Consider the following 121,896-nt stretch of genomic DNA (forward strand, 5'->3'; position numbering starts at 1 on the left):
TCCAAACGGTTTTGTTCACCGATGAGTGCCGTGCAACGCTCGATGGTCCAGATGGATGGAGTGGAGGATGGCTGGTTGATGGACACCCCATGAAAACACGGCTAAGGCGCCAACAAGGAGGAGGTGGAGTAATGTTTTGGGCTGGAATCATGGGGAGAGAGATTGTCGGCCCCTTTATGATCCCTGAAGGGGTAAAGATGAACTCCATAATCTATGTGGAGTTTCTAAAACAACACTTCCTGCCATGGTTCAAGAGGAAGAACCGTGCTTTCCGCAGCAAGATCATTTTCATGCATGATAATGCATCGTCTCATGCTGCAAAAAACACATCTGCATCTCTGGCTGCTATGGGCATAAAAGAGGACAAACGTATGGTGTGGCCACCATCTTCCCCTGACCTCAACCCCATTGAGAACCTCTGGAGCATCATCAAAAGGAGTGTCTATGATGGCGGGAGGCAGTTCACATCTAAGCACCAGCTTTGGGAGGGTATTCTGTCCACATGCAAAGAAATTGAAGCAGAAACCATCAGAAACTGACAAATTCAATGGACGAGAGAGTTCAGAAGCTTCTTTCGAACAAGGGGTCCTATGTGCAAATGTAACATCACCTAGAATAAAGTTTTCACTTGAAAACTGTTTGATTTCATTTTGTAATAAGCTGATAATGCTTATAACTTCACAATTGACCATTTTTTTGTTCAAAATAAAAAAAAAAGGTTGAAAACTCTGCTGTGCATAATAATTTGGAACATGCATTTTGAGTGTTTTTATTTTTTTTTAAAAGATACTGTTTTCATAGGCAGTTTGTTCCAAAACATTGCAATTATACTAGAATAGTAGATGACTGGAAAATAACAATGACTGCAATTCAGATAGGTAATTTAGAGAAAATATGAGGAAATATTATTTGCATAATAATTTGGAACACAGTGTAAAAGGGCCACCTTGTGCTGCACTAATGCTGCATTCTGACAAGGTGGCTCTTTTAGTTCGGGTGCCTGCAAACGCTGAAATAATCGCTTTTATAATGTGACCCCTCATAACTCAGTTTGTTAGGGGGGGCATGTCTTTTCCCCGACACAATCGCCTCCCAGCCGGGCCTTCGGGCGGAATTGGCATGCATATTCCTAGTGTTTTGCAAGCATAATTAGCTTGCAGAATGCTAGCGTTTTCCAAGCGATCTGCCTTCCCCTGGATCAACATGTTAGGGCATGCTAGGCTATGGGTTGAACTAGATGGACTTAAAGTCTTCCTTCAACCTTAATAACTATGTAACTATGTAAGTGTGACCAACTTTTTACTATTGATGCTGCCTATGCAGCATCAATAGTAGAAAGATATAATGTTAAAAATAATAAAAAATTTAAAAAATGCTTATACTCACCTTCTGATGGCCCCGATCTCCTCAGTCCTTCACACAAAGCATCCATGGGAATGGAAGCGGCCACATGCACCGCTGAGAGGCGGGAAGACTCCGGGGCCATCAGAAGGTGAGTATATCACGATTTTTTATTTTAATTATTTTTTTTTTAACAATTATATGGTGCCCAGTCCGTGGAGGAGAGTCTCCTCTCCTCCACCCTGGGTACCAACCGCATACCCCATAGGGCATAGCCCCATGCGGGAAGTAAGCAGTTCAATGCACTCCTAGGTGTGCGGAATCCCCGCGATTCCGCAAATTTAATGAACATGCTGCGTTTTTTTCTGGAATGCGATTCTGCTCAGGAAAACAATGCAACATGTGCACAAAAAATGCGGATTGCATTCTATTAAATAGGATGCTTAATGTGATCGTTTTTTTTCGTGGTTTTATAGTGTTTTTATAGCGAAAAACCGTGAAAAAAAACGCAAACAATCTGCTACATGTGCACACAGCCTTAGGCCATGTTCACACTTTGCGGTTTTTACCGCGGAACCGCGGCGATTTTGATGCTGCGGGTCCGCAGCAGTTTCCATAGCGTTTCCATTTACATGTAAACCCTATGGAAACCGCAAACCGCTGTGCACATGCTGCGGGAAAAAACGCGCAGAAACGCAGCGGTTTAAAATCCGCAGCATGTCACTTCTTTGTGCAGAATCGCTGCGATTCTGCACCCATAGGAATGCATTGAACCGCTTACTTCCCGCATGGGGCTGTGCCCACATTGCGGGAAGTAAGCGGTTAATGTGCGGGTGGTACCCGGGGTGGAGGAGAGGAGACTCTCCTCCAGGCCCTGGGAACCATATATGGGGTTAAAAAAAGAATAAAAATAAAAAATCATGTTATACTCACCTCTCAGCGCTGCACGCGGCCGGCCGGTCAGAGTTGCTGTGCGAACAGGACCTGCGGTGACGTTGCGGTCACATGACCGTGATGACGCCCGGGTCACATGACCGTGACGTCACGAAGGTCCTTCTCGGCACAGCATCTTTGGAACTGGAGCGCCGCGTGCAGCGCCGAGGAGATCCGGACATCGGAGGGTGAGTATAACCAATTTTTATTATTTTTAACATTACTATTGATGCTGCATATTGCTGCATATGCAGCATCAATAGTATAGGAGTAATCCCGCAGCGGAAATCGCGGAACAAACCGCGATAAATCTGCAGGGATAACCGCAGCGGTTTTGCCCTGCAGATTTATCAATTCCGCTGCGGGAGAACCCGCAGAGGGACTCCGCAAAGTGTGAACGTGGCCTTAGAGTTTCTGCTGCCCTAGGCACTTTTAGTGCTGCCTCCCCCATCGGTGAGTATGACACTATCGGCAGTGACTTTGGCAAAAATCGCAGATGTGAAAGTAGCCTTTTGCGCAGATCCGGCAGTTTTTCTGCATCTGCCGCGTAACATAATTCAAACAGCAAAATTAATTAAAATGCCAATGAAGTAAGATTAATTACTCAGTTTAACAGCTAAGGTTACTTTCACACATCAGGTTTTTGCCGTCATGACGATTCCGGCGTCACGCCGGAGCGACGGATCCGGCGTAAAATGTGGAAAACTGATGAAACGGATCCAGTTTTCCGCCGGATCCAACTAGCGGAACTGGCGAAATAACGGATCCGTTTAATCAGTTTTGCATCCGTTTCTTCCGGTTTTTTATCTGTTTTTTGACAGATCCGGTTTTAAAAACGTCCTTGGGAGGCTCCAAAATGTGATTGGCTACTGAAAACCTATATATACAGTGTTCCTTCAGCCCATCTGTGACAGGTTGTAGAGGAGCAGGTTGGAGAACAAGATGGAAGGCGTTATTGCGAATATTGTGAAGATCAACTTGGATTTCATTGTGGAGGCGAATCGTTTGAAAGCTATTGTTCTGAAGGAGCGAGAGAGACAGCACATTATTCATCGGCGCCGACGGCGTTTGTGGATCCACCCCATCACTGCACAGAGAATGACACGTAGGGTGTTTCTACACTGTACCAGGAGCTATGAGGAGACCACGAGAAATTTTTCTCATATGCGCGGATGAAAGTGGAGAACTTCGATCTATTGGTGGACCAAATTGGACATCTCATCCGAATGAGTGATACGTATTGCCGATTCTCCATTTCACCAGCAGAGCGTCTGATGGTCACTCTTCGGTATGCCATTTTTATTGTATCTCCTCCTGTAATGCACACTTTAATGTTGTTGCTGGTATTTTTTTTTAGAATAGTTTTTAGTGTTCTTTTTTATGAATAATTTTTATTGTATCTCCTACTGTTAAAGCTGACTTCTAACTGTAATGTTATTGATGGTATTTTGTAATAACTTTTGCCTTGCTTTTATTTACAGATTCCTTGCAACTGGAGAATCCCTTTCGTCACTATATTTTCAATTTCGTCTTGGAATTTCCACCATATCGGGAATTGTGAAGCACACCTGCCGTGCATTGTGGGACTCTTTGCCCGGCGAATTTATACCACATCCCACAATGGAGAGTTGGTTGGAAATAGCCGAAAAATTCCAGCAACGTTGTCAGTTTCCCAATTGCTTGGGTGCAGTGGACAGGAAACGTATCCGCATCGTGAAACCGGCTGGATCTGGATCGGAATATTTTAACTATAAAAAATATTTCTCCATTGAGCTGATGGCCATCGCTGACACAGAATACAAATTTATAGCGGTGGATATAGGGGTGTATGGCCGCTCCAATGATTCCCAAGTTTTCAAATTGTCTGCAATGGGGCGTCATCTCTATGGAAACACCTTCCAATTCCCCCTCCAAGACCACTGCCTCAAACCTCTGGGCCACCAATGCCATTTGTTCGTGTTGGGGATGAAGCCTTCCAACTATCGGAACACCTACTGAAACCCTACTCCAGTAGTGGATTAACGCAAACTAAAAGAATTTTTAACTACCGCCTCACAAGAGCACGGAGAATGGTGGAGTGCGCTTTTGGGACTCTGACGGCCAAATGGCGAGTTCTATTGACCGCTATCAACTTGAAGACTGACACTGTTGAGGTGGTAAAAGCTTGTGTAGTCCTGCACAATTCTGTGATATGCAAGGAACATATTTCCATGAAGACCACTCTGAAGAAACCACCTCGGCTGATTATCGGAACATTACGTATAGAAGTTCTGTGTCAGTTTCCAGAAAGAGGGACAAATTTGCGGAATACTTTATTTCACCTGAAGGAAGAGTAAACTGGCAGGATGAAAGAGTTTGAAAAATTTGTCTTGGACCTTGTAACCAAAAGTATTTTACCTTATTTTACCAAAGTTGTGTACCTGTTTGGGTTTTACCCAAAGTATTTTACCTTCTTTTACCCAAGTTGTGTACCTGTTTGGGTTTTACCCAAAGTATTTAACCTTGATTTACCCAACGTATTTGACCTTACAAAACTTCTAAATAAATGAAAGACAAAATTTATAATCAATAAACTGTTTTATTAACAAATTATTAAACAAAAACAATATTATAAGTTTAAATAGTGTGGGGTGGAGATAATGCTGGAGGAGCTGTCAGACTGGGACACTTCGAAATTGGGAGTGTGGAGAGAGGAATGTGATGGTGGTGGTGAAGGATCAGTAGGTAAAACAGGTGAAGGGGTGGAGAAAGAAATAGAACAGGTGGACATGAAACCGGGAGTAGTATTGGGAATTTGGAAGGTTGGAGGGGTTGAGTGGATGTATTGGGAGGCAGAAGAGGTGGTGGCTGGAGAAGAGGGTTGTCTTTGGGGCATGATTGGTGAAGGAGACTGGTGGTAGTGGGCAGGGAGTGGAGGTGCGGATGATGTTGGTGGGAACTGGTATGGGGTGGGATGTTGGTACGGGGCATGATGCTGGCACGGAGCAGGATGCTGGTAGTGGCTGGAGGGAGGGACAGTGGCTGGAGGGGGGCAGGTGCGGGAGGGGGCAGGTGGAGTGGCTTGGGAGGTAATAAGCGCTAGAGCAGACTGGCACGATTGCACTACTTGCATCTGCTGATCAGGAGATAGCTTATCCATGCGCTCGAGTACCGACTGGAAAAATGTGTGGTTTGGAGATTTACTTGCATCTGAATGCATCCTATCCAGGCATGTGTGCAACTCAAGAATCCTGTTGCTGAGCAAATTAAATCCTGCGGTGATTTGCTCAGACAACAGTTTGAGACAGTTCTGGAAGGCTGCATTCAGATACAAGAACTCGGGTGCATAGCTCTGTACCTGACCCCTCTGGCGCTGCTGCCCAGAACCCACAGGTGTACTAGAGGTGGCAGCATCAGAGGGGTGGGGTAAAGGAAAAGCTATATCCTCACCAGCAGATTCATGCAACGCAGTCGGCCAGGATGCTCCAGCGCTGGTGGATGGGAACGAGGGATCAGATGTGAGGGAAGGCTGGGAAGGTGCAGATGGGCCGGGACTGTCGAAGTGTCCCTCGGTGGCGGACTCCTGAGGGATCGCCCCAGAAGAGTTCAACTCTGCATGCTCCCGAGTGCTGCCGACGGTGCTGTGGAACAAAGAGAAAAAAATATATAATTAATATATTGATATTGCTTGTCCCTGGCTGAAACCACAAAAAAGTGTTAGACATGTAAACATTTGTTATGAAATGGAGTGGGTAATATTTACCTTTGGCTCACCATCGTTGACCTGAGGAACGACAGGGCTCTAGCATATTTATATCTGCTCCTGCATCCTCCAGATCCACTCGGGGCCTGCATCTCTTTGTTGAACTCCTTCTTGAAGCGATTCCTGATTGACCGCCACTGCTTGACAATTCTCTCGCCTGGAAAGTGAAAGCACAAATTGGTTAGTATACAACACTTTACATCCAGCTACATAACTGCACTGTGTATACTTACGCGCTTGATTCTGGGCCCGAAATTGAGGTCCTCCCAGTTCTCCACAAGTTGTTGGCATACTTGCTCCCAGAGCCAACGGGTCACAACTATATCGGCGTGGTGGCGGTCACCCATGTTCCACAGCGGCTCCCTCTCTCAGATCAGATCGATGAGGAGGTCGATATTTAGCCCGGCCTCCTCACCGTCCGAGTCAAGAGCACGCTGTGAAGCCTGTTAAAAAAAGACAAAAAACAAAGACATTAGACTCAAAACAACATGAAGTTTAAAAAAAAAAAGGTGCTTATCCGATGACGACTGCCCTGACTCTCACTCCGATGACCCTGGGAGCCGCTTTGAGGACCTATGAATCGAGAATCAGAAGACTAAAAAAGAAAAAAAAAAAAATTAAAATGATGTGCTTGTATGTAGACTTATGTGTTGTGTGCAGTGTGATGTCTATAATGATCAGTTTGTATGTGTTGTATGTTGTGTGATGTCTGCAATGATCAGTTTGTATGTGTTGTGTGCAGTGTTATGTCTGTAATGATATTTTTTTTATGTGTTGTGTGCAGTGTGAGGTCGTGGTTCTGCGATGCATGCAAGAAACTTACCAATTGCGATCCCACTCCAGGTCTCTCTCCACCCCTTCGGTCTTCTTCTGGAAGCACCTCTTGTGCTGCTGCAGCTTCCTGGCATGCAAAAATGATAGATTGATAAATACATAAAATAGTAATATATATATATATATATATATATATATATATATATATATATATATATATATATATATAGTAGGGATTTCATTCACTCAGGTGCGACGGCTGACACTTAGGAGGCAGGTTCCAACAAAAGTTCAAAGGTTTATTGCTTCATAAACCAGTTTAGCATAAACAGGAAAAGCAAATAGCCTTTAACTCAGGCAAAAGGGAAAAACAAGTGTCCATTCCTTCAGGCTCAGTGCTAGAGCCTTAACACACTGGAGGCTAGCACCTCCACACATATCTCCTGTGTTAAGCATTTGCCTGTCTTATATAGAGCTAACCACACCCAGTAACCCATCACATGATTAGCCATGTGGTCTGACATCACCACAGGTCCTGTAAGACATACATGGTTATATACAACAAAGAAATACTCCGGGCTACATTACAGCAACAAGGCACTTATGTGGCACATACCTCCCGTCGACTACACACCCTTTAGCCATGCTACATACCTCCCCCCTCTGCCTAAAGCCGTGGGGCTTGGCACTTTTCCCCACTAAACAAGGGATTCTTGATAGGGCATCAGCATTACCGTGCAGCTTTCCGGCCCTATGTTCCACATGGAAACTGAAGTCCTGCAGGGCTAAGAACCAACGGGTGACCCTAGCATTTCTACCCCTTGTTTCCCTCATCCATCTTAGTGGGGCATGGTCAGATATCAATCTGAATTTACGACCCAGCAGATAGTACCGTAACGTGTCCACCGCCCACTTTATGGCCAAACACTCTTTTTCCACGACTGAGTAGTTCTTCTCAGATGAGGACAGCTTTCTACTCAGATAGAGGACAGGATGCTCCTCCCCATGTAGCTCTTGGGAAAGGACTGCTCCTACCCCAACATCTGAGGCATCTGTCTGAAGAACAAATTATTAAAGTCTGGGGCCATCAGAACGGACTGCTTACATAGAGCCCCTTTCAACTCTTGGAAGGCTGACTCTGTCTCTTCGGACCATTTAACCATCACTGATTATGTCCCCTTTAGCAGATCCGTCAGAGGTGCAGCCACTGTGGCGAAGTTCGGGATGAACCTCCTGTAATATTCCACGATTCCCAGAAAGGCTTTAACTTGCTTTTTGGAGAGTGGTTTCGGCCATGTTTGGATTGCCTCCACTTTCCTGATTTGGGGCTTTATTTCTCCACGACCCACTATATAGCCTAGGTATTTAGCTTCTTCCTTACCCAAGGCACACTTCTTTGGGTTTATTGTAAACCCCGCCTCTCTTAGAGCATCAAACACCGCTTGGACTTTCTCTAGATGACTCTCCCAGTCCGGGCTAAAGATGACGATATCATCTAGGTACGCAGCAGCGTAGGCCTTATGGGGTGCAAGGACTCTATCCATAGCCCTCTGGAAGGTCGCCGGAGCTCCCTGTAGGCCAAACGGCATCCGGACATACTGGAAGCATCCATCAGGTGTCGAAAAGGCCGTCTTCTCCTTGGCTTCCTGTGCCATGGGGATCTGCCAATACCCCTTTGTCAAATCCAAGGTGGATATATATCTGGCGTGCCCAAGCCTTTCGATGAGCTCATCAACGCGGGGCATGGAATAAGCGTCAAACTTGGAGACCTCATTCAACTTTCGATAGTCGTTGCAAAACCTCCATTCTCCATCAGGTTTTGGGACCAGGACAATTGGGCTCGACCAACCGCTCTTGGATTCCTCAATGACTCCAAGCTTCAACATACGCTCCACTTCTTGGAGATAACTTCTCGACGAGCCTCAGGAATACGATAGGGCTTCACGTTCACCCGCACATGTGGCTCTGTTAGGACCTCGTGCTCTATGACCTTCGTGTGTCCTGGCAACTCTGAAAACAGGTCCCTGTTTTTCTGGAGTAACTCCCGGCACTGCTGTTTCTGGGACTTCGATAGCGTCTCCGCTATAGTAACCGCTCCAACCTCACCTTCTGGGTTGCTTAACAATGATGGAGATACTGTCGGCTCTCTATCTTGCCACGGCTTAATGAGGTTGACATGGTATACTTGGAATGGTTTCCGTCTTCCTGGTTGGTGAATTTTATAATTTACTTCACCAAGTTTCTCGACAACCTCATATGGCCCTTGCCATTTGGCCAAGAACTTGCTCTCCACCGTCGGAACTAACACAAGAACTCGGTCTCCCGGATTGAACTGCCTCACTCTTGCAGACCGGTTGTAGACTCTGGCCTGAGCTTCTTGTGCCTGGAGGAGGTGTTCTTTCACAATAGGCATCACCTTCGCAATCCTCTGCTGCATCAGGGCCACATGCTCAATGACGCTTCTGTGGGGCGTGACTTCGGCTTCCCAGGTTTCCTTGGCTATATCCAGGAGTCCTCGCGGATGTCGGCCATATAGAAGCTCAAACGGTGAGAATCCTGTGGAGGCCTGTGGAACTTCACGAATGGAAAACATCAGGTAGGGTAAGAGACAATCCCAGTCTCTACCATCTTTCTCTATAGCTTTTCTCAGCATGCTCTTCAGTGTCTTGTTAAATCTCTCAACAAGGCCATCTGACTGGGGATGGTACACCGAGGTCCTCAACTGGGAGATTTTCAGGGCTTTGCACAACTCCCTCATCACTTTGCTCATGAAAGGTGTCCCCTGGTCAGTCAGGATCTCTTTCGGCAGACCTGTTTGGGAAAAGACATGGACCAACTCGCGGGCTATACTCTTCGAGGAAGAATTTCTCAGAGGAATTGCCTCAGGATAGCGTGTGGCATAGTCCAGGATGACTAATATATACTGATGGCCCCGGGCTGATTTAACTAAGGGACCGACCAAGTCCATGGCAATTCTCTCGAACGGCACCTCAATAATGGGCAGGGGCACAAGGGGGTTCCGGAAATGAGGAGTGGGAGCAGTTAGCTGACATGTAGGGCAGGACCTGCAGTAGTTCACTATTTCCCGGTGACACCCAGGCCAATAGAACCTCTGCACAACCCGTTCCTGCGTTTTTTCCACCCCTAGGTGTCCACCCAAGATGTGTGAATGGGCCATGTCCAACACCTTCCGTCTATATGGACCCGGCACTAGCAACTGCTCTACCAACTCCTCCCTTATTTTCGTGACCCGGTACAACAACTCCCCTCTCATCAGAAAATGGGGAAATCTTGTGTCTGCCCCCGGCTCCTGTACCACCCCGTCAATAACTGTGACATTATTAAAGGCTTCCCTCAGAGTGGGGTCCCTATGTTGGGCAGTCCCAAAATTTTCACCGGTTACCTCTAACTCCATAGTGTCAGATGCAGGGGATACTTCCTCCTCATCCCCAACCAGCACACAAAAAGGAAACCTGTCTGTCTCTGAGTGTGGTGACACCCTTCCAGGGTTCACTGGTTCCCTACTTTTGCTAGGGAGCTCAGAACCTTTTCCCCACAAATCCCAAAACAGACAGAAATCCCGGCCAATAATTATAGGGTGCAACAAGTCCTGCACGACGCCGACTATGTGGGACTCAGTGCCACATGCTGTTTCAATGTCCACCCTGGCCAAAGGGTAGTCCTTGGCATCACCATGTATGCACCGCATGCCGACCTTCTTTCCTGGGAGCAGGTGGAGAGGGAAAGTGGCCCTCACCAGGGTCACTAAGCTCCCTGAGTCTAACAGCGCCGTTGCTGCTCGACCGTTCACTCTTACGGGACACGCTTGAGGTCCCTCGTTGGGCGGAGAGTTCACACTGCAGGCTGGATACGCATAGTATGAACAACGGCGTCCCATGCTGCAGTCCATCTTCTCAGTGGTCTGGGAACAACGGGCAGCTATATGTCCTGGCCCGTGGCACCTCCAGAAAATAATATCACCCGTAGGGACCTTGGGCACCACCTCCCCCGCCCTTTGTGACCTTGGACGCGCCACCCCTTTTTGGGACTCAGCAGCTTTCTGGGACCCCCAGTACGGCACGGGCTGCCTCCCAAAGGAGCCTTCCATCCCTTGGTATCTCTGGACCAGTCCGATCAGTTCGTCGGCATTCTGGGGATCACCCTAGGCAACCCAATCTGTATGGACCTCGGGAGGGAATGTACAAACCAATCCATCATCACTCGTTCCACCATCTGTGCCGGTGTACATGACTCTGGCTGCAGCCATTTCTGGACCAGGTGCAACAGATCAAAAATTTGAGAGCGAGGCGGTTTGTCCCGGTGATAGGCCCAGCTGTGAACTAGCTGTGCCCTGACAGTCAGTGTCACCTATTATGACCCCAATGGCAGAGGGTCTCAGAAGTAATTACCAAGTCTGCAAACACAAAAAAACAGCTCATAGGACAGTGGTAACTGGGCTGACCGTATAACTAATCCTAGCACCACAAATAGCAGCAGCCGGGGAACGTGCCTACGTTGGTTGTAGACGTCTCGCGCCAGCCGGAGAACTAACTACCCCTAGAAGGGAAAAGATAGACCTTTCTTGCCTCCAGAGAAAAGACCCCAAAAGTTGTATACAAGCCCCCAACAAATAATAACAGTGAGGTAAGAAGAAAAGACAAACGTAAGAATGAACTAGATATTTAGCAAAGAGAGGCCCACTGACTAATAGCAGAATATAGTAAGATGACTTATACGGTCAGCAAAAACCCTATCAAAATTTCCACGCTGGATATTCAAGAACCCCCGAACCGTCTAACGGCCCGGGGGGAGAATACCAGCCCCCTAGAGCTTCCAGCAAAATCAGGAATCACATTTAGTACAAGCTGGACAAAAAATAAGAGCAATGCAAATAACCAAAAAACAAAGAAGCAGGACTTAGCTTAAATTTGCAAGAACCAGGACCAGCAGACAGGAGCAAACAGAAAGGAACTGATTACAACGATGCCAGGCACCAGACTGAGAATTCAGGAAGTTTATATAGCAACACCCCTGGACTAACGACCCAGGTGGGTGCCAAACTAGGAAAAGACAATCCCAGAGTCATATCACTAGTGACCACAAGAGGGAGCCAAAAAAGTCTAATTCACAACAGTACCCCCCCTTTAAGGAGGGGTCACCGAACCCTCACCAAGACCACCAGGGCGATCAGGATGAGCAGCGTGAAAGGCACGAACTAAATCGGCCGCATGCACATCAGAGGCAACCACCCAGGAATTATCCTCCTGACCATAACCCTTCCACTTGACCAGATACTGAAGCCTCCGCCTGGAGAGACGAGAATCCAAGATCTTCTCCACCACGTACTCCAACTCGCCCTCAACCAACACCGGAGCAGGAGGCTCAACAGAAGGAACCACAGGTACAACGTACTGCCGCAACAAAGACCTATGGAACACGTTGTGAATGGCAAACGACACAGGAAGATCCAAGCGAAAGGACACGGGATTAAGGATTTCCAATATCTTGTAAGGACCGATGAAGCGAGGCTTAAATTTAGGAGAGGAGACCTTCATAGGAACAAATCGAGAAGACAGCCATACCAAATCCCCAACACGAAGTCGGGGACCCACACCGCGGCGGCGGTTGGCAAAACGCTGAGCCTTCTCCTGTGACAACTTTAAGTTGTCCACCACATGATTCCAAATCTGCTGCAACCTATCCACCACAGAATCTACCCCAGGACAGTCAGAAGGCTCCACATGTCCCGAGGAAAAACGAGGATGGAAACCAGAGTTGCAGAAAAATGGCGAAACCAAGGTAGCGGAACTAGCCCGATTATTAAGGGCAAACTCAGCCAACGGCAAGAAGGTCACCCAATCATCCTGATCTGCAGAAACAAAACACCTCAAATAAGCCTCCAGAGTCTGATTAGTTCGCTCCGATTGTCCATTAGTCTGAGGATGAAAGGCAGACGAAAACGACAAATCAATGCCCATCTTAGCACAAAAGGATCGCCAGAACCTGGAAACAAACTGGGATCCTCTGTCAGACACGATATTCTCAGGAATGCCATGTAAACGAACCACATTCTGAAAGAACAAAGGAACCAGATCGGAAGAGGAAGGCAGCTTAGGCAAAGATACCAAATGGACCATCTTGGAAAAGCGATCACATACCACCCAGATGACAGACATGCCCTGAGACACCGGAAGATCTGAAATGAAATCCATGGAAATGTGTGTTTAAGGCCTCTTCGGGACAGGCAAGGGCAAGAGCAACCCGCTGGCACGAGAACAGCAAGGCTTAGCTCGAGCACAAGTCCCACAGGACTGCACAAATGACCGCACATCCCGTGACAAGGAAGGCCACCAAAAGGACCTAGCCACCAAATCTCTGGTGCCAAAAATTCCCGGATGCCCTGCCAACACCGAGGAATGAACCTCGGAAATGACTCTGCTAGTCCACTTATCAGGAACAAACAGTCTGTCAGGTGGACAAGAGTCAGGTCTACCAGCCTGAAATCTCTGCAACACACGTCGCAAATCCGGAGAAATGGCTGACAAGATTACTCCCTCTTTAAGAATACCAACAGGTTCTGCGACTCCAGGAGAGTCAGGCACAAAGCTCCTTGAAAGAGCATCAGCCTTCACATTCTTTGAACCTGGTAAATACGAGACCACAAAGTCAAAACGGGAGAAAAACAATGACCAACGGGCCTGTGTAGGATTCAGGCGTTTAGCAGACTCGAGATACATCAGATTTTTGTGATCAGTCAAGACCACCACACGATGCTTAGCACCCTCGAGCCAATGACGCCACTCCTCAAATGCCCACTTCATGGCCAACAACTCCCGATTGCCAACATCATAATTCCGCTCAGCGGGCGAAAACTTCCTAGAGAAAAAAGCACATGGTCTCATTACAGAGCAACCAGGGCCTCTCTGCGACAAAACGGCCCCTGCCCCAATCTCAGAAGCATCCACTTCAACCTGAAAGGGAAGTGAGACATCAGGCTGGCACAAAACAGGCGCCGAAGTAAACCGGCGCTTCAACTCTTGGAAAGCTTCCACGGCTGCAGGAGCCCAGTTAGCAACATCAGAACCCTTCTTGGTCATATCCGTCAAAGGTTTAACAACGCTAGAAAAATTAGCGATAAAACGACGGTAGAAGTTAGCAAAACCCAAGAACTTCTGAAGACTCTTAACTGACGTGGGTTGAGTCCAATCATGAATAGCTCAGACCTTGACTGGGTCCATCTCCACCGCAGAAGGGGAAAAAATAAAACCCAAAAAGGGAACCTTCTGTACTCCAAAGAGACACTTTGAGCCCTTAACAAACAAAGCATTCTCACGCAAAACCTGAAACACCATTCTGACCTGCTCTACATGCGAGTCCCAATCATCAGAAAAAAACAGAATATCATCCAGATAAACAATCATAAATTTATCCAGATACTTCCGGAAAATATCATGCATAAAGGACTGAAACACTGAAGGAGCATTAGAGAGCCCAAAAGGCATCACCAAGTACTCAAAATGACCTTCGGGCGTATTAAATGCAGTTTTCCATTCATCTCCTTGCTTAATGCGTACAAGGTTGTACGCACCACGAAGATCTATCTTGGTGAACCACTTGGCACCTTTAATCCGGGCAAACAAGTCCGACAACAGAGGCAAAGGATACTGAAATTTAACAGTGATTTTATTCAGAAGCCGATAGTCAATACAAGGTCTCAAAGATCCGTCCTTCTTGGCCACAAAAAAGAATCCCGCACCAAGAGGGGAAGAGGATGGACGGATATGCCCCTTCTCCACAGATTCCTTGATATACGAACGCATTGCGGTATGCTCAGGTACAGACAGATTAAATAATCTTCCCTTAGGAAATTTACTACCTGGAATCAAATCTATAGCGCAGTCACAGTCCCTATGAGGAGGAAGAGCACTGGACCTGGACTCGCTGAATACATCCTGATATCAGACAAATACTCAGGAACTTCCGAAGGAGTAGAGGAAGCAATAGACACCGGGGGGGGAATCACCATGAATTCCCTGACAGCCCCAACTTGACACAGACATTGCCTTCCAATCCAAGACTGGATTATGGGTCTGTAACCATGGCAGACCCAAAACGACCAAATCATGCATTTTATGCAGCACAAGAAAACGAATCACCTCCCGATGTTCAGGAGTCATGCACATGGTTACCTGTGTCCAAAACTGCGGTTTATTTTCCGCCAATGGCGTAGCATCAATACCTCTAAGAGAGATAGGATTTACCAACGGCTCAAGAACAAAACCACAGCGCTTGGCAAATGACAGATCCATAAGACTCAGGGCTGCACCTGAATCCACAAACGCCATAACAGGGTAGGAGGACAATGAGCAAATTAAAGTCACAGACAAAATAAATTTAGGTTGCAAATTACCAATGGCGACAGGACTAACAACCCTTGTTAGGCGTTTAGAGCATGCTGATATAACATGTGTAGAATCACCACAGTAAAAACACAACCCATTCTGACGTCTATGATTTTTCCGTTCATTTCTAGTCTGAATTCTACCACATTGCATTATATCAGGTGTTTGTTCAGACAACACCACCAGAGGATTAGCGGCTTTGCGCTCCCGCAAACGCCGGTCAATTTGAATAGCCAGCGCCATGGAATCATTCAGACTTGTAGGAATGGGGAAACCCACCATCACATTCTTAATGGCTTCAGAAAGGCCATTTCTGAAATTTGCGGCCAGAGCACACTCATTCCACTGAGTAAGCACGGACCATTTCCGAAATTTTTGGCAATACACTTCAGCTTCATCCTGGCCCTGAGAAATAGCCAGCAAGGCTTTTTCTGCCTGAATTTCAAGATTGGGTTCCTCGTAAAGCAATCCGAGCGCCAGAAAAAACGCATCAATATTTGCCAATGCCGGATCTCCTGGCGCTAGCGAGAAAGCCCAATCCTGAGGGTCGCCCCGCAAAAAAGAGATAACAATTTTAACTTGCTGAGCTGAGTCTCCAGATGAACGGGGTCTCAGAGATAGAAACAATTTACAATTATTCCTGAAATTCCTAAACTTAAATCGGTCTCCAGAGAACAGTTCAGGAATAGGTATTTTAGGTTCAGACATTGGACTACTGGTAACAAAATCTTGTATGCCCTGCACACGAGCAGCAAGCTGATCTACACTTGTAATCAAGGTCTGGACATTCATGTCTGCAGCAAGCACAAGCCACTCAGAGGTAAAGGGGAGGAAGAAAGAGAGGGAAAAAAAAAAAAAACCTCAGAATACTGTTATGACCCCAATGGCAGAGGGTCTCAGAAGTAATTACCAAGTCTGCAAACACAAAAAACCAGCTCATAGGACAGTGGTAACTGGGCTGACCGTATAACTAATCCTAGCACCACAAATAGCAGCAGCCGGGGAACGTGCCTACGTTGGTTCTAGACGTCTCGCGCCAGCCGGAGAACTAACTACCCCTAGAAGGGAAAAGATAGACCTTTCTTGCCTCCAGAGAAAAGACCCCAAAAGTTGGATACAAGCCCCCAACAAATAATAACGGTGAGGTAAGAAGAAAAGACAAACGTAAGAATGAACTAGATATTTAGCAAAGAGAGGCCCACTGACTAATAGCAGAATATAGCAAGATGACTTATACGGTCAGCAAAAACCCTATCAAAATTTCCACGCTGGATATTCAAGAACCCCCGAACCGTCTAACGGCCCGGGGGGAGAATACCAGCCCCCTAGAGCTTCCAGCAAAATCAGGAATCACATTTAGTACAAGCTGGACAAAAAATAAGAGCAATGCAAATAACCAAAAAACAAAGAAGCAGGACTTAGCTTAAATTTGCAAGAACCAGGACCAGCAGACAGGAGCAAACAGAAAGGAACTGATTACAACGATGCCAGGCACCAGACTGAGAATTCAGGAAGTTTATATAGCAACACCCCTGGACTAACGACCCAGGTGGGTGCCAAACTAGGAAAAGACAATCCCAGAGTCATATCACTAGTGACCACAAGAGGGAGCCAAAAAAGTCTAATTCACAACTGTCACCCCCAAACGTGCGAGAATCTCGACTTTCAATTTGTGATACTCTTTGGCATCCTGCAAGGTCAAATCATAGTACGCCTTCTGGGGTTCTCCCGTCAGGTATGGCGCCAGTACCTCTGCCCACTGCTCTGGCGGGAGTTTTTCCCTCTCAGCGACCCTCTCAAACACCGTCAGGAAGGCCTCAACATCATCCCCGGGGGTCATTTTCTGCAATGCGCGTCTTACCGTCTTCCGGACGTGGGTGTCATCAGCCAGACCTGGGGTTGGGGCACTCGTCTTGCCCTGGATGGCGGTTGCCAGAAGCTGCATCTGCTGCCGTTGCTCCTGCTGGTTCTGTTGCATCTGCTGCCGTTGCTCCTGCTGGTTCTGTTGCATCTGCTGCCGTTGCTCCTGCTGGCTCTGTTGTATCTGCTGCACCAACAGCCTGTTGGTCTCTTGCTGCTGTGACTGCAACAGCCTGTTAGCCTCTTGCTGCTGTGACTGCATCTGGACCAAGTGTTTCAGCAGTTCCTCCATTTTCCCCGGCTGGCTTACAACAGACTTTTCGTCTCCGCTGAGAATGCTGTTGTGAACTCTGTTTTTGGGCTCCCTCTTGTGGTCACAACTGGTACTGTGTGAGTGCTGTCTTTGGGCTCCCTCTGGTGGCTCTTTGTGTCATTCTGCAGGTCTGAGGCTTGATCAGCTGTCTCGTTATCTGTTAGCTGGTTTCCTATTTAGTTCACCTGGACTCTCAGTTGTTGCCTGCTGTCAATGTCTTCAGTGCTATTTTGGAGCTCTCCTGCAGTCCTTTGTTATCAGTCTCTTCAAGAGAAGCTAAGTTTTGCTTGGTTCATTTTTTTACCATCAGTGGTCATATGTTTCTTGGTTTATTTTTTTTTCTTGTCCAGCTTGCTAATATGTGATTTCCTTGCTTGCTGGTAGCTCTAGGGGGCTGAGTTTCTCCCCTCACACCGTTAGTTGGTGTGGGGGTTCTTGTATTCTCAGCGTGGATATTTTGCATAGGGTTTTCTACTGACCGCACAGTTCCCTATCTGTCTTCTGCTATCTAGTATTAGCGGGCCTCATTTGCTGTATCTGTTTTCATTTCTACGTTTGTGTTTTCCCCTTACCTCACCGTTATTATTTGTTGGGGGCTTCCTATATCTTTGGGGTGATTTCTCTTGAGGCAAGTGAGGTCTTACTTTCCCTCCAGGAGTAGATAGTTTCTCAGGCTGCGTCGAGACGTCCAGGATTTTAGGCACGTTCACCGGCTACCTTTAGTGTGTTGGTTAGGATCAGGTTTGCGGTCAGTCCAGTTAGCACCTCCCTAGAGCTCGTGTCTATGTTCATAAACTTAGCTAGTCCATTTTGTGATCCTCAGCCACTAGGATCATAACAGTACAGCAGGCCGAAAAGTGTTTAATGCATCGCAGAAGTGGGATAAGAGAAGCCCTGAGTACAATTTTTTTTTTTCCTCTCTATCTTTGCTGCAGTCTGTCCAGCTTCTCTCATCCCCTTAATCTCTGGGTGGTTTTGTGTTCAGCTGCAGACATGGATATTCAGAGTCTGACTTCTAGTGTGGATCATCTTGCTGCAAGGGTGCAAAGCATTCAGGAATTTGTTGTTCATAGCCCTATGTCAGAGCCTAAAATACCTATTCCTGAGTTGTTTTCTGGAGATAGATCTAGGTTTCTGAATTTTAAGAATAATTGTAAATTATTTCTATCTTTGAGACCTCGTTCCTCTGGTGATTCCGCTCAGCAAGTTAAAATTGTTATCTCCTTGTTACGTGGCGACCCTCAAGATTGGGCTTTCTCTCTGGTGCCAGGAGATCCTGCATTGCTGAATGTGGATGCGTTTTTTTCTGGCGCTTGGACTGCTTTATGAGGAACCTAATCTTGAGAACCAGGCAGAAAAGGCCTTGCTGGCTCTTTCTCAGGGCCAGGATGAAGCTGAGGTGTATTGTCAAAAATTTCGGAAATGGTCAATGCTTACTCAATGGAATGAGTGTGCCCTGGCTGCAAATTTCAGAGAAGGTCTTTCTGAAGCCATTCAGAATGTTATGGTGGGGTTCCCCACGCCTGCAAGTCTGAATGACTCAATGGCTTTGGCCATTCAGATTGATCGGCGTTTGCGGGAGCGCAAATCTGCGCACCATCTGGCGGTGTTTTCTGAACAGAGACCTGAGTCTATGCAATGTGACCGAGTTCTGACCAGAATTGAGCGGCAAAATCATAGACGTCAAAATGGGTTGTGCTTTTACTGTGGTGATTCAACTCATGTTATCTCAGCATGCTCTAAGCGCGTTAAAAAAATCGCTAAACCTGTCACCATTGGTACTATACTGCCTAAATTCATTTTGTCTGTTACTTTAATTTGTTCTTTGTCATCCTACTCAGTTATGGCTTTTGTGGATTCAGGTGCTGCCCTGAATCTGATGGATTTGTCGTTTGCCAGGCGCTGTGGTTTTGTCCTGGAGCCTTTGAAATTCCCTATTCCACTGAGAGGAATTGATGCTACACCATTGGCTGAGAATAAGCCTCAATATTGGACTCAAGTGACCATGTGCATGACTCCTGTGCATCAGGAGGTGATTCGCTTTCTTGTGCTGCATAATTTGCATGATGTTGTCGTGTTGGGTCTGCCATGGCTGCAGGCCCATAATCCAGTTCTGGATTGGAAAGCTATGTCTGTGTCAAGTTGGGGTTGCCAGGGGATTCATGGCGATGCTCCTTTGGTATCAATTGCTTCTTCCACTCCTTCTGAGGTCCCTGAGTTTTTGTCGGACTACCAGGATGTATTTGATGAGCCCAGATCCGGTGCCCTGCCTCCTCACAGGGATTGTGATTGTGCTATAAATTTGATTCCTGGTAGTAAGTTCCCTAAGGGACGACTTTTTAATTTGTCTGTACCAGAACATGCCGCAATGCGGAGCTATATAAAGGAGTCTTTAGAGAAGGGACATATTCGCCCGTCCTCCTCCCCTCTTGGTGCAGGATTCTTTTTTGTGGCCAAGAAGGATGGTTCTCTGAGACCTTGTATAGATTATCGTCTTCTAAATAAAATCACGGTCAAATTTCAGTATCCTTTGCCATTGTTGTCTGATCTGTTTGCTCGGATTAAGGGGTCCAGTTGGTTCACCAAGATAGATCTTCGTGGTGCGTATAACCTTGTGCGCATTAAGCAGGGGGATCAATGGAAAACAGCATTTAATACGCCCGAAGGCCATTTTGAGTACTTGGTGATGCCTTTTGGACTCTCTAATGCTCCTTCTGTGTTCCAGTCCTTCATGCATGACATCTTCCGAGAATATCTGGATAAATTTATGATTGTGTATCTGGATGACATTTTGGTCTTTTCTGAGGACTGGGAGTCCCATGTGAAGCAGGTCAGGATGGTATTTCAGGTCCTGCGTGCTAATGCCTTATTTGTGAAGGGCTCAAAATGTCTCTTCGGAGTACAGAAGGTTTCCTTTTTGGGTTTTATTTTTTCTCCTTCTACTATTCAGATGGACCCAGTCAAGGTCCAGGCTATTCATGATTGGACTCAGCCTACATCTGTTAAGAGTCTTCAGAAGTTCTTGGGTTTTGCCAATTTTTACCGTCGCTTCATTGCTAATTTTTCTGGCGTGGTTAAACCCTTGACGGATTTGACCAAGAAGGGTTCTGATGTGACTAATTGGTCTCCTGCGGCCGTGAAAGCCTTTTGGGAGCTGAAGCGCCGATTTTCTTCGGCTCCAGTTTTGTGTCAGCCTGATGTCTCTCTTCCTTTTCAGGTCGAGGTTGATGCTTCTGAGATTGGAGCAGGGGCTGTTTTGTCGCAGAGAAGCTCTGATTGCTCTGTGATGAAGCCTTGTGCTTTCTTTTCAAGAAAGTTTTCGCCTGCCGAGCGGAATTATGATGTTGGTAATCGGGAGTTGTTGGCTATGAAGTGGGCATTTGAGGAGTGGCGACATTGGCTCGAGGGAGCTAAGCATCGTGTAGTGGTCTTAACTGATCACAAAAATCTGATTTATCTCGAGTCTGCCAAGCGGCTGAATCCTAGACAGGCTCGTTGGTCGTTGTTTTTCTCCCGTTTCGATTTCGTGGTCTCGTACCTGCCTGGTTCGAAGAACGTGAAGGCTGATGCTCTTTCTAGGAGTTTTGTGCCTGACTCTCCGGGAGTTTCAGAGCCGGCTGGTATCCTCAGAGAGGGAGTGATTTTGTCTGCCATTTCCCCAGATTTGCGACGAGTGCTGCAGAAATTTCAGGTGGATAGACCTGACCGTTGCCCACCAGAGAGACTGTTTGTCCCAGATAGATGGACCAGCAGAGTTATTTCCGAGGTTCATTCTTCGGTGTTGGCAGGCCATCCTGGGATTTTTGGTACCAGAGATTTGGTGGCTAGGTCCTTCTGGTGGCCTTCCTTGTCGCGGGATATGCGTTCCTTTGTGCAGTCCTGTGGGATTTGTGCTCGGGCTAAGCCTTGCTGTTCTCATGCCAGCGGTTTGCTTTTGCCTTTGCCTGTCCCGAAGAGGCCTTGGACGCACATTTCCATGGATTTTATTTCGGATCTTCCAGTCTCTCAGAGAATGTCTGTCATCTGGGTGGTGTGTGATCGTTTTTCCAAAATGGTCCATTTGGTGCCCTTGTCTAAGTTGCCTTCCTCCTCCGATTTGGTTCCTCTATTTTTTCAGAATGTGGTTCGCTTGCACGGCGTCCCTGAAAATATTGTGTCTGACAGAGGATCCCAGTTTGTGTCCAGATTTTGGCGGATCTTTTGTGCTAAGATGGGCATTGATTTGTCTTTTTCGTCGGCCTTCCATCCTCAGACGAATGGCCAAACCGAGCGAACTAATCAGACCTTGGAAACTTATTTAAGATGTTTTGTCTCTGCTGATCAGGATGATTGGGTGACTTTTTTGCCATTGGCCGAGTTTGCCCTTAATAATCAGGCTAGTTCTGCTACTTTGGTTTCGCCTTTTTTCTGCAATTCTGGTTTTCATCCTCGTTTTTCCTCGGGTCAGGTTGAGCCTTCTGACTGTCCTGGGGTGGATTCTGTGGTGGATTGGTTGCAACAGATTTGGAACCATGTGGTGGACAATTTGAAGTTGTCACAGGAGAAGGCTCAGCGCTTTGCCAACTGCCGTCGTGGTGTGGGTCCCCGACTTCTTGTTGGGGATTTGGTATGGCTGTCTTCTCGGTATGTTCCTATGAAGGTTTCCTCTCCTAAATTCAAGCCTCGCTTCATCGGTCCTTATAAGATTTTGGAAATCCTTAACCCGGTGTCATTTCGTTTGGACCTCCCAGCGTCGTTTACCATTCATAACGTGTTCCATAGGTCTTTGTTGCGGAGGTATGTGGTGCCTGTGGTTCCTTCTGTTGAACCCCCTGCCCCGGTGCTGGTTGAGGGCGAATTGGAGTACGTGGTGGAGAAGATCTTGGATTCTCGTGTTTCTAGACGGAGGCTTCAGTATTTGGTTAAGTGGAAGGGCTATGGTCAGGAGGATAATTCCTGGGTTGTCGCCTCTGATGTTCATGCGGCCGAGTTGGTTCATGCCTTCCATGTGGCTCATCCTGATCGTCCTGGGGGTTTTGATGAGGGTTCGGTGACCCCTCCTCAAGGGGGGGGTACTGTTGTGAACTCTGTTTTTGGGCTCCCTCTTGTGGTCACAACTGGTACTGTGTGAGTGCTGTCTTTGGGCTCCCTCTGGTGGCTCTTTGTGTCATTCTGCAGGTCTGAGGCTTGATCAGCTGTCTCGTTATCTGTTAGCTGGTTTCCTATTTAGTTCACCTGGACTCTCAGTTGTTGCCTGCTGTCAATGTCTTCAGTTCTATTTTGGAGCTCTCCTGCAGTCCTTCGTTATCAGTCTCTTCAAGAGAAGCTAAGTTTTGCTTGGTTCATTTTTTTACCATCAGTGGTCATATGTTTCTTGGTTTATTTTTGTTTCTTGTCCAGCTTGCTAATATGTGATTTCCTTGCTTGCTGGTAGCTCTAGGGGGCTGAGTTTCTCCCCTCACACCGTTAGTTGGTGTGGGGGTTCTTGTATTCTCAGCGTGGATATTTTGCATAGGGTTTTTTACTGACCGCACAGTTCCCTATCTGTCTTCTGCTATCTAGTATTAGCGGGCCTCATTTGCTGTATCTGTTTTCATTTCTACGTTTGTGTTTTCCCCTTACCTCACCGTTATTATTTGTTGGGGGCTTCCTATATCTTTGGGGTGATTTCTCTTGAGGCAAGTGAGGTCTTACTTTCCCTCCAGGAGTAGATAGTTTCTCAGGCTGCGTCGAGACGTCCAGGATTTTAGGCACGTTCACCGGCTACCTTTAGTGTGTTGGTTAGGATCAGGTTTGCGGTCAGTCCAGTTACCACCTCCCTAGAGCTCGTGTCTATGTTCATAAACTTAGCTAGTCCGTTTTGTGATCCTCAGCCACTAGGATCATAACAGAACGCTGCCCGCACGTCTACCACCAATTGTAGGGATTTCACTCACTCAGGTGTGACGGCTGACACTTAGGAGGCAGGTTCCAACAAAAGTTCAAAGGTTTATTGCTTCATAAACCAGTTTAGCATAAACAGGAAAAACAAATAGCCTTTAACTCAGGCAAAAGGGAAAAACAAGTGTCCATTCCTTCAGGCTCAGTGCTAGAGCCTTAACACACTGGAGGCTAGCACCTCCACACATATCTCCTGTGTTAAGCATTTGCCTGTCTTATATAGAGCTAACCACACCCAGTAACCCATCACATGATTAGCCATGTGGTCTGACATATATACATGGTTATATACAACAAAGAAATACTCCGGGCTACATTACAGCAACAAGGCACTTATGTGGCACATACCTCCCGTCGACTACACACCCTTTAGCCATGCTACAATATATATATATATATATATATATATATATATATATATATATATATATATATATAAATATATATATATATATATATATATATATATATATATATATATATATATATATATATATATATATATATATGGGCTCCCAGAAGACATGGCTGATGGCTGGCTGATGGCTGAGATCTTCTGTGGCTGGCAGGCTCTGTTACTGTCTGTCTTGCTGGCTGGTAATGAGTGAGAGCCTCACTGGGATTGTTTATATATGTTTCCTGGGGGCCAGCCAATTGGTTGTGGACATGCTCAGAATAAAAAAAAGGGAATGCGGCGCCGGATCCATCTTTTTCCGGATCCAGTGCATTCCGGCGCCCATAGACTTGCATTGTAGCAAAAAGCCGGAAGCGCCGGAGCCGGTGTTTTCCGTTTTTTTGCCGCAGACAAAAAACTTTACTGTAGACATTTTTTCAAGATGCCGGAATGAAAATTTTTGCCGGATCCGGAAAAAAACGGAAGGAACGGTGGCCCATGCGGTGCTAATGAAAGTCAATAGGAAAAAAACGGATCCGGCTTTTTGATTTCGCCGGTTCCGGTTTTTCAAAAAAGAGCCGGATTGGGCCGGAGGGAAAAAACCTGATGTGTGAAAGTAGCCTAATGGAATCAACTAACCAATATTATTTACAAACATTTGAATGTTTTACAGGTGGACTCTATCTTAGGCAAAACGCTCCCAACTAGACCATGCAAAACTGCTAAAAGATAAGATCTTCTTGCATGTAGCCACTACTTACCCTTGAAGACGAAGCAGAAGACTTGCAAACCATATTCATTGTTTCTACCCTTGTGGGCGGTGTATAATTCAGACAAGACACGACTATTCACAATCACACTATTGCTGACGTGCTCTTCAAAATGAGTGATTTCCTTTGCAAAATGCCAGTGTGATAAAACCTCTGTTGGCATGACCAAACGGGAACTCAGGATTTACAGTTAGGTCCATATATATTTGGACAGAGACAACATTTTTCTAATTTTGGTTATAGACATTACCACAATGAATTTTAACCAAAACAATTCAGATGCAGTTGAAGTTCAGACTTTCAGCTTTCATTTGAGGGTATCCACATTAAAATTGGATGAAGGGTTAAGGAGTTTCAGCTACTTAACATGTGCCACCCTGTTTTTAAAGGGACCAAAAGTAATTGGACAGATTCAATAATTTTAAATGAAATGTTCATTTTTAATACTTGGTTGAAAACCCTTTGTTGGCAATGACTGCCTGAAGTCTTGAACTCATGGACATCACCAGACGCTGTGTTTCCTCCTTTTTGATGCGCTGCCAGGCCTTCACTGCGGTGGTTTTCAGTTGCTGTTTGTTTGGGGCCTTTCTGTCTGAAGTTTAGTCTTTAACAAGTGAAATGCATGCTCAATTGGGTTGAGATCAGGTGACTGACTTGGCCATTCAAGAATATTCCACTTCTTTGCTTTAATAAACTCCTGGATTGCTTTGGCTTTATGTTTTGGGTCATTGTCCATCTGTAGTATGAAACGACGACCAATCAGTTTGGCTGCATTTGGCTGGATCTGAGCACACAGTATGTCTCTGAATACCTCAGAATTCATTCGGCTGCTTCTGTCCTGTGTCACATCATCAATAAACACTAGTGACCCAGTGCCACTGGCAGCCATGCATGCCCAAGCCATCACACTGCCTCCGCCGTGTTTTACAGATGATGTGGTATGCTTTGGATCATGAGCTGTACCACGCCTTCGCCATACTTTTCTCTTGCCATCATTCTGGTAGAGGTTGATCTTTGTTTCATCTGTCCAAAGAATGTTATTCCAGAACTGTGCTGGCTTTTTTAGATGTTTTTTAGCAAAGTCCAGTCTAGCCTTTTTATTCTTGATGCTTATGAGTGGCTTGCACCGTGCAGTGAACCCTCTGTATTTACTTTCATGCAGTCTTCTCTTTATGGTAGATTTGGATATTGATGCGCCTACCTCCTGGAGAGTGTTCTTCACTTGGTTGGCTGTTGTGAAGGGGTTTCTCTTCACCATGGAGATTATTCTGCGATCATCCACCACTGTTGTCTTCCGTGGGCGCCCAGGTCTTTTTGCATTGTTGAGTTCACCAGTGCTTTCTTTCTTTCTCAGGATGTACCAAACTGTAGATTTTGCCACTCCTAATATTGTAGCAATTTCTCGGATGGGTTTTTTCTGTTTTCGCAGCTTAAGGATGGTTTGCTTCACCTGCATGGAGAGCTCCTTTGACCACATGTTTACTTCACAGCAAAACCTTCCAAATGCAAGCACCACACCTCAAATCAGCTCCAGGCCTTTTATCTGCTTAATTAAGAATGACATAACGAAGGGATTGCCCACACCTGTCCATGAAATAGCCTTGGAGTCAAATGTCCAATTACTTTTGGTCCCTTTAAAAACAGGGTGGCACATGTTAAGTAGCTGAAACTCCTTAACCCTTCATCCAATTTTAATGTGGATACCCTCAAATGAAAGCTGAAAGTCTGAACTTCAACTGCATCTGAATTGTTTTGTTTAAAATTCATTGTGGTAATGTCCATAACCAAAATTAGAAAAATGTTGTCTCTGTCCAAATATATATGGACCTAACTGTATGTAAGAGAACACATAAGGGACAAATTCTAAATGAGCTTAAAATGGTGAACAGTTAAAAACATTACCTCGCCATTTCAAATGTTGCCATAATTCAAATACAAATCTTCTAAGGATTAAAGCCATCATGGGTTCAAGGGGTGGTGACTTGTTCAAAGTACAATCCCAGGTTAAAAGCCGGTGGATTTACAGGCTCGATACTGTGGTTTGAATGAAACCTTTTGCTTTGGGTCATTCTTATAAACAAGCGGGTATCTTTAGATTATTTTATGGTATTTTTACACATAGTTTTAATTTTGTCTGCTTTATAATCAAATTCCTGAACTGAGATATTTCTGTCATGAACAATTGGACCATTGCTGTGCTACATTTAAGCGGCACCATTTGTCCTGAGATATTTCCATCATGAAGAATTGGGCTATTACCATGCAACATTCAAGCTGGACCATTTGAATGGGATTGTGACATTTGAATTCCATTTTAGCTGGTTGATGGATTTTGGAAGAAGTTTGTCAGTATTCTGGAGGTCTCATGAGCTATGGACTTGGGTTTTCACCCTTCTTTTTCCATGGGCATCCCATAACTTTGGGGATAATCCCTTAAGGACTTAATGTGATTTGAATTTCTTTATATCATGAGGTTTAAAGTTAACCTGTCAGCAGGATTTTCTTAAGTAAACTATAGGCATCGTCATGTTGCCACTGTTACACTGATTAAAATGATAACTTGGGGTGAAGAAATCCGTCTTGTGGTTCTTGTGTAATCAGTATTAGAAGTTTTCAGTTAATGAGATTCTTGTGCTCCGGGGCAGGACTGTAGGCAGATTCTTATCTTGGTGCTCTAGGCCAGAGAAACCAAGAAGAGACCTGCTCACAGGGCCGCCCCGAAGCACATGCATGTTCCTCGTGAAATAGACAAACACACTGTCTCTCTCTCTCTTATACATCAACCATTCATACTTACACAGCCCCCTCCAGAAACCCTACCATAGCATCACAGAGTATGTCAGCGACCCAGGCCAAAGCAGCATAGAGTAGATCAGCGACTCCACCACAGCAGCTCAGAGTATTATTAATGAAGCTCGGCACTCAAAAGGATATGTTGCAAAACATGGTGAATTTATTTACAATCCATGGATCAACAGCTAGTGGATAATGTTTTGGTCTGCATGGACCTTCATCAGATAAATGCTGTGTTGTTTGAAGTTGAAGATGAGCAGTCAATACTCATAAGAGATGACACTTTAATGGGACTGGAGGTGCTGAGAGATATGTATGCGCTGGGGTATGGTGGCTGAAAGCCACAGTCAGGAAGCTATGCCCCTTCTTAGCCAGGTTCAGCCCTGTGGCACAGTGGGTGCACGAACCATGTGCACCACCTTTGGGTTTGACAGCTTGATCAGGCCATGAATTCCGCTGATCCCAAGATTTCCCAGGCCTCGGACCTGTACCAAGAACTCTCCTGTCAGCGTGATCAGCAAGAAAACATTTTGTCATATTTAAGGACTGTAAATACCTGCTTGGGATTCTCTGACCACGATCGCTTTTTCAGCTCCAGCTCAACTTGTCGCAGCTACAGGTGAGACTACTCCACCTGCTATCTATATGCCGAGAGCTAACCTTCGCATATCAGCTACTCCACGATTCAGCGGAGACCCTAAGCAGTGCCGTGGATTCTAGAACCAGTGCACTCTGCACTATGAGCTTTTGGCCCATCAGTTTCCGACTGATTGGGATTCCTGATGTCCCAACTTGCAGGAAAAGACCTAGCATGGAATAATCCTTTGTGGGGAGAGGCGATACTGTGACCATGGATCTAGAGGCCTTCCTGGTGGCCTTACAAAAGGTCTTTGACCAACCTGGTCTTGCTTCCTCCACTGCATCTTTCTTGCTCAGACTGCGTCAGGGAGAATTGGCCATCAGACACTATGACGTCCAGTGACGCACCTTGTCTTCCGAACTTGAATGGAACAACAAAACTTTGGTAGCCGCCTTCTGGGAAGGATTATCCAGAAGGATCAAGTACGAGTTGGCTGGACGTGATGTCCCGGCCTCTCTAGACAAATTAATCTTTCTGGCAATCAGGATCAATCTCAGGTTTCAAGAGTGGACCAAAGATATGACAAGTCAAAGGAAACTGCTGTGTTTGGCTCCATTTCTCCATAGACCGCTGTTTCCTCAGCCTTCAGAAACAGCCATCCTCTCGGAACCCATGCAAGTCGATCGTATTGGGCTGGCAGACTGGCAACAAGAAATTGTTCATGCCAAGGGAGTGTGCTTCAGCTGCGGTAACATGAAGAACTTTATTTCCGACTGTCCTAAGAGGACTAAACTCCTAAACTTGGGGCCTGTGGGTGAAGCTTCATTAGGTGAAAGGATACTCTTCATCACCGACTTTGAGCGTTTCAGTGTCCTGTGGAGGAGTTAATTTCAACGACTCAGTTTTGGGGGAAATTTCGTACAACAGGCCATGGTAGATCGGTATCAAATTCCCGTTTGACGCCTTCAGAATCTGCTACCAGCGTCATCCGTTGAAGGGAAGGACCTACCTGAAGTCATTCCAGTCATCACTGAACCTGTTCATTTCCAGATTGGAGCAAGCCATTTGGAGAAAATTGCTTTCTATGTGCTGGCTGCAAATTGTCTCTTCACAGAGGAAGAGGACTAGAACTCTAGTGCCACCTATTGGAAGTAGCAATCCTAACAGTCAATGTCGATCCTTTAATGAGCCTTGTCACATGACTTAGGATAAGAGCCAAACCAGATCTCGATTTGCAGACACTGTGTTTCGGGGTACTCCCCCTCGTCAGTGCAAAGTGGAGATCTTGGTTCATTCTTCCATAAGATGCACCAATTCTGGTGCTTCGTCTTGCTTTTCTCACTTGCACTGGTGGATTGGCAAGTGGCGTAATAGCATTGTCAAGAGACAAATGGATTATATGCTCCCCAGCTGGTTATATGCTTCCCCATCCTGGTTTCCCATCCTATTATATGCTCCCCCCTTCCTGGTCCCCCATCGTATTATATGTTCCCGCATCTTGGTATATGCTCCCACATCGTGGCATATGCTCCCCAATCCTGGTCCCCCCTCCTAGTATATGCTCCTCCATCCTGGTCCCCAATCCTATTGTATGCTCCCCATCCCGGAATATGCTGCGCCATCCCAGTATATGCTCCCCCATCCTGTTATATGCTTACCCAACCTGGTATATGCTCCCCCATCCTGGCCCCCATTCTATTATATGCTCCCCCATCATGGTCCCCCTCCTATTATATGCTCCCCCATCCTGGTCCCCATCCTATTACATTCTCCTCCATCCTGCTTGCACTCCTGCTGTTCCATACATACAGTGGGGAAAAAAGTACTTAGTCAGCTAGTCAGCCACCAATTATGCAAGCTCTCCCACTTAAAAAGATGTTGGAGGCCTGTAATTGACATAATAGGTAGAACACAACTATGAGAGTCAAAATGAGAAAACATCCAGAAAATCACTTTGTCTGATTTGGCAAGATTTTGCAAAATATGGTGGAAAATAAGTATTTGGTCATTAACAAAGGTTAATCTCAATATTTTGTTATATATCCTTTGTTGGCAATGACAGTGGTCAAACATTTTCTGTAAGTCTTCACAAGGTTGGCACACACTGTTGGTGATATGTTGGCCTATTCCTCCATGCAGATCCATCCTGGCCCCCATTCTATTATATGCTCCCCCATCATGGTCCCCATCCTATTATATGCTCCCCCATCCTGGTCCCCATCCTATTACATTCTCCTCCATCCTGCTTGCACTCCTGCTGTTCCATACATACAGTGGGGAAAAAAGTACTTAGTCAGCCACCAATTATGCAAGCTCTCCCACTTAAAAAGATGTTAGAGGCCTGTAATTGACATAATAGGTAGAACACAACTATGAGAGTCAAAATGAGAAAACATCCAGAAAATCACTTTGTCTGATTTGGCAAGATTTTGCAAAATATGGTGGAAAATAAGTATTTGGTCATTAACAAAGGTTCATCTCAATATTTTGTTATATATCCTTTGTTGGCAATGACAGTGGTCAAACATTTTCTGTAAGTCTTCACAAGGTTGGCACACACTGTTGGTGATATGTTGGCCTATTCCTCCATGCAGATCTCCTCTAGAGCAGTGATGTTTTGGACATGTCGCTGGGCAACGCGGTGTAAGGATTCCGGACTTTCCTGGTGTCTGTTCGCCCTGAACGAAGAAGGAGTCTTGGATCTCGCCCTGTCATGGAACTTCCTGTCTGTCCTGATTATTTAAGTTCGGGTCTTGTGTACACCTGTGCCTGAGTATTTTGTGCTGCTGGCTCCTGAGCATCTGCCTGTTTGCTGGTTAACTCCCTGCTTCTGCTGCTCACTACTCGGTGGTCTGCCTCACGCCATTCAGCTACCTCTCACCTCTGGAACTGCTGCAACGGGCTGCGCACCAGTGGAAGGATCTACTTTGTTTATAAAACTTTTCCCAGTGTTGTGCCTCTGCACAACCACACCAGGTGAGCAAGATTCAAGCTGTGCTTTCTTCTCCAAGAAAGATCTACTCTACTACGTTTAGATAGCGCTCTCCCTCTTTCTCCCCTCGTCCTCTCTTTTCCAGGACATCATTCGAATTACGCACCATTTGTGAACTATTGGACTCCTACTAACAAGTACTGTTCGCACGTGTGAGCAAGTTTTGCTGGTCTTCATCATTTAAGTGCTGTGTGCATTTGCACTTATAACCTTATTGGACGTCCTCGTTTAAGTGTCTTGTTTGCTTCCACATCATTTCCTTGCTGGACTGGTTCACATTAGCGGTCGTGCCCCGCTACTCTATTTGCTGTGATTTTCTATATAGAGCTGAGGACCTCGTTACTATTGCAGGAATATTTGTACTATGTTTTGTTCGCTATTCTGCTGGCTATTTTCTATATAGAGCTGAGGACCTCGTTTCAATTGCAGAAATGTCTGTTAGTTTTGTTTACTGTTTTTGAGTAAAGACATCTTTTGCTGCAACTTTGCTCTCAGACTGGCTTTATCCCATGCTATCAGATTCCGTAGTACCCATATAATTATTACACACGGACTTTCAACTCCCTCCAAAGGTTTTCTATGGGGTTGAGATCTGGAGACTGGCTAGGCCACTCCAGGACCTTCATATTCTTCTTATGAAGCCACTCCTTCGTTGCCCTGGCGGTGTGCTTGGGATCATTATCATGCTGAAAGACCCATCCACGTTTCATCTTCAATGCCCTTGCTGATGGAAGGTTTGCACTCAAAATCTCACAATACATGGCCCCATTCATTCTTTCATGTACACGGATCAGTCGTCCTGGTCCCTTTGCAGAGAAACAGCCCCAAAGCATGATGTTGCCACCCCCATGCTTCACAGTAGGTATGGCGTTCTTTGGATGCATTCTGTCTACTCCAAACACAAATTTTGTTTCTTCCAAACAGTTCTACTTTGGTTTCATCAGACCATATGACATTCTCCCAATACTCTTCTGGATGATCCAAATGCTCTCTAGAAGACGGGCCTAGACATGTACTGGCTTAAGCAGGGGACACATCTGGCACTGCAGGATCTGAGTCCCTGGCAGTGTAGTGTGTTACTTATGATAGCCTTTTTTACGGTGGTCCCAGCTCTATGCAGGTCATTCACTAGGTCCCCTCATGTGGTTCTGGGATTTTCGCTCACCATTCTTGTGATCATTTTGACTCCACGGGGTGAGATCCTGCGTGGAGCCCCAGATCGAGGAAGATTATCAGTGGTCTTGTATTTCTTCCATTTTCTTACTATTGCTCCCACAGTTGACTTCATCACACCAAGCTGCTTGCCTATTGCAGATTCACTCTTCCTGGTGCAGGGCTACAATTTTGTTTCTGGTGTCCTTCGACAGCTCTTTGGTCTTCACCATAGTGGAGTTTGGAGTGTGACAGTTTGAGGTTGCGGACAGTGAATGAACAGTTACAGTACAATTGTTTCCTATGAAATTACCCCTAAAATACCCCCTTTCCTAATGGGTCACTCCTTGTGGCATCACCCTTTGTTCTTTGATTAGTACTTTTGAGGAAGACTTGCTATAGGGGCTCATTGACCTGGAAAGGTTTTGGCCCTAATCAAATTTAATTATCGTATCTGAAAAATTGACTCTTGGAGATCTTTGAGATTAGTGGGTTATTACCTACCTTGAATCTCCTCCTGATATGGGTTACTAAGTATTTTATTATTTGAGAATTGACCCTTAGTAAAAGAATATAATACTCCTCGCAGCGGTATGTAAGGAATATGTTGGAAGCAGCTGCAGGGTAAAAAAGCTTGATAGAAGCACTGAATTTGGTAACTGGGCATATACGCGATTTGCGCATGCGCAAGATGGAATGCACTTGCGTCTCTGTTGTGAATTCTATTTTTGGGCTCCCTCTAGTGGTCACAAGCGGTACTGTGTAGTGTTGTCTTTCTGCAGGTTGGCTGCATCAGCTGGTTCGTTATCCTTGGTTGGTTTCCTATTTAGCTCACCTGGAGACTCAGTTCCTTGCCTGCTATCAATGTATTCAGTGCTCTTCAGATTCCTTGTGGCTACCTTGCTCCCAGTCTCTCCAAGACAAGCTAAGTTTTTGTTTGATCATTTTTTGATTATCAGTGTTCATTATGTTTTTAGTCCAGCTCGCTAAAATGTGATTTCCTCGCTTGCTGGTTGCTCTAGGGGACTGAGTTTCTCCCCCCACACCGTTAGTTGGTGTGGGGGTTCTTGAAATCTCAGAGTGGATATTTTGTAAGGGTTTTTTACTGACCGCATAGATTCCCTTTTCTATTTTCTGCTATCTAGTATTAGTGGGCCTCATTTGCTGAATCTGCTTTCACCCCTGTGTATGTGCCTTCCTCTTACCTCACCGTTATTATCTGTTGGGGGCTTCTATATCTTTGGGGATTATTTCTCTGGAGGCAAGAGAGGTCTTTCTTTCTCTCTAGGGGTAGTTAGTTCCTCAGGCTGGCTCGAGACGTCTAGGATTTTTAGGCACGTTCACCGGCTACTTCTAGTGTGTTTGGATAGGTTCAGATTTGCGGTCAGTCCAGTTTGCCACCTCCCTAGAGCTTGTCCTATGTTTGTTACTTAGCTGGAGTAATTTGTGATCCTCAACCACTAAGGATCATAACAGTATAGCAGGCCAAAAAGTGTTTAATGCATCGCAGAAGTGGGATAAAAAGAAGACCTGAGTACATTTTTTTTTTTTTTTCCTCCCGCTTTTCCTTTGCTGCAGTCTGTTTAGCTTCTTTCATCCCCTTGAACTCTGGGTGGTTTTGAGCTCAGCTGCAGACATGAATGTTCAGACTCTGACTTCTAGTGTGGACCATCTTACTGCACGGGTGCAAAGTATTCAGGATTTTGTTCGTAGCCCTATGTCAGAACCAAAGATACACATTCCTGAGTTGTTTTCTGGAGATAGATCTAGGTTTCTAAATTTTAAGAATAATTGTAAGTTATTTCTATCTCTGAGACCTCGTTCCTCTGGTGATTCCGCTCAGCAAGTTAAAATTGTTATCTCCTTGTTGCGTGGCGACCCTCAAGATTGGGCTTTCTCTCTGGCGCCAGGAGATCCTGCTTTGCTTAATGTAGATGCATTTTTTCTGGCTCTTGGACTGCTTTATGAGGAGCCTAATCTTGAGAATCAGGCAGAAAAAGCGTTGCTGGCTATCTCTCAAGGTCAGGATGAAGCAGAGGTGTATTGTCAAAAATTTCGGAAATGGTCGGTGCTTACTCAGTGGAATGAGTGTGCCCTGGCTGCAAATTTCAGAGAAGGTCTTTCTGAGGCCGTTAAGAATGTTATGGTGGGGTTTCCCACCCCTACAAGTCTGAGTGATTCTATGGCTTTAGCCATTCAGGTTGATCGGCGTTTGCGGGAGCGCAAATCTGCTCATCCTTTGGCGGTATTTTCTGGACAGAGACCTGAGTCTATGCAATGTGACCGAACTCTGACCAGAATTGAGCGACAAAGTCATAGACGTCAAAATGGGTTGTGCTTCTACTGTGGTGATTCTACTCATGTTATCTCAGCATGCTCTAAACGCTTAAAAAAAAATCGCTAAACCTGTCACCATTGGTACTATACAGCCTAAATTTATTTTGTCTGTTACTTTGATTTGTTCTTTGTCGTCCTACCCGGATATGGCTTTTGTGGATTCGGGTGCTGCCCTGAATCTGATGGATTTGTCGTTTGCCAGGCGCTGTGGTTTTGTCCTGGAGCCTTTGGAATTTCCTATTCCTCTGAGGGGAATTGATGCTACGCCATTGGCTGAGAATAAGCCTCAGTATTGGACACAAATGACCATGTGCATGACTCCCGTACATCAGGAGGTGATTCGCTTTCTCGTTCTGCATAATTTGCATGATGTTGTCGTTTTGGGTCTGCCATGGCTGCAAGCTCATAATCCAGTTTTAGATTGGAAAGCTATGTCTGTGTCAAGTTGGGGTTGTCAGGGAATTCATGGCGATACTCCGTTGGTGTCTATTGCTTCTTCCACTCCTTCTGAGGTCCCTGAGTTTTTGTCTGACTACCAGGATGTATTTGATGAGCCCAGGTCCAGTGCCCTGCCCCCTCATAGGGATTGTGACTGTGCTATAAATTTAATTCCTGGTAGTAAATTCCCTAAGGGACGACTTTTTAATTTGTCTATACCAGAGCATGCCGCGATGCGGAGTTATATAAAGGAGTCTTTGGAGAAGGGACATATTCGCCCATCCTCTTCCCCTCTTGGTGCAGGATTTTTTTTTGTGGCCAAGAAGGACGGTTCTTTGAGACCTTGTATAGATTATCGTCTTCTGAATAAAATTACAGTCAAATTTCAGTATCCTTTGCCACTATTGTCTGATTTGTTTGCTCGGATTAAGGGTGCCAGTTCGTTCACCAAGATAGATCTCCGTGGTGCATATAACCTTGTGCGCATTAAGCAGGGAGATGAATGGAAAACAGCATTTAATACGCCCGAAGGCCATTTTGAGTACTTAGTGATGCCTTTTGGACTCTCTAATGCTCCTTCTGTGTTTCAGTCCTTCATGCATGACATCTTCCGAGAATATCTGGATAAATTTATGATCGTTTATTTGGATGACATTTTGGTCTTTTCTGATGATTGGGAGTCCCATGTGAAGCAGGTCAGGACGGTGTTTCAGGTCCTGCGTGCTAATGCTTTATTTGTGAAGGGCTCAAAATGCCTCTTCGGAGTACAGAAGGTCTCCTTTTTGGGTTTTATTTTTTCTCCTTCTACTGTGGAGATGGACCCAGTCAAGGTCCAGGCTATTCATGACTGGACTCAGCCCACGTCTGTTAAGAGTCTTCAGAAGTTCTTGGGGTTTGCTAATTTTTACCGTCGTTTCATCGCTAATTTTTCTAGCGTGGTTAAACCTTTGACGGATTTGACCAAGAAGGGTTCTGATGTGACTAATTGGTCTCCTGCGGCCGTGGAGGCCTTTCGGGAGCTGAAGCACCGGTTTTCTTCAGCTCCAGTCTTATGTCAGCCAGATGTCTCTCTCCCCTTCCAGGTCGAGGTTGATGCTTCTGAGATTGGAGCAGGGGCTGTTTTGTCGCAGAGAAGCTCTGATGGCTCTGTGATGAAGCCATGTGCTTTCTTTTCAAGAAAGTTTTCGCCTGCCGAGCGGAATTATGATGTTGGTAATCGGGAGTTGTTGGCTATGAAGTGGGCATTTGAGGAGTGGCGACATTGGCTCGAAGGAGCTAAACATCGTGTGGTGGTCTTGACTGATCACAAAAATCTGATTTACCTTGAATCTGCCAAGCGCCTGAATCCTAGACAGGCTCGTTGGTCGTTGTTTTTCTCCCGTTTCAACTTCGTGGTCTCATACCTGCCTGGTCCGAAGAACGTGAAAGCTGATGCACTTTCTAGGAGTTTTGTGCCTGACTCTCCGGGAGTTTCTGAGCCGGCTGGTATTCTCAGAGAGGGAGTGATTTTGTCTGCCATTTCCCCAGATTTGCGACGAGTGCTGCAGAAATTTCAGGCGGATAGACCTGACCGTTGTCCACCAGAGAGACTGTTTGTCCCGGATAGATGGACCAGCAGAGTTATTTCTGAGGTTCATTCTTCGGTGTTGGCGGGTCATCCTGGGATTTTTGGTACCAGAGATTTGGTGGCTAGGTCCTTCTGGTGGCCTTCCTTGTCACGGGATGTGCGTTCCTTTGTGCAGTCTTGTGGGATTTGTGCTCGGGCTAAGCCTTGCTGTTCTCGTGCCAGCGGTTTGCTTTTGCCTTTGCCTGTTCCGAAAAGGCCTTGGACACACATTTCCATGGATTTTATTTCGGATCTTCCAGTATCTCAGAAAATGTCTGTCATCTGGGTGGTGCGTGATCATTTTTCCAAGATGGTCCATTTGGTGCCCTTGCCTAAGTTGCCTTCTTCCTCCGATTTGGTTCCTCTATTTTTTCAGAATGTGGTTCGCTTGCACGGCATTCCTGAAAATATTGTGTCTTATAGAGGATCCCAGTTTGTGTCCAGGTTTTGGTGGACTTTTTGTGCTAAGATGGGCATTGATTTGTCTTTTTCGTCGGCCTTCCATCCTCAGACTAATGGCCAAACAGAACGAACTAATCAGACGTTGGAAACTTATTTGAGATGTTTTGTTTCTGCTGATCAGGATGATTGGGTGACTTTTTTGCCTTTGGCCGAGTTTGCCCTTAATAATCGGGCTAGTTCTGCTACTTTGGTTTCACCTTTTTTCTGCAATTCTGGTTTCCATCCTCGTTTTTCCTCGGGTCAGGTTGAGTCTTCTGACTGTCCTGGGGTGGATTCTGTGGTGGATAGGTTGCAGCAGATTTGGAACCATGTGGTGGACAATTTGAGGTTGTCACAGGAGAAGGCTCAGCACTTTGCCAACCGCCGCCGCGGTGTGGGTCCCCGACTTCGTGTTGGGGATTTGGTGTGGCTGTCTTCTCGGTATGTTCCTATGAAGGTCTCCTCTCCTAAATTCAAGCCTCGCTTCATCGGTCCTTATAAGATCTGGGAAATCCTTAACCCGGTGTCTTTTCGTTTGGATCTCCCAGCATCGTTTGCCATTCATAATGTGTTCCATAGGTCTTTGTTGCGGAGGTATGTGGTACCTGTGGTTCCTTCTGTTGAGCCTCCTGCTCCGGTGCTGGTCGAGGGCGAATTGGAGTACGTGGTGAAGATTTTGGATTCTTGTATCTCTAGACGGAGGCTTCAGTATTTGGTTAAGTGGAAGGGCTATGGTCAGGAGGATAATTCCTGGGTTGTCGCCTCTGATGTTCACGCGGCCGATTTGGTTCGTGCCTTCCACGCGGCTCATCCTGATCGCCCTGGGGGTCTTGATGAGGGTTCGGTGACCCCTCCTCAAGGGGGGGGTACTGTTGTGAATTCTATTTTTGGGCTCCCTCTAGTGGTCACAAGCGGTACTGTGTAGTGTTGTCTTTCTGCAGGTTGGCTGCATCAGCTGGTTCGTTATCCTTGGTTGGTTTCCTATTTAGCTCACCTGGAGACTCAGTTCCTTGCCTGCTATCAATGTATTCAGTGCTCTTCAGATTCCTTGTGGCTACCTTGCTCCCAGTCTCTCCAAGACAAGCTAAGTTTTTGTTTGATCATTTTTTGATTATCAGTGTGCATTATGTTTTTAGTCCAGCTCGCTAAAATGTGATTTCCTCGCTTGCTGGTTGCTCTAGGGTACTGAGTTTCTCCCCCCACACCGTTAGTTGGTGTGGGGGTTCTTGAAATCTCAGAGTGGATATTTTGTAAGGGTTTTTTACTGACCGCATAGATTCCCTTTTCTATTTTCTGCTATCTAGTATTAGTGGGCCTCATTTGCTGAATCTGCTTTCACCCCTGTGTATGTGCCTTCCTCTTACCTCACCGTTATTATCTGTTGGGGGCTTCTATATCTTTGGGGATTATTTCTCTGGAGGCAAGAGAGGTCTTTCTTTCTCTCTAGGGGTAGTTAGTTCCTCAGGCTGGCTCGAGACGTCTAGGATTTTTAGGCACGTTCACCGGCTACTTCTAGTGTGTTTGGATAGGTTCAGATTTGCGGTCAGTCCAGTTTGCCACCTCCCTAGAGCTTGTCCTATGTTTGTTACTTAGCTGGAGTAATTTGTGATCCTCAACCACTAAGGATCATAACACGTGTCAAATAATAGGAAGTAGTACCCGGGACCTCCTGGAAGTATATGGCTGTTGAAGTCTCAAATGGAGGGGGGGAAGGCAAGGTTTGAACATTGCAGATATTGATTCCACAACTCACGCAAACGGGCACTGTTCCCTCGCTGTTGGTAGCCATCTCTCTGACACGATAAGATAAGTTGTTTATCTCAGGGAAACACGTCGAGTGTATGCATACTGATTAAGATGTTAATATGGTTGGACTGATGGAAATGTGCAGTAAGGGGTATGCGTACTGAATATTATGGCATTAGTGGCTGGGAAGGTGCAATAGTGGTGTGCCAATTAATGATGATGCACAAGAGCATTGTCACGGTTAGCTGCAGTTGCTAATGCTGCCCAGCCCATAGACGCCCCCAAAACAACCGACCTCAGAAGGCGCGGGGCGCGTTTCCGCCAGGGACGCAATATGGACCCTTTATACTGCAGAGGGGAGCGCAGAGACCGGGGTTCTGTGGCAGCTGAGCATGAGGACAAGGAAGAGAAACGTAGGACTTGATTACACCGCACAACTTCAGGTATAGAAAAAGTAAAGTTTACTAAAGTCACACAGTACATAAACAAAACATGATGTCAGGCTCCCGATTCCACACCTCACAGAAGGGTACCACCCAGTGGACCCCAAGGCACCAACGGATCACAGAGGTGGGACATCAGGACACAGGCAGGACATCAGGGTACACGAGGTCATCAGGACGCAGGCAAGACATCAGGGTACAGACAGGACATCAGGACACAGGCAGGGCATCAGGAATACCGGTTAGACATCTGGGACACTGACGTGGCAGCCCAGGTTGTCGGCTGGGACACTGGCGTGGCAGCCCAGGGCATCAGTTACATCAGGATATCGGACACAGGGAGGACATCAGGACACAGGCAGGGTTACAGGGTACAGACAGGACATCTGGACCCAGGGTCACTGGCAGACATCAGACAGGAGTAGTTCGGTTCCGGGTGTCCAACACGACCTACAAGCACCACCAGTCATCAGGCTCCAGGCAGCGATCATCAGGTTCCAGACTGCGGTCGTCAGGCTCCGGGCATCGGACCTAGGAAGGAACTCAAGCATGATGGTACAAGCACCGCTGTACTGGACGTGGGCCAGACGGGGCTAACACTGCATGGTAGTCAGAGCACAGAGTAGTAGATGCTCAGCAGAACCACCGGTTACAAGAGACTCAAAGTCACTGGGTGTGAGGCTCCAGATGCAAAGGGATTCCAGGAACATAATCACAGCAGACACAGTTCAGACAGGTTCAGGTACAGGACAGGTACAGGATCAAGAATTCGGGCCTGGATATACTGCCTCCAGGACAGGCACCAGAACAGGACAAAACAGCAATCAAGGCAAGGACTTTAGTACCAAAACATAGACAGGAGAGGTGCAGGAACACAAAACACACATAGCAAAGTTCAGGAGCTTTGTGAGTAGCTCAGGCCCCGCACATAGGGCAGGGGAACTTTATATAGGAGCTGCCCCTCAGCAATTGGCTGGGGACAGCATTTCAAGTACACACACTAACCCTGATAAAAGCAGGGGAGGTGTGGCCGCACACCCCCTTAGCACAAACAGAAACCATTACAGCACAATCAGTGCAGGAACTGTGGCTTAGGCTACTTTCACACTAGCGTCGGTACGGGGCCGTCGCGCTGCGTCGGCCCGACGTACTGGCGCATACTGTGCAAGCGCTGCACAACGGGGGCAGCGGATGCTGTTTTTCCACGCATCCGCTGCCCCATTGTGAGGTGCGGGGAGGTGGGGGCGTAGTTCCAGCCGCGCATGCGTGGTCGGAAATGGCGGACCGTCAGCACAAAAAAAGTTACATGTAACGTTTTTTGCTGCCGGCGGTCCACCACAACACGACGCAACCGTCGCACGACGATTGCGACGTGTGTCAATACGTCGCAAATGTTAGTCTATGGGGAAAAAACGCATCCTGCAGAAGACTTTGCAGGATGCGTTTTTTTCGCCAAAACGACGCATTGCGACGTATGCAAAAAGTGTGAAAGTAGCCTTAGGGCACCTGGCTGTGACTGCATGCACTGACACACGTGGAAAGTCATGCACCAGCTGCAAATGACCTCGCAACCCGCGGACAGCTTCAACAGCGGCAACCAGGGACCGCACAAGCGGATGGGCATGCAGCAGGGCAAAGACCTAACCACCCATGTACGGCTGCACAGCAGAGCAGGGAACTGAGAAGGCTCCATACAGGTAACAGCCAACAGTATCCCAGCTCAAATTAGGGGGAAAGGAGCAAAGGGTTAAATCAAACATGCATTGTCACGCCGAAAACCAGATACAGACAGAACGGCGTGACAAGCACTTTTAGAGCCATATAATATACCAGATGGTGGCCCGATTCTAATGCATCGGATATTCTAGAATATGTATGTCCACGTAGTATATTGCCCAGCCACGTAGTATATTGCCCAGCGACGTAGTATATTGCCCAGTAACGTAGTATATTGCCCAGTGATGTAGTATATTGCCCAACCACGTAGTATATTGCCCAGCCACGTATATTGCCCAGTGACGTAGTATATTGCCCAGTGAAGTAGTATATTGCCCAGTGACGTAGTATATTGCCAGTGACGTAGTATATTGCCCAGCCACGTAGTATATTGCCCAGTGACGTAGTATACTGCCCAGCCACGTAGTATATTGCCCAGTGACGTAGTATATTGCCCAGCGACGTAGTATATTGCCCAACCACGTAGTATATTGCCCAGCCACGTATATTGCCCAGTGACGTAGTATATTGCCCAGTGAAGTAGTATATTGCCCAGTGACGTAGTATATTGCCAGTGACGTAGTATATTGCCCAGCCACGTAGTATATTGCCCAGTGACGTAGTATACTGCCCAGCCACGTAGTATATTGCCCAGTGACGTAGTATATTGCCCAGTGACGTAGTATATTGCCAAGTGACGTAGTATACAGCAGAGCCACGTAGTATATTGCCCAGCCACGTAGTATATTGGGCAGTCACGTAGTATATTGCCCAGTCACGTATGTCACAGGTTAAAAAAATAAAAAATTAACATATACTCACCTTCCGCAGGCGTGTTGTAGTTCTGTCGCCTGTGTGAGGTGCAGGCGGCAGCTTCCAGTCCCAGGGTGTGATGACGTCGCGGTCATGGCAGGTCCTGCTCGCGCAGGACTTGTGATGACGTCGCGGTCACATGACCGTGACGTCATGGCAGGTCCTTCTCCCAGACCATCCTTGCCACCGGAACGTGCCGCTTGCATGGACCGGCCGGAGCATCGTGAGGAGCGGGAAAGGTGGCGGAAGGTGAGTAATGATTTTTTATTTTATTTTATTATTTTTAACAAAAACTTGGTCACACAGGGTTAATAACGGCGGTAACGGAGTGCGTTACCCGCGGCATAACGTGGTCCATTACCGCTGGCATTATCCCTGTGTGAGCAGTGACCGGAGGGGTGTATGTGGGCGCCGGGCACTGAGTGCGGGGAGTAAGGAGCGGCCATTTTCTTCCGGACTGTGCGCATCGCTGATTGGTCGTGGCAATGGTTGTGGGCGTTTTGCCACGACCAATCACCGACTTGGATTCCATGACAGAGGCCGCGACCAATGAATATCCGTGACAGACAGAAGGACAGACAGACGGAAGTGACCCTTAGACAATTATATAGTAGATGAGTAATTTTGACCCCTGAAGCTCTATCTTGAGTATGTTGTGTGGGATTGTGTGCAATATTACACTTGCCTATAGCAATATTGCTTTGCGCAGGTGTGTACTCCGGAGGACAGAGAATGAACTTCAATCCAATATTGCGGCCAGCATGCAGCCAGCGGGTATGGAAAGGGTGAATCAAACACCCGAAAACCCCGCCCATATGACCCAAAACTGTTCCCGCCAAATTCAGATGACAGGTTCCCTTTAACACAGGAAAGTTTTCATGAGCTCTCAACTGAGCAGATTAAACCCTGCACTGCTAAAAGAAACTTGACCATTTAATATGAATGTGAAGTGCTTCTAATCAGTGAAGGAGTAGGAGAAATCAGACGCGGAGGTCCTCTCTGTCGTGGTAAACCCATGACAGGTGCTTTTCTGCATAGGTGACAGGACGACTGAACCATATTAAAAGGAGGATAGATGGGGTCATGTATAACAAGATTTTTTCCAACAACTTCCTTCCCTCAGTAAGAGCATTGAACATGAGTTGTGGCTGGGTCTTCCAGCAGGACAATGACCTGAAACACACAGTAAGAAGCATTACAAGGTCCTGGAATGGCCTAGCCAGTGGCCAAGCCAGACATGAACCCAATAAAAAATCTTTGGAGGGATAAACTCAATGTTCTTCAGTGACAGCCCTTAAGCCTAAAAGATCTGGAGAAGATCTGTATGGAGGTGTGGGCCAAAATCCCTGCTGCAGTGTGTGCAAACTTGGTCAAGAACTAGAGGAAATGTCTGACCTCTGTAATTGCAAATAAAGGTTTCTGTACCAAATATTAAAGTTTTGTTTTTCTATTGTATCAAATACTTATTTCATGCAATAAATTGCAAATTAATTATATTAATTATTGTATATAGAAGGCTATGTGGGGCTTATCCTGTATATATGGGGTTTTGTATATAGAGAGGCTATGTAGGGGGGGCTCACACTATATAGGGGGCTATGTGGAGCTCATACTGTATATAGGTCTATGTGGGGGCTCCTACGGTATATAGGGGGATGCCAGCAAACTTAACGAGGTTGCTGCCACGCAGTGACTCTATATGATAAGAGAAAGGGGCCCTGAACTGTCCCTAGGAGGTTTGAGATATCAGCCTTACTGTTCTGTTATTCACTAAGCTGTACCCCCGTTACCTCAGGAGGCCGCTGACAGAAATGCTAGCGTATTAATATGTAAGACAGACAGGGATAACAGAAAGCAACAAACATACAAAAACCACTCACCAAAGGTTGAGAGGTATATAGGGAGTGATGGGACTGTACCAACCAAATGGGAATAGGACAGTGAGGAAAGGAAACACCTAAAAACAGCACACACCAATCTCCAGTAGCAACAACGATCTCCAATTCAGCGTCTTCAAAGAGCTAGGAAGCAAAACTTTTACTGGCAAGAAAGAGAAGGTCTGACCAGATTTTATAGGGAGAGGAAATGACCAGGTCAGGAACAGCTGTGAGATGAAGCTGCAAGTTTCTAACCAGCATAGAAAGGGTTGCTAACCTCTTCAGCAGCAAAGTAAACTAAATCCATTTAATTTTAATCACATTGGCTAAATGGAAGATCTATGATTCACAATACATAGTGACTTTCTAACCTCAGATCTCCCAGGAGGATGTGACCAGCTTGTGACAGATGTCCACTACTTCAGCATTGATGACCTATCCCTAGGGTAGGTCAGCGATGTTTGATCGGTAGGGGGCCAAAACCCGGTACCCCTACCAATCAGCTGTTATCAGTGTCAATGGCGGCTGCCAGCTGGAAGTACTTACTTGCAGAGCTGGCTGTCTTTTGATAGTGGCTGAGGCTTGGTACTACATATTCGCTTATTTAAATCAATAAGAGGCATATGCGTATTACCCTGTGGAGGCCACTATTAGAAGACATCCAGCTCTGCAAGTAAGGACTTTCGGCCGGCGCCAGCACTGATAACAGCTGATCGGCTGAGGTGCCAGGTGTCGGACCCTGACCAATCAGACATTGATATATTGAGATATAGCGTGGCACAGCTGAAGTGGTGCTCAAAGAAGGTTCCCACACCAGAGAATATTAGTAATAAACTTTGGCACTCAACTTTGTATGCTGAAAGAATTTTATTTTGGCAGCCACTTGTACAAACGTTTCGGTCAGTATGACCTTCTTCAGTTTGCTGCAATGAATATCAATTTATAATCCATGTCCAAAATATATAATAAACATGACAAAAATTAAACTAATACAATAAACATCATCGTGCATTTATGGTGAGGGATAGGTAACGGGAAAAAAGAAAAAAAAATTATAAAAGAGTACATGGGGTATGTATATTATTAGTTTTGTCCTGATTCATACCATTAGATATGGTTTTCCCTAATATATCTATATTTGTATATATAGATTTACACTCCAATTGTATAGGATATCATCTCTAAAGATTCCAACGGAATTTTATGCAACATCCTTATTCCACAATATCTCATAGGTCAGTTTGCAATTCCACTCTCTAGTTTTATCATACCTCAGTATAGTCCCTCATGTTTATTATGGTATACCATCATCTTTATTAGGATCCATAGTAGGACCCTTCGTCTACTTCGAGCCACACCTACGTTCGTTCATTCGTACAAAGGTATGACTGACTCAATCCAGTACCTTTTTATTTTCCTTTTTTTCTTTTTCCCCGTTACCTATCCCTCACCATAAATGCACGATGATGTTTATTGTATTAGTTTAATTTTGTCATGTTTATTATATATTTTGGACATGGATTATAAATTGATATTCATTGCAGCAAACTGAAGAAGGTCATTTTACTGACCGAAACGTTTGTACAAGTGGCTGCCAAAATAAAATTCTTTCAGCATACAAAGTTGAGTGCCAAAGTTTATTACTAACAATCAGACATTGATGACCTACCCTAAGGACAAGTTGACCTTTTCATTGGTACAATTTTCGGGTACGTAACATTTTTTGATACTATACTTGTCTCTATTCTGATTTTTGGGAGGCATAATAAACAAAAAACAGCAACTCAAGCTTTTTTTTTGTGCCATTCACCATATAGTAAAAGTGATAAGGCAGCTTTATTCTTTTGGGTCAGTACGATTACAGCCTGTCTCACCCTTTATCCGTGGTGCTGGTTGGGCAGTGTGGGGGTTAAACCTGAAATGTCTATGGCTGGACCTGGTCAACCTTTATCTGCACTTGCCCTTTCTGGCACCATGGGAGTGATTCAGAAATGCTTGAGGTACAGCTTGCATTTAATGTGGTCTTGCTTTTTAGAGGCCGTAATGGCACAGCGAATATAAAAAACTTAGAGTAGGACTGCCCTATTATGAGAATGCCGTGACGTGGCGGGGTAGCTCAAAGAATTGATCAATTGTTTGTTAAATGTCTCATTTTGAAATACAGTTAGAAATCAGTATGTGCATGTGCACTTTATGTATTGCGTTCTGACCATAAGCAGTGCTGGCTTCTCCCCTCTTTTACGATTACAGCGATGCCACATTTTTATATTTTTTTTGTTTTCTGCACAATAAAAACAATTTTATTTAAAAAATATTGTTTTTGTATCACTGTGTTCTGAGAGCTATAACATTTTTATTTTTCCAATGATGGAGCTGTATGGTGGCTTGTTTTTTGCAGGAAAAGATGTCGTTTTCGGGGATCCCATTTTTGAATACATTCGTCTTTTTGATCTCATTTTATTCCACTTTTTTTCCAGCGGTAAGTGACAAAGCATAGTATGCCACATTTTTATTTTTTTTACAGCATTCACTGTACGGGTTAACTAGTGTGACAGTTTTATAGAGAGGGTTGGTCCAGAGGCAGCAATACCAAATGTGTACTTTTTTTGTTGATTTTTTATTTTTTTTTACATAAAAATACACATTTATGGGTATAATAATTTTTTTTTACTATGTTGTGATACTTTTAAAATATTTCTTCAATTTTTTTGTTTTACTTTTTTGCAATTCTTTATACCTGTCGGTGCTGCTCTGAGCATGGTCTAAGAGGCTTACCATATCCTGGGGACCAGAGGGTCATCATGACGACCTGGGGTTACTATGGCGCCGATCTGAAGGAAGCCACCTCCCTCCTAAATGTTGCGATCACTCTCGATCGCATCATTTAGGGGGTTAAAAAGTCAGGGGCCATGCTGGCACCGTCCCTGGCTCTGACTGCAGAAGCCCGGGCGTTAGCTATTTAAGCACTTCCCGCAGATCATACTGTGATCAGTCAGATTGACTGACCGATCACAGCATCCGTACTGTGGGGACAGATGGGATGGGTACCAGCACCTCTTCCTGTGCTGCTGTCAGTGACATCTGTTGGCACAGACCTGTCTCTGTGTGTTTCTACGCAGTGACCGTCTTAAATCATGACAGGCTTCGCAAGTCATGGTACTGGAACGAACACCCGATCATGACATGCCAAGTCCGTCATTAGTCATAAAGGGGATAAAAAACAGAGGAAGAAAAAAACGGTAATTAGACCTACCGGTAATTGAATTTCCAGGAATCCATCCTGACAGCACCATGGGGGACGTCCTTCTTATCCATATTGGGACAGGAAACAATGAGAGTTTAAAAGGACCCTCCCCCTACCACCCTTCAGTGATTTTCCAAAGTAACACATCTGGATGGATGCAAAAAAGAGAATTTTATTTGAACACACACAACTGTTATACAAATGTTACATCACATAAGTATGGAGTGTTCTTGTAATAGGGAGGGAACTAAGAGTGCTGTCAGGATGGATTCCTGGAAATACAAATACCGGTAGGTCTAATTACCGTTTTCCAGGTCACCACCTGACAGCACCATGGAGAAGTACCAAAGGAGATTTGGTCCTAGGGTGGGACTACTGCCTGAAGCACCTTCCTGCCAAATGCTAATTGAGATGACACGACATCTACTTTGTAATGTTTAGAGAAGGTACTGAGGCTAGACCAAGATGCAGCCCTACAGATCTGTTCTGCCGAAGCCCCCATTTCTCTGCCCATGAAGCCGCTACAGCTCTGGATGAATGAGCTTTAAGACTGTCTGGGGGACTCTTTCACTGTGCCTCACAAGCTAGGCTAATTGTGGATCTGATCCATCTTGCAATGGTTGATTTTGATGCCTTTCTTCCCTTATTTGGGCCCCTATAAAGGACAAACAAATTACTATCCTGTCTCCAGGCCCTAGTTGTCTCCAAGTATCTGAGTACTGTCTCCCTAACATCTAAGTTATGGTAGAAACACTCTCTCTCATTTTTAGGGAACTGACAAATTGAGGGAAGCACCACTTCCTGATTCATATTTGAATCTGAGACAACTTTAGGGAGAAAAGCTGGATCAAGTCTAAAGACCAGTCTATCATCGAAAACCTGTAAATAGGGGTTTTACATAGTAACATAGTTATTAAGGTTGAAGGAAGACTTTAAGTCCATCAAGTTCAACCCATAGCCTAACCTAACATGCCCTAACATGTTGATCCACAGAAAGGCAAAAAAAACCATGTGGCAAAGAGTAAGCTCCACATTGGGGAAAAAAATTCCTTCTCGACTCCACATACGGCAATCAGACTAGTTCCCTGGATCAACGCCCTATCAAGGAATCTAATATACACTGTGTGCAGAATTATTAGGCAAGTTGTATTTTAGAGGATTATTTTTATTATTGATCAACAACTATTTTCTCAATCAACCCAAAAGACTCAAATATCAAAGCTTAATATTTTTGGAAGTTGGAGTGGTTTTTTTTTTTAGATTTAGCCATTTTAGGAGGATATCTGTTTGCGCAGGTAACTATTACTGTGCAGAATTATTAGGCAACTTAATAAAAACCAAATATATTCCCATCTCACTTGTTTATTTTCACCAGGTAAACCAATATAACTGCTCAAAATTTAGAAATAAACATTTCTGACACGCAAAAAGAAAACCCCCCAAAATTAGTGACCAATATAGCCACCTTTCTTTATGATGACTCTCAACAGCCTTCCATCCATAGATTCTGTCAGTTGCTTGATCTGTTTACGATCAACATTGCGTGCAGCAGTCACCACAGCCTCCCAGACACTGTTCCGAGAGGTGTACTGTTTTCCCTCCCTGTAGATCTCACATTTTATGAGGGACCACAGGTTCTCTATGGGGTCCAGATCAGGTGAACAAGGGGGCCATGTCATTATTTTTTCTTCTTTGAGACCTTTACTGGCCAGCCACGCTGTGGAGTAGTTGGAGGCATGTGATGTAGCATTGTTCTGCATGAAAATCGTATTTTTCTTGAACGATACCGACTTCTTCTTGTAACACTGCTTGAAGAAGTTGTCTTCCAGAAACTGGCAGTAGGTCTCGGAGTTGAGCTTCACTCCATCCTCAACCCGAAAAGGTCCCACAAGTTCATATTTGATTATATCAGTCCATACCAGTACCCCACCTCCACCTTGCTGGCGTCTAAGTCGGAGTGGAGCTCTCTGCCCTTTACTGATCCAGCCTCTGGCCCATTCATCTGGCCCATCAAGAGTCACTCTCATTTCATCAGTCCATAAAATCTTTGAAAAGTCAGTCTTAAGACATTTCTTTGCCCAGTACTGACGTTTTATCTTATGTTTCTTGTTAAAAGGCGGTCGTTTTTCAGCCTTCCTTACCTTTGCCATGTCCATGAATATCGCACACTTTGTGCTTTTTGTTACTCCAGTAACGTTGCAGCTCTGAAATATGGCAAAAGTGGTGGCAAATGGCATCTTGGCAGCTTCATGCTTGATTTTCCTCAATTCATGGGCAGTTATTTTGCACCTATTTTGCCCAACATGCTTCTTGCGACCCTGTTGGCTATTTGCCATGAAACGCTTGATTGTTCGGTGATCACACTTCAAAAGTTTGGAAATTTCAAGACTGCTGCATCCCTCTGCAAGACATCTCACAATTTTGGACTTTTCAGAGCCCGTCAAATCTCTCTTCTGACCCATTTTGCCAAAGGAAAGGAAGTTGCCTAATAATTAAGCACACCTTATATAGGGTTTTGATGTCATTAGACAACACTCCTCCTCATTACAAAGATGCACATCACATGATTTACTTAATTGGTAGTTGGCTCTCAAGCCTGAACAGCTTGGAGTAGGACAAAATGTATAAAAAGTATCATGTGATCAAAATACAACTTGCCTAATAATTCTGCACACAGTGTATATAACCTGTAACATTACACTTTTCAAGAAAGGCATCCAGTCCCCTCTTAAATTTAAGTAATGAATCACTCATTACATCATACAGCAGAGAGTTCCATAGTCTCACTGCTCTTACAGTAAAGAATCCGCGTCTGTTATTATGCTTAAACCTCTCTTTCCTCCAGACGTAGAGGATGCCCCCTTTTCCCTTTCTCAGGTCTATGATTAAAAAGATCATCAGAAAGGTCTTTGTACTGTTCCCTCATATATTTATACATTAAAATAAGATCACCCCTTAGCCTTCGTTTTTCCAAACTAAATAGCCTCAAGTGTAATAATCTATCTTGGTATTGCAGACCCCCCAGTCCTCTAATAACCTTGGTCGCTCTTCTCTGCACCCGCTCTAGTTCAGCTATGTCTTTCTTATACACCGGAGACCAGAACTGTGCACAGTATTCTAAGTGCGGTCAAACTAGTGACTTGTATAGAGGTAAAATTATGTTCTCCTCATGAGCATCTATGTCTCTTTTAATGCAACCCATTATTTTATTTGCCTTTGTAGCAGCTGCCTGACACTGGCCACAAAATGTGAGTTTGTCATCCACCCATACACCCAAGTCTTTTTCATTGACGGTTTTGCCCAGGGTTTTAGAATTAAGCACATAGTTATACATCTTATTACTTCTACCCAAGTGCATGACCTTACATTTATCCCCATTAACCCCTTACTGACATTGGACGGGATAGTACGTCCGATGTCAGCTCCCCTGCTTTGATGCAGGGCTCCGCGGTGAGCCCGCATCAAAGCCGGGACATGTCAGCTGTTTTGAACAGCTGACATGTGCCCGCAATAGCGGCGGGTGAAATCGCGATTCACCCGCCGCTATTAACTAGTTAAATGCCGCTGTCAAACACAGACAGCGGCATTTAACTACCGCATCCGGCCGGAAATGACGGCATCGCCGACCCCGTCACATGATCGGGGGTCGGCGATGCTTCTCCATTGTAACCATAGAGGTCCTTGAGACCTCTATGGTTACTGATCGCCGGTAGCTGTGAGCGCCACCCTGTGGTCGGCGCTCACAGCACACCTGATTTTCTACTACATAGCAGCGAACAGCAGATCGCTTCTATGTAGCAGGGGCGATCGTGCTGTGCCTGCTTCTAGCCTCCCATGGAGGCTATTGATATTGAAGCATTGCAAAAGTTAAAAAAAATGTGAAAAAAAAAAAATATATAAAAGTTTAAATCACCCCCCTTTCGCCCCAATCAAAATAAATCAATAAAAAAAAAAAATCAAATCTACACATATTTGGTATCGCCACGTTCAGAATCGCCCGATCTATCAATAAAAAAAAAAGAATTAACATGACCGCTAAACGGCGTAACGAGAAAAAAAATCGAAACGCCAGAATTACGTTTTTTGGTCGCTGCGACATTGCATTAAAATGCAATAACGGGCGATCAAAAGAACGTATCTGCACCAAAATGCTATCATTAAAAACGCCAGCTCAGCACGCAAAAAATAAGCCCTCAACCGACCCCAGATCTTGAAAAATGGAGACGCTACGAGTATCGGAAAATGGCGCAATTTTTTTTTTTTTAGCAAAGTTTGGAATTTTTTTTCACCACTTAGGTAAAGAATAACCTAGTCATGTTAGGTGTCTATGAACTCGTAATGACCTGGAGAATCATAATGGCAGGTCAGATTTAGCATTTAGTGAACCTAGCAAAAAAGCCAAGCAAAAAACAAGAGTGGGATTGCACTTTTTATGCAATTTCACCGCACTTGGAATTTTTTTCCCGTTTTCTAGTACACGACAAGGTAAAACCAATGATGTCGTTCAAAAGTACAACTCGTCCCGCAAAAAATAAGCCCTCACATGGCCAAATTGACGAAAAATAAAAAAGTTATGGCTCTGGGAAGGAGGGGAGTGAAAAACGAAAACGGAAAAACGAAAAATCCCACGGTCATGAAGGGGTTAAAGCTCATTTGCTATTTGTCAGCCCAAGATTCTAGTTTACATAAATCATCCTGTAATATAAAATTGTCCTCCTCTGTATTGATTACCCTACAGAGTTTAGTGTCATCTGCAAATATTGAAATTCTGCTCTGTATGCCCCCTACAAGGTCATTAATATGTTAAAAAGAAGAGGGCCCAAAACTTACCCCTGTGGGTCCCCACTACTAACCGCGACCCAGTCCAAGTGTGCTCCATTAATAACCACCCTTTGTTTTCTATCCCTGAGCCAGCTCTTAACCCACTTACACATATTTTCCCCTATCCCCATTATTCTAATTTTATGTATCAACCTTTTGTGTGGCACCGTATCAAAAGCTTTTGAAAAGTCCATATACACTACGTCCACTGCGTTCCCTTGGTCCAGTCCGAAACTTACCTCTTCATAGAAATTGATCAGATTTGTCTGACAGGAACGGTCCCTAGTAAACCCGTGCTGATACTGGGTCATGAGGTTATTCCTCTTCAGATACTCCAGTATAGCATCCCTTAGAATGCCCTCCAGGATTTTACCAACACTAGAGGTTAAGCTTACTGGCCTATAATTTCCGAGTTCAGTTTTTATCCCTTTTGAATATTGGCACCACATTTGCTATACGCCAGTCCTGTGGTACAGACCCTGTTATTATGGAGTCTTTAAAGATTAAAAATAATGGTCTATCAATGACTGTACTTAGTTCCTGCAGTACTCGGGGGTGTATCCCATCCGGGCCCGGAGATTTGTCAATTTTAGTGATTTTTAGACGCCGACGTACTTTCTGCTGGGTTAAGCAGGTGACATTTAATGGGGAATTTTTGTTATCACTGATCATATTGTCAGCCATGAGATTTTCTTGTGTAAATACTGATGAAAAAAAAGTCATTTAGCATATTGGCTTTTTCCTCATCCACCATTTCACCCAGACTATTTTTAAGGGGGGCAACACTATCATTTTTTAGTTTCTTACTATTTATGTAGTTAAATAATATTTTGGGATTATTTTTACTCTCTCTGGCAATGAGTCTCTGTCTCAATTTTTGCTGCCTTGATTTGCTTTTTACAGAATTTATTTAATTTTCTGTATTTATTTAATGCCTCATCATTACCTGCTTCCTTTAATTCTCTAAATGCTTTCTTTTTGTCACTTATTGCGCCCCTTACAGCTCTATTTACCCATATTGGTTTCCTCCTATTTCTAGTATGTTTATTCCCATACGGTATATACTGTGCACAGGTCCTATCGAGGATGCTAATAAACGTCTCCCATTTTCTTTGTGTATTTTTATGTCTCAGGATATCGTCCCAGTTAATTGCACCAAGATCCTCTCTCATCTGTTGGAAATTTGCCCTCCTGAAGTTTAGTGTCCTTGTCACCCCTCTACTACACATCTTATTAAAGGAGACATGAAAACTTATTATTTTGTGATCACTATTCCCCAAGTGACCCCCAACCCTTATATATGCTATGCGGTCTGGCCTGTTGGTTAATATTAGGTCTAGCAGTGCCCCTCTTCTTGTTGGGTCCTGAACCAGTTGTGAAAGGTAATTGTCTCTCATAGTTGTCAAAAACCGATTACCTTTGCTGGAATTGCAGGTTTCTGTTCCCCAATCTATTTCAGGGTAGTTGAAGTCCCCCATAATAATGACTTCTCCTTGAGTCGCAGCTTCATCTATTTGCTTTACGAGGATATTCTCCATTGCTTCCATTATTTTTGGAGACTTATAACTAACCCCTATCAGTAATTTATTATTTTTCCCTCTCTCCTTATCTCCACCCACAGGGACTCTACATTTTCATTAGATTCACCTATATTATCACTTATTATATTTGAATGGATAGAGCCTGAAGCTCCCCCAGTCTCTTAGCTGACGTGATGGCTACTAGAAAGGCGATTTTGATTGAAAGATTACCAAAGTATATCCTCCGCTAGATCAAATGGTCGTCTGCACAATTCGTTAAGGACCAAGTTAAGATCCCAAGGTGGGACAGTCTTTCTTATTAAGGGTCTTAACCTTTGAACTGCTCTGGAGAATCAGCCTATCCAAGGGTGGGAAGCCAGGGAATTATAGAATACACTGAGGGCTGCTACTTGGACCCTCAGAGGACAGGGTCTAAGACCTTTCCTAAACCCCTGTTGCAAAAAAATCAAGTATTTTGGGAATGTCGGGTTGGTCAGCATCAACTGTCGTGTCTCCACAGAAACTGCAGAATTTTCTCCATATTTTTAAATAAATTGCGGAGGTCACAGGCTTTCTACTTGCTTGAAGATTAGAAATAACCCCCTCTGAGAGACCCTTAGCTTTCAGGATCTGGTGCTCAGGATCCAAGCTGATAACTGGAGGTTCTCTGGGTTTTGATGTAGAACCGGACCCTGGAGAAGTAAGTCTCTTCTTTTTGGAAGGAGAAAGGGTTCTTCTACCGACAACCTCTTCAGTAAGGGGAACCAGCTCCTCTTGGGCCAGAAAGTGACCATGAGAATGATCCAAGCTCTGCCCTCGTATATCTTTCTGAGAATCCTTGGAATCAGTGCGAGGAGGGAATGCATACAACAGACCCCTGCTCCATGACTGTGAAAGGGCATCTACTCCCACTGGGTTTTCTCGGGGGTTCAGAGGATAAAAGGTTCTGACCTTTGCATTCCGTCTGACCGAGAATAGGTCTACCTCCAGTGTTCCCCAGCGCTGGCACAGCTCGTTGAATACTTCTTTGTTCAATTCCCATTCCGTTGCTGATAATTTTTTCCTGCTTAGGAAGTCTGCAATCTGGTTCTTTGTACCTTCAAGGTGTACCGCCGAGATTGAAAGTACAGATTTTTCTGCCCATCCGAAGATCCGATCAACTAGATGTTGCAAAGTTGGATGTCTTGGACCGCCCTGATGACGAAGGAAAGCTACCATCGTTGTGTTGTCTGATAGTACCTTTATGTGTTTGTTCTTCAGTAAAGCTTGTGTCTCTTGAGAAAGGCTACAGCGCCGAAACGCGCGTCGGGGAGGACGCTCCTGGACATTTCCTGGTCATAAATACGGGTAATATGCCACGCCAGTGTGTTATGTTCTTTACCTATTTATTTTTTCTTGTGCTGGGTTGATATTATGTTAGGCTAGGTGGCAATAGTGCAATAGATATACTGAATATCATTATTTTTCTAGCCTCTCATATCACTATATGTCTTGTTGAGCGTCCATTTCTGGCATGTGCTAGTTGTTGTACTCCTTCCTTTTCCTTTTTGTCATCCTTACCTGTTTCCTTAATAAAATATAACGTTGAATTTATTTAAATATTCTTGGAATTTTTTGGTCGTGTTGTTTCTGTGTTTTGTCTTTGCTGATTTGGCAGAAAGGCAGGAGGAACCAAGCAGAGGTCCAACACCTCCCAACAATAATTGACAACTGGCAAGGACTAATGAATCCTGCACACCTAAATACCCCAGTCAGAACTGCAATCAGCAGACACACCTGACCAGGACTGCAACCCAGGGACAACTGCATTACCACCTACTACCACTGGATGGAACCCAAAAGCAGAATTCACAACACCCGGCTTCTTGAGAACGGGCGAACCTTTTTTAATCAAATCGGTCAGTTTTTCTTCTGGAAGAAAAGATTTTCTCACTGTTGAGTCTAGGATGACTACCAGAAATCTTATTTTTGGTTTGGGTACTAGGTCTGACTTTGACCAGTTCACTACCGATCCCAATTTCTGCAGCGTGGAGACCACTGATTGACAGTCGATTCTGAACTGACTTACAGAATCTGCCACTATTAGGAAATAGTCTAAATAAGGGACTATCGTGATGTTTTGAGTCTTAAATAAGCCACTACCTCTACCATAAGCTTTGTGTATACTGTGTATATATTTGTGGGCACTGAAAAAATTGGCACGTGGTAAAATGCACTTTTTAAGTCTAAAGTGCACATTATCATTTCTTTCCCTAAGAGGGGAATCGTGGATCTTATAGATTGCATTTTGAACCTTTTGTACCCTAGCCATCTGTTTAGGGCTGAGGTTTATTATTGTTCTGGATTCCCCTGAAGCCTTTTTTATGGAGAAGAGGCCCGAGTAATGTCCTCTTCCTATTTCTTGAGGAGGTACTGGACAGATTGCTGTCACGTGTAGGAGGTCCCGAATGTCCGACCACATAGGGGAGCTTGAAAAGAGATGGGCGTTGGACACAAAAAATCTTTCTTGGGGAAGGGCGTCGAATTCTATTGTGTACTCTTGGGAGATAACCTGGAGTACCCAAGGACTCCTGGACATCTTTTTCCACTCTTGCAGGAATTTTGACAGCCGCCCCCCTACTCTGATGGCGTCATTTCCTTCGGAACCCAGACCTTGAGGTTGAGGAACCCGAATCTCTATTTTTGTTTCTACTTTCTCCCCCTTTAGGATAGCTCCACCTCCCTTGCTTTCCCTTCCCCCTATAGTTTGATCTTTGTCTATAGGGTCTGCGAAATGGCTGGTACTTTTTACGTTTTTCTTCTGGAAACCCCTTCTTTTCATCTGAGGCCTTCCCTAGAATATCATCAAGGATGGGGCCAAAGACCCTACCCCCTAAGAAAGGGATAGAGCACAGCTTATTTTTAGAATGAATATCTCCTGACCAGTTCTTTAGCCAGATAACTTTTCTGGCTGCATTGGATAAAGACTGGCCCCTAGCTGTGAATCTAACAGACTCTGCAGTAGCGTCTGCTAGAAAGCCGGTTGCCAGCTTTAGTAGGGGAAGAGATTTTAGGATAGGCTTTCTAGGAGTTCTGGCTGACAGCAGTTCTTTCAAATCGTCTACCCACAAATGCATAGCACGCGCTACAGAAGTTGCTGCTATATTTGTACGGCCGACCGCTGCTGAACTTTCCCAGGCTCTTTTCAAGAGCCCATCCGCCTTGCGATCCATAGGCTCCTTCAGGTTAGAGGAGTCCTCAAAAGGAATGGCGGTTCTTTTAGACACCTTGGTAAGCGGAATGTCTATTTTGGGAACATCATCCCAGTTCTTGATCTCCTCATGATCAAATGGCAGGCGAAGCCTGAAGTCTCTAGGAATCGAGTCTCTTTTCCGCCTCTTCCCATTCTTCTAAAATCATGGAACGAATATGGGAGTTCACTGGGAAGACCTTTGAGGTCTGAAAACGTAGCCCCCAAACATCTCGTCCTGAACTGTCGGAGTAGTTGAGGGCTCCTCAATCTGCATAGTCTGTCTTACTGCCCCCAGGAGCTCATCTATGTCCCCAGATGAGAACAAATATCTCTTCCCTTTCTCTGGAAGATCTCTTAACTCTTCTTCTTCCAGATCTGATCTGGAAAAGCTCTCCTCTGATGACAGATCTAATTCTAATCTAATAGCCCTCATATTAGTAATGAGTGAAGCCTGTTCCTCCCCCACAATTCGACTGGTGCATGTCTCGCACAGGGATTTCTGCCAGGAGTCCTTAAGCCTTACGGCGCAAATGGGGCACTTTTTACACTTTCCGGACTTCTTATTCTTTTCCTTCGTGGAGGAAAGCCCATGTGCCTGGCTCTCCTGCACCATCTCAGGTTTAGTGTGATCCTCCATACTGCTCCTTACGTTAGGACAGGATAGTAGCACACTTTTACCTTTTTATATGTGTGGTGCCTCCTGGCGGAGTCCATCCACCGCCACTGCGACCTGCCCCAGATCCTCCTGACACTTCAAAGAGTAGGAGACTCTGCCCCACACTGCCGGCCGCGACCCGGAAGTGACGCGTACCGCAGCCGCGACCTGGAAGCGAGCTCACGCGGCAGCTGTGCTCCTGGATCCCGCAGCCACACACGCCGGCCCACGTCCTAGCAAGATGACCTGCGGCACCTACGTTCTTCTCCCAATCTTGCTAAAGCTGTAACTTCACAGAGGCGTCCCTGGGCTCAGGTACATCTGGGGCATCGTCAAGGGTCGAGAGCCCCCCCCTAGGGGGAAGCGACTCTGTAACCAGGAGCAGCACTGCACTGGTGCTGCTGAGGGACCCTCTAATCGGGTGTCAGCTTAGCAGAGTTCTTGAGGTGGGAAGGAAGAGGCTGAGCCCCCCAATCCTCACCCTCTGCACGGGACAGACAGATCTCTCGTCGTTCCTATCCGCAGTCGGACAGGAAAAACACTGAAGGGTGGTAGGGGGAGGGTCCTTTTAAACTCTCGTGGTTTCCTGTCCCACTATGGATAAGAAGAATGTCCTCCATGGTGCTGTCAGGTGGTGACCTGGAAATAACAATATAATAGTACTGTATGGTAATACAAGTCATCCTGACCATAATTGGAAGATAAGATATACAAGTCTTGGGTATATTGGTAAAATTTGTCATCACTTACAGAGCAGTGGGAGTGGCAGATGTCAGCATGATGGAGCAGCATCATCATCCTCGGCCCGGAGGCCTTATCGCCAACATTCAAAGGGCTACGGCATATCCTTACATTGGCTGCCTACTTTATCTTGACGTATGTCTTCAGGACTCGATTTCCTGACATCGCTAATACACAATCATTAAGGTCTGCGCCATCTCCTCGTGCCTCCAGCAGATCAGTGAAGGCCTTCCATAGCAGTTGGGGGAGCATGTGACTCTCCATGGGAAAGCTGCTCTCAAAGTGGCAGTTAATCCAGATCATGTGACCAGACCCGGATTATTAGGAGAGCTGTGCAGTTGCCTAGAAGGCTGCGCCAACAAGATGGAGGAGAAGAACCTGTGATACTTATGTATAAGGTTGGTTTCACATTTGCGGTTGTGGCCGTAGCGTTTCTGACGCATACATCCGCATGCGTCTTGATTTCCTATCTTTAACATTGTAGACGCAGGTGCATGCGTTCGCCCGCGTTTGCTTACGCATGCGTTTTTTGCGGTGTGCGGCAGGGTGCAGCTAACGCACCATGTTGCAATTTTTGAGGCGGCAAATTTCTGTCAAATATGCCCAGGCATGTGCATGCGGATGAGTGCTTTAAAAAACTCCATTATTGTCTATGGGAACGCATGCGTTCGATGCGCTCCCGTACTTCGGACTGCGCATGTCCAAGAACGGATTTAGACATGCCCATTGAGACACGCCCCACTGGAAATATCAAATGCATGCGCATAAAAAGAGCAAACGCATGTAGAAACGCATGCAAACGCTGCAGGATTTGTGCCATCATGCGTAAGCTGATGCGAATAAAAAACGCTGCGTTTGCAGACGATATGCTGCGGAATCAACCACAAATGTGAGCCTAGCCTTACAGCCACAAAATTGTGTCCCCACTATGTGTGTTAGAGAGAATATGTCACCAGGTTTATCCACCTAATCTAGGTGCAGCATCGTAAAGGGGCTGATACCCTGATTCCAGTGATTTGCAGTTTTGATAAAAATCACTATTTTATTTTATCAGCAGGAGATGGTCACTAGAGGACTAGTAAACCTACTGCCAGGTAGTCCTTCATGTTCATGTGATCTGCTTACCTCCATCCACACTGATGATTGACAGATTTCTGTGTACACTGATAGGTTGAAAGCTGCCAGTCATTGGTGTGGGCGGGATTATACAAGGCTCAGCATTCAGAGAACTGCTACATATGCAGCAAATAAATCAGTGATTATAGTAAAACTGCAGCAAGCAGCCCAACAAGTGATACATCGTTGGAATCAGGGTTTCTGCACCTACATCATGCTGCTCTTTAGTAGGGTAGCAAAAACCTAGTGACAAATTACCTTTAAAATACAGATACAATTCCCCAGTACTACAATGTTCTGACACACAATGGAGAATCCAATAAACCTAGGTCAGGCAGGCTGCGGCTGATATTAGCACTTGGGAGACTGAGATCTTAGAGCATTTATTACGAACACTTAGATTTGACTCTAGCTCAACCTCTTGTCCATCTCCTGGGTTTTTGAGCACACATCTCTCAGACTATCGCCTTGGCACTGTGCAAATACTAACAATTTTAATCTCTTTACACCCTTGAGCAATATGCAGAGCTGCTACTTCTCTAATTTTACTACCTAGAAATCTTTGGCCTCATTCATAAATCTAGTTTAAAGAGGTAAAAGACATAGTGAAGGAAAAAAAGAAACAAAAGCATATAAAAAGTCCACACCTAAAGATTTATATGAACTGCATAATTCAGTTGTCAAGCTAAACATGTGTATGCTTAGCATTTATACGTTCAATGTGGTGATTACATCTATATGGGTTACACAATTCAGAATGAAGTGCGATCTCACCGATTGTAAAGATACAGTTCTCGTCAAAGGTTTGGACACCTATTTGTGCAATGGTTGTAGGGTCAAACTGAAATCAGCAAACCTTGAAGGAACATGCATAGACGGAGTAAAGAAACGTGTGAAACAGACCAGAATGTGTTACTCCTTAGAGCCCTCATTGCACCCATTTACTCTGATGACCGGTTTATACCCTGTTGGCATTCTCTCAACAATCAGGTAGTCATGTGGAAGGCATTTCATGAGGTGCTGGGTACTTGTTGGCTGCTTTGTCTTCACTCATCGCTCTAACTCAACCCAAACCATCTCAGCTGGGTTGAGAAGAGATGATTGTCATCTGACACAGCACTCTATGTGCATCATTTACTGTATGAAGGCTGGAATCTGAGGTGCTGTCAATTTGTGTATTCTGAAGCTAGTAAATGATGAATTTATCCTCTGAAGCAGAGGTCATTCTTGGTCTTCATTTCCTTGGGAGGTCCTCACGGTGCCAGTTTCATGATAGCGATTGTTTTCATGACTGCACTTGAGGATACCTTCAAGGTTTTAGCAATTTTCCAGATTGACTAACCTTCAAGTCTTAAAAGTAATGATGAGCAGTCCTTTCTTTCTACTTATTTGAGCAATTCTTGCCATAATCTGACTTAGGGCTCGGTCACATGAGCGTGTAACTAGGATGAGTGCTCTCTTACGTTTTATTGGATGGATTGAAGTCGGCTCAGTGTTATACTATGGGGGAAGTGCTGATCTGCTATTTTTCTCTTATGTTGACTTGGTATGAGAAAACAATTCCAGCCTGCTGCGAATGCCCCTGGAATTCCGATCATGCATATCCATGCAAGTTTATGGGTTCATGTGAAATATTGGACTGCACTCGGATGTCATCCCAGTGCAAGCCAACATCAGCAGCCTCAGACAATGGAGAAAATGGAGACATTAAGTTCTCCATCTTCTCTGCACCTGTGCTGCCATTCTCTCATGTGAGAGAATCAGATCACACTCAGATGACACTCGGATAAACTCTGACAGTATGAGCTAGGTGTTATTAGCAGAATCAGGCAGTTTCTCCCAGAAAGAACCTACGGCAGCGTAACCCCGGCCTCAACCTACGGCAGCGTAACCCCGGCCTCAACCTACGGCAGCGTAACCCCGGCCTCAACCTACGGCAGTGTAACCCCGGCCTCAACCTACGGCAGCGTAACCCCGGCCTCAACCTACGGCAGCGTAACCCCGGCCTCAACCTACGGCAGCGTAACCCGGATATCAACCTACGGCAGCGTAACCCCGGCCTCAACCTACGGCAGGGTAACCCCGGCCACAACCTACGGCAGGGTAACCCCGCCCTCAACCTACGGCAGGGTAACCCCGGCCTCAACCTATGGCAACGTAACCCTGGCCTCAACCTACGGCAGCGTAACCCCGGCCTCAACCTACGGCAGAGTAACCCCGGCCTCAACCTACGGCAGAGTAACCCCGGCCTCAACCTACGGCAGTGTAACCCCGGCCTCAACCTGCAGCAGGGTAACCCCAGCCACAACACAACTGTAGAATAGGGATCAGCAGTATGGAGCTGAGCATCAACACTGTCTTTGCTAAACATATCTGATGATCACAAACAATTTCTGGAGGCCGGTGATCCCAAATGTCAGCTCCTGACGAGGTATACAGTGGGGCAAAAAAGTATTTAGTCAGTCAGCAATAGTGCAAGTTCCACCACTTAAAAAGATGAGAGGCGTCTGTAATTTACATCATAGGTAGACCTCAACTATGGGAGACAAACTGAGAAAAAAAAATCCAGAAAATCACATTTTCTGTTTTTTTATCATTTTATTTGCATATTATGGTGGAAAATAAGTATTTGGTCAGAAACAAACAATCAAGATTTCTGGCTCTCACAGACCTGTAACTTCTTCTTTAAGAGTCTCCTCTTTCCTCCACTCATTACCTGTAGTAATGGCACCTGTTTAAACTTGTTATCAGTATAAAAAGACACCTGTGCACACCCTCAAACAGTCTGACTCCAAACTCCACTATGGTGAAGACCAAAGAGCTGTCAAAGGACACCAGAAACAAAATTGTAGCCCTGCACCAGGCTGGGAAGACTGAATCTGCAATAGCCAACCAGCTTGGAGTGAAGAAATCAACAGTGGGAGCAATAATTAGAAAATGGAAGACATTCAAGACCACTGATAATCTCCCTCGATCTGGGGCTCCACGCAAAATCCCACCCTGTGGGGTCAGAATGATCACAAGAACGGTGAGCAAAAATCCCAGAACCACGCGGGGGGACCTAGTGAATGAACTGCAGAGAGCTGGGACCAATGTAACAAGGCCTACCATAAGTAACACACTACGCCACCATGGACTCAGATCCTGCAGTGCCAGACGTGTCCCACTGCTTAAGCCAGTACATGTCCGGGCCCGTCTGAAGTTTGCTAGAGAGCATTTGGATGATCCAGAGGAGTTTTGGGAGAATGTCCTATGGTCTGATGAAACCAAACTGGAACTGTTTGGTAGAAACACAACTTGTCGTGTTTGGAGGAAAAAGAATACTGAGTTGCATCCATCCAACACCATACCTACTGTAAAGCATGGTGGTGGAAACATCATGCTTTGGGGCTGTTTCTCTGCAAAGGGGCCAGGACGACTGATCCGGGTACATGAAAGAACGAATGGGGCCATGTATCGTGAGATTTTGAGTGCAAACCTCCTTTCATCAGCAAGGGCATTGAAGATGAAACGTGGCTGGGTCTTTCAACATGACAATGATCCAAAGCACACCGCCAGGGCAACGAAGGAGTGGCTTCGTAAGAAGCATTTCAAGGTCCTGGAGTGGCCTAGCCAGTCTCCAGATCTCAACCCTATAGAAAACCTTTGGAGGGAGTTGAAAGTCCGTGTTGCCAAGCGAAAAGCCAAAAACATCACTGCTCTAGAGGAGATCTGCATGGAGGAATGGGCCAACATACCAACAACAGTGTGTGGCAACCTTGTGAAGACTTACAGAAAACGTTTGACCTCTGTCATTGCCAACAAAGGATATATTACAAAGTATTGAGATGAAATTTTGTTTCTGACCAAATACTTATTTTCCACCATAATATGCAAATAAAATGATAAAAAAACAGAAAATGTGATTTTCTGGATTTTTTTTTCTCAGTTTGTCTCTCATAGTTGAGGTCTACCTATGATGTAAATTACAGACGCCTCTCATCTTTTTAAGTGGTGGAACTTGCACTATTGCTGAATGACTAAATACTTTTTTGCCCCACTGTATCTGTCCACATGACAACCTGAAAGAAGCTGTGGAGAAAATGCCAAGGAGGTGTGAAGCTGTTATCAGAGTGAAGGGGGGGTACTTTAAGGAATCTAAGGTTTAATACAGTCTACTTTGGTCCACACCTTTACTACGTGTTTCCATATGTGATCTTTTGTGCTTCTGCTGACTTCAGTCTACAATGTACACATTCCAATAAGATCAAAGGAAACCATTTCATGGACAGGGAGATTATATATCTATCACTTTTTAAATAAGAAGCACCTAAGGTTGGGAGAGCAATTATCTGGACGTAAGACACAGACATGGCAGGAAACTCAGTTCAATAATGTGAGGTCCAGGACGACTGCTGTCAACTCCCTCTGGCTGTGATGTTACACTGTTGGACTAGGTCGATTAATTTTCCCTCCTGGTTTAATTTTCGGGTTTCTGTGCCTCCTCCGATGCAGGCTCCATTTACAAACACTCTAGGCACCTAAATACAAAACAGACAATCATGTAGCATTTTTCTATATTCGTAAATAACACATTGTTTTCGAAAATGGAAGCAGGTTTGCAATTAACTTTTTTTATGAAAATCTCATTGATCCTGTTTATTCAGACAAGTTCGCTCCATGTTACATCTCATAAATTACATTAAGCTTTAGCTGACATTTTTGCAGTGAGTGGAATTAAAGCTTTAAAGCAAAGCAAAAACTTATTTGTCACATGTTACAGTGTCATCTGCTATATACATCATGAATCCAAATACCCACAATGTATTATGGCTCCTATACAGTTTATAGTAATGAGGTTAACAACTATAACAAAAGTGGTTCCAAAGCGCTTTATGAAGAGCAGGTACTCACCCTCCCATTCTCCAGCGCTGGCTCACAGCCGCTGCTCATGTCCTTCTACCAGCTGCAGTGGAATCAGGACAACAGTGCACGTCACTGCTGCAGCCAATCACTGAGCTCTGTAGACAGTACAAAGCACTGACATCAGTGATCGGTCACAGCAGTGATGTTTCCAAGGCATTATATCTGCAGCCGACCGGAGCAGGGGCACAGAACCTGGACCAGGGGAGGGCGAGTACCTGCTCTGATGGTTATTTTACATGTATAAAATGTTTGGGGACCACTTTTGTTAAAAAGGAGAAACACTTTAAAAGCTTCTGTTTTTTAACCCCTTAATGACCAGAGCTTTTTTGTTTGTTTTTCGCTCCCCTACTTCCCAGAGCCATAATTTTTAATTTTTCCGTCAATATGGCCATGTGAGGGCTTATTTCTTGCGGGACGAGTTGTACTTTTGAACGACACCATTGGTTTTACCATGTCGTGTACTAGAAAACAGGAAAAAAAATCCCACACTTGTTTTTTGTTTGGCTTTTTTGCTAGGTTCAATAAATGCTAAAACTGACCTGCCATTATGATTCTCCAGGTCATTACGAGTTAGACACCAAACATGTCTAGGCCTTTATCTAAGTGGTAAAAACAAAATTCCACATTTTGCTTAAAAAAAAATAAAAAATTGTGCAATTTTCCGATACCCGTAGCGTCTCCATTTTTCATGATCTGGGGTCGGGTGAGGGCTTATTTTTTGCTGAGCTGACGTTTTTAATGATACCATTTTGGTGCAGATGCGTTCTTTTGATTGCCCATTATTGCATTTTAATGCAATGTCGTGGCGACCAAAAAAACGTAATTCTGGCGTTTTTAATTATTTTCTCGCTACACCGTTTCGCGATCAGGTTAATTTTTTTTTTATTGATAGATTGGGCGATTCTGAACGCGGTGATACCAAATATGTGTACGTTTGTTTTTTTTCATATTTAAAAAATTTTAATTTTAATTTAATTTTTTTTTTTTTTTTTTTTACTTTTGCCGTGCTTCAATAGTCTCCATGGGAGGCTAGAAGCTGGCATAGCCTGATTGGCTCTGCTACATAGGGGCGATCTGAGCATCGCTCCTATGTACAGTACAGACCAAAAGTTTGGACACACCTTCTCATTTAAAGATTTTTCTGTATTTTCATGACTATAAAAATTGTGCATTCACACTGAAGGCATCAAAACTATGAATTAACACATGTGGAATTATATACTTAACAAAAAAGTGTGAAACAACTGAAAATATGTCTTATATTCTAGGTTCTTCAAAGTAGCCATCTTTTGCTTTGATGACTGCTTTCCACACTCTTGGCATTCTCTTGATGAGATTCAAGAGGTAGTCACCGGGAATGGTATTTACTTCACAGGTGTGCCCTGTCAGGTTTAGTAAGTGGGATTTCTTGCCTTATAAATGGTGTTGGGACCATCAGTTGTGTTGTGCAGAAGTCTAGTGGATACACAGCTGATAGTCCTACTGAATAGACTGTTAGAATTTGTATTATGGCAAGAAAAAAGCAGCTAAGTAAAGAAAAACGAGTGGCCATCATTACTTTCAGAAATGAAGGTCAGTCAGTCCGAAAAATTGGGAAAACTTTGAAATTGTCCCCAAGTGCAGTTGCAAAAACCATCAAGCGCTGCAAAGAAACTGGCTCACAAGAGGACCGCCCCAGGAAAGGAAGACCAAGAGTCACCTCTGCTTCTGAGGATAAGTTTATCCGAGTCACCAGCCTCAGAAATTGCAGGTTAACAGCAGCTCAGATTAGAGACCAGGTCAATGCCACATAGAGTTCTAGCAGCAGACACATCTCTACAACAACTGTTAAGAACAGACTTTGTGCAGCAGGCCTACATGGTAAAATAGCTGCTAGGAAACCACTGCTAAGGACAGGCAACAAGCAGAAGAGACTTGTTTGGGCTAAAGAACACAAGGAATGGACATTAGACCAGTGGAAATCTGTGCTTTGGTCTGATGAGTCCAAACTTGAGATCTTTGGTTCCAACCACCGTGTCTTTACGCAGAAATGAATGGATGGACTCTACATGCCTGGATCCCACCGTGAAGCATGGAGGAGGAGGTGTGATGGTGTGGGGGTGCTTTGCTGGTGACACCGTTGGGGATTTATTCAAAATTGAAGGCATACTGAACCAGCATGGCTACCACAGCATCTTGCAGCGGCATGCTATTCCATCCGGTTTGCGTTTAGTTGGACCATCATTTATTTTACAACAGGACAATGACCCCAAACACACCTCCAGGCTGTGTAAGGGCTATTTGACCAAGAAGGAGAGTGATGGGGCGCTACGCCAGATGACCTGGCCTCCACAGTCACCAGACCTGAACCCAATCGAGATGGTTTGGGGTGAGCTGGACCACAGAGTGAAGGCAAAAGGGCCAACAAGTACTAAGCATCTCTGGGAACTCCTTCAAGATTGTTGGAAAACCATTCCCGTTGACTACCTCTTGAAGCTCATCAAGAGAATGCCAAGTGTGCAAAGCAGTCATCAAAGCAAAAGGTGGCTACTTTGAAGAACCTAGAATATAAGACATATTTTCAGTTGTTTCACACTTTTTTGTTAAGTATATAATTGCACATGTGTTAATTCATAGTTTTGATGCCTTCAGTGTGAAAGTACAATTTTCAGGTGTGTCCAAACATTTGGTCTGTACTGTAGCTAAATTACAGCATTGCTATGAGCGCCGATCACAGGGTGGCGCTCACAGCAATCTAGCATCAACAACCATAGAGGTCTGCAGGAGACCTCTGGTTGTCATGCCGATGCACCGACGACCCCTGATCATGTGATGGAGGTCAGCGTTGCGCGCATTTCCAGCCGGATGAGCTTGTTAAATGCCGCTGTCAGTGTTTGACAGCGGCATTTAACTAGTTAATAGGCGCGGGCGTATCGTGATTCCACCCGCGCATATTGCGGGCACATGTCAGCTGTTCAAAACAGCTGACATGTCCCTGCTTTGATGCGGTCTCACCACCAGAGCCCACATCAAAGCAGGGGTTTTGCCATCGGACATACTATTCCATCCGATGGCAGAAAGGGGTTAATATAGATCAAGAAATATTCACCAAAATAAAAATTTAATAAAGTGTTGTCCTTGATTTACTATGTACCAAAAAAATTATTAAAACCCCTTTAGAAGACTAATAAGTGAGGGGGGTGTGGCCAGCATCTAAAGGAGCAGGACGCGTTTTCCTTGAGCTCCTAAACTGGTTATAATAATCTACCTGAATCTACGGTTTTGATAACCCATCCTCAGTTTTATTTAACTCTGACTAACAACCCTTCACCCAGAGAACGTTTTCTGATTGTCTGGTATACAGCTCTGTGTCTTAGGCACAGTGGAAATCTTGGACTCACAGGCGGTACTTGGGGCCTGCCGGAGAGCCCCCTTTCTCGCCGGCTGATGCAGGAGGAAGAGGTGCCGGAGTGGACTACGGGGGTGAACCCCCCCTCATACCGTGAAGCCCCGGAGCTTATCCGGTTCGGATCGCAATCCTCGTGGAGCTGCTTTTCCCCTGCCGGTGTGAGAGGTGAATGGGGAAGCGCCATCTTGGATCCTGCGGCGCTGTGAGGTGAGCTGCTGAGCGATCGCGCCACCTCTGAGTGCGGTCCCCGCTCCCTCCACCCGGGACTGAGAGGCGCTGGTACCTCGACCCCGCGGTGTTGAACCCCGGAGCCTGATCCCCGCAAGTGCGGCCGCTGCTGTCCCTCGTGATCTCCCCCTCACTCACCTCGGCTTTCCAGTGACAGCGGCCCCTGGGAGAACCGGTGAAACCCGGACGTCTGTGATCCAGGTCGGTGGTCTGCTTGCTTCCTGGTCCTGGCTGGGGTCGGCTAGTGGGAACCTGGAGATCCCTTCCTCATCTCCGGTTCACTTTTTCCCGCCATTTACCGCCATCTTGTGCTCTCACAGCAGGAGCGCTGGTGTCTGTGTGTCACAGGGGTGAGAGCCCTGTTCCTCCTAAGCTACCCCAGGCACATCCCTGGTAACGGGGTGAAGGAGCGGGGAACTCCCTGCCAGTCCCGGCGCTGTCTTTTAATCATCGCTGGATGTGGGGAAAACCCCCATACACCTGAGCAATCCACTTCTGCAGATAATAACGGCACTCTGTCTCCTGCTGCCCCATACCCATCTACTACCATCTCTGAAGCTGGATGGGTTGTCTGCGGATAGTGTGCACAATATTCTCAGTATACACCAATATATAAAACTGCAACTTATGGTTAGACTATCACACATCTATTGACCATAGACACTTTTCCTCTCCTGCTGCCCTATATCTATCCGTTTAACTCCTACAGAGCCGGATTAACAACTACTGGATTCTATGTGAAATAAAACCTATAGACACTTAAATAGACATTATATCCTCTTTTTCTATAGTCATTTTCTTCAGTTTTTCTTTATGAAGTAGTCAGTACACCATGGAAAACGCTCAATAAGACATTATCTCCCTTTTCTGATCTTAGAGCGACACCTAGTGTCCATTCTGAATATATGCCTTACTTCTAATACAATGAGTAATTAAGTTTTTTCCTTTTTTGTCCAAGTTGTGATAGCCGGATTTCACGTTACAAAACGCTCTCAAGATGGTTAGATCACAAAAAGAACGTGAAAAATTAGCAAATAAAGCCATGGCAGATGAACAGAAAAAAGGTGCTCATGGTGCTCTTGACTCATATTTGAAAAAAAAAAGTGATGTTTCTCAGACTCCTACTAGACGCTCTCTTAAGAAAGCGATTTCCTCTGATAACATAAATGACTCCGACCTCAGTGAAGTTGACTCTGACAGTGATTCCACCACAGGAGACATAGCCCCTATTTCCAGAGCCTTCATGAAAAAACTGATGGCCCAAAACATGAAGCCACTTTTGGAGGAAGTTTCTGGAATGCGCTCTGACCTTCAGCACCTAGGCCACAGGGTTGAGTCTCTTGAAACTGCAAATGTCGATATGGCGGAAGCTGTGACCTGCCTAAACGATCAAGCCCTCAAACAGCAACAACACCTAAATGTAGCGTTATTGGCAGTTGAAGATCAAGAGAACAGGAGTAGAAGGAAAAATATTAGGATAAGAGGGGTTCCGGAGTCCTTTGCTCGGGAAGCCCTAGACAAAGTGGCAAACGAAATTTTCGCTAATCTACTGGGTCCAGAAAGAGCCTCAAAAATTACAATTGAAAGAATTCACCGCGCTATAAGGCCTAAACCAAAGTCAGAGGAACCACCCAGAGACATTATTTGTGCCCTTCTTAGTTATATAGACACAGCTGCTATCCTGGCAAGCGCTAGGGATCAAGACAAAATTCTATATGACAACTCACAACTACAGCTCTATCAGGACTTAGCCCCATCTACTTTGGCGAAAAGACGAACCCTAAGACCCCTTCTCTCCGCTCTGAAGGCCAAAAACTTGACATATAAGTGGCTATTCCCATTCGGCCTTGCAGTAAACTTCGCTGGTCGTCAACTTACAATTCGCACTCCGGAAGATCTTCAGAAAGCTTGGGAGACTCTAGACATCTCACCAATTGATATACCTTCCTGGATGCCAGTTGATTCCAATTGGAGCTTACCCCCAATGAAGAAACCTTTGGAGTGGTCTCAAAGGAAGAAACACTCTTCACCTAAAGTCAAGAAACAAGATCCCAAGAAACATCCACCATGACCATACTATTTTCTCTATTGTATTCTATTTGTAAAAATAGAGCAATTACTCAATTTGTTTGCTTTTCAGACAATCCCGTCTGCCTCTTTAAATTCTCTCTAAAATGCTATGTTTTGTTTTATCTCATTGCAACAGGCTAAATTACGACTTGGACTACCTTCGCCTATGTTAGGGTGTTCCTACCCGACCCCCCCCCCGCGATAGGTGAATGCTTGAATGTACACTTCCCTTTTTTTTTTAGGTACCGGGGTGGGAAAAATTCCTCTTCACAACATGACAAGTATGGATAGCAAGGTGAGCTCGGGTTCCATCACAGTTGCCTCTTTTAATGTTAAGGGTCTTAATGCGCCCGCAAAAAGAAATCAAATTTTCACACTTCTAAAGAAACAAAAAACTCATGTAGCCTTTCTCCAAGAAACACATTTTAAAAACAACAGAGTCCCTAACACTTCTTTCTCCCCCTATCCGATTTGGTTTAATAGTTGTAACTCTTCAGCATCCAAAGGTGTTAGCATAGCGTTAAAAAAAGGCCTTCCATTCTCACCCAGGGATACACTAAGTGATCACGAAGGGAGATACATATTTGTTAAAGGACATCTAGCCAATACCTTAGTTACATTCGCCAACCTTTATGCACCCAATAAACCTCAAACCCAATGGATTTTGAAAACATTGGAAGTTTTACAACTCTTCACAGAAGGGTTACTAATCGTAGGAGGTGACTTTAATATTACCCTGAATCCTGAAATTGATTCCTCTAGTGGTCTATCCTTTATTTCACAAAAATCTAGACGTAACCTGTTGAACAAATTATCCACCCTGCACCTTATCGACCCTTGGCGTACTATTCACCCCACCACTAAAGATTATACTTTTTTATCATCTCCTCATTCATCCTACCACCGTATTGACCTCCTTCTGATTCAGTCACGATCATTAAGCCTAATAAAATCTGCCAGTATAGGCTCAATCACAATTTCTGACCACGCTCCGATCTTTATAGATATCGCCATTGACACCTTACCCCGCCCCCCAACATCTTGGAGACTAAATGAATCCCTATTAGATAACTCACAAAACTTAGAAAAAATAAAAATATACGATCTTGCGTTATTTTATAGAAAATGTTACAGAAGGCCTACTAACACCTAACATTTGGGAAGCACACAAGGCGGTACTTCGAGGGGAACTCATATCAATCGGAGCCCACTCGAAAATACAAAGAGAAAAAGAGATTATGTCACTCCTGCATCAGATCACAATTACAGAACGTCTCCACAAAACATCTAACACTCAGAACCTGCAACGAGATCCCGTCGCCCTTCGCGGCAAATTAAAAGACTTGCTTAATATTAAATCTGCAAAAATCTTTATGCATTGTAGACATCGTTTCTATGTTCATGGAAATAAAAATAGCAGACTGACCTCTCATCTACTTAAAAAACAAAAGGATAATACATTTATAAAGCATGTTTACAAAAATCCAAATACGAAGGTAGATAGGTCCGAAGATATTGCAGAGACATTCAGACGCTATTATCAATCCCTCTACAACTTAGAGTCTCCCAACCACATGAATGATTGTTTAACCGCGGCGGACAGGATCCAAGATTTCTTGGCTCCGCTCTCACTCCCAAAAATCCAAGCCAAAGACCATGCGGCCCTTCTATCCCAGGTCACCTGTCAAGAAATTAGCGACACCTTACAAAATATGGCAATTAATAAGACTCCGGGCCCAGATGGTTTCCCGGTGTCTTACTACAAAAAATTTTCAGATTTACTCCTCCCACACCTGGCCTCTCTATTCAACTCCTTTCTTGCAGGACACTCTCCGACCAAACAGACTTTAGAAGCACACATCTCTGTTATCCCTAAGGAGGGGAGAGACGGTAGCCAATGTGGAAATTATCGCCCCATATCCTTATTGAACTCAGATTTAAAACTTTGGGCAAAAATCCTTGCTTCTAGGATTAATACCGTTCTAGAATCCTTGATTCACCCTGACCAGGTGGGTTTTGTAAAGGGCCGAGAGGGTAAGGACAATGCCACAAAAATTCTTTTAGCCATCTCACATGCCAGACGTTCCGGCATCCCGTTGGTTCTGCTCTCTACTGATGCCGAGAAGGCCTTTGATAGAGTCAGTTGGCATTACATGGTCTGCACTTTACGGAAGTTTGACTTCCCCCAACTTCTTATTGATGCCATCATGACTCTGTATTCATTTCCAACCGCTAGGGTTAGAGTCAACGGGCTGCTCTCGGATTCTTTTGAGATTGGAAATGGAACCAGACAGGGCTGCCCTCTCTCCCCCACCCTTTTTGTGCTGGTTATGGAGACTCTAATACAGAGAATACGACAGGAAGAGTCTATCAAGGGACTTATTATTAAACAAATAGAATTTAAAACAGCTGCTTTCGCAGATGACCTTCTGATCTTGATTTCAAATCCCAAGACTGCTTTTCCCTCTATTCTGAAACTCCTTGATGAGTTTGGAGTTGTTTCTAACTTCAAGGTTAATATGCATAAATCGGAAGTCATGAACGTTTCACTAGCAGATGAAGTAGCCTCAGAACTCAAAAAGTCTATCCCTTTCAAATGGCCCATCGATATGTTGAAATATTTAGGAGTCGATCTTACCACAGATCCCTCTACTCTCTATAGGCACAATTTTGAACCCCTTCTATCTAATATTCAAAAACTTCTTCAACCCTATGACCTTCCATATCTCTCATGGATTGGCAGGATAAATATAATTAAATCATACATCTTACCAAAAATATTCTACCATATGAATATGATACCTATACCCCTTCCCAAATCTTTTTTCACATCAGCTAACAGAGTGGTCAGGGGGTTTGTGTGGAGGGGCGGAAGAGCTAGACTTCCCTATAAAATTATTTTTCTCCCGAAAAAGAAAGGGGGCCTTGGACTCCCTGATTTTAAGACTTACTATCGGGCAATCCATTTGGCCAGATGGATAAATTTGACCAAACCTAAACCTGACCAAAAGATTCCTAACCTTGAGCTTTTGTTATTAGGAAAAGAGGCTGAAAAATATCTTTGGACCTCTGTCGCCCCCCCACGGAATTCATTGCAGAGAATAACTAACAATACCCTGGAAATTAGGAGAAAACTTATCCCAAACAATTGGCCACGATGCCTTTTCCTGGATAACATACCTTTGAAGTTCATACCCTGGCTCATTGATCCAAAATATATTGATGCATTTGACCTATGGGATTCCTTGCCACCCCTCCCAATTTCACACTTACTCTCTGATCAAATCAAATGCACAAACAGCTGGCCTCAGGATGCCAAAAAGCAACCCAGAGACTTTATACAAGTACATCATGTACGACACATAATCTCTAAACTCAAGTCAGACATCCAATATAACTCAGATTGGCTTTGGTTAGACTTCTTAATTAAACTTAACCCCATACCTCCTAAGTTAATATCTAAAATATATCATAACTTAATTTCCCCTAAGACTCAATTTAAACCCCTGTATATATCCTCTTGGGAGTCTGAGTTAGGTATATCCCTTTCCAATAAGGAGACTGAGAAAGTTCTGGGACACTCGCATGGGTTCTCAAGATGTGTTCTGCTGCAGGAGAATGCTTTTAAAGTCCTCTCCAGGTGGTATAGAACCTCTGAGTTAAGGCCCCGTCTCACATAGCGAGATCGCTAGCGAGATCGCTGCTGAGTCACAAGTTTTGTGACGCAACAGCGACCTCAGTAGCGATCTCGCTATGTGTGACACGTACCAGCGATCAGGCCCCTGCTGCGAGATCGCTGGTCGTGTCGGAATGGCCTGGACCTTTTTTTGGTCGTTGAGGTCCCGCTGACATCGCTGAATCGGTGTGTGTGACACCGATCCAGCGATGTCTTCACTGGTAACCAGGGTAAACATCGGGTTACTAAGCGCAGGGCCGCGCTTAGTAACCCGATGTTTACCCTGGTTACCAGCGAAAATGTAAAAAAAAACAAACAGTACATACTCACCATCTGTTGCCCGTCAGGTCCCTTGGCGTCTGCTTCCTGCTCTAACTGCCGCCGTAAAGTGAGAGCACAGCAGTGACGTCACCGCTGCGCTCTGCTCTCACTGTACGGCGGCTCAGTCAGAGCAGGAAGCAGACGGCAAGGGACCTGACGGGCAACAGATGGTGAGTATGTAGTGTTTTTTTTTTTTGGTAACCAGGGTAAACATCGGGTTACTAAGCGCGGCCCTGCGCTTAGTAACCCGATGTTTACCCTGGTTACCCAGGTGCTGCAGGGGGACTTCGGCATCGTTGAAGACAGTTTCAACGATGCCGAAGTCGTTCCCCTGATCGTTGGTCACTGGAGAGAGCTGTCTGTGTGACAGCTCCCCAGCGACCACACAGCGACAAAACAGCGACGCTGCAGCAATCAGCATCGTTGTCTGTATCGCTGCAGCGTCGCTGTGTGAGACGGGGCCTTAACTCTATCATCTGGGCCTCTCTGACTCGCCTCTTTGTTGGAGATGTTTAAAGTCTAGGGGCTCTTTAGCACATATTTTCTGGTATTGCCCAGTTATCACTAAATTCTGGGAAGATATTTTTCAACGTCTCCGACAGATCGGATTAATAAAACAGAACCTAACTCCACAAGAGGTCCTACTATCACTCCCCTCGAAGTCATATAATCCTAAAGGTACCGTCACACTAAACGATATCGCTAGCGATCCGTGACGTTGCAGCGTCCTGGCTAGCGATATCGTTTAGTTTGACACGCAGCAGCGATCAGGATCCTGCTGTGATGTCGCTGGTCGCTGAATAAAGTTCAGAACTTTATTTGGTCGTCCGATCGCCGTGTATCGTTGTGTTTGACAGCAAAAGCAACGATACCAGCGATATTTTACACTGGTAACCAGGGTAAACATCGGGTTACTAAGCGCAGGGCCGCGCTTAGTAACCCGATGTTTACCCTGGTTACCAGCGTAAAATGTAAAAAAAACAAACAGTACATACTCACATGCGTCCCCCGGCGTCTGCTTCCCACACTGACTGAGCGCCGCAAAGTGAAAGTGAAACCACAGCACAGCGGTGACGTCACCGCTGTGCCCTGCTACTGCCGGCGCTCAGTCATTGCAGGAAGCGGACGCCGGGGGACGCATGTAAGTATGTAGTGTTTGTTTTTTTTACATTTTACTCTGGTAACCAGGGTAAACATCGGGTTACTAAGCGCGGCCCTGCGCTTAGCAACCCGATGTTTACCCTGGTTACCCAGGGACCTCGCCATCGTTGGTCGCTGGAGAGCGGTCTGTGTGACAGCTCTCCAGCGATCAAACAGCGACGCTGCAGCGATCGGCATCGTTGTCGCTATCGCTGCAGCGTCGCTTAGTGTGACGGTACCTTAAGAAACGTGACCTTCTTCCCCTTCTAATAGCTGCAGCCAAACACCTGATCTCCTTACATTGGAGACAAACGACTCCACCTCACATTAATGAATGGGTCGCAAAAGTCCAGGACATCTACAGGATGGAAGAATTATCTAGCTGGGATTCACGTACACACGATAAATTCTTCCGTACATGGTTACCGTGGCAACTAGCAGCTCTAGCTACTCCATAACGCGGCACTGTGATGGACCCGGATATAGCTCATTATAACTCATTAACCGATTTAGTTGTATTAGACACTTTTCTTACCACTGTCTCGCTGTCAGTCAAGACTGCCTAGTTTACTCTCTGTATGTTTTTTGAATTCTTTTATTGTTCGTTGTTATTGACCTTCGAGACATTGAGTGGGGAGTTATATTCTTAGCTACTTCACCCCCCCCGGTACAATCCCCCCCCCCTCTTTTTTCTTTTTTGTTTTCCTGCTCTGTTACCCTATTAGATTTCCTTGGGATACATGGATCGAAAACTGTAACCTAACAACTTAGACCAGTTATTATTGCATATTTACCCAGAATTGTGGACTCCTTCGATGCATAAGCTGAAAACTGAATTTTTTCCTTGTCATTGTATCTTATGTCACTTAGATTCATGTACTTTTGTTCTTGTTTGTTTGTTTGAAAATTTGAAAATAAACAATTTAAAAAAAAAAAAAAAAGAAGACTAATAAGTGCATTGAGGTGTTGAAATAAGTAAAATAATTCTGGTTTCTGTAAGCAAATAAGGACGAATAAATGTATTTTGCTCCCTTGCAGATTGTGTATGATATTTGCTGGTAAAATGTAAATTTCAGACTGGCCACTAGATGTCAGCAGCATCTGCATTTCACCAGCACAATAACTAATCTACAGGTAAAGTGGGCCGACCACCGAGTCCAGACATACAGCAGTCATACAGTACAGGGGGCAACTACTATTCACAATATAGCCAAGTCACAATGTCCCAACACAGCATGAAGTACTGCTCAACACGTCTGCTGCAAGGATCATTTTCACACTTTTTACAAACACAGAAACAACCTAAAAGGAAATGTGTTTTAGAGGAATGTGACTTTAAATAGAGCCATGTGCTGGCTTAAAATGAAAGGATGAAGAATAGGGAGAAAATGAAAGGTTATCAGCAGTGCTCGGTCCCAGCACGCAGCAGTCATGGCTGTGATCAGTACCCTGCGGAGCACATTTGCAGGCGGAGCGGGACGTCCGTCAGCGGCACTGAGCGCACCTAGGACAGGTCAGTGCTGCAGCCTGGAGCAGGACTGCATAGAAGCAGAACACCTTTATTTTCGGCCCCCTCTCCACCCTTCTCCACATTCCTCTTTACATATTTCCTATAAATTCTAACGTAATATTTCACATTAGTTCCCCACACCCATGCTTTCACTTGTGTGTATACATTCCCCTGAACTAGATAGACAAAAAATCTCAATGATCCAGATGCCAAGAAACATTTTAGTCACAAAGCCAGTAAGTGACAACATTAGGAGCACGGAGTGATTAGATCTGAAGCTGCTCATATTCTGCCTCATTAGTAGAAATAGGACCGCCTTCATGAATAGAACAGTCCACATATTTATTCTGACTGGCATGGGGACGGGATGATAACTAGAAGAAAGGTTCTGGAATGAATCCCTAGAAGCTGGAGAGGAAACATTACAAAGTATGCGATCGTTCATCCCGGTGTCACTTTCAGCCAGGGCCGCCATTAAAGGGAATCTGTCAGTAGAAACAACCCTCCTAAGCCTACTATATGGGCATGAGGGTCATAGGAGGCTGAATAAGATGACACCTTGATATCTGTGATCTAATGTCTTATTCCACAGAAATCCACATTTTTCTTATCTGTAAATAAGCGGTTAAGATCCATGGGTCGGACACTGATCTCCCTGAGAATCTGCCTCCAGAGACTATTGGAAATGAAAGCAGGTGTTACCAGTGTGAGACATGTAATGGCCGACAGTCTGCGCTCCTCATCTAGATGTCTACACTGGTAACTCCTCCTTTCATTTACAATAATCTCTGGAGGCAGATTCTCATGCAGATCAGTGTCCGACCCATGGATCTTATCAGCTCATTTACATATAAGAAAAACGTGAATTTCTCTGAAATAAGACATCAGATCACAGATATCAAGGCATCATGTTATTCAGCATCCTATGACCTACATGCCCATATAGATGGATTAGGAGGGTGGATCCTACTGACAGGTTCCCTTTAACCCCTTTACCTCCCGAAGGCAGTTTGCACATTAATGACCGGGCCAGTTTTTAAAATTCTGACCACTGTCATTTTATGTGGTAATAACTCTGGAACGCTTCAACAGATCCCGGTGATTCTGTTTTCTTGTGACGTTTTGTACTTCATGATAGTGGTAAAATTTGTATGATATGACTTGCGTTTATTTGTGAAAAAAATGGAAATTTGGCAAAAAAAAAGTTCACAATTTTCCAACTTTGAATTTTCATGCACCTAAATCACAGAGATACATCACAAAAATACTTAATAAATAACATTTCCCACATGCCTACTTTACATCAGCACAATTTTGGAACCAACATTTTTTTTTGTTAGGAAGTTATAAGGGTTAAAAGTTGACCAGCAATTTCTCATTTTTACAACATTTTTTTTTAGGTACCACATCACATTTGAAGTTATTTTTGAGGGGCCTATATGATAGAAAATACCCAAGTGTGACACCATTCTAAAAACTGCACCCCTCAAGGTGCTCAAAACCACATTCAAGAAGTTTATTAACCTTTCAGGAACTTCACAGGAATTTTTGGAATGTGGAAAAAAATGAACATATAACTTTTGATTAAAAAAAAAAAAAGATCCAATTTTTTCTTTTATATATTTTGACAAGGGTAACAAGAGAAAATGGACCCCAAAAGTTGTTGTGCAATTTCTCCTGAGCATACCGATACCCCATATGAGAGAGAAAACCACTGTTTGGGCGCACGGCAGAGCTCAGAAGGGACTTTTTGAATGCAAAATGTACTTTACAATTTAAATTTACAATTGTGACGCCATGTTGCGTTTGGAGACCCTCTGAAGTTCCTAAACAGTAAAAATCCTCCACAAGTGACACCATTTTGGAAGCTAGACCCCTCAAGGAATGTATTTAGATGTGTGGTGAGCACCTTGAACCTTTATGTGCTTCACAGAAGTTTATAACGTTCAGCCGTGAAAATAATAAAATCACATTTTCCTCACAAAGATGTTATTTTAGCATTTTCATAAGGGTAGTGCAATTTATCCTGAGTAAGCGGATACCCCATATGTGGGGGAATACTACTTTTGAGGCACAGTGCAAAGCTCAGAAGGGAAAAGGAGCCATATTGGAGTGCAGATTTTGCTGGAATGGTTTGAGGGTGCCATGTCACATTGGCAGAGACCCTGAAGTGCCAGAACAACAGAATCCCCCTATATGTGATCTCATTTCACAAACTACACTCCCCAATGAATTCATCTAGGGGGGCAGTGATCATATTGACAGCACATGTGCCTCACAGAATTATATACACTGAAGAAAGAATAAATTACATTTTTACTACTAAAATGTTGTTTTAGCCCCAAGTTTTTAATTTTTCTAAGGGCTAATGGGAATTTTTTAAACAACAAACTGAGGTCCATTTTTTCCTGTGTGTGCCAATACCCTGCATGTAATCGGGAAAGGCACAGTGTAAAGCTCAGAAGGCAAGGAGTGCCAGATTTTACTGTTATGGTGTGCAGGTGCCGTGACCCATTGGTAGAGCCCATGAGGAGCCAGAACAGCGGAATCCCCCATAAATGACCCCATTTTACAAACTACTCCTCTCAAATTCATCTAGGGGTGCAGTGATCATATTGACACCACAGGTGTGTCACATAATATTATATCATTGGCCAGTGAAGAAAAAATAACTACATTTTTACAACCAAAATTTTGTTTTAGCCCCAGATTTTACATTTTTACACAAGAAATGGGTAAAAATGGCACAAAACTTTGTCCCCCAATTTCTACTGAATGTGGCAATACCCCATATGTGGCTGTACTTAGCCATACGGAGAGACTCAGGAGGAACGGAGCGCTATTTGCCTCCTGGAGCGCAGATTTTCCTAAAACAGTTTGCGGACTCCATATACAGAGCCCCTAATTGCTAGAAGAGCAGAATCCCCCCTCAAGAGACCCCATTTTGGAAACTATACACCTTGGGGAATTTATCTACAGATGTAGTGACGATTTTGACTCCATGGGCATTTTCCATAAACAAGCAGTAATGAATGTTACCGAGTGAAATTTGTAAACTGTCCTTGTAGTGACCAGTCCGTTATAATCACCAGTACGTTGCAGTGACCAGTACGTTATGCCCAGTCCGTGCTTCTAGAGGCGTGCATCCGCGAGTTAAGCAGGCTCTCATCGCTTCAGAAATGCCAAATGTGGACGCAGTATGTGGTTTAGGTACACTGTGGGGCTCAGAAGGGACGGGGCATTTGGATTTGGGAGCGCAGAATTTGCTGAATTTCTTTTGGCGAGTGAGGAGCAATTTCGCTTTTCCAGAGTCTTTGTGCTACCAGTAATGTGGAAGCCCCCTATATTTCCATTAACAGATGACAGACCTGAGTGAGGGCTTGCTTTTTTGTCGATTGAGAATTTATTGTGGATTATTTATTTACTGTGGATTTATTTAGTCTGTGGATTGGTGGATTTATTGGGAACATTTTACATAACATTTGTGATCACATTTATCCGGCGCTCTACGCTGACCACTTACTTTGGGGTTTCAATCTAAATCTCTGAGTGACATGACAGATGAAACCCCCGAGGGATCCATTCACTATAATGAGGCAGCAGAGTTACTCTGGACTCCATCTGGCCTCTGTTCAGCGGTGTCCTTCTTTAAAGAAGTACACAAAACTGTGACCGACAGCACTTTCATGCAATCCAAAAAGACAAGACACCGCAGGATCACAGGTCAGACGGCATCCACAGTGCCTCCATCTGCCTCATTATATGGAATCTTTCACCAGGGGTTCCGTCTGAATCACGTATTTCAGAGATTTACACGGGAACCCCGCTGGAAGCGCTCAGTGCAGAGCGCAAGATAAATGTGTGCCGAGCCTTACTGAGATCTTTATGAGGCCGAATGAAAAAAATCAACAGCAGGTGACGAATTGGTTTTATTTTTTATGCTGTTCCTTGTGCGGTATAAGTTAATAGGCAAGTTTATTCTTCGGGTTGGTGTGATTACAGCGATACCAGATTTATAGCAGGTTTTTATCTTTGGCTGCTGTCACACACTAAAAGGCATTTTTAGTGCAAAAAATAGTCTTTGCATCACCACATTTTGACAGCTATAATCTTTCCTTTTTTTGGCCCACAGAGTCATATGAGGTCTTGTTTTTTGTGGGACGAGTTGATGTTTTTATTGGTACTATTTTCAGGCACATGACATTTTCTGAGTGCTTTCTATACAATAAAAACTTTTATAGAAAAAATTATTTTTGCATCGCTTTATTCTGAGAGCTATAACTTTTTTTACTTTTCTGCTGATGGAGCTGTATGGCGGATTGTTTTTTTGCGGAACAAGATGCCGTTTTCAGAGGTGCCATGTTTATTTGTATCCGTCTTTTTGATTGTAGTTTATTCCAGTTTTTGTTCGGCGGTATGATAAAGAATTGTTTTTTATTTACTTTTTATGGTATTCACTAAAGGGGTTAAAGGGGTGGGACAATTTTATAGGTCAGGTCGTTGTAAATATGTTTACTTTTATTGTTTATATATATTTTTTTCATATATTTATTTAATGTATCTTGATTTTTTTTTAAATATTTTAGATATTTACATTATTTTTTTAACTATTTTTTGTCCCATTATGGGACTATCATTTTTTTGAAGGCTGATCGCTTGTACAGCATGGGGATGCACAGGATCCCCATGCTGTAGAAACTGTCAGCTCTGCACTGACAGAGAAACTTGCTGATCATGCACTGCACATGATCAGCAAGTTTCCTAGCTCTGGTGACCCGGATGTCGTCACCACGACATGATCGGGATGCAATGATCAGGACTCCGCGTTACGCTGCAGGGTGTCCGATCTAAAGGCAAAGGAGCTGTCAGCCCTCTGCCTGCTCCTGGAATGTGGCAATCGCGTTTGATCGCAGCATTTCGGGGGTTAAAGTGCTGAGTGTCAACTGTCAGAATCAGCTGACACCCAGTGGCGATCGCCCGCAAACCTCCCGTGTGCGAGGGCGGTCCCAATGACGTAATAATCTGTCCTTGGTCAAATAGGCCCAGGTCACATGGACGGATTATTACGTCTAATGTCAGAAACGGGATAAGGGAGTGTGACAGATTAGAGACTGTCAGACAGTAAAGAGAGAGTCGCTTTCTTCCTCCCACTTCTGCGCAGTCCCTCAGCAGCGCCTCCTTCCTTGGTCTAATGAGCATCACTCTTTGACTATTCTCTAAATGCAGGGGAAGATAAATAAACTGAAAAATCCCCAAGAACAGCCCCTGCAGATTATACAGAGCTGACATGTTCCAGATTTGTACTCTAAACACTGGGCCTCCGCCAGCTGCATGACCGGGTGGCAGCGGATCACTGGAGATGTTGGGTGATGGATGACTGTATAGCTGATATTTATTACCTATCCTAAAAGCAGGTCATCAATATCTTAATCCTAAACAATCTTTGAACCTGCCAGTCTACACCTTCACCATATAGTTGCTGCTGCATTATGAATCCAGTCGTCTAGAACCAAACATCATCTGAATGAAAAGTTTACTCGGGCTCTGTTCACACTTCTGTAGGATGCTATAGCAAAACACTTCAAAAGACCACTATTTTTTGGCCGACACTTGGTGACAGATGTTTTCTTCCTTTCCATAGTCTTTGCTCAACCCATATTAAGATATGAATTTAACATTACCAACAAAGAAAAAACAGGATTTTTGGTTGCTTACCGTAAAATCTGTTTCTTGGAGCCTCCATTGGGGGACACAGGAACCATGGGGTGTATGCTGCTGCCACTAGGAGGCTGACAATATGCAAATAAAAAAGTTAGCTCCTCCTCTGCAGTGTACACCCCACCGACTGGCATTATACTCTTCAGTTAGTGAGAAAGCAGTAGGAGATAAATAACAAGGTTGAAAACCATAACCACAAACTTGAGAAGTCATAGAACATAAAAACAACATAAAACATTGGGAGGGTGCTGTGTCCCCCAATGGAGGCTCCAAGAAACAGATTTTACGGTATGCAACCAAAAATCCTGTTTTCTTTATTACCTCTCATTGGGGGGACACAGGAACCATGGGACGTCCCAAAGCAGTCCCAAGGGCGGGAAGAAACAGACTTCCATCAGGCCAGAGGGCTCACCACTGCCGCCTGCAAGATCCTTCTGCCTAGGCTGGCATGCGCCGAAGCGTAGGTATGGACCTTGTAAAATTTGGCGAACGTGTGGATGGAAAACCAGGTTGCCGCTTTGCAAAGCTGTAGGGCGGAAGCCCTGTGGTGCACCGCCCAGGAGGCGCCAACTGCCCGGGTAGAGTGAGCCTTGATCCCAGGAGGGGGCACTCTGGTCTTGACCCGGTAAGCCTCCAGAATAGCTGTTCTGATCCAGCGAGCAATAGTCGCCTTAGAAGCCGGCTGGCCTCTGCGCGAGCCATCAGGAATGACGAAAAGAGAATCCGTCTTCCGGAAAGTGGACGTTCTATCCAGACAGATCTTCACTGCCCTGACGAGGTCCAGCTTGTTCAACGATCGCTCCAGAGGATGAGTCGGAGCTGGACAAAAAGAAGGTAGAACGATGTCCTCGTTGAGGTGGAAGGTGGAAACCACCTTAGGAAGAAAAGAAGGCGGAGGCCTGAGGACCACCTTGTCCTGGTGGATGACCAAGAACGGAGGACGGCAAGACAGGGCCGCCAGCTCGGAAACGCGGCAGATAGAAGTGATAGCCACAAGAAAGGCCACCTTCCAAGATAGAACTGACAGGGGAACCTCCCTGAGAGGCTCAAAGGGGGAAACCCTCAGAACGTCCAGTACCAGGTTTAAATCCCATGAATCCACAGGGGCCCTGTACGGAGGGACCGCGTGGGCTACTCCTTGAAGGAAGGTCTTAACCTGTGGTCGGGAAGCTAAAGTCTTCTAAAAAAGGATGGAAAGCGCAGAAACCTGGCCCTTTAGGGAACTAAGAGCAAGGCCCGAATCCAGTCCTGCCTGAAGGAAGGCCAAGATGGAAGGCAGGGAAAAGGACATAGATGAAACGCGGTTGGACTCGCACCAACGGAAGCCTTCCAGGTACGATAGTAGATCCTGGAAGACGAAGGCTTCCGAGCCTGAATCATGGTGTGAATCACCCGGTCCGAAAGGCCGGACGCTCTTAGAACTGCGGTCTCAACAGCCACGCCGTTAAACTGAGCGACCGAGAATTCGGGTGGCAGATCGGACCCTGAGACAGCAGATCGGGCCTGTCTGGAAGGCGCCAGGGAGCGTCCGCGAGAAGATTGACGAGCTCCGCGAACCAAGCTCTCCTGGGCCAATCCGGGGCGATCAGAATGACCGGCACCCCTTCCGCTTTGATCTTTTTCAACAGTTTGGGAAGTAATGGAAGGGGTGGGAACAGGTAGGGCAGCACGAACTGTGACCAAGGAATGGCCAGAGCGTCGATGCCCACTGCGAGACGATCGCGAGACCTGGAGACGAACTGCGGAACCTTCCTGTTCATTCGAGACGCCGAGAGGTCCACGTCTGGAGTCCCCCATCGAAGACAAATCTGATGGAAGACCTCCGGATGCAAGGACCATTCCCCTGCCGCGAGACCCTCGCGGCTGAGGAAGTTGGCGGCCCAATTGTCCACCGCGGATATCACCGGAACCGTCGCCTCTGCCCAGAGGAGGATCTTGGATACCTCGGCCAAGGCGCTCCGAGTCCCCCCTTGATGGTTGACATATGCCACCACCGTGGCATTGTCTGTCTGGATTCAGATAGAAAGGCCCCTGAGAATCCCTTCCCAGTGACGAAGGGACAGAAAAATGGCCCGGATCTCGAGGACATTGATCGGCAAGGTTGACTCTTGCGCCGACCAGCGGCCCTGTACAGTCAGGTGGCAAAACACTGCACCCCAGCCGAGCAGGCTGGCATCCGTCGTCACCACTTGCCAGTGAACTGGAAGGAAGGACCTGCCCTGGGAGACGAGAGGTGACGTGAGCCACCAGTTGAGAGACCGTTTGACCCGGGAAGAGAGTCGGATCGGGCGGTCCAGGGAGAAGACAGACCTGTTCCACTGAGACAGGATGGCTTGCAGAAGAGGTCGCGAGTGAAATTGGGCGAAGGGAATCGCTTCCAATGTTGCTACCATCCTCCCCAAAACCTTCATGGCCGATCGGAAGGAGGGAGACCGAGGGCCCTGGAGCACGCGTATGTCCCGACGAAGAATGGATCTCTTGTCTTCGGGAAGAAAGACCTTGGTCCGACGGGTGTCGAAGAGCATGCCCAGAAAAATGATGTGCTGAGAAGGAATAAGACAGGACTTCTTCCGGTTGACCAGCCACCCGAAATGGGCTAGGGTGTCGAGAACGATGGACAGGCTTTCGTGGGCCTGAGAAAAGGACGGAGCCTTGATGAGGATGTCGTCGAGGTACGGAAACAGAACAGGCCTCTGACCCTCAAGATGGCCATCAGCGCCACCATGATCTTCGTGAAAACTCTTGGGGCGGTTGCAAGACCGAACGGCAGGGCGATAAACTGAAAAGGTTTCTGAAGCACTGCAAAGCGCAGGTCGGTGATGTCCCGGGAATATCGGAACATGGAGGTAGGCGTCCTGAATATCTATGGAGCACAGAAATTCCTGAGCCTCCATGGAAGCAATTACTGAACAAAGGGATTCCATCCTGAAGTGTTTCAGACGGACTCTTCTGTTCAGCAATTTGAGATCCAGAATGGGACGCACTCTGCCGTCTTTTTTCGGTACCACAAAAAGGTTTGAATGGAAACCTGTGAACCGTTCTTTTTCTGGGACGGGAACGATTACCCCGGCTTCGAGGAGATACGCGATGGCTGCGAAGAAACCCGGAACTAGAGCGGGGTCTCTTGGAGGTCGGGATTGGAAGAAACGATCCCGGGGTCGTGAAATGAACTCTATCTTGTATCCCGAGGATACAACTTCCCTGACCCATGCGTCTTCTACCGAGGAGATCCAGATGTCCCTGAAGAAGAGGAGACGGCCGCCCAGCCTGGGAGGTGGGCTGACGACTAGCCGAGAGTCATGCTGAGGTGGTTCTTCCAGTCCTGGACCTGGAGGACCTACCCTGGGAGTAGCGAGGACGCCAGGAAGGAAGGAGTGGGCCTAAAGGATACCGTCTTCTTCTCTTGACGGGCCTGTGGCCTCTGTTGCTGCTGGGAGAAGGAATTTGATGCCGCGAAGCGCCGAAAAGACCGACGTCTAGGAGGAGGGCGACGGGGCTTGGCCTGGGGAAGAAGAGAACTCGTGCCCCCTGTAGCGTCCTTAATGATTTGGTCCAGCTTAGAACCAAAGAGACGAGACCCCTGAAAAGGCAGGCTGGTGAGGGACCTATTAGAAGACAAATCCGCCTGCCAGGCCTTAAGCCAAACAGTCCGGTGGATGGCAACCGCGTTGCTGGACGCCTAGCCGCTGTCCGGATGGAACCCCGTCCAGAATGCCCTGACGGAGCTGTTTGGCCCATTTGGATATGGATTTTGAAACCCAAGTGGAAGCAAAGGCCGGGCAAAGACTAGCTGAGGCCGCTTCAAAGGCTGATTTTGCGAAAGATTCTATGACTCTGTCGTTAGAATCCTTCAGAGATGCTCCGCCGGACAGTGGGAGGACTGTGTTGGTGGACAGTCTGGAAACTGGAGGGTCCACCGAAGGAGAAGCAGTCCAATTAGCGGTGAGCTCCGGAGAAAAGGGATATAAAACGCCAAGTCGCTTTCCTCTCTGAAAGCGTCTGGTTGGGTTCTCTCTTTCTCTGGTCATAATCTCCTCGAATTCCGGGTGAGGAGCAAAAAACTTGGAAGGTGGTTTAGCACGTCTAAATGAAACCGCCTGATCTGCGGGTTCTGTAGAGGACTCCTTGATGCCACAGGTTAGATTTATCGCTCCAATGAGATTCTGAACCATATCCCTCATGGTAGCGATTTGGTTCGAATCCAGCTCCGAAACATCCACCGAAAGCGCATCAGAGAACGCCTCGCCTGACTCAGGAGAGGAGGATCGGGAGGACGCCGACCGCAGAGGAGGACCGTGTGGCGAGATGGAGCGAGAAGAGGACTCAGACCGACGTTCCTGTCTGGACCTTTTGCGGATAATCAAAGAAGGCTCGGGCGAAGGCTCCTGCGACCCGCTGGCTACTGCGCAGGTCTGCAGAGGTAATCGGTCCAGCACGGACACCAGGGTTTGAGACACCCGTGTTAGATCGGCCACCGATTGTGACAAGAGAGGAAGCCCAGCCTGGGATGGGGGTATCACTCTCGGGCGGATCGGCCGGGGGATCCTGGGCGGTGGGAACAATCGGGTTGCTGCAGGCCTGACAGAGCGGAGAGGACTGACCTGAGGGAAGTTTGCTGTTACAGGACGAACATGCAAAGTACTTGACTAAGGTAGAAAAGGAAGTAGGAGGACGAGAGCAGCCCCCTTTAGAGTTAGACATATTGGAGAGGTCCCTGAAGAAAATGCCAGCGGATTAGGAGACAGTGGGGCAGAGGGGGGTGTCAGTCTGCAGTGCAGAGCTACTCACGGCAGACGAGATAACAGGTTACTGCCGGCCTGGATGTCCCGCTTGCGTGGATCTCCGGAGAAAAAAAGGTGGAGCTCTTGCCCTGCGGCCTCTGGTGCTGCAATCCGCGCAGATGGTGTGTTGTGCCCCCAGAAGAAAGCGCTCTGCGGAGCTCTTTGACAAAAGTGCGGGGCACGTGTGGAAAACTCCTGCCCTGCGCGGCGTGGAGGAAGGTGCTGAGTCAGCCGAGATGGCGCCGGTGGGCGGAGAGTGCAAGGCACAGTTTGTCGGGCGGGAAGAAAACGGAAGTGGAGGAGCGCGGTACCGGAAGTAGGCCCCGGCAGAAGCCGGGACCTAAATTAGAGGCCGGTGCCGCCAGAAAAAGAAACTGCGGCTCCGGAACAGTGCGCCGCAAAGCAGTGCGGCAGCCTGCCAGGGCCGCCCCAGGGAACGAAGTGACGGGTCGTGGCGCCGGATGTAGGCCCCGGCCGGAGCCGGGACCTAAATTAGAGTCCGGCGCCGCCGGAGGAGAGAGCCGCGGCACCGGAGCAGTGCGCCGCAGGGACTAAGCAGCACGGCAGCCTGCCAATGCCGCCGCGCAGACACAGGACGCAATGTGGCCACCGAGCAGTGAGGCCGCAGGGGGAAGCGGCGCGGCAGCCTGTCAGGCTGTCGTGCTGAAAGCGGAGACATTGTGGCGGCCGAGTAGTGCGGCTGCAGGGAGAGCACTGCGGCCGCTGAATAAGGAGACAGAACCTGCGTCCCTAGCCGGCCTGCACCGCAGCTCAGGAGGAAGCGTGGCAGCCTGACCGGCCGCCGCGCGATGCGATTCCTAAAATAAAGGTAAAAATCGTGAATCGCATATCTAAAGGGACCTCTGCTCCCCCACCCTGCGAGTGATCTGGGAAGAGGGAGGGGAAAATACTCACCTAAACATCCCACGCCGTTACTAACCTGAGGGGAATGAGACGTCCGGGGAGCTGGTGATGGACGTCCTCGTCTCCTCCAACCGACAGGCTCTGGTGGGCGAGTGGGTGGGGGACGGAGCTAGGACCGGACTTCTGAGCACGCTTGTGTGCCAGGATCATGGTCCTGCTGAGGGATCTATGAGGATACGGGGTGGCAGTACACGCCGTACTCATAGTACGCCTTGTGGGATTACAGGTGTTACTGTTCACCCTGTATCCTTCCGGAAAAACCTGAAAAGAAACGACGCACATTGAGGTAGATAAGGGTCTAGTGAAAGACCTGTGTCCACCTCCTACTGACACTAAGCTAAACTGAAGAGTATAATGCCAGTCGGTAGGGTGTACACTGCAGAGGAGGAGCTAACTTTTTTATTTGCATAGTGTCAGCCTCCTAGTTGCAGCAGCATACACCCCATGGTTCCTGTGTCCCCCAATGAGAGGCGATAAAGAAACATGATATTGTGATACTGTCACATGACGTATGTACCACACGCGTCGGTGTGTGGCTGCTCGGTGGTTGTAATGTGACTTCGAGCCTGTGAAGGGGTTAATTAGCATGTTGTGATATTGTATTTCTATAGCACCAGAGTGCTATGGCTCTGGCTTTTCAGAAGACCCTCGGCCATCATTGCACCCACTGACAGTATGCAATAGCATCATGGTGGGGATCAATGAGTGCGTGGAACGGCACAGCTCCTAGTTCACACACAGTCAGAGATCGGCAGCTGCATCCTCTGCTCCATCCACTGCTGTCAGAGGCAGATGCTGGCTGAAACACACAGCCTGGGTCTGCCGGCAATAATGGAAACTCATGGTCTGAGTTTGCATCGAAGCAGGAAAGCCCACATATGATAGCAGAACACCATATGTCAGGAAAGGGTTAATAATAACTTTGACGTGGTCACACTTACTGATCGGGCGCCGGTCATCTGGTGAAGGGCTTCTTGAAGCTGCCTTCCATTATCTACTTCATCCAGCTCTATGGACTTGTAATTCACGTTTATGCTGTTGAATGCGTCCTTGGCCATGGTGCAATAGGGACACGAGGTCTTTGAATAAATTACTACACAATTTTCAGAAACGGTGTCCTGCCGGGTGACAAAGCACAATGGTATATTACTGCCAATATATCCCTGCTACCTCACTACTACTGCCTAGAAAATAACCCATTACCCTGTTATAGAAAGTCACTTCACTTTGGACTCTTGTGCCCCATTAATCCGCTGAATGTCTGGGGAACCACAAAAAGGCTGATCAGCTGATCAGTGGGGGTGCTGGTGTCAGACCCTCACAAGCCGATACCCATGACCTATACGGAGGTGGGGGTATGATCTCATCCAATGTACAGCTGTTATTTGTAGTCTACCGAGCAGATGTACAGACTCCCCAACATCTTAATGACAACCAGAGATGCAGAACCCCGGAGCCCGGACAGAAGGATGACTGATGTCACTGCAAACATTCATGGCTTGTCGCCTCCGCTTCTTGGTTTATGAATACTCAGCACAATACTCTGTGGCCTTACACACATTTGTGAGACGAGCGGGATTTTACTCATATCTTACACAAGCGCAGGATAACAATAGGCATGTAATCTGCAATACACTTCTAATGACACAGCTGAAAACCACCGCGACTTCCATGTAGCGGATACACCAGTGTTACCTACGTGCCAACCACCTAGTGCCACCCCAGCAGCTTGGGTCATTATCCCCGGGAGTGTCAATTGTGCATAAATGACCCCATAAACATGCACTGCTGGAGGACTGATGGTGGATCACCTAATAGTGTCAGTCTGTCAAAAGAAAATAAAAATTGATCAGTATGTCAATTTGTGGACGGTACGTGGCAGTGTGATGGATTAGTATTTGGTCAGCGCCACTGGTGATCCCGGATAATGCTTAGCAGCCTGTGAAAGAATAACTCACTGGTATAGATACTGATTACACCATCACAAACATATCAAGTGAGAAAATCAGACAACACTAAGTACAGACCCCGAATCCACCACTTCCTACACTACAATGTGACAGTATGAGATGTATGGATGTAATCGTCCAATTGTGTAAATGTGCTCACACCCATAATCTGCAGGATGGGTGAAGATTTCATGGCCTTCTGTGCTGTAACAGACATGTAATGTATCTATGTTCCCAAACCTCATCTTTTCTTTACATAATTAAATCCGGGATATTGATGCTTGTGAAGTGCGGTAATTTTTGTGCCCCTGTAACGTGTTATCTTACCAAAATCCACTCATGTAAATTAAGCTTATCAGACTCTAATGTACAACTGCACACACTGCAAAAGTTATCATCTTAACATGGCCGAACTGTGGGTGCACAAATACCCCTGAAAAGTTATCAATGGTTTGGAGATCAGCTTTGCCAGGAGAGAGAAGACAAAACAGCAGCACTATCGGAGCATAGTATTATTAGTGGCCATGGTGAAGAATATGCAGGTGCTTCTGACAAAATTAGAATATCATCAAAAAGTTAATTTATTTCAGTTCTTCAATACAAAAAGCGAAACTCATTATACAGAGTACAAACATAGTGATCTATTTCAAGTGTTTATTTCTGTTAATGTTGATGATTATGGCTTACAGCCAATGAAAAGCCAGACGTCATTATCTCAGTAAATTAGAATACTTTATAACACCAGTTTTAAGAAATGATTTTAAAATCCAAAATGTTGGCCTACTGAAATGTATGTTCAGTAAATGCACTCAATACTTGGTCGGGGCTACTTTTGCATCAATCACTGCATCAATGTGGCGTGGCATGGAGGTGATCAGCCTGTGGCACTGCTGAGGTGTTATGGAAGCCCAGGTTGTTTGATAGCAGCCTTCAGCTTATCTGCATTGTTGGGTCTGGTGTCTCTCATCTTCCTCTTGACAATACCCCATAGATTCTCTATGGGGTTAAGGTCAGGTGAGTTTGCTGGCCAATCAAGCACAGTGATACTGATGTTGTTAAACCAGGTATTGGTACTTTTGGCAGCATGGACAGATGCCAAGTCCTGCTGGAGAATGAAATTTCTATTTCCAAAAAGCTTCTCGGCAAAGGGAAGGATGAAGTGCTCTAAAACTTCCTGGTAGATGGCTGCGCTGACTTTTTTTTTGTTAAAACATAGTGGACCTACATAAGCAGATGACATGGCTCCCCAAACCATCACTTATTGTGGAAACTTCACACAAGACCTCAAGCAGCTTGGATTGTGGCCTCTCCACTCTTCCTCCAGACTCTGGGACCTTGGACTTTCCAAATGAAATGCAAAATTTACTTTAATCTGAAAACACCTTGGACCACTGAGCAACAGTCCAGTTCCTTTTCTCCTTGGCCCAGGTAAGATGCTTCTGGCATTGTGTATTGGTCATGAGTGGCTTGACACAAGGAATGCGACACTTGTAGCCCATGTCCTGGATATCTCTATATATGGTGGCTCTTGAAGCAATGTCTCCAGCAGCAGTCAACTCCTTGTGAATCTCCCCCAAAATTTTGAATGGCCTTTTCTTAACAATCCTTTCAAGGCTGCGGTTATCCCGGTTGCTTGTGCACCTTTTTCTACCACACTTTTTCCTTCCACTCAACTTTCCAGTAATATGTTTCGATACATCACTTTGAGAACAGCCATCTTCTTTAACAATGACCTTTTGTGGCTTACCCTCATTGTGGAGTGTGCCAATGACTGCCTTCTGGACATCTGTCAAGTCAGCAGTCTTCTCCATGATTGCGGAGCCTACTGAAACAGACTAAGGGACCTTTTTAAATGCTTAGGAAGCCTTTGTAGGTGTTTTTTGTTAATTATTCTAATTTGCTGAGATAATGACTTTTGGGTTTTCATTGGCTGTAAGCCATAATTATCAACATTAACAGAAATAAACTCTTGAAATAGATCACTCTGTAATGACTATATAATACATGAGTTTCACTTTTTGTATTGAAGAACTGAAATAAATTAACGTTTTGATGATATTCTAATTTTGTGAGAAGCACCTGTATGATGAGGCTCATACCTTCTAATGTTGTGCACCTCTGGGCAGAAATCTGTGTAACGCTAAAGGCCCCGTCTCACATAGCGAGATCGCTAGCGAGATCGCTGCTGAGTCACTAGTTTTGTGACGCAACAGCGACCTCAGTAGCGATCTCGCTATGTGTGACACGTACCAGCGATCAGGCCCCTGCTGTGAGATCGCTGGTCGTGTCGGAATGGCCTGGACCTTTTTCTGATCGTTGAGGTCCCGCTGACATCGCTGAATCGGTGTGTGTGACACGGATTCAGCGATGTCTTCACTGGTAACCAGGGTAAACATCGGGTTACTAAGCGCAGGGCCGCGCTTAGTAACCTGATGTTTACCCTGGTTACCATCGTAAATGTAAAAAAAAAAAAACAGTACATACTCACATTCCGGTGTCCGTCAGGTCCCTTGCCGTCCGCTTCCCGCACTGACTGACTGCCGTCCGGAAAGTGAAAGTACAGCACAGCGGTGACGTCACCGCTCTGCTGTTAGGGCCGGCGCTCAGTCAGTGCAGGAAGCGGACGCCGGGGGACGCGAAGGTGAGTATGTACTGTTTGTTATTTTACATTTTACACTGGTAACCAGGGTAAACATCGGGTTACTAAGCGTGGCCCTGCGCTTAGCAATCCGATGTTTACCCTGGTTACCCGGGGACCTCGGCATCGTTGGTCGCTGGAGAGCGGTCTGTGTGACAGCTCTCCAGCGACCACACAGCGACTAAACAGCGACGCTGCAGCGATCTGCATCGTTGTCTGTATCGCTGCAGCGTCGCTATGTGAGACGGGGCCTTTACATTAAAGGGAATCTGTCACCTACTTTTTCGTACATAAGCTTCGGCCACCGCCATCAGGGGCTTATCTACAGCATTCTGTAATGCTGTAGATAAGCCCCCCGATGTAACCTGAGAGATAAGAAAAACAAGTTAGATTATACTCACCCAGGGGCGGACCGGTGCCTCCCATCTTCATGCTATGACGTCCTCTTCTGGTCTTCACGGCGCGGCTACGGCGCAGGCGTACTTTGTCTGCCCTGTTGAGGGCAGAGCAAAGTACTGCAGTGCGCAGGCGCCTGGAAAGGTCCGAGAAGCCCAGCGCCTGCGCACTGCAGTACTTTGCTCTGCCCTCAACAGGGAAGATAAGTATGCCTGCGCAGGAGCCGCGACAGAAGCAAGGAAGAGGACATCATCCCATGAAGATGGGAGGCGCCGCACCTGCGACGCCCATCGGACCGGACCGCACCTGGGTGAGTATAATCTAACTTGTTTTTCTTATCTCTCAGGTTACATTGGGGGCTTATCTATAGCATTACAGAATGCTGTAGATAAGCCCCTGATGGCGGTGGCCGAAGCTTATATACAAAAAAGTAGGTGACAGATTCCCTTTAAATTTGTCTGCCATTGTAGTAGTCTCAGTGCTCCTCCAGTATAGTAACTGGACAAGTGCATGGAACAGCCAAAAAAACATCCACAGCACAGCAGATCCAACACAGGTAAGGATAAAACACAACACGTTTCGCCTGCATAAGCCTTCATCAGGCGTGACATGTGTTGGATCTGCCGTGTGGTAGATGTTTCTTTTTGGCTGTTTCCTGAACCATTATGCACAGTATTACTGATGTAAATGCTTTTTACTGTCCACTTACCTGTACTGATTTTAGAGCCTCAGAATGAGGAAAATCTGCAGAGTTTGATAACAAGTTTCCCATTCTGAAAATAAAATAGAAAAGGTATAAATTGAAGATTATTAATAAGAAATATTAGTCAGAGCAGAAGTGTCAAATTCCCTTGGTAACATATGGGAAAAAATGTTATGGAACCTTTTATCCGACTCTGATCATAGCTGCAGAATGGTGAAAATAGCTCATAGTTCTATGCTATTGCTGCTTAGGTCCTTACGTTCTCCAGAATTCTTTCCCAATTACATTCACACTTCCGTGTTCCTCATGTCTGTACTGTCCGTTATTAAAAAGAACAGAACCCTGATCGATAAGGGTATGTGCACACGATTCGGAGTTGCTGTGGCTTTGATGCTGCTTATTTATGCAGCGCAAAATCCTCAACGTCCAGGTGACAGCATAGAGGATGGGATTTCCAGAAATCCCATGTCAACTGTGCGTGCGGCTCCCCCGCGGACACTAACATGCAACAAGTCTTTCAAAACCGCAGCATGTCAATTTTTCTTGTGGAGACGCTTGCCTCTGGAACAGAAATTTTATTAATAGAAGATATGTATATGGACTTTTCAAAAGCTTTTGATACGGTGCCACACAAAAGGTTGATACATAAAATGAGAATAATGGGGATAGGGGAAAATATGTGTAAGTGGGTTGAGAGCTGACTCAGGGATAGGAAACAAAGGGTGGTTATTAATAGAGCGCACTCGGACTGGTCACAATAGTGGGGTACCACAGGGGTCAGTATTGGACCCTCTTCTTTTTAACATATTTATTAATGACCTTGTAGGGGGCATACAGAGTAGAATTTCAATATTTGCAGATGACACTAAACTCTGCAGGGTAATCAATACAGAGGAGGACAATTTTATATTACAGGATGATTTATGTAAACTAGAAGCTTGGGCTGATAAATGGCAAATGAGCTTTAATGGGGATAAATGTAAGGTCATGCACTTGGGTAGAAGTAATGAGATGTTTAACTATGTGCTTAATTCTAAAACTCTGGGCAAAACCGTCAATGAAAAAGACCTGGGTGTATGAGTGGATGACAAACTCATATTCAGTGGCCAGTGTCAGGCAGCTGCTACAAAGGCAAATAAAATAATGGGATGCATTAAAAGAGGCATAGATGCTCATGAGGAGAACATAATTTTACCTCTATACAAATCACTAGTGCGACCACACTTAGAATACTGTGCACAGTTCTGGTCCCCGGTGTATAAGAAAGACATAGCTGAACTGGAGCGGGTGCAGAGAAGAGCGACCAAGGTTATTAGAGGACTGGGGGGTCTGCAATACCAAGATAGGTTATTACACTTGGGGCTATTTAGTTTGGAAAAACGAAGGCTAGGGGGTGATCTTATTACAATGTATAAATACATGAGGGGATAGTACAAAGACCTTTCTGATGATCTTTTTAATCATAGACCTGAGACAGGGACAAGGGGGCATCCTCTACGTCTGGAGGAAAGAAGGGTTAAGAATAATAACAGACGCGGATTCTTTACTGTAAGAGCAGTGAGACTATGGAACTCTCTGCCGTATGATGTTGTAATGAGTGATTCATTACTAAAATTTAAGAGGGGACTGGTTATATGTTACAGGTTATATATATTAGATTCCTTGATAGGGCGTTGATCCAGGGAACTAGCCTGATTGCCGTATGTGGAGTCGGGAAGGAATTTATTTCCCCAATGTGGAGCTTACTCTTTGCCACATGGGTTTTTTTTTGCCTTCCTCTGGATCAACATATTAGGGCATGTTAGGTTAGGCTATGGGTTGAACTAGATGCACTTAAAATCTTCCTTCAACATTAATAACTATATTACTATGTTACTATATTGGACATGGTGAATCCACACGGATCAGTGAACACATGCGAATTCACCTGCGTTCAATAGACGGCAGCACTTTGCACACAGCGAACATGCCCTGCATCCAAAGCGCTGCTAGTTCTGGATCGTGGGCAATCAGCCTTAGAGTTTAATGGATACAATAACATCTTTTTTTCTAACAGATCCATGTGCTCATTCTATGAAACTCAGTGCTTGTCCTATTCTCAAACATTTTTGTGCATCTGTCTTGGTCATTCAAGTCTACTAGGATCAATCAAAAATGGAAGATAGCAGTTTTACCTTTGTCAATGTATTAAAAAAAAAAAAAATCACACAGTTTACCTCCTTCGGTTTTTAACCACTTAGTGACAGCGCCAATTTGGTACTTAATGAACAAGACAATTTACAATTCTGACCACTGTCACTTTATGAAGTTTTACCTCTGGAATGATTCAACGTATCCCACTGATTCTGAGACTGTTTTTTCGTGACATATTGTACTTCATTTTAGTGGTAAAATTTATTTGATATAACTTGTGTAAATTTATGAAAAAAATGGAAATTTGGCAAATTTTGCAATTTTCAAACTTTTAGTTTTTGTGCCCTTAAATCAGAGAATGGTTTCACACAAAATAGTTAATAAATAACATTTCCCATATGTCAACTTTACATCAGCAAAAATTTGGAAAACATTTTTTTTGTTAGGAAGTTATAAGGGTTAAAAGTTGACCAGCGATTTCTCATTTTTCCAACAAAATTTGCAAAACCATTATTTTTTAGGGACCACCTCCATTTGAAGTGAGTTTGGGGGGTCAATATAACAGAAAATACCAAAAAGTAACACCATTCTAAAAACTGCACCCCTCAAGGTGCGCAAAACCACATTCAAGAGGTTTATTAACCCTTCAGGTGCTTCACGAGAACTAGGATGGAAAAAAATAAACATTTTACCCACCCCAATTCTAACCACAACCCTAACCCTTACTTTAGCCAAGCCCAAACTGTCACAAAACCCTAACCCTAATGGAAAAATGGAAATAAATACATTTTTTAATTTAATTATTTTTACCTAACTAAGGGGGTGATAAAGGGGGGTTTGATTTACTATTTGTTTATTTTGATCACTGTGATAATATCTATGATCTAAAATGAACTAGTAGGAAAAACTTGCTATTGTTGCCGGCCAACAGAACTTGGCAGACGCACTGCACATGTACCCGCCATTTTCTTCCCGGAAGAAGATGGGAGGGAATAAAAAAAAAAAAAAAAATCGGTGGACCCCATTTCTCTCTCCTCTGATGTTTGAAATCGGACCTTCTTTGCGGTCACCATTATTCCGTTAACAGAGATCACAACGCTGGGGGTCGGTAAAACCCAACCCGAATCATGTTCTCTGGGGTCTCAGCTACTCCCAGTAGCCGAGACCATGGAGAAATTCCGACTCTGGGGGGCACTATGCCCTTATTTCTCAGTGTCGTTAAAAAGCTGATGAATAAGTACCCTTAACTGCCGTTAAAAGGCGTATCGGCGGTCATTAAGGGGTTAAAAAAGTGCAAAAAAAAAAAAAATCTAAAACCAATGACACACAAGGAAAACCTGTGAAAATGGAAACCATTATGTGACATTTAGAAACATGACAGATGGAGCCACAGCCGGGATTACCGAGGGATTCGGCAGCCCCTCTGGCATTCTGAATAGGGCTGTTGCTGATGATACAACTCCTTGGTATCGGCCCTCCGGCCCCCATCACAACAGTTTATCTAGGTTTGTATTTATACTTGTGAACTTGCAGCAATACTAGAAAACTAATACACAGGCATGGTGAGGTTTTCTCTATTATAATGAGAATCTAGAAGATATTCATAGAAAGGTAATTTAGAGAGCGCCGGAGGCACCACAAAACTCTAGCGGCTGTGCCCACAACATTGTGATGGCTCCTGGACAATATGGTGCCATAACTACCTGGCTGCACATATTCTTGTTCTCAGGGCCAATTTTAGACAAAATAAGGCCCCAAATGCTAATGTATTGCACCATCACACAGAAACATTTCGGTTGTATTTACATGTGCTGAGTGCAGGCAACTAAACGACAATATTGATGTCGTTCCACCCCTAGGCAAATACCTAGTCTGTCTGCCCCCAACCCGGCCCTGCTTGTTTTTTTATATTCAGACTTTTAAGCTGCACAAAAAAGTAACATTTTTTCATTACCTGTATACTAATGAAGCTGTATATCTTTTTGAAAGCAGATCACAAGCACCTTTTCTAAGTGGCAATGAACACACTTTCCTAAAAAGTAAAAAAAAAAAAAATTGAAAATGATTAATAAAAAACAAATACTTGGTCTCACGTTTTTTTTTTTTCCATCTTAAAAAAAAAAAAAAAAAGCCTACTGGAAAAAAAAAATACAGCAAAAAATGCTATCTGCAATACCACTCTTAGGGCTCACTGAGACAAGCATATAATCATATAGTCAGCCGCACCCTCACAGCTCCATAGCTGGGAACTAAGAACAGGCATCACACAGTGCAGTAGTAACAGGCAGGGGGCGCACCATTATATACTCCACCTCTGCTTCCTTATAGTCAGTATGGCAGATTGTTGATCTGCGCAGAAGTTCTAGATTTGGATTTTACCCTCGGAGGGTAGAAAAGTCTTCCCGAACCTTCCCAATGATCTAGGAGAGGATCCAGCTGTCTTTAGTAAGTGTAAGGTTCCTGCATGGCGCCAGGACACCGCGACGTGGAATAGCAGTAATACTGGTTATACAGTGACTTGAGGAAGGTACAGATGACAGCGCTATGGCTCATTTCTTGGTGCATCCCGTTTTTCTAGCTGGCACACCCGGATTTAAGATCTAATAATAAAAATATGGTTCATAAACAGTAATTAACTTTATTACAAACCCAGCAGAGCAGCCCTGGCCATCTTCAGCGCTCACCGTCTTACTCTAAGTGCATGGTCACATTTACAATTAATACCGTACCTAACCGTTTTTGGCTGTGCTATATTGTAGATTATTCTGATGGGATTTTGCATTTGGATGCAGATTTAAAGGCCAACTTTTGCACAATTAAAGGGTTCAGGCAAGCGCATTATAAGGATGCGGTCTGTGCGCCTCATGGAGCATATAGTGAGTGCACACGCTCCTATTACAGCCAATATGCCAGTGCACATGGCCAATATTCCACATACACCAACAGTCTGCACATCACACATCAGTCCCATGCTGAACCGTGGAACCCTGTATTCGCATGTAGATACTACCTGCCGCCATACTCCACAGAGCTTATATCTGCCCCCTTATGTTTCAATACATTTTTTAATTCTTTATCTGATACATGGTGGTTCCTGCAGCGAACCATCACCGGGGCAAGCTGCAGCCAATTCACACTTTATTAAAGGGAACCTGTCACGTCATTTCAAGCATCTAAGCTGTCCCCAGTGCGTTGTCCGTGATGCAATAGGCATTATTAACACACTTTTTTCATTCAAATAGGTACTGTAATGATGTGCAAAAAGAACTTTATATAGTTATATAGTACCTGCTCATTTAGTCATGGACATTGCACACTCAATTAAATTGATTTCCCTGGTTGTGCCGACTTCACTGGAATCCTGCATTTGCAGCCGTGCATGCGCAGGGCAGGGCAGACAGCCGCGCTTGCGCAGTGTCAGTCAGGGAACCGCTCATGTGCCATGATGCACGGCTGTCCACTCAACACTGTACATGCGCAGCTACAGGCGCCACACTGCGCAAGTGCGGGATTCCAGTGACATCAGCCCAACCAGGGAAATCAATCAAATTGAGTGGGCGGCGACATCCATGACTAAACGAGCAGGTACCATACAACTATATAAAGTGTTTTTAGGACATTATTATAGTGCCGTTTTTAATGAAAAAAACATGTTAGAATTGCACATTTAAACACTAACAATGCACTAGGGACACTTAACATGCTTGAAATGACGTGACAGGTTCCCTTTAAAGGGAACCTGTCAGCAGATTTTGCCGCTATAAGAGGTGGCCACTGCCTTTTAGGCTACTTTCACACTAGTGTCGTACAACCCACGACGAATTGCGTTGTTGCGATGTACCGACGCAAGCAGTGAAAGCGCTGTTTTTCAACGCATCCGCTGCCCCATTGTGATGTGTGGGGGCGGAGTTCCCATGCGCGGTCGGAAAAGACGGTCTCGACGCACCAAAAAAAGTTACATGCAACGTTTTTTGGAGGCGACGGACCGAGGCAACACGACGCAACCGTCGCACTGCGTCGCTAATGCAAGTCTATGGAGAAAAAACGCATCCTGCAAGCACTTTTGGAGGATGCGTTTTTTCTACAAAACGACGCATAGTGGCGTGCAGTGCACGACGCTAGTGTGAAAGTAGCCTTAGGGCTTATATACAGCATTCAATAAAGCTGTAGATAAGCCCCAGGTCCCACCTGCAAGTGAAGAAAAATAAGTTATATTATACTTACCAGGGAAGGGGCGGTCCGGTCCGGTGCCTCCCATCTTCTTGCGACGCCGCCCTCCGGCGCAGGCGTACTTCTCTGCCCTGTTGAGGGCAGAGTAAAGTACTGCAGTGCGCAAGCGCCGGGAAAGGTCAGAGAGGCCCAGCGCCTGCGCACTGCAGTACACTTTGCTCTGCCCTCAACAGGGCAAGAAGTACACCTGCGCCGGAGAGCAATGCCGGGGAGCGAAGAAGAAGGAGGACAACATCGCAAGAAGATGGGAGGGCGCGGGACCCGGACCTGTGACACCCATCTGACCGGACCGCCCCCAGGTGAGTATAATATAACTTATTTTTCTTCACTTGCAGGTGAGACCGGGGGCTTATCTACAGCCTTATACGTAGAATGCTGTACATAAGCCTCGAAAGGCAGTGGCCACCTCTTATAGCGGCAAAATCTGCTGACAGGTTCCCTTTAAGGATTTCTGCACTATTTCTTTTTTCTTCACTTAGTACGTTTACTATAGTCCCTGATCCCTTCGTTGGGTCAGTCAGAATACTGTTATACAGGGCTTAGGCTAGTTTCACACTAGCGTTTACTGCATTACGTCGCAAATCCGTTTTTTTGCCGAAAAAACGGATGCGTCAAAAAATTGAAAAACGGTGACAAACGTATGCCACGCATCCAGCATTTCGACGGATCCGTCGCAAATCCGCTAAACGTTTCCGTCGAAAATACTGGATGCGTTGCATACGTTGTATCCGTTTTACCATCCGTTGTATCCGTTTTTCCGACGGATCCGTTTTTAAAAGGGGAGGCTCCCAAAATTTGATTGGCTACTGGAAAATTTGAAAAACTATATAGTACTGTATTTACAGCCCATCTTTGTGGGTTTTAGTTTTGTGGCAGCGATGGAAGGTGTTCTTGGGAGGATTGCTAGTTTGGTTACCGACGTTATCTTTGAGACAAATCGCCTGGATATCATAGTGCGGGAGAAGGAGGCGGCAGCGGAAAGGCGTAGGATGCTTCTGCAGCAACGGAGACGAAGACGAATGTGGATTCATCCGATTAATCAACTACGGATGACCCGGGGTGTCCAGTCCACTCTGTACCTGGAGTTGCGGCACAATCCACACAAATTCCACAACTACGTGCGGATGAGGATTGAACATTTTGATTTTTTGCTTGCAAAACTGGAGGATGTCATCCGAAGACAGGATACAAGGATGAGGCTTGCCATCACACCGGCGGAGCGGCTGATGGTGACCCTGCGGTAAGCCTCTTTTTTTTATTTCATTGCTGATATTGAATGTTATATTACATGCTGCAGAAAATACTGCGCTGACATATTGCGCACTATTTTCTGCAGCATGTAGTTTTGGTTTTCTTGGCGGACATTCAACTGCTTTATTTAAATGTCATTGCTGATATTGAATGTTAACAGACTGCAGAAAATACTGTGCTGAAATATTGCGTTGCATTTTCTGCAGTTTTTTTTTTTTTTGGTTTTTTTGGGTTTGATGACATGCAACTGCTTTTTTCCTGTCATTGGTCATTTTGAATGTTATATTACATGCTGCAGACAATACTGCGCTGACATATTGCGCACTATTTTCTGCAGCATGTAGTTTGTGTTTTCTTGGCGGACATTCAACTGCTTTATTTAAATGTCATTGCTCATATTGAATGTTAGATAACAGACTGCAGAAAATACTGTGCTGAAATATTGCGTTGCATTTTCTGCAGTTTTTTTTTTTTTGGGTTTTTTGGGTTTGATGACATGCAACTGCTTTTTTCCTGTCATTGGTCATTTTGAATGTTATATTACATGCTGCAGACAATACTGCGCTGACATATTGCGCACTATTTTCTGCAGCATGTAATTTGGGTTTTCTTGGCGGACATTCCACTGTTTTTTTACACCGGATTCATGCTGGTTTTATTGGGTCTCCTGTCATTTTAAAAAAAATTAACAGTGCCATATTATAAAAAATTGCACAGACAAACAATTTTTAACATTTTTTTTTTTTTTATAAAGTTTCCTAGCTACGGGTGAATCTATGACTTCGCTCCATTATCAGTTCAGGCTGGGCATTTCAACTATCTCTGGAATAGTGAAGGACACATGTCGGGCTGTTTGGACCACTTTGCAACCAGAGTATATCCCCCAACCATCCACGGAAATCTGGTTGCGAAGTGCTGAAGAGTTTCAGCAAATTTGCAATTTCCCTAATTGTGTGGGTGCAGTTGACGGGAAACACATAAGGATTGCGAAACCGGCAGGAACAGGATCGGAGTATTATAATTATAAGAAGTATTTCTCCATCGTCCTTATGGCTATTGCAGACGCCAACTGCAGGTTCCTTGCCGTGGACATTGGAGCGTATGGACGGTCCAATGATTCGCAAGTGTTTAAAAACTCTCCGATGGGTCGTTGCCTTTATGGAGAGAGCTACGATTTCCCGCCAGCCAGACCACTGCCAGGAACAAATGACCCAGCCCTGGAATATGTCTTTGTAGGTGATGAAGCCTTTCAACTGTCGCTGCACCTACTGAAACCGTACAGTAGCCGGAACTTAAACCATACCAAGCGGGTCTTTAATTACCGGCTTACTAGAGCACGAAGAGTAGTGGAGTGTTCCTTTGGCATATTGACGGCGAAGTGGCGAGTTCTGCTGACGGCTATCAAGCTGAAAACAACAACTATAGACGAGGTAGTTAAAGCCTGTGTGGTGCTCCACAACTTTGTCCTGTCAAAGGAGCCCGTTTCTTTGGATGATGAAGAGTTGGAGACCACCTTGTGGGACTACCGCAGCAGCTCGGTTCGCTCTACAAGTTCAGTTACAAGGATGAGGGACCAGTTTGCCGATTATTTTGTCTCACCTGTCGGGCGGATCCCGTGGCAAGACATGATTGTGTAACCTGTTTCCCATGTGTAACCTGTTTCCCATGTGTTTTGGTTATGTAAAAAAAGTGTTTCTGCCCCCCCCCCCAAAAAAAAGGCCCAAAAGCGTGGTTTTCTTGCTAGTAAAACCATTATGTTATACCCTTTACATGTCTGGTGTTTGTTTTTATTAAACCTTTTTTTATTATATTACCTTAATAAATCCACACACACACAAAGAGTAGAATTGTAATCCGAATTTTATTTTAACTCTTTTTTTTTTTTTTTTTTTTTGTTTTGCAAAAAAAATATATATATATTTTCCAACATTTTTATAGAAAAATTAGAACATTTTTTAGAATCTTATTTACACACTTTACAAATTTTCAAAGTGTTGGGTGGAGATATGAGAGGAGGATGTGCCGGAAGGTTGGACCACGTCGATAGGTGGGGAAACCCTACTTGTTTGGGGTGCAGTGGAAGTGGGGGTTAAACCAAGAGGCTGACCAGAGGGGGGTGGTGTTGGGGTAGGTGGAAGAGAAAAGTTCAGTAAGGAAAACATTGGGGAAGTAATTTGGTCTAGGGGCCGGGATTGTTGTGGGGACTGGGTCGGGTATTGTGACTGGGTAGGGTAGTGGGAGTGGCGTGGGGTTTGGTAATGGTGCTGGTGTGGGGATTGGAGCTGGGTTTGGTAATGCTGCTGGTGTGGGTATTGGGGCTGGGTTTGGTAATGGGGGGTATGGTGTGGAAATGGGGCCTGGTGTGGAATTGGAGTGGAGGTGCGGTGAGGTGTGTGGGTCGATTCATTAATGGCCTGCAGTGCAGCATTATGGCAGGTATTCATTACCCGCATCTGTTGCTCAAAAGAAAGCTTCTCCATGCTCATGAGCATGGATTGGAAAAAAAGGTTGGCCGGATCGGGACTTACAGCTGAATGCAGCCTATCCAAGCGACTGCTGGTTTCCTGGCTTGTTTCACTGATGCGTGATTGCACCATGTTGAAACCAGCAGTCACTTGCTCTCCCAAAATTTTGAAAGAGCCTTGGAAGGATGCATTCAGGTGTAAGAACTCAGGAGCATAGCTCCTTTCCTGACCCCTCTGGCGCTGCCGCCACGAACCTAATGGTGGTGTCGAGGTGGCAGGATCAGAGGGGTGGGGTAAAGGGAACGCTAACTGTTCAGCATCAGATGCGAGCAATGAAGCCTGCAATAATGCTCCACTGCTTGGGGCGGATGAAGTGGAGGGGACAGAGGTGTCAGAGGAGAGGACAGAGGGGTCAGAGGAGGGGACAGAGGTGTGGGGCCTACCGACGTGGCCCTCAGTGGCGGACTCAGGAGGGATCGCTTCAGAGGGCGCAGAGGAAGATGCAGGCGCCCGGTGGCTGGAGAAGGTGCTGTGAAAGAAAAAACAAAAGAAATTAATACATTGGAATGAAAAAGCCCTGACTGAAAGCAAACTAAGTAGACAGGTTAACATGGTTATAATTGGGCTGTAGAATACTTACACTCTGCTCAGCATGGTTCGCCTCAGGAAGGAGAGGGCCTGGCCATATTTATATCTGCTCCTCTTCCTTCCTGCAGAGCCACTCGGGGCCTTCATCTCATCATTGAATTCCCTCTTAAAGCGATCCCTCAGTGACCGCCATCGCTTCCTAACCTTTCCAACTGTGAAGACAAGAATCAAAAGAAAATACAAAAAATTGGTAAATGCAATACATTACAGTCAGCTCAAAACATCACTGGAAAGTGAATACTTACCTAGTTTGCTCTGCTGCTGAGGATGAAGGCTCTCCCGCCTTGGAAACAGGTTGCGACACACTTCGTCCCAGAGCCGACGGGTGACACCGGTATCAGCATGCCTGCGGTCAGCCATGTTCCACAGCGGCTCCCGCTCGCGAACCTCCTCGATGAGACAATCGATGTCAATGTCATCATCATCATCCTCCTCTTCTGCGGGAGCACGCTGTGAAGCCTGTGTCAAAAAAAAAAAAAAGGAAAACAAACAAATTAGTACACTGAAATACTAAAGTACCAATAGAATCCCCCTCCCCCCCAAAAAAAAAACTCACTGATGGCCGACCGTGGCGACGAGTCCGCCGACTCTGGGACTGTCTGGGAGAGCCTTCAGCGGCAGCAGCAGGAGCAGCAGCAGCAGCCTGAAATGAAGGAAACAAATTCTCAGTTAAGGTAGGCAGGTGTTTAGTAATCTGTTTTGTGTATGGTGCAGTGTGATGTGCGAAGCAACTGTTTCACCACTACTTACACTTGGTTCCTCCTCCACTTGCATCTCTCCACCCGTCTCGCCCCCTTCTGACAGCTCCTCATCTGATTCAGCTTCCTGTTGAAACATAATGTATGCATGTAGTTATCCATAAAAATTTAATTTAAAGAAATTTAAAAAAAAAAAAAAATTTTGTGTTAACTTACCGATACACGCTGTTGCTGTGGAGGAGGGCTGTCAGAAGAGGACATCGTTTTGTGGTCCTGGTGGGCAGTGGCTGTGTCCTGGTGGGCAGCGGCTGTGTCCTGGTGGGCAGCGGCTGTGTCCTGGTGGTTCTGTAAGTTAAAGACACACTTGCAATCTGCTCGACACATTGAAGTAGCAGATTGGGGTCTTCAAAACTTACTTCTAGCTCTTTAGCTGTGGTCCTGGTGGGCAGCGGCTGTGTCCTGGTGGGCAGTGGCTGTGTCCTGGTGGGCAGCGGCTGTGTCCTGGTGGGCAGCGGCTGTGTCCTGGTGGTTCTGTAAGTTAAAGACACACTTGCAATCTGCTCGACACATTGAAGTAGCAGATTGGGGTCTTCAAAACTTACTTCTAGCTCTTTAGCTGTGGTCCTGGTGGGCAGCGGCTGTGTCCTGGTGGGCAGTGGCTGTGTCCTGGTGGGCAGCGGCTGTGTCCTGGTGGGCAGCGGCTGTGTCCTGGTGGGCAGCGGCTGTGTCCTGGTGGTTCTGTAAGTTAAAGACACACTTGCAATCTGCTCGACACATTGAAGTAGCAGATTGGGGTCTTCAAAACTTACTTCTAGCTCTTTAGCTGTGGTCCTGGTGGGCAGCGGCTGTGTCCTGGTGGGCAGTGGCTGTGTCCTGGTGGGCAGCGGCTGTGTCCTGGTGGGCAGCGGCTGTGTCCTGGTGGTTCTGTAAGTTAAAGACACACTTGCAATCTGCTCGACACATTGAAGTAGCAGATTGGGGTCTTCAAAACTTACTTCTAGCTCTTTAGCTGTGGTCCTGGTGGGCAGCGGCTGTGTCCTGGTGGGCAGTGGCTGTGTCCTGGTGGGCAGCGGCTGTGTCCTGGTGGGCAGCGGCTGTGTCCTGGTGGTTCTGTAAGTTAAAGACACACTTGCAATCTGCTCGACACATTGAAGTAGCAGATTGGGGTCTTCAAAACTTACTTCTAGCTCTTTAGCTGTGGTCCTGGTGGGCAGCGGCTGTGTCCTGGTGGGCAGCGGCTGTGTCCTGGTGGGCAGTGGCTGTGTCCTGGTGGGCAGCGGCTGTGTCCTGGTGGGCAGCGGCTGTGTCCTGGTGGGCAGCGGCTGTGTCCTGGTGGTTCTGTAAGTTAAAGACACACTTGCAATCTGCTCGACACATTGAAGTAGCAGATTGGGGTCTTCAAAACTTACTTCTAGCTCTTTAGCTGTGGTCCTGGTGGGCAGCGGCTGTGTCCTGGTGGGCAGTGGCTGTGTCCTGGTGGGCAGCGGCTGTGTCCTGGTGGGCAGCGGCTGTGTCCTGGTGGTTCTGTAAGTTAAAGACACACTTGCAATCTGCTCGACACATTGAAGTAGCAGATTGGGGTCTTCAAAACTTACTTCTAGCTCTTTAGCTGTGGTCCTGGTGGGCAGCGGCTGTGTCCTGGTGGGCAGTGGCTGTGTCCTGGTGGGCAGCGGCTGTGTCCTGGTGGGCAGCGGCTGTGTCCTGGTGGTTCTGTAAGTTAAAGACACACTTGCAATCTGCTCGACACATTGAAGTAGCAGATTGGGGTCTTCAAAACTTACTTCTAGCTCTTTAGCTGTGGTCCTGGTGGGCAGCGGCTGTGTCCTGGTGGGCAGCGGCTGCGGTCCTGGTTTATCTGTTATATGTATAATGGATCTATAGTTAGACCACCCCCTGAACTAGGTAATGTTCAATGATAAACACCCTACTAAAATGATGTCAGAAATGTTCATACAGGTGAACACCAAAACCCCCCCAAAAAGTTGCACGTTATACCATTCATTTCCATGTCCCAAAAAACAAAATTTTTTAATGTTAACACCATGAAAAAATATATTTGACACATTTTATTTAAAATAAATAACCTCTCCCCCCCCCCAAAAAAAAAAAAAAAATACTTTACAGGTTAACCTTTATTAAAAAAAATGAGCCCTCAACCAACCCTGTATTGCATGTGTAACCATTGGTACATACACCAGTTTTAAATTTACCTTTATGAAATAATACTACGGACATTTTTTTAATAAACATTTTATTATAATTTTTTTTTTGCACTTTTTTTTTTAAAAATCACAAGGAGCTGACATGCTCTTTATTTTAAATACAAGTACTTCAACTGCAAATGGTTATAACTGTAATAAAAAAAAATTCAACACTTTTATTAAATAGAAAAACCCCACACTCACACATTCAAACCACAAGCTGCACACCGCTAGACTTTTTTAAAAAACACATCAGATTTAAAAAAAAAAAAAAAAAAAAAAAAAAAAATTTAAACCACATGCTGCACAGACCACTATACAGTCAATACATCAGAAAAAGGCAAATAACCAATTATACAGCATGGACAAATGCACATGCCATCAACAAGACGTACCCAAAAAACATGCATGGTATGTGTCCACATTCAGGATCGCATCAGAATTTGGTCAGGATTTCCCATCAGTATTTGTAAGCCAAAACCAGGAGTGTAAAAATTAGGTAAAGTATAATACGAAAACAGGCACACTTTTGCTTTTATCACCCACTCCTGGTTTTGGCGTACAAATACTGATGGAAAATCCTGACCACATCCTGATGCAATCCTGCACATGGACACATACCCTCCCACATGAACAGGCATAAAATTGGCAAAGGCATAATATGGTGCAGGCACATGGTACAAAAGCACACAGCCGTCCAAAAATGCACACATACACATGCACGCACATAGCTTTATGCAAATACACATATGTACAACAAAGGCAGAAAGGTGAAACCAATCAGAAGACGCATACACACACACACACATACAAAAGGCTGACAATCCTTTGGCTGAAGCAGCAGGTCTTCACAGTGGCTGGCATCATGGTGGATCTGGACTCTAGCATGGCACTGGCTGGTGCAGGACGATGGCAGGCCTCAGGTTCTCTTCAGGTTTTAAGCTCTTGCTGTAGTCAGTAGTACCTCATACACACAGAAATGCACAGGCACACAGATGCACACTAAAATTGCAATACTCACACTGGCTATGGTGGCTGGAGTCTTGTAGCAGGATGTCTGGAGTCTTGTGGCAGGATGGCTGGAGTCTTGTGGCAGGATGGCTGGAGTCTTGTGGCAGGCTGGCTGCAGTCTTGTGACAGGCTGGCTGGGGTCTTGTGCTTGGCTGGGGTCTTGTGGCAGGCTGGCTCTTGCTGGCAGGCTTCTTTGCTTCTCTGTGTCTTGCTGGCATATGTGGGGTTCAAGGCCCAGGCCAGGTTTATATAGATTTGGGGGTGTCTGACCAATTGGCAACAAAATACTTCTTCTGAGCATGCTCAGTGTAAAAAAAACGTATTGCAGCGCTGCATTGCGTCGTACGACGTGTCCCGACGCATCCGTCGCTCATAGGCTTCCATTGCAGCCAACGACGTATGCCGCAGGATGCGTCGCGACACGTTTTTTAGGCGGAGACAAAAAACGTTACAATCTACGTTTTTTTGAGACGACGTGTCGCCAAATTTCGACGCATCCGTCGTAAAACGTACACGACGTATGCCAATCCGTCGCCATACGTCGCCAATACAAGTCTATGGGAAAAAAACGCATCCAGCAAAAAGTTTTGCTGGATGCGTTTTTTCTGAAAAAAGACGTTTTGAAACGTAATGCAGTTAACGCTAGTGTGAAAGTAGCCTTAGACAGAAGTCGCAATGGAGCCACAAATGTGTCTTAATCGTAATGTGAACTTGGCTTAAACGGGGTCGGCTGAGATTCAATAGCACCACTGTACAGACCACATTGCACCCCCTCCATCCAGAGGGAGCACCCTACGGACCTGTCCCCGTATCACCGCACAATTACAGAATACTGACTTTCCCCATATCACCGCACAATTACAGAATACTGACCTTTTCCCCTATCACCGCACAATTACAGAATACTGACCTTTCCCCGTATCACCGCACAATTACAGAATACTGACCTTTCCCCGTATCACCGCACAATTACATAATACTGACCTTTCCCCCATCACCGCACAATTACAGAATACTGACCTTTTCCCCTATCACCGCACAATTACAGAATACTGACCTTTCCCCTATCACCGCACAATTACAGAATACTGACCTTTTCCCGTATCACCGCACAATTACAGAATACTGACCTTTCCCCGTATCACCGCACAATTACAGAATACAGACCTTTCCTAGTATCACCGCACAATTACAGAATACTGACCTTTCCCCGTATCACCGCACAATTACAGAATACAGACCTTTCCTAGTATCACCGCACAATTACAGAATACTGACCTTTCCCCGTATCACCGCACAATTACAGAATACAGACCTTTCCTAGTATCACCTCACAATTACAGAATACTGACCTTTCCTAGTATCACCGCACTTGGATTTTATTATTCTTTTTGCTGTTTTCAGTATATGGTAAAATAAACGGCGACACCAGAAACTACAACTTGTCCACAAAAATACCTGACTTACGGCTGCGAGGACAGAAAAAAGGCTCTGACTGTTGGAAGAAGAGGGAAGAACAATTGTGTGAGAACAGTGACTGGTGCAGTAACACGGCCACAGCCGAATGGGGGCAGCAGAGAACAGCAGGACATTAGTTTTCTGTCCAACCTTCTAAGGCCATGTGACCGCAGTAATGGCCGCACAAGAGACCCCATGTGCACAGCACACACCGGCGAGGAACTTTATTTATAAGCTGCCTCTTCCAGAGACAAATGATAGAAACGTCATGTACCCCTCCCCCGCCTAAGAAACCACCGGCCCTGCCGTCCAGCTACACTGTCTGCACTCGCTGATATACACACAGTAGAGCTCGCGGCATCCCAGGTCGCACACAATGGCGGGCCTGTGCTGGCTGCTCAGCTCACACCGCCGGTCACAAAGGGTGCGCCACCCCGCACACAGCCAGTCACATAGGGAGCACCACCCCGCACACAGCCGGTCACATAGGGAGCGCCGCCCCGCACACAGCCGGTCACATAGGGAGCGCCGCCCACACACAGCCGGTCACATAGGGAGCGCCGCCCCGCACACAGCCGGTCACATAGGGAGCGCCACGCCGCACACAGCCGGTCACATAGGGAGCGCCGTCCCGCACACAGCCGGTCACATAGGGAGCGCCGCCCCGCACACAGCCGGTCACATAGGGAGCGCCACCCCGCACACAGCCGGTCACATAGGGAGAGCCACCCCGCCCGCACACACACACAGCTGGTCACATACGGAGCACCACCCCGCACACAGCCGGTCAAATAGTGAGCGCCACCCCGCACACAGCCTGTCACATAGGGAGCACCGCCCCGCACAAAGCCGGTCACATAGGGAGCACCGACCCGCACACAGCCGGTCACATAGGGAGCACCGCCCCGCACAGTCGGTCACATAGGGAGTGCCGCCCCATACACAGCCGGTCACATAGGGAGCGCCAACCCGCACACAGCAGGTCACATAGGGAGCGCCACCCCGCACACAGCCGGTCACATAGAGAGAGCCGCCCCGCCCACACACACACAGCCGGTCACATAGTGAGCGCCACCCCGCACACAGCCGATCACATAGGGAGCACCGCCCCGCACACAGCCGGTCACATAGGGATCGCCGCCCCGCACACAGCCGGTCACATAGGGAGCTCCGCCCCGCACACAGCCGGTCACATAGGGAGCTCCGCCCCGCCCGCACACATACAGCCGGTCACATAGGGAGCGCCGCCCCGCACACAGCCGGTCACATAGGGAGCGCCGCCCCGCACACAGCCGGTCACATAGGGAGCTCCGCCCCGCACACAGCCGGTCACATAGGGAGCTCCGCCCCGCCCGCACACACACAGCCGGTCACATAGTGAGCGCCACCCCACACACAGCCGGTCACATAGGGAGCACCGCCCCGCCCGCACACAGCCGGTCACATAGGGAGCACCGCCCCGCCCGCACACAGCCGGTCACATAGGGAGCACCGCCCCGCACACAGCCGGTCACATAGAGATCGCCGCCCCGCACACAGCCGGTCACATAGGGAGCACCGCCCCGCACACAGCCGGTCACATAGGGAGCTCCGCCCCGCCCGCACACACACAGCCGGTCACATAGTGAGCGCCACCCCGCACACAGCCGGTCACATAGTGAGCGCCGCCCCGCACGCAGCCGGTCACATAGGGAGCACCGCCCCGCCCGCACACAGCCGGTCACATAGGGAGCGCCGTCCCGCACACAGCCGGTCACATAGGGAGCGCCGCCCCGCACACAGCCGGTCACATAGGGAGCGCCACCCCGCACACAGCCGGTCACATAGGGAGAGCCACCCCGCCCGCACACACACACAGCTGGTCACATACGGAGCACCACCCCGCACACAGCCGGTCAAATAGTGAGCGCCACCCCGCACACAGCCTGTCACATAGGGAGCACCGCCCCGCACAAAGCCGGTCACATAGGGAGCACCGACCCGCACACAGCCGGTCACATAGGGAGCACCGCCCCGCACAGTCGGTCACATAGGGAGTGCCGCCCCATACACAGCCGGTCACATAGGGAGCGCCAACCCGCACACAGCAGGTCACATAGGGAGCGCCACCCCGCACACAGCCGGTCACATAGGGAGAGCCGCCCCGCCCACACACACACAGCCGGTCACATAGTGAGCGCCACCCCGCACACAGCCGATCACATAGGGAGCACCGCCCCGCACACAGCCGGTCACATAGGGATCGCCGCCCCGCACACAGCCGGTCACATAGGGAGCTCCGCCCCGCACACAGCCGGTCACATAGGGAGCTCCGCCCCGCCCGCACACATACAGCCGGTCACATAGGGAGCGCCGCCCCGCACACAGCCGGTCACATAGGGAGCGCCGCCCCGCACACAGCCGGTCACATAGGGAGCTCCGCCCCGCACACAGCCGGTCACATAGGGAGCTCCGCCCCGCCCGCACACACACAGCCGGTCACATAGTGAGCGCCACCCCACACACAGCCGGTCACATAGGGAGCACCGCCCCGCCCGCACACAGCCGGTCACATAGGGAGCACCGCCCCGCCCGCACACAGCCGGTCACATAGGGAGCGCCGCCCCGCACACAGCCGGTCACAGAGATCGCCGCCCCGCACACAGCCGGTCACATAGGGAGCACCGCCCCGCACACAGCCAGTCACATAGGGAGCTCCGCCCCGCCCGCACACACACAGCCGGTCACATAGTGAGCGCCACCCCGCACACAGCCGGTCACATAGTGAGCGCCGCCCCGCACGCAGCCGGTCACATAGGGAGCACCGCCCCGCCCGCACACAGCCGGTCACATAGGGAGCACCGCCCCGCACACAGCCGGTCACATAGGGATCGCCGCCCCGCACACAGCCGGTCACATAGGGAGCACCGCCCCGCACACAGCCGGTCACATAGGGAGCTCCGCCCCGCCCGCACACACACAGCCGGTCACATAGTGAGCGCCACCCCACACACAGCCGGTCACACAGGGAGCGCCGCCCCGCACACAGCCGGCCACATAGGGAGCACCGCCCCGCACACAGCCGGTCACATAGGGAGCACCGCCCCGCACACAGCCGGTCACATAGGGAGCTCCGCCCCGCCCGCACACACACAGCCGGTCACATAGTGAGCGCCGCCCGCACGCAGCCGGTCACATAGAGAGCGCCGCCCCGCACACAGCCGGTCACATAGGGAGCGCCGCCCCGCACACAGCCGGTCACATAGGGAGCACCGCCCCGCACACAGCCGGTCACATAGGGAGCTCCGCCCCGCCCGCACACACACAGCCGGTCACATAGTGAGCGCCACCCCACACACAGCCGGTCACACAGGGAGCGCCGCCCCGCACACAGCCGGCCACATAGGGAGCACCGCCCCGCACACAGCCGGTCACATAGGGAGCACCGCCCCGCACACAGCCGGTCACATAGGGAGCTCCGCCCCGCCCGCACACACACAGCCGGTCACATAGTGAGCGCCGCCCGCACGCAGCCGGTCACATAGAGAGCGCCGCCCCGCACACAGCCGGTCACATAGGGAGCGCCGCCCCGCACACAGCCGGTCACATAGGGAGCGCCGCCCCGCACACAGCCGGTCACATAGGGAGCGCCGCCCCGCACACAGCCGGTCACATAGGGAGCGCCGCCCCGCACACAGCCGGTCACATAGGGAGCGCCGCCCCGCACACAGCCGGTCACATAGGGAGAGCCGCCCCGCACACAGCCGGTCACATAGGGAGCGCCGCCCCGCACACAGCCGGTCACATAGGGAGCACCGCCCCGCACACAGCCGGTCACATAGGGAGCACCGCCCCGCACACAGCTGGTCACATAGGGAGCTCCGCCCCGCCCGCACACACAGCCGGTCACATAGTGAGCGCCAACCCGCACACAGCCGGTCACATAGGGAGCGCCGCCCGCACACAGCCGGTCGCATAGGGAGCGCCGCCCTGCACACAGTCGGTCACATAGGGAGTGCCGCCCCGCACACAGCCGGTTAGGGAGCGCCGCCCCGCACACAGCCGGTCACATAGGGAGCGCCGCCCCGCACACAGCCGGTCACATAGGGAGCGCCGCCCCGCACACAGCCGGTCACATAGGGAGCACCGCCCCGCACACAGCCGGTCACATAGCGAGCACAGCCCCGCACACAGCCGGTCACATAGGGAGCGCCGCCCCGCACACAGCCGGTCACATAGGGAGCGCCGCCCCGCACACAGCCGGTCACATAGGGAGCGCCGCCCCGCACACAGCCGGTCACATAGGGAGCGCCGCCCCGCACACAGCCGGTCACATAGGGAGCGCCGCCCCGCACACAGCCGGTCACATAGGGAGCGCCGCCCCGCACACAGCCGGTCACATAGGGAGCGCCGCCCCGCACACAGCCGGTCACATAGGGAGCGCCGCCCCGCACACAGCCGGTCACATAGGGAGCGCCGCCCCGCACACAGTCGGTCACATAGGGAGCGCCGCCCCGCACACAGCCGGTCACATAGGGAGCGCCGCCCCGCACACAGCCGGTCACATAGGGAGCGCCGCCCCGCACACAGCCGGTCACATAGGGAGCGCCGCCCCGCACACAGCCGGTCACATAGGGAGCGCCGCCCCGCACACAGCCGGTCACATAGGGAGCGCCGCCCCGCACACAGCCGGTCACATAGGGAGCGCCGCCCCGCACACAGCCGGTCACATAGGGAGCGCCGCCCCGCACACAGCCGGTCACATAGGGAGCGCCGCCCCGCACACAGCCGGTCACATAGGGAGCGCCGCCCAGCACACAGCCGGTCACATAGGGAGCGCCGCCCCGCACACAGCCGGTCACATAGCGAGCACAGCCCCGCACACAGCCGGTCACATAGGGAGCGCCGCCCCGCACACAGCCGGTCACATAGGGAGCGCCGCCCCGCACACAGCCGGTCACATAGGGAGCGCCGCCCCGCACACAGCCGGTCACATAGGGAGAGCCGCCCCGCACACAGCCGGTCACATAGGGAGCGCCGCCCCGCACACAGCCGGTCACATAGGGAGCACCGCCCCGCACACAGCCGGTCACATAGGGAGCACCGCCCCGCACACAGCTGGTCACATAGGGAGCTCCGCCCCGCCCGCACACACAGCCGGTCACATAGTGAGCGCCAACCCGCACACAGCCGGTCACATAGGGAGCGCCGCCCGCACACAGCCGGTCGCATAGGGAGCGCCGCCCTGCACACAGTCGGTCACATAGGGAGTGCCGCCCCGCACACAGCCGGTTAGGGAGCGCCGCCCCGCACACAGCCGGTCACATAGGGAGCGCCGCCCCGCACACAGCCGGTCACATAGGGAGCGCCGCCCCGCACACAGCCGGTCACATAGGGAGCACCGCCCCGCACACAGCCGGTCACATAGCGAGCACAGCCCCGCACACAGCCGGTCACATAGGGAGCGCCGCCCCGCACACAGCCGGTCACATAGGGAGCGCCGCCCCGCACACAGCCGGTCACATAGGGAGCGCCGCCCCGCACACAGCCGGTCACATAGGGAGCGCCGCCCCGCACACAGCCGGTCACATAGGGAGCGCCGCCCCGCACACAGCCGGTCACATAGGGAGCGCCGCCCCGCACACAGCCGGTCACATAGGGAGCGCCGCCCCGCACACAGCCGGTCACATAGGGAGCGCCGCCCCGCACACAGCCGGTCACATAGGGAGCGCCGCCCCGCACACAGCCGGTCACATAGGGAGCGCCGCCCCGCACACAGTCGGTCACATAGGGAGCGCCGCCCCGCACACAGCCGGTCACATAGGGAGCGCCGCCCCGCACACAGCCGGTCACATAGGGAGCGCCGCCCAGCACACAGCCGGTCACATAGGGAGCGCCGCCCCGCACACAGCCGGTCACATAGGGAGCGCCGCCCCGCACACAGCCGGTCACATAGGGAGCACCGCCCCGCACACAGCCGGTCACATAGCGAGCACAGCCCCGCACACAGCCGGTCACATAGGGAGCGCCGCCCCGCACACAGCCGGTCACATAGGGAGCGCCGCCCCGCACACAGCCGGTCACATAGTGTGCGCCGCCCGCACACAGCCGGTCACATAGGGAGCACCGCCCCGCACACAGCCGGTCACATAGCGAGCACAGCCCCGCACACAGCCGGTCACATAGTGAGCACCGCCCCGCACACAGCCGGTCACATAGTGTGCGCCGCCCGCACACAGCCGGTCACATAGGGAGCGCCGTCCCGCACACAGCCGGTCACATAGTGAGCGCCGCCCCGCACACAGCCGGTCACATAGGGAGCGCCGCCCAGCACACAGCCGGTCACATAGGGAGCGCCGCCCCGCACACAGCCGGTCACATAGGGAGAGCCGCCCCGCACACAGCCGGTCACATAGGGAGCGCCGCCCCGCACACAGCCGGTCACATAGGGAGCACCGCCCCGCACACAGCCGGTCACATAGGGAGCACCGCCCCGCACACAGCTGGTCACATAGGGAGCTCCGCCCCGCCCGCACACACAGCCGGTCACATAGGGAGCGCCGCCCCGCACACAGCCGGTCACATAGGGAGCGCCGCCCCGCACACAGCCGGTCACATAGGGAGCGCCGCCCCGCACACAGCCGGTCACATAGGGAGCGCCGCCCCGCACACAGCCGGTCACATAGGGAGCGCCGCCCCGCACACAGCCGGTCACATAGGGAGCGCCGCCCCGCACACAGCCGGTCACATAGGGAGCGCCGCCCCGCACACAGCCGGTCACATAGGGAGCGCCGCCCCGCACACAGCCGGTCACATAGGGAGCGCCGCCCCGCACACAGCCGGTCACATAGGGAGCGCCGCCCCGCACACAGCCGGTCACATAGGGAGCGCCGCCCCGCACACAGCCGGTCACATAGGGAGCGCCGCCCCGCACACAGCCGGTCACATAGGGAGCGCCGCCCAGCACACAGCCGGTCACATAGGGAGCGCCGCCCCGCACACAGCCGGTCACATAGGGAGCGCCGCCCCGCACACAGCCGGTCACATAGGGAGCACCGCCCCGCACACAGCCGGTCACATAGCGAGCACAGCCCCGCACACAGCCGGTCACATAGGGAGCGCCGCCCCGCACACAGCCGGTCACATAGGGAGCGCCGCCCCGCACACAGCCGGTCACATAGTGTGCGCCGCCCGCACACAGCCGGTCACATAGGGAGCACCGCCCCGCACACAGCCGGTCACATAGCGAGCACAGCCCCGCACACAGCCGGTCACATAGTGAGCACCGCCCCGCACACAGCCGGTCACATAGTGTGCGCCGCCCGCACACAGCCGGTCACATAGGGAGCGCCGTCCCGCACACAGCCGGTCACATAGTGAGCGCCGCCCCGCACACAGCCGGTCACATAGTGAGCGCCGCCCCACACACAGCCCGTCACATAGGGAGCTCCGCCCCGCACACAGCCGGTCACATAGGGAGCACCGCCCCGCCCGCACACAGCCGGTCACATAGGGAGCACCGCCCCGCACACAGCCGGTCACATAGTGAGCGCCACCCCACACACAGCCGGTCACATAGGGAGCACCGCCCCGCACACAGCCGGTCACATAGGGAGCACCGCCCCGCCCGCACACAGCCGGTCACATAGGGAGCACCGCCCCGCACACAGCCGGTCACATAGGGATCGCCGCCCCGCACACAGCCGGTCACATAGGGAGCACCGCCCCGCACACAGCCGGTCACATAGGGAGCTCCGCCCCGCCCGCACACACACAGCCGGTCACATAGGGAGCGCCGCCCCGCACACAGCCGGTCACATAGGGAGCTCCGCCCCGCCCGCACACACACAGCCGGTCACATAGGGAGCGCCGCCCCGCACACAGCCGGTCACATAGGGAGCTCCGCCCCGCCCGCACACACACAGCCGGTCACATAGTGAGCGCCACCCCGCACACAGCCGGTCACATAGTGAGCGCCGCCCGCACGCAGCCGGTCACATAGGGAGCGCCGCCCAGCACGCAGCCGGTCACATAGGGAGCACCGCCCCGCCCGCACACAGCCGGTCACATAGGGATCGCCGCCCCGCACACAGCCGGTCACATAGGGAGCGCCGCCCCGCACACAGCCGGTCACATAGGGAGCACCGCCCCGCACACAGCCGGTCACATAGGGAGCTCCGCCCCGCCCGCACACACACAGCCGGTCACATAGTGAGCGCCACCCCGCACACAGCCGGTCACATAGTGAGCGCCGCCCGCACGCAGCCGGTCACATAGGGAGCGCCGCCCAGCACGCAGCCGGTCACATAAGGAGCACCGCCCCGCCCGCACACAGCCGGTCACATAGGGATCGCCGCCCCGCACACAGCCGGTCACATAGGGAGCACCGCCCCGCACACAGCCGGTCACATAGGGAGCTCCGCCCCGCCCGCACACACACAGCCGGTCACATAGTGAGCGCCACCCCACACACAGCCGGTCACATAGGGAGCGCCGCCCCGCACACAGCCGGCCACATAGGGAGCACCGCCCCGCACACAGCTGGTCACATAGGGAGCACCGCCCCGCACACAGCCGGTCACATAGGGAGCTCCGCCCCGCCCGCACACACACAGCCGGTCACATAGTGAGCGCCACCCGCACGCAGCCGGTCACATAGAGAGCGCCGCCCCGCACACAGCCGGTCACATAGGGAGCGCCGCCCCGCACACAGCCGGTCACATAGGGAGCGCCACCCCGCACACAGCCGGTCACATAGGGAGCGCCGCTCCGCACACAGCCGGTCACATAGGGAGCGCCGCCCCGCACACAGCCGGTCACATAGGGAGCGCCGCCCCGCACACAGCCGATCACATAGGGAGCGCCGCCCGCACACAGCCAGTCACATAGGGAGCGCCGCCCCGCACACAGCCGGTCACATAGGGAGCGCCGCCCCGCACACAGCCGGTCACATAGGGAGCGCCGCCCCGCACACAGCCGGTCACATAGGGAGCGCCGCCCCGCACACAGCCGGTCACATAGGGAGCGCCGCCCCGCACACAGCCGGTCACATAGGGAGCGCCGCCCCGCACACAGCCGGTCACATAGGGAGCGCCGCCCCGCACACAGCCGGTCACATAGGGAGCGCCGCCCCGCACACAGCCGGTCACATAGGGAGCGCCGCCCCGCACACAGCCGGTCACATAGGGAGCGCCGCCCCACACACAGCCGGTCACATAGGGAGCGCCGCCCCGCACACAGCCTATCACATAGGGAGCGCCACCCCGCACACAGCCTGTCACATAGGGAGCGCCACCCCGCACACAGCCGGTCACATAGGGAGCACCGCCCCGCACACAGTCTGTCACATAGGGAGCGCCGCCCCGCACACAGCCGGTCACATAGGGAGCGCCGCCCCGCACACAGCCGGTCACATAGGGAGCACCGCCCCGCACACAGTCGGTCACATAGGGAGCACCGCCCCGCACACAGCCGGTCACATAGGGAGCGCCGCCCCGCACACAGCCTATCACATAGGGAGCGCCACCCCGCACACAGCCGGTCACATAGGGAGCGCCACCCCGCACACAGCCGGTCACATAGGGAGCACCGCCCCGCACACAGTCTGTCACATAGGGAGCGCCGCCCGCACACAGCCGGTCACATAGGGAGCGCCGCCCCGCCGGTCATATGTGGCTGCTGTGCCGAAGTCACGTGAGCCGCATCTGCATTGTCCCGCTAGTGCAGCACGGCGGCAGCGCACACACATACCACAGCGCGGCCGGCCGCCTCATGTCGGTCACCGCTTATCCCACAGTCACCTCACTGTCCGCCGCTACGAGCACAAGAGGAAAAGCTGCCGGGAACCGAAGGCCTAACTAGTGTCTGGACAGAACGGCCGCCATATGTCCTGCGGTCAGAGCAGACAGGGCTGTAAGGAGCCTAACACAACATGGCGGACCCTGGCCAGCAATGCTTGTCGCGCAGTGAGGGCGGAGCCAGGAGCAATGACTGCGGCTCCGAGGAGATCCTGCTCCGACTGTACACGACCACTGACGTACCACATCCCAGATATCACTGCATGGAATATTCCAGCTGCAAATGTTTATTCATTGCATAGTGGAATGCGCTGATAACAAAAGCACAAACATGATCAATGTAAATCAAAATTAATATCCCAGGGAGGTCTGTAGTTGGAATGATAGTGGAAAATCAAATTACAGGCTGATCCAACTTCAGTGGAAATGCCTCAAGACTAGACATGAGCGAATATGTTGTCTTCCTCCTTATTTGGCTCGCTAATAGAGCTTACCAGATAGCTGCAGCGGGAACCCGAATACTTGGAGCACTCCCGATAATCAGGTGTCTAGTGCTGCAGCTGCATGTCACGGCTGTGTGACAGTCACAACACATGCATGGAGAGCTTGTTGTGACTGACACACAGCCACAACACCTAATTATTGGCAGCGCTCCATGTACCGGGTTCCAGCTGCAGATTTTTGGTAAGCGCTATTAGCAAGCCGAATAAGGAGGGATCCAACAATAGTCGCTCATGTCTACTCAAGGAAATGATGTTCAGTAGTGTGTGTGGCCTCCACGTGCCTATATGACCTTTAGGATTAGTAATGGATAGGTGTCTTATAGACATCTCTGCATTACTAACCTGTGGGCTTGATGTCACCTGACAATAGTTTTCAAAATTTTTGCCAAATTTCCTTTTTTTCACAAATAAGTGCAGGTAATATCGAATAAATCTTAAACAAGAAACGAAAAAGTGGGCGGCACTGCCTTCCACATGCCGACCTTCAGCTTGCATGCAAGTCAGATGTATTCGTTAGGGAAAACACTATAAGGGTATGTGCACACGTCAGGATTTCTTGCAGAAATTTCCTGAAGAAAACCGGAAATTTTCTGCAAGAAATCCGCATTTTTTTTTGGGGCGTTTTTTTTAGCATTTTGCAAGCAAAATTAGCTTGCAGAATGCTAAAGTTTTCCAAGCGATCTGTAGCATCGCTTGGAAAACTGACTGACAGGTTGGTCACACTTGTCAAACATAATGTTTGACAAGTGTGACCAACTTTTTACTATAGATGCTGCCTATGCAGCATCAATAGTAAAAGATAGAATGTTTAAAAAAAATAAAAGAAATGGTTATACTCACCTGCAGACAGCCAATCTCCTCAGCGGCGTCCGTTCCTATAGATGGTGTGTGTGTGCAGGACCTTCGATGACGTCGCGGTTACGCAACCAATCACAAGACCGCGATATCATCGCAGGTCCTTCACACACACCATCTATAGGAACAGAAGCGGCAGCATGCAACGATGAGAGGCGGGAAGACTCCGGGGGCCATCGAAGGTGAGTATATGACTTTTTTATTTTAATTTTTTTTTTTACCAATTATATGGTGCCCAGTCCATGGAGGAGAGTCTCCTCTCCTCCACCCTGGGTACCAACCGCACATGATCTGCTTACTTCCCGCATGGTGGGCACAGCCACATGCGGAAAGTAAGCAAATCAATGCATTCCTAGTTGTGCGGAATCCCCACAATTCCGCAAATTTAATGAACATGTTGATTTTTTTCCGCGATGCAACATTTGCACAAGAAATGCGGAATACACTGTAAATAATAGGAGGCATATGTAAGCGTTTTTTTCGCGTTATCACGTTTTTATAGCGAAAAAAACGCGAAAAATACTGAACGTGTGCACATGGCCTAAATCATTCACCTCCAGTTACCGGGTGCTCCTCCAGGAAGCTTGAGATAAGACCATATGTTTGCAAGACGATGAAAAAAGAGGAAGGTACTCACCGAACTGGAACTTGACTTGTCTTTATTAAATATCCATTAAAATGTCATGGCCGGGAGAACGAACAAGGAGCTTCTGTGAGCAGTATACGGACGACGGCCGTTTCGCGCTCTCTCTGCGCTTCAACGGGTCTATGTGGAAGGATGTCGGGTGAGAGGAACATAACACCTCTCACCCGACATCCTTCCACATACAGACCCGTTGAATCGCAGAGAGAGCGCAAAACGGCCGTCGTCCGTATACTGCTCACAGAAGCTCCTTGTTCGTTCTCCCGGCCATGACATTTTAATGGATATTTAATAAAGACAAGTCAAGTTCCAGTTCGGTGAGTGCCTTCCTCTTTTTTCTAATATCAAATAAATTTTACCACTATCATGAAGTACAATATGTCACGAGAAAACAATGTCAGAATCACTGGGATCCGTTGAAGCGTTCCAGAGTTATAACCTCATAAAGGGACAGTGGTCAGAATTGTAAAAATTGGCCTGGTCATTAACGCGCAAACCACCCTTGGGGGTTAAGGAGTTAAGGAACTCTCAACCACCTGGTACCTTTCTTCCAGGCCCACCAGGAGACCTGCAATTCGGGGGTCTTCATGGGCAACCCAGGTCTGCACCTGCCTAGGGAGGGAGTGAATAAATCAGTCCATGACAACCTGCTCGACCATCTGGGCTGGAGTAGAGGACTCTGGCTGCAACCATTTCTGTACCAGATGCAGTAGGTCAAACATCTGAGAGCAAGGTGGTTTGTCGCCATGATACGCCCAGTAATGAATTCTTTGGGCTCTGACATAGTGACACCGGAGTGTGCCGATATCTTGTTTTTTAATTTGGCAGATTCCCAAATATCTTGTAAGGCCCAGTTATAATAAGCCTTCTGGGATTTGCCAGTCAAATAAGAGGCCAGCACCTCCGTCCACTGTTTGGGGGGCAGCTTCTCCCGCTCTGCCACCAGCTCAAACAGCAATATCATCG

The 121,896-nt window shown here is 47.4% G+C and overlaps 3 protein-coding genes across 4 annotated transcripts; all 3 read right to left on the reverse strand.

The window, feature by feature from the left end:
* Positions 1-62,735: 62,735 nt before the first annotated feature.
* Positions 62,736-119,132, reverse strand: GLRX2 (glutaredoxin 2). 2 transcript variants are annotated; one of them, XM_077277799.1, is made up of 5 exons: positions 119,058-119,132; positions 97,146-97,223; positions 93,065-93,128; positions 88,314-88,490; positions 62,736-63,231 (listed from the first exon to the last, which is right to left on the reverse strand). In XM_077277799.1, exons 1-5 carry the CDS (start codon positions 119,063-119,065, stop codon positions 63,109-63,111), a joined length of 450 nt encoding a protein of 149 aa, XP_077133914.1. In that variant the 5' UTR covers positions 119,066-119,132; the 3' UTR covers positions 62,736-63,108. The 2 variants fall into 2 exon arrangements, with proteins under 2 accessions (XP_077133914.1, XP_077133913.1); XM_077277798.1 differs by lacking the exon at positions 119,058-119,132 and adding an exon at positions 118,883-119,048.
* LOC143788931 (uncharacterized) lies at positions 100,344-103,907 on the reverse strand. Its single transcript, XM_077278901.1, has 2 exons — positions 103,778-103,907; positions 100,344-103,666 (listed from the first exon to the last, which is right to left on the reverse strand). Exons 1-2 carry the CDS (start codon positions 103,870-103,872, stop codon positions 102,649-102,651), a joined length of 1,113 nt encoding a protein of 370 aa, XP_077135016.1. The 5' UTR covers positions 103,873-103,907; the 3' UTR covers positions 100,344-102,648.
* On the reverse strand, positions 103,953-104,785 carry LOC143788932 (uncharacterized). Its single transcript, XM_077278902.1, has 4 exons — positions 104,700-104,785; positions 104,536-104,610; positions 104,342-104,428; positions 103,953-104,244 (listed from the first exon to the last, which is right to left on the reverse strand). Exons 1-4 carry the CDS (start codon positions 104,742-104,744, stop codon positions 103,996-103,998), a joined length of 456 nt encoding a protein of 151 aa, XP_077135017.1. The 5' UTR covers positions 104,745-104,785; the 3' UTR covers positions 103,953-103,995.
* Positions 119,133-121,896: the final 2,764 nt, after the last annotated feature.

The sequence above is a fragment of the Ranitomeya variabilis genome, chromosome 8 (genome assembly GCF_051348905.1).
Source record: "Ranitomeya variabilis isolate aRanVar5 chromosome 8, aRanVar5.hap1, whole genome shotgun sequence".
NCBI lineage: Eukaryota > Metazoa > Chordata > Amphibia > Anura > Dendrobatidae > Ranitomeya > Ranitomeya variabilis.

Bases quoted from the DNA above. Each gene is read 5' to 3' on its own strand.
- LOC143788932 (XM_077278902.1), bottom strand. From the start codon at position 104,744: ATGTCCTCTTCTGACAGCCCTCCTCCACAGCAACAGCGTGTATCG. The intron at 104,611-104,699 runs GTAAGTTAACAC...ATGTTTCAACAG, and splicing joins CACAGCAACAGCGTGTATCG to GAAGCTGAATCAGATGAGGA. The intron at 104,245-104,341 runs GTGAGTTTTTTT...TTTTTGACACAG, and splicing joins GTCGCCACGGTCGGCCATCA to GCTTCACAGCGTGCTCCCGC.
- LOC143788931 (XM_077278901.1), bottom strand. From the start codon at position 103,872: ATGAAGGCCCCGAGTGGCTCTGCAGGAAGGAAGAGGAGCAGATATAAA. The intron at 103,667-103,777 runs GTAAGTATTCTA...TTTCTTTCACAG, and splicing joins CGAACCATGCTGAGCAGAGT to CACCTTCTCCAGCCACCGGG.
- GLRX2 (XM_077277798.1), bottom strand. From the start codon at position 118,905: ATGAGGCGGCCGGCCGCGCTGTG. The intron at 93,129-97,145 runs GTAATGAAAAAA...TTTTATTTTCAG, and splicing joins ACAGCTTCATTAGTATACAG to AATGGGAAACTTGTTATCAA. The intron at 88,491-93,064 runs GTAAGTGGACAG...GTCACCCGGCAG, and splicing joins AGGCTCTAAAATCAGTACAG to GACACCGTTTCTGAAAATTG.